Here is a 144,179-nt window from a genome sequence, read left to right on the forward strand (position 1 = left end):
CGATAGGAACAGTATCCATCCTTTCCAATCCCCGTCTCGAGGGTACAAAATTAAATAAAACTCATACCAGGTCCATCACCTCACGCGTGTATCCACACCAGCCTCAAATTCACCCATAGATATACTCAACTTCTTTTTTTTGGTAAGAGAGTTTTAAATTTTAAGCTCTATTATACAGTTTTCGACATTCCGGTTGTATAATTATAGTAATTAAGTAGATAAAACATATTATAGTATGTAAGTTAGTAGTACAAAAAATGTTGATATATTCATAATCAATAAGATGAATGATAAGAGACGCGGACTGGTCCAACTAAAATAAATTCTCTCCCCGTAACCCATTTTAACCCCATCAGCCACCAAACTTTCTTCCATCCCGCCCACTTGGTGAAGATGTGCATGAGGTCTCTCTTATAAACCCGCCCCATTGGCATTCTGACATTCCTATATTCGGTAAATAATCTACGTTGTCTTTCAAGTAACTTTTGAATATATTGACATAAGTCTATTATTAAAATTGATTTTACATATTAGTTGTAATATTAAAAATACTCCTCCGCCCTATATTAGTTTTGACACTTATCATGAGACAAAGTTACAGGAAATTAGTTATTTTTTGGTTATCAATTATTATTCTATTAAAAAGTAGATGTGAAAGGAGATTGCCCATTGTTTTATAGAAAAAATGGGTTTGATAGAATATATTGGGGTGTTTTTTAATTAAATGTGAGAGAGTGTGAGACTCTAACATTTTGGCAATGGAAAGAGAAAGATATTAAAATAATTGTGGGGGGTTCACAAAATAGAAGAGTAAAAACAAACCCGGACGATGAAAATAAAAACTGTAAAAAGTAATATGAGACAAATGGAGTATTCAAAAGTGACATACATAATTAGGATTGTGTGAATGTTCTCAAATAAAATAAATTCAAACCTGGCTCATTATCAGCGTACATGTTATCTTTATATCCGCCCACGAACAATAAATCAATTTCTTTATTTATTAGTAAACATTAGTCAACCAACTAGGTACGTTTATCTTCATCGTCAGGACAATCCAAAATTCAAACTCGCCCCATCATCGAATGTGATGCAAGGTTTATATATCATTATATTAATTTTGCACGAAATTGTATATATAAGTGATATATTCCTTTACATTTACATATAAAAAATATTTCTGTTGTTGCAAACATATTAATAATAAAGAAACTTAATCATATAGATCTTATGATTTTAGAAATAGTTGCCTAAGATATATTAGTCAAATGTTCAATTAACATGTCCTCCAAACTTAAGTAATATGAGCAAATAAATTACTATCCGTGTTTCGTGAAAAAATATTACGATGATGAGAATATGACAATTTTTTATTTTTTTTTAATATTAATTAAAATTAAGTATAGGCCGACTATGGCCTGTCATAAAAAAAGTACGCGCTAAATGGCCTGATTTTGTTAGTTAACATGAGGCGTATAAATGTTTGAGACAACCTTGTTAAATGCGATTATTAATCAAGAGTTAACGTTTGTTATGTACATCCATATTCATTATATGCCACAATTTCTTTAAAATTGGTTAGATTAAATTGATAGTGTAAGTTCAACAATTATATGGTTTTCTATATCGCTTATCAAAAATTACATGCAAATAATTTTCATTGGATTACAATATAAAATAAAGGCAAATGTATTACCCATCAAATGATCAAAGGCAAAGAGATAAATAATACTCCATCCGTTCCTAAATAAGTGTCACATTTGGGCTCGGGCACGGTAATTAATAAAATTGTAAAGTGTGTAAGAGTTAATGATTGAGAATGTTTTTTTTGGGGAAAGGATAAAGTAGATAATTGTTTAATTGAATAAAGTACAAATAAAAGTGTATGTGGGGATTGAAAAGTGGAAAAGAGTAGAATGTGTAAGTAAAAGTAATTATGATTTATAGAAAAGTGGGAAAAGTGTATGAAAAAGTGTGAAAAGTGTATGGAAAAGTGGGAAAAGTACATGTTCAAAAATAGAAATGTGACACTTATAAGGGAACGCCAAAAATGGAAATATGACACTTATTTAGGAACGGAGGGAGTATATAATAAAACTATAATTAATTTCCAAGCTCTAATAAAAAGAATCTTGCTTGTTACTATGATAAATCTGACTACAAATGTATGTTCTGAAAAAATACCACAAAAATTAAACTACGCAAAACAAGAAAACTAACATAATGTATATTTGTTGATTCCTTCGACATAACACCAAAATAATACAATTTTTCTTTAGCATTTTGAGGAAAAAAGAAATCAAGTACATACATAATGTTTAAATGTTTGGTTACCAGTAATTAATAGCTACTACGTAAGATGGTGAAACTTTAACCTCATTTTTCCCCTCAATAAAAAATACGGATATTTCATGAAATACCCCCGAGTTTTACCATAATTCACCAAACGCCCATCAAGTTTCAACAATTCATAAAATACCCCTCACAAATGACTTAATACCCCAAGTACCCCTTTATGACGTCATCATCTTCATAATCAACCAATTACGATCTAATTATCCACCTAATCCTTAATTAACCCCCCTAATTCCCCATTAACCCACCCATTAACCCATTAACCCACCCATTAACCCACCCATTTATTATTTTCTCTCTTTCCCCTTCCTTTTTCCATTAACCCACCCCCCCTCAAGGATTCCGGCGAGGGAGAGCTTTTTCCATGGCTGCCCCCCTTGCTCACAGCCATTTTTGTCTCCTTCTCACCTCCCCTACAACCCACCACCTCTTTCTCAACTCACCATCACCGACTCTCCAAATCTCCTCCATTATCTTCCCAATCGACGCCGTTGTGCCTCCTTCCTTCAGATCTTGCAGTGCCTGCTCCGTCGCGCCTCCTCCGTCAGATCCCGCTCCTCATGCTGCACCTCCGCTCTTTGTATTCTTCTCAAATGCCGCGCCTCCTCCTGTCAGATCTCGCTCCTCATGGTTCACCTTCGCTCGCCTTACTTTGCTCAAACGCCGCCGCCACACTCGTCGTCGTTCTATGGTAGCAGAAATTTCTGGCGAAGAAGGCGAGGGGGTTGCGGTTCAAATCTGGGCGAAGAGAAGGCGAGTTTCGTCGGTGGAGGAGGCAACGACTTTAGGAGGTGGTGGTGGTGGCTTCAATGGCAGAAAGGGAAGAAGGAAGGGGAGAGGAAGGGTCGGGGAAGAAGCAAAAAAGTAAAAGGAAAAGGAAAAAAATGGGTCAATTATGAAAAATGGGTAAATGGGTGGGTTAATTAGATGTTAATTGAGTTAATTAGGGATGATGACGTCATAAAGGGGTACTTGGGGTATTAAGTCATTTGTGAGGGGTATTTTATGAATTGTTGAAACTTGATGGGCGTTTGGTGAATTATGGTAAAACTCGGCGGTATTTCATAAAAAGTATATAAATGTTTGGTTATCTAAAAATCTTACAATTGGAGCTTTCTAAATAATGTTTATACAATCTACGTTGTATATTATACTTCGTATATTGAATACATGCATAGCGTTTAACTGTATATACAATTCACCTTCCTATCGGTTTATGGTATAACATATTTCAGATAATTGATTATGTACTCTTCTATAAAGGATCATCATTTTCCACTGCATCGGTCGTGCCAGACATTCTAGAGACTCAATATACCATAAATCTACATTATCTACTCCTTTTTTGCCGACCAATAATTCCGAAAATCAATATTTACGTAGTATATATAATGAAAATCCTACCTGTACCATAATAAATAATCTACATGGTTTTTTTATAAAAAATAAAATAAAATAAAATAAAGGGCATCATTTTATGTGCAACCACAGTGTCACTACCATGCAACTCCTTTCTTGTTTGACCAATAATTTTGAAAATTGATCCCTACCCAAAGGCAAAGAGAGAGAAGAAGGCCAACACAAATGGGCCAAAAATGGATGACAAAAATTTAAGCAAAGAAGTGGGCTGGAATAGTAGAGAATAAAGTTGTAAATTGTGATGGAGCAACAACATAGAAATAAGGTGTAAAAAATATGTCAATAACGTACAACTTCTTTATTGATCAACCAATAATTTCGAAAACTAATCTTTACATAGTATATCCAAGTATAATTACTTTCTATTTGTTTTATGATATAAAATATTCTAGAAAAATAATACATGTTACATTGATCGTGCTAAACCTAACAATACGACACAACTCCTTTATTGGCCAACCAATAAATCCAAAACCAACCAATTAAGGTTGACATGAGTGGGTAAGAACCTCTTGCTACTTAACCAAGGTATCGAGTTCGAGCCTTGGGAATGGAAAAAATTTCAAATGGGAGAGATGCTGCCCATCGAGGTACCTATGCAAAGGAGATTAGTCCACTCGTCAAAGGCGGTGAGAACTCCTCGTAGTAGAACCAAACAAAATAAATCGAAAACCAAGGTTTACACAATATATATAATGTACGCTCGATCCTTTTATACTAATCTATCGTGCCATTACTACGCAACTCTTCTATCAAATCTCAATCGACTTCTAACCAAAGAGAGAGAGAATCAATTGCAGAACTCGTCCCGAATCCGGATTAGCCTAAAGGTGAATCGGGTGGTATAAAAAAAAAGAGAGGAGAAGATGGGCAATAAAAATGGGCCAAAAAAGGAAGAGCAAAAACGAAGGGAAGAAGTGGGCTTAAATAGTAGAGGATGGAAGATGATGTGATGGAGCAACACGAGAGAAGGTGTGAAAATGTGTACTATTAAGAAATTGCCCATAAGTATATAAGTAGAAGAATGGGAGGACAAGCAATCCTCCCCCATTATCAGATCGAACGTCCCATTTTTCATATCACCTCTCTTTCTCTCTCCTCTCTCTTCTCCTTCCTCCTCTTTCTCCCCTCCCCTGTACAAATTCATTTTTTCAAAATCATTTTCTCATCAACACTTTCCCAAAAATAAATACTTTCAATTCCCATTTTATATTTTCCTACACACAAAATATCCCATTTTTTTTGATTTTTATTTTTAAAGTTTTGATTTTGGTTGGTTGTAAAACGCTTCCATCGTCAGTCCAATCTCAATTTATAATTTTAATCAATTAATAGTAAAAAATAATAATTGTAGACATTTTTAGCTAAATTTTTTACATTTACAATCAAAAATTAAAATTGACTTAAAATTGAAAAAAAATAAGTTTATAAAAGGGGAACGCCATTTTTATATTTTGATTGGAGGTTTGTATTGAGGAGGATATGCTGAACATGTCCTCAATCTTTCCTCTCATCAGATCTTAGCCTTAATTTTCTGTCAAATTCTGCATCCGGGGTCTTCTTCAATTGCTGGGTAATTTGTGTTTAACTTAATCTTATGTTCCTAATTATGAGATGGGTGTTTGATCTTTGTTGAGCTAGCTGTTTTTCTTGATCTAGGTAATGTTTATTTTTTGATATAATTGAAATGTATATGATCGGTGAATTTTAGGGTGCTTTTTTCTTCTTCTCATAATTCTGGATTTTATTGATCGCATGAAGGATCCGATGCTTTTTGATTGAATCCATTTTGTTATCCGGCATTGTAATTTTGTTGGGGGTTCTTGTGATTCCTTAGGCGAGGTACGGTTTGATTGAATTTCAATTCATTTGCGGTGTAAATTTGATATTGGTCAATGATAAATGGTGTTTAAACGAGTTTCACAACTAGAGTTAGTTGCATATTGTAGTTGAATGTTATATAAATGTATTGGATCCATGGAGAAAATGTGCTTAATCTTGTTTAGAAAGTCGTATGTTTGTGTTAGATTGACTTGTTTAGCTGTTGAGAATTCTGCAAGGTTTAATGAATAAAATGTTATTGTTGGGTTTATATAGAAATATGCAATCCGACCTTGGTAAGCTATTTATTGGTGGAATATCGTGGGAGACGAATGAGGAACGCCTTAGGGAATATTTTAGCACCTTTGGTGAGGTGATTGAAGCTGTAATCATGAAGGATCGGACTACAGGCCGTGCTCGGGGCTTTGGTTTCATTGTATTCTCTGACCCAGCTGTTGCGGACAGAGTTGTTCAGGAGAAACACAACATTGATGGAAGAATGGTAATTAGATGACATAAATACTTGTGATCTTTTTTTTTTACCCTTTTCATTGTCTCTTCAATTAATTTTGCATTTAAAAATGCATACTTTGAAGTTACTAAGGTTGAATATTTTCTTTGAATGAATTCAGTAAGGTTGGCATATGTATTTCGTCCTATGCTTTCATATTGATTTTGTCTTTCAATTTCAGGTCGAGGCAAAGAAGGCTGTTCCAAGAGATGATCAAAACATTCTGAGTAGAACCAGTGGCAGTGCACATGGTTCTCCAGGTCCAAGCCGCACTAGGAAGATTTTTGTAGGAGGCTTAGCTTCCACTGTTACGGAGAGTGATTTTAAAATGTATTTTGAGCAATTTGGGCAAATTACAGATGTTGTTGTTATGTACGATCATAATACACAGAGGCCAAGAGGTTTTGGGTTCATCACTTATGATTCAGAGGAAGCAGTTGATAGGGTCTTAACCAAAACGTTCCATGAACTAAATGGTAAGATGGTTGAGGTCAAGCGTGCTGTCCCCAAAGAATTATCACCTGGTCCAAGTCGTAGTCCAATTGGTGGTTATAATAATTATGGTCTAAACAGGGTCAACAACTTCCTAAATGGCTACAATCCAAGTGCACTTGGAGGTTATGGAGTAAGAATGGATGGCAGATTCAATGCAATGGCAAGCGGACGAAGTGGGTTCCCTCCATTTGGTTCTGGATTTGGAATGGGTGTGAATTTTGAGCAAGGTCTAAATGCTAATTATGGTGGAAGCGCTAACTTCGGTAGCAGTCTCAGCTACGGACGTGGTGTGAGTCCCTACTATATTGGAAACTCTAATAGGTTTGGTAGTCCGGTTGGTTACGATGGTGGAAATGGGGGAAGCTCATCCCTTTTTAGCTCAACTAGGAACCTTTGGGGAAACGGGGGACTCAGTTATGGCTCAAACTCTTCTACTTCAGCTACTTTTAATGGGTCTGGAACTGGTAATGTTGGAGGAAGCTTTGGAAGTGGTAATGTCAACTGGGGTTCTTCACAAGTGTCTGGCCAGGGTGGGGGAAATGCTGTTGGCGGTGGTGGGAACCTGAGTTATAATGGGGTTGATAACAATTATAATTTGAGTGGGGGAGGCTATGGAAGAAACACTGGAAATAATGCAGCTCCAGCATCATCATCTTATGCGTCATCAAATGGTGGTGCCTACGATGGGGCATTTACAGACTTATATAGCAGTAGTTCGATTTATGGAGATTCTCCTTGGAGAGCTGCAACTCCTGAGAGAGATGGTTCTAGCTCTTTTAGTTATGGCCTTGGTAATGGCGCTTCAGATGTCTCTGCTAAAGGCTCTGCTGGGTTTGTCGGGGGATATAGTGTTAATAAGAGACCACCAAACAGAGGTAAGATCTCACATTATTAATATTTATCCTTTTTCAGCTACATTATTGTTGATGATTCATTGCTTTCCTTAAAAAAGTCATGACAATCACTTAATGAACTGTGACAGCAATATTGTTGATGATTTTATAGCCAAAAGAGAAACCATGTACTAATAAATAGTCTAAATGTGATGGCAGCTGTACTGCAAATATCTGGTCCAAACTAGAAAAATTGAATACAATACTCTGTAAACTTTGGGGTTCTGACTAGTCAGATGATGGAACATGGTATAACCAATCTTCCTCATTCATACCGCTTTAATCCACTAGGGTCCTCTTCTGGGTGATGTGAATGGTGACAGTTAGAAGTTAGATCAAATGATAGCTCTTCACCAAGCAAGCGCTTATTTTACTTTTCCGTTTGGTTTGGCACTTTGGTTACACTTCAGTGTATAAATAACGTAGCCTATTCACTTGGCGTCAATGCTGGGTTTAGTTGTGTGCTAGTTGCCACATGTCTCTTTCTGTCCTAAGATCTTTATCTGGAACTCAATGTACTCTGTAAAATCTTTAATGAGTAGGAGAATTAGGTGAGTGTATAAGACCTGACTGCATTTTGAGCATTGGTGAGTAGAAGCGAGGCAACAAATTAGGAGTTGATGAAGGTATGGGAGATTGATTTAGTTAGGTTGATTGTCCTAGCTACACCAATGACCTTTGGTTTCGAAGTTTAAGTTACGTGATATATGATATATCTTGACTTCAAGGCTTTGCTGATTCTCTGCTGGTGTTGGTGGATAGAATTGCACAGATTGGGGTTGGAAAGGGGAAAGAGAAGTTTCAATTTAGAATTTTAGATGCATTTACGCTAAGGTTCAAGCATTAACTGATGTGCCTCTCTGCAACATGTGCAAGATTGCCTGCATTGGACCAACAGACTTTTCATGCATTAGGTTAATCTTTGCATGGTCTTTGTTGTTTGTGGTGCACTCTGTAATGTTCAACGCTGAATTTTCTTCAAAGAAGAATACAGTCATTCAGTCAATTTTAGTTGAGCTGAATTATTAACCGCCCCTTGGACTTTGATTAATTTTCAAATAGGAGAACACAACAGAATTTAGTACAAATAAATGGCATGCAAACCACACTTAACATTATTAGGAGAGATCTAGGAAAACCTCCAATAGAGTGACACTTAAGGGAAGAAAAGGTAAAGTGTAAACCACTCTATCCCACTAGAAATTCAATTCCTGCACATTTAGTCATCATCATAGCAAGTAATTAGTAAACCTGAAGAATAACTAGGCATGCCAGTCTCCAAAAGAACTTCCTCTCCTTATTCTTCCCAAAGTTACATACGTTGTGGATGTACAAAAAAGCAACCTTTTCACCCTGATAATCTCAACTGATGTGAAATCGAGTGATCTTTTATGGTGAAGCTTTTATGAATCTGCAAGGACTGCCACCTACTTTACATTTCCTCTGTCCCAAAAATGTTGCAACATGGAGGGAGGTCACAAAAATTACGAAAGTGGGAAATTAAGGTAAGAGAGAAGTAAAAAAGACTCTACTTGCCCATGTGATTAACGGTGTGTTCGGATAGCAAGATAGAAGGGAAAGGGTAGAGTTTAGGGATGTTTTCAAGATATATCACGTAACTCAGACTTCACGTAACTGAGAAAGGGTAGAGTTCAGGGATGTTGTTTATTAAAGAGGGAGGGAAAATGGATCCCTCCCTCTCCCTCCCCTTCCTTGCGCCAACCTTTTATGTAAACAAGGGAACTTGTTTCCCTCCCTTTCCTTTCATTTCCTTTCCTCCTTTTCTCTTCATTTCCTCTTATCCAAATGTGTAAGTGAATTAAGGGTAGAGGAAGTACATCCACGTGGGGTAAATTTGGAAATCCATAACCAAATATTTCCCCGAAAGAGAAATATTGCAGCCTTTGTAAAACTTCCTAAAAAGGAAAGCGCTGCAATAATTCTGGAAATAAAGGTTTATGCTTTGTAAGTATTAAGTCTTCATAATGGAATTCAGGGTTCTGAAAAACTAGCAATTGTTTATGGAAGGTTTTAAGTGATAGCTTCTGGTGGACTAAGTGAAGGATATATCTTATAAACTCGCAAGCTAAAGAGTCTCTTGGTGAGTTTGTCCAGTAAGAGAATCTTCGCAAAAATCTAAGTTTGCGAACGAACGGAAGCATGAATGTTCAATCAAATTCATTTTAAATACACATTAAATGTCATATATGTATCTAAGTATAAATTCCTTTACAAACCAACATACTACTTTCCTCTGTTCTTTTTTAAATGAGACAATTTTTTAGGCACGTTTGCCAATGCACGATTTCAAGCATTAATATCTTCAATTATGGGGTAAGAAAAAATTACAAAAAATTTATATTTAAAAAATATTCATTAATATGAATCTAATAAGACCCACATGACTATGTTTATTCTTAAATATAAATCAAGAAATGAAATCAAAAGAGCCTGTGAACAGTGTCAAAAATGACATTGTGTAATCTAATAAGAAACAGAGGAAGTATGTCTCTAGGGGCAATAGGAATCTTAAACGAACTAGAAGGATAATTAAATGTGTTACATAAGCCTTAAGGGTGTTGCAATCTCACGCTTAAGCACAGCAAATATGGATCAAATAAATGCAATTCAAAACTGAAACAAAACTTATTAATATAACTCCGAAGCAGCCCAGAAAGTTTGCTAGACAAAGTGGAAGCCCAATTTGTAGGCAAAAAGAAACTAAAATATGCATAAAACCTGGCTCAAGATCCACTCTCTAAAGCCATGATAAAACCGTGCAGCCCTAATAGTCATACAAGTTAGCCCAACACAAGCTAGTAACCACTAGGAGTCAACAATCTCAATTGCCAAATCGAGCTGTCACTTGTTGTACTCATGGACATATTTGGGTGAACCTTGAACGGACTCTGATTCATATTATTCTCCCCTTTTTGAAAAGCATTTTCTCTTAAATACTCATCAACGAGATAAGGAGTCACCAACATAAAATGTAGCACTTACCCCCCATTAACAAATGCAGCATTTATTCCATAGATATGGATGTTAAAATATCGATGACCATTTCTAGAATAATCTACACACATGACATTCACACAATTAGACTTACACCTATGTCCTTTTCATACTTGCCTAAAGTTGGCAACTTGTGTTTGGAGACAATCGGTGCATAAGCATAAGTGAAATATTTCTTTGCCGAGCATTTAATGTGATTAGCATTAAATGCTTATCGTCAAAATATCAGAGTTGACGGGCTGAACTCTGAGAATGCTTATCGTCAAAATATTTTTTTTGTTTTGCATATAGGGATAAGTTAGTTTTATGCTTTGGCGCCAACATGTAAATATAATTCTTAGGTTCTTCTAGAAATTTCTTTAGGAGAATAATTATTTAATCTCAACGAACAATAATCAAGCTCATTTGTATGTTGTAACTTGTATGAGCTCCACAAATAAGCGTGTGTCTACAATAATCAGTGTGTGTAAGTGAGTATCCTAAATTTGATAGAGTGTGAGTGTCTTCTCAAAATAATATTGCTCACCTTGTAATATACGTCTGTATGTATGATTAAAATGTCCTGTATATAAATATTATTTGACCTTCTATGAATTGAACTATGGAATAACCTTAGCAGTGGTGTAGGAAGTGGTTTCCTGTACTCCACGACTGTGGACATAAGAATGATAAGATACACATACCAGCAGCAAGTTTTAACCTGAGGATTTAGTTTGCAGGTTATTGTTGGTAATGAGCTTACTGAAACATGGTGACCATGTAAAGGCCTTTGCCTTCTTCAGGCCTTGAATTTCTAATGAAGCCTAGATCAGATGGACATGCACGTGGAAACTTTTGCCAATGAAATAGAATGGTTTATCAGTAAAAAGACTCGAAGAATCCCCAAACCACACCCTCCTATTTTGAGAACCTAAGAAAATTTAATTCTGCTTCAACCCTGATAAATTAACGAGTTAACTAGTTAAGTGCTTTCATTGAAGTAAACCCAAGAAAGAACTACACTTATTCAATAAAAATAATGTGATATTAGGTCATCAATGATAGAGGCAAGGAAAATACAGAAAAGAAAGCTCCATTACCTGATACTTCAAAAAATTAGCTGTATTACGATACTGTCCATTTGTCCAACTAACCCTTTTCTACCACGGTTAAAAAATAAGAAAATCTCTAGGAGAAGGAAGTTTTAATCCCCGGAAGTTCTTCTTATCCATTGCACTGAAGACTATATCTTTCTCTTGGTCTTTTGATGCCATTAGGACTATGAATTTCTGAATCAAGGACAGCCATGTGCACTTCCCTGCCAATGAGAGTTCAGACACCAAATTCTTAGTCTAGCTGCCTCCCTCCTTAGCTCTATACACCAACTTCTGCACTATCAGATGCCACATCTTCTCCTCCCTTAACCCTGTCAAAGACATTTTGCATAAATCTCTGCAAGTGTTGTACAACATTTACCTCCGGAGTCTGTATTTTAAATTTGGACACTTCTTATCTTGTCCCTGTATCTTTAGTGTAATATATTACATGGCCGACTCTTAAATTCACACTCGAATCTGACATATGTAAGTCTGAGCATCATAGCTATGTTACTATGTACTATCTAGCTTGGATTATTTTTCGAATTATTATTCGAAGTACATTTTAAATTCTGTTGTTTTTAAGAAAAAAGTTCATATGAAGTAAGTGAAGTGGGGTACTAAGCTTTATTTCTGTGAAGTTGGTCAATAACTATTTTGTTGGTGTGCTTTCTGTTGATCAAATTTATTTCTTTCTGTAGTTGTTGAAATAAAATAAATAAATTTCATTTGTGTAGAGAAAGAATTAATTTTATAGCAAGTCTCAGGAAATAACATATCAGTAACATGTGTAAACCATATATTGTGTTGCCAAACTATGTATGTAACGCAGATGTACAGTGAATTTTGTAAGGCTTCCTAGAATTACCAATCTATGTAAGCAGACTTCTCTGAAAGACACTCAACAAAAGAAGCAAACTCATCGAGGAAACAAAATTGTAATTAACAAGTTAAATACTAGATTTACATAAAATAATCTTAAAAACTCCGGTACAAAATTCTGTTAGATTAGAGAAAGTTGACTAAATTAAAATGCCTCGTTAAAGTACCTGTCCTTACCTATGGTAAAGTAACTCATGGTCATTGGATTTAGGATCAAAAATTCTAACAGGAGAAACCTCAGAAGTAGTTTGTAAGGCTATATTTATCTGACCCCCTTTACCCTTTGCATTATTTTTGGTTGAGCTCAGAACAAGTTGTGGCCTGCTTGAACCTGGTAGTCAAAGGAAATGGAAGAAAAAGGAACTGACACACCAAGCTTCGTTTTGAAATTTTCTCACTTTTTATTTTTTCATAACATTCTCTTCTTTACTTTACATCTCTTGCAAAGAAGATTTAATCATCTCAATTCTCATTAAGACTACGCATGATCAAACTTTATGATTTATTCGTTTACTTGTTATTTATCTTTATTTAATTTTTGAACTTGGTTGATCGAATTCCTGGCTCTGCCATTGGGTAGGCTATATGCTTGTCAGTTGTCACCCTTGTTGCTATTGTACATTGTATATGTTTGTTTGTAGCTATCTTTGCCATTTCTTTGATTAAATTAGACTATGTACACCCATTGTTACAATAGTAGGCTAGCTAAAAGATATTTGTGAGTCTGTGCATTGGTGTAACATGATGGACTTTCTTTGTGTGAAGAAAATGTTTACAGATGACTCTAACCCTGATCTCTTCTGATCATGTTTCAGAATTACTTATACTTTTTTTGTTGTCGTTGTTGTATACGGAGTATGTTAATTGTGTTTCTTATAGCTCGAACATAACGAATTTTCTCGTCATTTATCGCATGACTCTGATCTCATGTAATTCAGTTTCAGAAAAGTGAATGCTCCATATTAATTTTAGTTTTTTTTTTCTGTATTGACAGGACTACCTAGCTAGAGGGAAAAATATCAGGAACTTGTTGTAGATGGAGCAGTCCGGCAAAGCAGATGAAAGGTGACTGAATATAGTCCAGTTTAAATTCTGAAAAGTTAATTGGTTACATAGAACTGACTGGAGTGCCTGTTTTGAAGATTACATAGTGTTAGGGAAGTTGTTGTAAGGGATTTTGTTTTTGTGGCTTGAGTATTTCGAGTCATCATTCTAGGGTTTTTGAGTGAGGTGTAAAATCAGATTGCGGGATATAGCCAAATTGTATCATTCATCTCCGGGAGGTGCTGGGATACGTGGTAAAGGATAGACTAGCCCCTTTATTTTTCTCTTTTATTTTTCCAATTTTCCCATCATTTTTCTTTACTTTTCTTTTTTGTTTTCTATATAGTATTTTGTTTTGTGCTGTAATAGGTATGGCAAAGTACCGGTTCTTGTTAAGTACGTTTTTCATTTTTCTTTTGGATTGTATGGGGCTTCTTGTTGGCTGATTTACTAGTGTGGAACGATTGAAGGAATCCAACTAGGGTTCTCATGAATAAGGTTCTTTTTTACATTTTTCCGATATGAAAACTTTCAGTGGTTGCTGAAGCTTAATTTTCTGCTAAGATATCATCTGAAGATTATTTTTATTCTCATTGTTTGTTTTCTGTTAGTTGCATATTCAGTGTTTTGAATTCCCTATCTTGTACGTACTGTGTGCAACTCTTTAGTTTACATACATGGGGTTGATCATTGAGCAGTCTCTCGCAGTTTCTGTAGACTGTAATGGAAGATGTAACTTGTGTCGTTTCTGTAACAGTTAGGATCTTGAAGAATATAAATCTGAATGATCGATTATATTACTATTGATGCTTATTTTCAGCCATTGAAATGTTATGATCTGTAAATGAGATTATTCTTATTCTTAGTTTCGTTTCATTTTCTTTTTCTTTTTCTTTTCCTTTTTATTTTTTATTTGTTTCTTTTTTTATTTTTATAAAAGTGGTTATGGTTTTCCATTGTAGAGATTGTAGTTTGAAAATGAAAAGGGTTGATTTATGTAATATGTTCATGTTCATTGCTCATGCTCTAACAAAAACATCATCAGAATATATTTTGTAGTTTGAAAATACGGCATGGCAAGGGAAAGCAAATCAAAAGGGCTGATTTATGTAATATGTTCATGTTCATTGCTCATGCTCTAACAAAAACATCATCAGAATATATTTTATGATTGATTTATGTAATATGTTCTCTCCATTCCAAAAAGTTCAGAGCGATTTTCGGCAAAAATGCTAGAAGATGCTAAAATTCTCGAAATACGTCCCATTTTATGTTAATTCTCATTCTACCGTCCACGGGACCAAGAGTTAGCAAAATAAAAATTTCCAGTTCAACGAGCCGCCAATTCAAATGGCGGTTTTGTAATGCAGCAAACCGCCTGTTGAATTAGCGGTTCAGAATACTTCCACAATTGCAAAGACACCAACACACTCAACCAATCATCTTGGTAAAAAGAGCCGTGAATAAAGCGATATAAGGGTGAAGCAATCTGCAGAATGAAGATACACATCAATCATTTTTTCTCCTCTATCTGCTAGATAGAGTCGGTACATGCGCATCTATTCAAGAGAATTATAGTAGTAACACACTAACACTGATGCTACTCCAGTTGTTGATTGTCGATATCCTCGTTGATGGTGATTCTGCGCAGCTTTCCGACAGAGACCGGCATCGTGCCGACAATGGGCAGCGACAGACGACCTGTCAGATTGGTGGTGGCGACGACCGGTGATCGGCAGATGGCTGAGCGAGAGAAGGGGGTGAGCGAGTTACCTTCGTGGGTGAGCGACAATTCATTGCTTTAACTTTTTTGGAAGTTTGTGAGTTTCAAGCAGTTGAAGGGCAGAAAACTGGAAAATGGTGTATAATAAACCGCTAATTGAGGTAGCGGTTCATTAAGAACGAAACTGTCGATTCAGTTAGCGGTTTATGTTATTTAACAACTAATTCAGTTGGCGGATTTGTGATGACTAATAAAAACTATATATACTGGTTTTCTTGCTTACGCGCATGGACGGTAAAACAAGAATTAACATAAATTGGGGCGTATTTCGAAAATTTTAGCATTTTCTAGCATTTTTGCCGAAAATTGCTCCAAAGTTCATCCAATTAAATGTAAATATAATAACTATATCCAATGAAAAAACTAATTTAATTCTTAAAAATATGTGTTCAACCTCCCCTTCATTTTGTTTTTCTATCGAGTATACCATAATATATTTCCGTTAGATTTGTTCATTTTTTAAATATTTTTTTATGGGAAATGATAGTAAACTTTGGAAAATATCTTCAAATTTAAGATCATACGGAGTATTGAATTACTAATTTTTTTTAGAAACTTTAAAAAGAACATCCAAAATTTGGAGTTATCATAAAAGCTTGTGGAATCGTAAGTGGACTAGTTGTTGGGAAAGGTAAAAACAGGAAACATTTTGGCGGTAAAAGAATTTCAAAGGCGTACAAACGCTTATATTTAATACCAATGAAGAATTATTAACAGAAGTCAAGATGGCCGAGTTGGTCTAAGGCGCCAGTTTCAGGTACTGGTCCGAAAGGGCATGGGTTCAAATCCCATTCTTGACAATTCTTTTTCTATTTAATTATTTGTTGCTTCGTTTTTCGATTTTTTTTATAATTTCTTTCGTTTTCCAAATTTTTTTATTGCTACAATATCCATTCAAAAGGTCTTGCACGCACAAGGTGTAAAATAAATTTTTGTACACGAAGATATTTTTACCCACTTTTTTTATAATTTTTATATTATAAAAAAAAATGATGGACAAGCATTTTAAAAGGTTAATAATTATCAATTTTATACATTACTAGTGATTTTGAAGAAACAAATTTTAAAAAACAAATTTTTTAATTTATCACTAAAAAATACTACCTTTTACGTATACTTATAGGTAACTTTTAATTATTTTGAGTTAACTTTTACTCAGGTGTACAATATTTATTGTACATCACTTGTAAATAAGAATTTGTGATATCCAATTCCGTGGTGAAGTCTGTTACAAGATTCAAACCCTCTTTTTTGAGAAGCGGCCCCGACTTCGCTATTTTGATGGCCCTAACCAGGCAATTGCGCCTACCAGTTCAGGCAGAAAAATCTAAGATCAGTCATTTAAAGATATTATTACTCCTTCCATTTCGGAATAAGTTACACACCAATTTGGGCACGCATTTTAAGTAAATAATAGGTGGGACCATGAAAAGGGAAACAGAAAAAATTTCTTCAAGTGTACAATAATTATTGTACGGCGGATTTATAGTTACCCCGACACAAAAGTTAATTATTTTTGGAAATTTTGTAAATAATAATCCAATATTTACCCGTTCTTAAAAAACCAGTATCATCTTTGATTAATTTAGGAATAATCCAAACTTTGAAGGGTATCTTCACAAAATAATATTTGAGCTGTTGATAACCCACTTTTTCTTTGAGCGGTTGATAACCTACCAGTTCAGGCAGAAAAATCTAAGATCAGTCATTTAAAGATATTATTACTCCTTCCATTTCGGAATAAGTTACACACCAATTTGGGCACGTATTTTAAGTAAATAATAGATGGGACCATGAAAAGGGAAACAGAAAAACTTTCTCCAGGTGTACAATAATTATTGTACGGCGGATTTATAGTTACCCCGACACAAAAGTTAATTATTTTTGGAAATTTTGTAAATAATAATCCAATATTTACCCGTTCTTAAAAAACCAGTATCATCTTTGATTAATTTAGGAATAATCCAAACTTTGAAGGGTATCTTCACAAAATAATATTTGAGCCGTTGATAACCCACTTTTTCTTTCTCTTTCCCTCAAAAAAAAACTTCTGCCTCCCCCCTCCATGGCATCCTCTCTCCTCCTCCACAACCCCACACCTTTTAAAAAAAAGTTGACCTGTTATAAGTTAGTTATAGGTAAAATGAACTGTTTTGGGAAGATATCCCAAAAGTTTGGATTATTCTTGAATATATCGAAGATGATATTGTTTATAAAAGTCCGGGCAAAAGTTGGATTATTCTTACAAATTTTCCTTTATTTTTTAATACTCCATACAAATTATCTTTTCAAAATCACTCAAAAGGTATAAAGGTAATTAACCATGTAACTCCTTAAAAAGTTTATCCATAAAAAATATTGTATATCGAGTGCACACAAGACCTGTTCTTTTGTACGAATATAAAGTAATACTCCGTACAAATTAAAGAGCTACTCCGTAGTAGTTAGTGGAACCATTTTAAATTGTGAGAAAAAGAGCATGTGAGTGTGAGAGAAATTAGTGGGTCATGGTAGGTGTCTAGGTGAGACAAAAATATTTAAATATTAGTAGATCCTTTTTAAATAAGGGAGTGTGTCAATTATTTTGAAAAAGGTAGAAAAAAGAAGGTTGGTCACTTATCATGAAACGGAGGGAGTAATGTCCATCATCTAATGTATTATTTCTATAAAAAGGAAATTCTTTCATTTTTCAATAGGAGTATTGAAATGATTTTTTTTACTTTACCGCCTAAAGACCGTGATTTACTTTTTATCACTTGCGGAGTACTAAAATAAAAGTTGTACTTTACCACCAAAAAGAATTGAAAATTTGATTTCACCACTATTTTTCGGATTCCATCCTCCAAAAAGTCCCACATCTTCATTTATCTTTTTCTTTTTCCACGATTTTTCATCCTTTCTCCCCTATTTTCACTTCTTTTGATCTTAAATTTTCAATTTTTTAGGTGGTAAAAACCAAAAAGTAAAAAAAAAAAAACTTATTCAAAAGTTATTTGGAGCTAATTATTCTGCTGAATTAGCGGCAAGTAAACTAATTAACCCTCAATTGCCAACAAATGAAATAAAAAAGGCTCAAAATTAAACCAACTCGATCCCTAGCTAGCTAATAAAAGAAATAAAATGCAAAATGTAAATTTGTGGATGAATTTCGATCATTCAATTGAAGTTTCCACTATGTTTCTCCGATCCAGCATTTAGAATGACCCCTTCTCTTTTCAATTTCTCCTCCTCAGCTTTTCTACAAAAAACAACCCAACTATTAACCTCCAATGCTATACATACACCAATCAAGGTTGATAGACACATACAATATGCCAATTTCGCGTACGATCTACCAGCCTCCATTGCTTCGAACCCTTGAAATACATTTACAACCCCTAAAACCACACAAGCATACCCTACAAAATGGTGGTATGACTTCCAATACTTCCTATACTTGTTTGTTGTTTTAGGCCTAAATAATAACGCAAGTGTTTGAAGACTTCCTAAGCAAACCGCAATAAACCCTAGCTTCCTATGCAAGCTATACACTTTTCCCGGTGATAGTTGTCCTAGTCTAAGCCCTATCGCAAAGCCAATGGTTCCTAGGAAGAATCCGGTGAGTTGCATGGCTGCATGCACGTAGAACCACGTAGGTCCTAATGCTTCTATATGTCTAAGGTAACGTGACATGATTATACCAATGGGTAACATGACTCCCCAAGACACCCCATTCATAACTCCGTGTACAATCTTCAACGTTTTTAAGTCATTCTCGTGTCTTGCAACGCCGGAAAGAAGGTCTATGGTAGTTGCTGAAGAGAGGTCGTTGATGGTAGTTGGATGGATTGTAGGTGAATATCCTTGAACGTAAACCCCACGATTCCATACAACATGGATCTTTGTTTTGTTAAGGGAGATCCTAATTGTAGCGTATATTTCAACTTGTGCTCCATCGTGAATGGTGGCTAACTTCCCACCGTACATTTTTGCAGAAGATGACAACAAGTGGATATGATCAAGAGGACGTGACAACAATGGAGCTTTTTGAAGTTTAACGGACGGGTCTAAAATATAAGGGAGGAGGACTAGTTGGCCGGAGTTGGGATCTGGAAAGGCAATGAGGGCACGAGTGCCTGTCATTTCCGCTGTAGTGGGATTGATCCCCCAACCTACCCATCCAGAAGGAGATATGAAGCTACCAAAGAAGACGAGATCAAGGGTGGAATTATGAGGGTGGTAAGTCCATGCAAGGGACGATTGTTGAGTGGGAAGCACCATACATTTCTCAAAGGTTTTAGTACTAGTGGTGGTGCTACAACGAGAGGAGGTCACGGGTAGAAATTGAGGGGAGAAGACAAGGGAGAAGAGGAGATAAAGGATCATGGTGGTGGCCGCACCGGAGAATATCCAATTAATTGAAAGAGCTAGCTATAGCTAGCAACTAAGAGGGGTTTGAATTGAAGTGAAAGATATTTTGGTTTAAGGATATAATTAGGGTTCATGCATGATGTCTAATGAGTAATGATGCATATGGGTGTGTGTGAAAGCATGTGTGATAAGTGGATATGATAATGCGTGCTTAACTTTGAAGGCAAGCTAAGGCAATTAATAGTAAAAATAGATAGTGGATTAGTGGGTGTTTCATGGTATGATGTTTGGTAGTGTGCTCTAATGATGGGTCATTTTCAATACCAAGTATATCCTAACAACTACTTCGTAATTGATTATTGCTTGTGTCGCAAAATTCATCATTAATATATTCCATGTTTTTGTTTATAATTTTTTTTTTTATCACTGTTGGTTGAAACTAGCTTAGATAAATCCACTAACGTACAATTTCTTTATTTTACGTCGTGTTGTGCTTGGAATTCAAGCAAACTAGTCATCTTGATTTTAGATACTTCGTAACTACCTATATAAAGTAGGAAAATTATGTTTGCCAAACGTTACAGAATGGTAATCCAACTGACTTTACTTTCGTCTAGTCAGGTGTTGTTGTTGGGTTTGGGCTGGCTTGGGTGATTAAGAGCGTAAGTCAATTACATAAAGTCGGGTCAATTTTTAGTCATGCTCGTTTTTATCTCTACAATACAAATTGGCAAGTTAGGAGTAAAGAAAAGTTTAGGTTTAATAAGTTTATTTAATAAGATGAGTTCTGGTCTAATAAATTTTAAATAAGATAAAGGATAAATTGTTTTTTTACCATCTATAAAAATCGAAAAATTGTTGTTCTTTCCCTTCGTATTTTAGAAAGAGATACACTTTGACTGACACGTAATTTTATGAGATTGAATTGAATTTATTAAAATAAGATGAAAGTGGGTTAAGTGAGTGGATTATTTTATTATAGTAGAAAGATGATGTAAGTGTTGGGACCATAAGAAAGAGAAAAAAAAACTAATATAATTGGAAGTGAGGACCAAGAGATGTCAAAAAATTGAAAGTGTGTCTCCTTTAATTTTAAAATACGACCGTTTAAGAAAAGTGTAAATCTTTTTAAAATGCGGAGGGAGTACCACCTAAAAACTAAAACTTGTTTTACCATCTAAAAGAAACTAAAATTTGTTATTTTACCACCTGAAACTCAAAACTAGATGAAACAATTATGTGAGGCCCACTAATTCAATTTTCCTTCAATTTTTCACACTCCCTCTGCGATTTCCTTTAACTCCTACATCCTTCTCTCTTCACTGTCATTGAATTTTGTCAATTTTTTGTGAATTAATGGGAGGGAAAATTATGTAAATTCATGGAAGAGAAAGAAGCAGAAGAATTAAAGAAGATAAGAGAGTTAAATACAGAGTATATGAAATCGTAGAAGAAGAGAAAATATCAAAATTATTAGCGTTATTGTGCCTCCAACGGTTTCATATATTTTTCTATTTTCAGGTGTTAAAAAAACAAGTTTAATTTTTTGTAGGTGATATAATACAAGTTTTAGTTTATAAGGTGGTAAAAAATAAAATTTTGATTTTTTTTAAGTGGTATAAAATAATTTTCCTAAATAAATTTAGGAATCATAAGTTTATCAAATAAAAATGAGTTAAGGTTTAATTAGTTCAGATGAGGTAAGTTTATGTTTATAAGTTCGGATAAAATAAAATCATGTTTAGTACGGAGTGCATTTATACAAGTACAAATAATGTGATTTTAGGACCCTTAAGTTCGGATTAGATAACCCAAGTCGTGCCCAAATCTTACCCAAACCAAAATGGACATCTGGTTCACCCTTATAACTTGATTGCTCGAAATGGACACAACTGAGCTTAATTATTCTTAAAATGGGTTAGTTTTTCACAATAACTAGTTTTTGGGCCCGTTCGACGAACGGGCAGGTTATATGTTGGTCGGGTAATGGAATTTAGAAGTTATGTTAGTCTTAAGTAGGTGTTAGAAGGTGTTTAAATCAAATGACAATAATTAAAATTTAACATATGAAGTCTTGTCTTTTTAATCATTACATTTTTCTGCTTATGTTCATCTTCCCTGAAAAAATAGATCCACTTTAAATCACTTATTACCACCAATAACATATCATTTGTACAAAGACCAAACAAATTTGCAACTGTTACAGTTTACGACTATTCTCATGTTATCCAATTAAGGGAAAGACTTAACAAAATCTAACTATTGAACTATACTGACAAAAATTTTCTTATAGGAGAATTAACACTAATTGTAAGTTCCCCTAATAACAAAAATATACAAATAAAACCCACCTAAAAGTCTCAAAATGTCGATGCCGATTTAACCACCTTTAATCATTTGTATGGAAACCATACATTATAAGATTATCCTTCTCTGCAAAATGAATTGCAACTAATTAAGCAAGAAAAATAAACAACATACTTCCAACGTGCTTAAGAAAAATCAAGAACAACGTGCATAGAGAGAGATGGGGGGGGGGGGGGGGGAGGTGGTACTACAGCTTGAATTGCATGCATGAAAATAAACAATAGAAATGTTGAATTAAAGCACCCTATAATCTCTTACCGTTTCAAAACGGATCAGTCAAAAAGTCTATTAGTGAGGTTAAATTTTGAATTAATGCTACAGGAGAAGGGGAGAAGATTTGGGGATTGAATTAAATTGACATTGAAAATAATTGGAGAGTTAATGGGAAGGTGAAGAATAGGGAAGATGAAGTAGGGGACGGTAGTTTAGGCATAATCAAGTTGAGTATCGATCCTAATTTTTGGTAATCCCTCCGTCCCGTTTTTGTAGTCCTGATTCTATTTTAAGCATCCCAAAATTATAATCATGTTTCTATTTCTGGTCATTAAGTTTTCCACTTTCCCATGTACTATATTAATTTAAAATGCACTGAAAACCCAACACAATTTCTCCATGTACTATATTAATTCCTTTATCCATGAATTATATTTCACTTTCTCATACAAATCAATTATCAATATACTATATTCTAAATTTCCGTGTACTATATTACAATTTTCTTAAAATCCATGTTTTTAGTCAAATAATACTATAAATATGAGATGGATGCAGTACAATTCTGGTAAATTAAAGAGACAGAGGTTAGTAGTATACTACGTTATAACTAATGACAATAAAGTAGAATGACCATTATTTTTTTTATAACAAAAAGTAAATAGAAAGATTAATAAAATTAAGACACGTGTCATCAAAATAGTATTGCTTATGTGTCATTGAAATGATGATGGTTATGCTTTATTGACTAGGTATTGACTAGGTATTAACTAGATATTGATTTACATCATAATTTTAAATAGACCCCCACCCAAAAGTCTAGTTATTTGTATCTGATCTAACTCGAATGTACCAGACTCATATCCAACCTGAACGACCCACTTGCTCCATATATGATATAGGTAATAGTATAATACTGAAATTTTGGTGACAAAGTTGGGCCCAATTAGATAACACAAATTCTTGTTTACAATGGGTGTACAATAAATATCGTACACTGGAGTAAAAGTTGACCCAAAATGCTTAAAAGTTACATTTATATGTGTAAAAGTTATCTATTTTTTAATGATCAATTATTTCATTTGAATAAATATTATTTCTTCAAAATCACTAATAATGTATAAATTAATCATTTAACCCTTTAAAATGTTTATCTATCAACTTTTTTATTTTATAATATAAAAGTTACAGAAAAATAGGTTAAAGTTACGAAAAACTGCATAAAAGTTATTTTGGTATACAATAAATTTATTGTACACCTTGTACGCGCAAGACCTTTTGATTAGATAAATCTAGGATATAATCTTATACGGAGTAGATGTGAATAAACACCGAAATCAGTTGTAGATTTGTATTAGTTGGCAAATTTGTAAAATTTCCAATCAAGGAAAAAAAAAATGTATATCATGATGCCATATGTCTCATTCCTTTTGTATTTGTATTTGTATTTGTATTTCCTCCCCCTTTTTAACAAAAACAATCGTATATTTTCTAAAAAGACGAAACCCTTATCCTCACCCTCAAGGCCACAGTTGGTCAGTGTACTAAGGTTGCATTTTTCTTTAATCCCATACTACTTCCCCCACCGTCCCCGTATTTTCATTTAATTCGTATTAAACCATGACGGTAGATTGCATCATATCCCTCACCCCTTGAATTTTCATTTGTTTTTTCCCTTCTTATTTGTACTACAATATTTTCACATTCCATTCTCAATCAAAACGATTTGCATAACATAAGTTTGGAAAACGCACCTGCTGCGACTTGAGATTTAATTGCAGTTTTTGAATATCACCTATTAATATTTACCAAGTAAGCTAGTTGGTGGGGGAACTCACCTTGTGACTTGAAGGTCACATGGTCGAGCCTCATTAGCTGCAAAAATGCTTGGAAGTGACTCAAGCGAATACCTGTGTAGCTGGACTGGTTAACCTGTGCGAGGTGCTGGTTCAGTAAGATCCATTTTTCTTACCTATTAAAAAAAAGTAAGCTAGTTGATATTTAGTTATTTACGTATCTTTTAATTGATTAAAGACATAAATTAATTGGATCTCGTCTATGTGACAGTATTGATAAAGGATGATTCCAAATCAGTAACCGTTACTGGTGAATTATACAAATCATATGACAAAATGGTAAGTAAATATACTTTCAAGATATACATTTTAATTTTAAATTTTACTCAAGGAATATTATTTATGCTCATATTTATTCTGTTAATTTCAAATTATATTCTGTTAACATCATATTTTATTCATTTCATTCACTTTTTTATCTACCTTTTTCTTTAGTTTTTCTACCCATTATTTACGAAAATATCATGTAATTTACACTAACACATAACAATTACTTATTGATATATTTTTCCATTGATTAAAGAAATAAATTAAAGCCTCAATCCGTAACCTCCAATGTTCCATTTTTTAATCTGTTGTTTTTTTGAGATTGCCTGTCAGCCTTCATTTGGGGAGGTTGTCTACATATAAGGACCCCATACCCACCCTAAAAAAAAAAAAAAATGGAAATATGGCCCACCCTTAAATAAATGTGTAAAAGTGTTGCTAACTTGATATATATACTGTCAACGGTAATATAAGTATTGTCATTGTTGTATATATACTGTCATTTTGTATTAAAATACTGTCACAATCACCCAGAAAAAGGAAATTATGTATACAACTGTAATGAAATATAAAAGTAAAGAGACCACTTAAATGAATGGATAAAAGTGTTGCATATTAAATGAATGGGTAAAAGTATGTATATAAATGTTATATAAGTATTGTCATCGTTTGCATAAATACTGTAATTGTTGTATTAAAATACTGTCGTTGTTGCCGATACTTAGTAATTTGTTTGACTTTTCAACTTATGAGAGGAAATTACCATTTTACCCCGGATATGGGGGTAATTGTGCTGCTGTCCACCAGCGATGTGGCCTCCCTCTCATTTGGGTGAATATTACTCCGTAGTAAAGGAAGAAAAGGGAAGAGAAAGGAAGGAAAGAGAAAGGAAGTGAAATAAAATATATTTTTTCATGTTTGGTATGATGAAATAAAGTAATAGGAATCCTAAGAAATAAAGTAAAACTTTTATAAAGGGTTTTCCTTTCAATTCCCTTCAAGGGAAAAGAAAGAAAAAGAAGGGAAGAGAAATAGATTTTATTTTCCTGTGTTTGGTTTAAGGGAAAGAAAGGAATGGAAGAGAAAGAAAATATAAATGACAACTTTTAATTTTAATTTTAGACGGAAAGGAAAGTAATTTTTTTTTATAAAGAAGCTTTCTTTCCAATTCCATTCGTTTCTTTCCACTTCACGTATAATTATTTGTACCAAATATAGAAAACCGTTTTACCTTTCCTTTTTTTTCTTTTCCTTCCAATTCCTCCAGAGGGAAATTGAGAGCGAAGAAGAGAAGACGATGGGAGTGAGTTTGGAAGGAGAGAAGGTGATATTGGTGCCATACATGAAAGAACATGTTCCCAAATACCATCAATGGATGCAAGATCCTGCCCTTCTCTTTGCTACTGGTTCGGAGCCACTCACCCTTGATCAGGAGTATGACATGCAGCTCTCTTGGTCCCAGGACCCCCTCAGTTCTGCTTCTATTCTCTCTCTTCTTCCTAATTTTCTGCTCAAATTTCATTTCCCTTTAATTCTCGCTCAATTTGCCTTGGTTTAAGTTGCCAAATACTTGATGGGTTTTGCTGATTGTTGTAATTTTTGAGGTTTTCATACTTTGATGCATTTACCTATCTGGGCATAAATTCTGTACGTGATGATGATTGAGGGTGTTTATATTGCATATTAGTTGATGGGTTTTGCTGATTTTGTGGAATGGTTGAGATTATTATACTTGGATGCATTTGTGTTGGAATTATATTTGATGGGTAATGGGTTGTTCTGATTTTGTAAGATTCTTCATGTGTGATAATTGTGGAGGTATTTGTGTTGCATACTTGAATATTGTATGATGGGTTATTTTTTGTGATTTTTGATGTTGTGTTGGTTGAAGTTTTGTGTTTGATTAACATAAGTATGTTAGCAACTTATGAATAAATGGTTCAACTAATTAGGAGCTATATGATTCATTATTGTAGTATGAAAATAAGAAACAGAAGGAAATGAGTAAATATATTTTTGATCCTTGTGAATATGTTTATAAAACCACTCAATTCGAACCTGGGGTAGTGGAGGAACTACTGTAGGTTGATTTTAGCAATTTCAGTTTCTTCGATGTCAGCCCTTCATTCAGGATTTCAGGGTGTCAGCTATCTCAGAATTAGTTGGAATTTCGCAAACAATCAGGGCAACATCGTCAATAGGCCATCCCCTGCGACTCACTTCCACAGATGATGATATCTGAAACGTGTTCGCAATTGGCATGGAAACCTGCATTGGCTGCATATCGAGTTATTTTATATGCTGATATTATCATAGTTAAGTGGAAGTAGGTGTTGTGGGAAAGGACCGAGTTCTGCTTATTCTACATCATCCATGGATGATTTAGAGGCAAAAATCAATGTAGACTAGAGCGTCTAAGTATCTAAACACCAATGAGTCTTGTCCCAATGTGCTCTCAATATGCCATCATCAACTGTCAATTCAATCCTTATAGAATGATAATGTGATAGGCCTATTGTTTAAGATTCCCAGCAACTACTAGCAATAACTTAACACAAAATGTAAAGCATGGGGTGTGCATAAATTGGAAAATTACGCACACATCATATCCAAATGATGGATTCGTCATGGATCTCGCAGATACACTTAACAACAAAATGTGGAGCATGGGGGTGTGCATAAATTGGAAAGTTACGCACACATCATATCCAAATGATGGATTTTTCATGGGTAAAAATTATTGCAATAGATTGCCATGCTCCTATAGGTTATAGTCCTATGGATGATATCAAGAATGTTCGTGTTTTGAAAAAGAAAAGCATGTAAGTGTACACTTGTCAACCTGAATCCCGAGATAATGGTGAACCTCACATTCAAACTTTGTTTTATTCCATCTATATTTAGGAGTCTTTTTGACGTATTTCCAGGCTGATGGAAATCAACGTTGACTCAAAGAAAATGAAGGGGGCTCATTTCTCCAATTTCACATTTTTGTTTCTTGTTCCCTTCCGTGCAATGTGGGGTAATGGTAGATATCCAAGACACTACTAAGACATTGGAAGAAGTACTGGGTGAAATAAAAGAGTTGCAATGGCAATATTTTGACAACGAATAGACATAGTTATGAATCTAGCACAGTTGGGCCTGAAGAACCGTATTACTTCTTTTAAGCATATCAGAACAAAGAAATACCGCTATCATTAGTGTATATACAATTGAAGACACTACAGGGAAAATGTGAATTCTTGTTTGACCCGGCAAAAGGAACACTAGGAAAAAAGTAGGGCAACAGAGATAGGGGAAACTTGGATAGGGAAAGCACTATTGTAGAAGGAAATAGAAAGAGATGTTGAGAATACATGGGCATTGCCGCATTAGTTCTGACAGACAATACAGGTTCAGTAATTGAGCTGACAATACAAAAGGAAACTGTAAGTGCTGGTCATATATGAACTCTGATGAATTAGAGGAGCAAAGAAGACGTGTGAGGGAAAGTAGGGGGTACAATAGAAAGAAATTAGGACTTTTGGTACTTAACTTGCGTTGAAATTCTGACACTATGCGCAGATGTATTTATTTTAAAACAAGAAATGAGGAGCTCTGAAACAGTTCTTTCCTTACTGATAGTTTTGTTTTTGTGTGGTTCTTCATGCTGTGATACTTGCAGGCATTTCTGTTGCATGATATATGATCGGGTTCTTCTGATTTGTGTTATACTAGTACTTGATATTTTGATAAATGATGTGCCTTTTTGTTACACAATAAGTTATGAGTTATGACTACGTGATGATTCTTAAAGTTGTGATAATTGGATATCTTTCAGAGCACACCTTCATTGTTTTGGATAAGCAGATGATTATGGGGGAATTCGTACATGGCCAACCCCATACTGAAGGTAGATTTGTTTTATATTTACTGTTATGGGCCTTATGGCTATGTGGAATTTATGATATTCCTGAGTACTTTTTTCTGTATATTTAGATGTCATAATTCATAAATGATATTTTATCCTTTATCTTCAGCCATGGTAGGTGATGTTAATATGTATATGAACGATCCTGAGGACCCTCTTTTTGGGGAAATTGAGATTATGATAGCTGAACCTAAAAGGTATCTCCTTATCTATTACTCATATTATTCAATAGATGTGCAATATCTATCGTATTCCCTAGTTATATCCTGTAGTTAGTTGAATGTTAGTTAACTAACAGTACATTATTACTTTCTTTTAAGGTAATTTTTGTTACACAATGCTAAAAATGTTGAGGTTTTTGCTTGTAGAAGTATATAAATTCTTAGTCTTTTTTATGTATGTCAATATGTGGAAAAGAAAGTTTAATGCAATAATGCTGTACTAAAGATAGATGCTGATTTCTACAGAAAAAAGGGGAAAATCTTGATAGTGCTTTGTGCTTTTGACTTTTCCATTTGGTCCACAATTTAATTTTCTCATTTCACATGGTACCACTCAATTATTGGCTTAACCTCTACCGTAACTAGCTGTTAAGAAAATGTTAATTTCTATCTGGCATTCTTACTGCCATGTCATCCCTCTTTACCTCCGCTCCTTGCACCCGTTTCCCTTCTCTTACACAAACCACAGGTTAAATTGAGCTTGAATTTTGTTTTCTTTATCTTCTACAGCCCCTTCAATTTTTCGTTATTTTTCTGCTTTAATATGTTAACTGGAGCTTTCATTTTCCAAATTCAACCTATGCATTAACTACAAGACTTCTCCCTAATCCATTCTTCTGTTTTTGGTCACATGATCAACCCCAATAACCACCATCATATCCTAAATGCAGGAAACTACTACTCCCTCCGTACCTTAATGTTCTTCTTGTTTCCTGAATTGGTGTTTCTTTTTGTTCTTCCCATTTGGAAATATTTCCATTTATGTAAAGTAATTTTCCCTAAAATTCTAATTAGCTGTCAAGAAAAAAAGGAAATTCTAATTCCTACCTTATCCCACTTTAATTCCCCTAACATACCCCACTTGCATTATTTTTTTGATACTTTCTCCAATTAATGCAAAAGTAGAATCTTTATTTTTTTAATAGTTTTTTTTTTATCTCATCCAATCATTCCAAGATTCTTACTTTTTTTAATTCTCTCCCTGATTCTGAATGGGAAGAACCATTAAAGAACGGAAGAAGTAGTAAACAACCCCAATTCTCAGCCACCTTATCCGCAGGAAACCACTGGTAAACGACCCTAATAACCAATTAGCAACCATCATATCCAAAATTTGGTAGATTGTTTAACCAATCAATTACCTCTCGATCGCTCTGCTTGAAACCAACTACACTGCTGCCAAGTTATTGTAGCTGTTGTCAATGTTATTGTAGTGGTCGTGCGTGCCCGTTGTCCCTCTACTTGGATTTTCAAGGTTGCGGTAATTGTACTGAAGAAGAAGGGAAGGTATAGGGATGATGGTGAAGAAGTTGCAATAACCATTAAATCTTGTGTACAACCATCATCAACGAAGTGGAGATAAAATTTGAGAAAAAATAAAATGTGAGAAATAAATAAATAAAGAAACTATATTTAACGTCTTGTTAACATTTTTCTCACAAAGACATTGAAGCGAAAAGTTGTGCGGTACCATGTGTGATAGGAAAATAAAATTGTGTGGATGCTAATGCATTTAGCATTGGGATACTAGGCCAAGTCTAATACAATGGGAGAAAGTGAAATGACAACGTTAGTCGGATGAACGCTACAAGAAGTGGGGGGGTGATTTGTAGTGTAGGAAGTTGTAGTTGCAGGAACTTAATGCGAAAGAGAGAATTTAAGCGAGGAAACTCTTCAGGGCAATGAAGATAAAACTTCGACCCACTAGGGATTTTACTTTAAAACTCCACTAAAAATAGGCAACAACTCTGTTACAACCTATCCTCAACAAAGGCCACAACTTGAGTTGCTCCACAAACTCAAGTTTTCCAACAGTTGCTTCCTCAAACAAAACAACTGAACTCACCGACTTTTGCTCCGAAGCCTTCTTTCAACGCACAGACTTAACTGTCTACAAAGGATTCACTCAACCCTTAACCCCAAAATCCAAAATACAACTTCGAATTAATACGAACTCTAGTGTTTAGAAAGCTGAAGTATGGAATCGAACTTTAGAGACTCTTTGTGGATTGACTTAGAAAAACTTAGAACTCAATATTTTTTCTCACAAGAATATTTTTGCTCGATTAAGTCGGGTAATTTGCAAGGTAAAAGTGTTCTCCTTTTATGGGTAGTAATCATCCTTCTCGGTGGTTCCATACCAAGTTATTTTCTAGATACACAAATCCTAAAACTAACTCAATTTTTAGTCTTCAAGTTTCTTCACTTTGAAGCTACAACTCTGCAGCTTCATGAGTCATGTTCCAGCTCAGGAACTCTTCATTATTTCTTCAAAGGACTTTGCCTTCACTTGTTTGATTATTGCTCTTCAAGTCTTTATGCTTGACCCTCTCTTGATTCTGCTCCGGACCTTCAGTTTTCTTTTCACGTAAACTTAACCAAACATTAGAATAGTGTGCAAGTCATCATCAAAGCCTAGGGTCAATAGGTTGCTTCATAATAATGACAGTTCTGATTGCTATAAACTGTAATGCAGAAAACATATTATGTGTCATGTAAATCTGGAAATTCCTCACTGAACTATTATCTAATGGTTGCTTGGAGATATAATTTGGGGTTTTAGTTGCATTTTCATACTTCCATCAATGCCATCTTCCATAGATGGGCAACTGTGAGTCTGGTGGTTGTGAGAATGCATGTTGAAACTGTAGAAAGTTTAGATGGATATTTAGGAAACTTGGTACAAGTTGGAATCAGATGATCAGAGTTTGAAGCCAGATGCATGAGCAGATTCTGGAGTTGAAATTTATGTTTTTGCTTGTGGAAATTTAAGCAGTCTAAATTTGCATCTAATTCTGTAATGTGTCGTAGCACTGATTGGAAGAGTTGTCCGGAAAACATGCAATGGGATCGAAAGAAAACCTCACGAGAAGATGATTCTTGTGTTTTTATAAGAAATAACTAGTGGTTGCTAGGAATTTGGACGATGCTAATGGTGTTAGTGTGTTACTAACTGAGATAATAAAGTATCATCTCCAGTCGCTAGCCAAAACAAAACAGATACTCCGTAAGAGAGAATGAAAGGTATGGAACCCTAAGAGAAAATAGTATTCCACTGAACATTTATTTTTTGTGGCGCCTATTTGCCAAATATTTGGCGCCTAAACATAGTAAGTGGGTAAGAGAATAAGAGGTGGCAGCCAGCCACACAAATCCCCTTTTCTGCCTTTTTTATTTTATCCTTTTATTTTTTATTTTTGTTTTCTTCCGATCTAAGTTAATTGCTAAAGGCCTGATTGATAACTGACACACAATAGAAAACCTATTAATAATATTTTACACACTTACATTAACTCTAATATTTATACAATAGTACTATTACTACCTATTAGATATTACAAGTTTACAACATACGACGAAAATGTTTTATTAATTAAATGACTTAAATTCTCGAATACTAAAACTTAATACCAAAAGGAATGATGTGGCGGATTTGTTTGGGTATCTTCATTGTTGCTATTCCTTCCATAGTCCCCAAAAAAGTAGGACCCCGTACCATCCGCCCATGGTGATTCATTTTGACTGGAGTTGCCACTACCACTACCATAATATGATGGTTGATTATAATGAATACCCCAATAATTAATCGTGCCATGGTCAGTAGCATAAACGCCATCGGGAAGTTGCGGTTCATAATAACCAAATTCACCTTCACTTGGTCCTGCTATTGTACTCGTAATCATAATCATCGGGGAAATGATCTTGGTAATTGTAATCTTGGTATGTAGGACCTTCAAAGGAAGAGTTTGCCGACTCGGGTGGAATAACATTTGCGGACAATGCATTCCACGATGCATCACTACCTAGTGGTTCAGTCGAAGGTTGTCTTCTCCTTGTACGTCTTTGAAATGTCTAGGGATATAGTCTTTCAGGTGTAGAGTGTGGTGGGTTCTGAATCGTAGGAATAAGATGTGCCAAATGCATTTTCACCATTAGTGTTACCAGCATTATCGTCATCTCCATCGTCACTACTTGGTGGAGTTAAAGCAGACTGATTGTTACCACTAGCTTGTTGACTTGGATCAGTGCTTGAATGATTTGAACCTTGCTAACACCACCACCATCCCCATCATCATTATCATCTAGCCAACTCACATCATCTCCTTGAAAAACAGGGGCTTCCGATTCCTCTAACCAGTCATTTAATAGATGTTCGACATCAAATATGTAATCCAAATTAATTGGATCACAACTGGAATTGAGCTCATCATTACCATGCCTCCTCAAATGCCTCAACTTTAATTTCATGTTGTATAAGATAAACAATTTGATGGAGCCTTTGGTATTTCAACTTATTTCTTATTTTAGTATGAACTAGACTCCTCATACTCCAGCTTCTTTCACAGTTTGATGATGATGTGGTTTGACTTAAAACTCTCACTGCAATTTTCCCTAGTTCAGGGGTGCTTTCACCATAAGTCATCCACCATATAGCTGCATAAAACAGTACATAAAAGAAGAAAAAATGTATTTTAAAAATTTCAATTCTAGTAACTTAAATGAATTAGTGTCTCATAAATAATATTATACCTAGATCCATTTGTTTTACTGCCCTCTATGCCGAACTACTACAGAAACTCTCATCTTATCACGGTACCAATAAATATGTGTATTGCCTGTTTGTTAATATATTTTAAAAAATGACTTATAATTGTATTTTAGTCAACTATAGTAACTTACTTGTTGGAGTACCTTGATTTGTACATCTTCATTCCGCTCTAGTCTCAAGATCACGTTTCTCACCCCTTGTAAGAGCTCTCTATCTGTTCCAATAGGTGTTGCTCCGTACATGAATTGAGGGTTTAAGAAACATCCTAACAATGACAATCATGAATTTGATTATTCATATGAGGGTTTAAGAAACATCCTAACAATGACTATCATGAATTTGATTATTCATATGATATTCATGTAAGGGAGAAGAAATAAAAATATTACCTGCGGCATGTAAGTATGTATTGGAGTTCCACCTTTTGTCTATCATACCCCAATATCGCTTATAATGTTCACAATCGTTTTTTTGTTGGAAAATTACATCGCTCCACCGCCTAATATGTGTAACCCATTGTTGGTTTGACATCTCCATCAAGAAGTCTCAATACTTTAAAAATGGGCTCTTGTATTTTCAATATCTCATCGGCTTTTACCCAAAATCTTGCAACATCAGTTGAAGGAGTTTTAGAGAAAGTCTTACGAACTTCAACAACCAAGGCATTATTCATTCTGGCATATATTGACGTTGTCCCTCGACTAGAGTCAAACATGTTTTGCAAGGCTACAACACTTTCTAGCATTATAAATTGTGTGGCAAATCGTGTGATGCCGGGACGTGTGAGATCTCTACCATCAGTGAACTTCTTCATGTAATCAATTGCCCATTTATACTTGTATATAAATTGTATAATCTTTCTTGCTCGATCTATAACAAGCTTAATTGTGCTTTTCTTTCCAATATTTTCCAATAGAAGATCTAAACAATGTGCTGCACAAGAAGTCCAATATAAATGAGGGAATCTCTCCATTAGTTTTTTTTTTCCAGCAACCTTCACACAAGCTTTCATTTGTCTGTCACTATTTGGACAACCTTATCTTCACCTATCTCCTGTAATACTTTTCCCATTAGCTTAAAGTACTAGTCTGCATCTCTACATTACACATCGGTAGAATAAATTGACTTATGAAAGACAGTGCCATGAACCGAGTACACAAGGAAGTTAATAATGTGCATGTTGATTGTACCTAACCAACCATCACAACATTATTGTCACACCCCTTTTGTTCCAAACGGACTCAAATGATTTAATTACTCATTCATTTCTTTAACTTCCTCGAGTTTATATACCAAAATAAAAAAATGTAAAAATAATATTATTGTAGTACATATAAAGCTAACACGAATTAAAAAAAATCATATGATATATTTAACATTACCTGTGCTATATCATACGCGGTAGGAGCTCGAACATTAGGACATTCACGTATAGTTTGCATGAGAAGATTATTGAAAGAAGATTCAATTGCCTTGTATGGAGATTAGCATCAATCATAAAATTTCCAAATGCTTTTATGATAGACTTTTTTGCCTTCTTCAAAAACGAAGTATTCAGTTTTGATTGCTTTTGTTTTGGGCAATCCTTTTCTAGTTCTATTTCGCATGCCCTTAATCTTGCTAAAGGAGATGATGTTGGTTCGAATGGTGTGTTTCTCCCTCTCCCAACTCCAACAAAAAATAATTTTGCTCCATTGGAAAATCTGCGGGCTTTGCACCTAGTAGACATGTTTCTGAAATAACATCTAAAGTGTATTTCCGCTGACACACATAAAACTCATTTGTTACATGCCATTTCCGGTTCTACAAAATATTTCAGATGATCCCGATCCTTCGTTTTAAAGCATTGACTCAAAATGATCTAATACTATTTAATCAGATACATTGTTTCATTGTTTCCTGCAATAGTTGTAACTCCCCTTTCGAAAGGGTGAATAACGAGTAACCAAAATATGACTGCTTAAACCCACACTTCTTCAGAGCAATAGACAACTTTTGAAACCAAACTTGCCTGTTTCAATTCGTATATTGATTTTTTCATCCTGCAAACCATGTTAGTATTATCTTTATGAAACCCAGGTGGAATTTTAATAAAGATTTCCTCCTTTAAATCACCATGTATGAAAGCATTTTGTACATCCCTTTGATGCACCTCCTAAGTTTCCAAGAAAGTTCGCACTGTCGACATTTTAGCAACTGGAGCAAAAGTTTTATTATAACCCGTACCTTCTATCTAATGATTGCTTAAGCATACTAATCGTGCCTTGTTCCGGATCAAATTTTCATCCTCATCTCTTTTCTCCGTATCCACCCACTTGCTCTCTAGTGCTTTCTTTCTTGGAGGCAATTTTTCTAGGACCCATGTCACCTGCCCTTCAAGTGCGTCAATTCTGCACGCATAGCCTCTCTCCACGCTTCATGTTTCATCGCCTATTTAAAAGTTTTTAGGGCTTTTTCCTCTTTAACCGCAGAAAATCGTTCATAATTAACAAAATACGTTATAGGATAGGGAGTATCTGAGGAGGATGATGTCGAGGATGAAACTTTAATTTTCCGTATAGTATGCATCACACAATCTCGAAGCTTGAAGGAAGGGTATTTTTGTCTTTCCCTCACTCCAATTCCTCCTCACTTCCCGAACCTATTGCCGTACTTCCAGACATAATGTTGCAAAATACACACCTTCTATTGCATATATTGGGCTCCTAGTATAACTCTCAACCTAACAATTCCTAGGTATATTTGTCAGAGGTTCCTGTTGAAATTTAGCAGAACAAGAATAAGTGAAGGTCTTAGATGGTTTTTAATTTTTGTAGTTACCTAAAATAGAGAACGCAAAAATTGATGCCCAGGTTGTTTGCCACTCCATAAGAAGACTAGTACATGAGAAAAATCATGACGGTAACTTGAAAATATTCAAAACCAACTTGTCAATACTTGAAGGTATTAAGCGGAACCTGTTCTGATGTTGGGCAACTTGCAAGTATATGGTATTTCCGTTACTCTATGCATAACTTGTGACTTCATGAGGAACACCATCTCAATGTATTACGGGAGGTTATTATTCCAAGGAAGAATTTCACTTCTTCCAAGGAAATGAACATTTCTCAAAGTTGATTTCCGTGGAAGAAGTGAAATTCATTTGGAAGAAGTGGAAGTATCATTTTCCATGTATTACTATCAAACGAATTCCATTTGGCTGATATTATTGTGATTCCCTCTTTAATTGAACTAAGCACTACACTGCAAACTAGTATGCTATGTGTTGAGTAAACTGAGGAGTTCCCCATCCATCTCAAAATATGTTAAGAATTTATTGGTATGTAGACTGAAAGTGTTCTGTTGTCTTGTCTGCATGCTGCTTTAGAAATGACTATGCAGCCACAAACATACTTATTGCAGAAAGGATCTTTATATATTTAGAGCAATGATATCCTGTCAGGTTTTACTTCAGTAATGCAAAGTTGCAAATCTCGTACGATAACAAAAAAATTGATTCCATTATATTAAGAAAAATAGTCTCACCATCTGAAATGGAAATAATAGGCCATAGCCGTATCTGGGCATTTTATTGCAGAAGGGCTGCTTTTTATACTTAGAGCTATGCTTTTGTAAGTTTAACTACTGCAATTTGTAAAAAGGTAACTAGAAATGAACACCATTAAGTCATTAGCTATAGTGTTATCTTGTGTTTTAAGCTATGTAATCTCTCTCTCTTGGTAGCATAGTCGTGGCAAAGGACTAGGAAAGGAAGCAGTCGTGATGATGATGGCTTTTGCTGTTGAGAACGTTGGGATCCATACATTCCGTGCCAAAATTGGAGAATCAAATCAAGCATCGATTCTTCTGTTTCACAAATTGGTTTGCTCCTATTGTCACTTGTGTATCTCTTTATTTTATTTTATTTTTCCTCTCCACGCCTCCTTGTGATGACGGTTTATTTTATTTTTATTATTTTTGTAGTAGCAATGTCTTACTTAGTTGCTTGCTGTGTTTGGACACCAGGGTTTTCAGGATTCTTCATTCAGTGAAGCTTTTAAAGAGGTGAGCTTTTGGGGGAATTATCCTCATTATTCATTACTAGCCATGTATCTATTGCTTTGCTGTATGCGGCTATATGCCCAGTTTGCCTGTACCTGAGTTTCCTGACTTGTCTTGGTGGTAACCGGTAAGGGTTGTTTGGTTGAGACTTTCTACTTTTCCCCCTCTCTAAACTGGGTTGATAAAACTGTGCAAAACAGCATTCAGATGTGTTCCGAGACTGTAGCTGTCTGCAATTGAAGCTGTCGGCAGTCGCAACTGTAGACATCAACTGACTCGTAGTGGTGGTAATTGGCAAGTGTTGTTTGGGTCGAGATTTTCTACTTCCTTTTCTTTAAACCGGGTCGATAACGAGGCATAAATGTCAATCAATCGATGGTTATAAGTTGGGTGCTACCTGAAACTGTTGTTGTCAATTTCTCCGCAAACTCATTTCTGAGGGGACGGAGTGATATGGCAGGAATCGTTTCGGTTGTGTGCAACGAATAACCTAGTAAATACAACTCAAATGTGTTCCCTAACAATTGAAAGGAATGCACAGAGAAATGAGATATAGGCATAGGGTATTATACGATTATGAATAGAATGATGAGGTTGCATTGGGCTCCTTGTTATACTAAAGTTCAATGAGTGCCATTTTTCCCCTGAGTTTGGAATGGTTTATACTTTCATCATCACAAATTTAATGGCGTTACTTTTGTGCTTGCTCTCGTGCTCGTCATCCCTCCCTCTCAATTGTTTTCAATTTAATCATCCCTCCCAAACTATATGCAGATAGTACTTCACATCTTGATGTTGCTTTTAAGTTTTAACTAAAAATTCACCGACTCCTCCAATCAGTATCCATTATTTGTTGATTGTTTGATTTAGAGTTTTCAGGTTGCTCAATATTTTAATGTGAAAATGATACCCATTTCTTTTATGACTTTGCAGTGGACAATGGAGTTGCCAGTAACGAAGTCCAACAGGGATTATTTGCTGCAGCATTGCGCCGATAAAATGGTCACTCATTCTTCTTAGCCTTCATTGCTTGATTGGCTACATCGTTCTAAATGGCAAGGAAACTGCTAATTCCATATCACACACTTTTGACATACAAAACGACTGAATAGTTGAATGACAAGAAACAGATGATTAGTGTTTGTTTCTTGTCAAACATCAATAATGTAATGCCTCATATAATTTATCTACTGGTGTAGTTGAAAAACCCTAATAGATCAACCCTGATAACTGAGGAACAATTGTTTTACATGTTTGAACTTTGTTTTTATACTATTGTTGTTGGTGATGATTATGATGTACTATGTGTGCATTACAGGAAGTAGTAAATTCTTTTGTTGCTAACAAGAAGCACTAATAGTAATACTTATTTATTTGTAAACAATCTTATATTGGGGTAACTGCCTCAAGGTTTGATCTACAATGACAGGAAATCCAATGTACCAGCTGATCGAACATATGGTCCGAAATGTGGGTGGGACTGAGGAATATCATTTGACACTGCATTCCCAGCTTGCCAGACGATGTTAAAAGTTGTTCCGTTGCTTAGTGGGCCGAGAACCGCAGAGATGATCATCTCTTCGTTCAAGTACTCAGCTGAAAGCTCCAAAACTGGGAAACTTAGAGGTTGGGGTTTCATTTCAGGGTTGTAACTGCTGATTTGAGTAGTATAGGCTTTCATATTGCCGTTAAGATCCTGAAAGGCAACCAGTGCTTGTGTTCCAACCATGCCGCTTCCTGTTGGGTTAATCCCCCATGCAATCCAACCTCTAGGTGTCTGGTTTGCTCTGTATGCCACGTGTATGGTTTCTGATGTTGAATTATAATTCCAATGGAGATAGGCTTGTAGAACTGGAAGGTCAGCACACGAGTTAAAACCTCTCTTCTCAGAAAATATGTAGTTTTTACAAGTTTGGGCTGAGGACACCAGGGACAACGGACCAATGATGATGCAGAGTATCACTATGGTTTTTTTGATGGCCATGAGATAACTTTTCTGGTTCCTGCTGGAAAAGTCTGAAAAATCAACAGTTTTTATTTTTTATTTTACAGAAAATGCAGTTTAAAAAAGGATTTTAGGCTTAAGAACATGAGGAATACAAGGTTTTGTTTCTTTTTTCATGTTAAGGTAGTGAGGTTTTTATATTTTAAAGTTGTAATGAATATTATGAAGAGTTTAGAATTGTGGTAGTTGGCTGCTCCAATTTGTATGTTTCATAGTTTAAGCAATGTATATGAAATACTACAATGACACTTGAGTTTGAATAGCTCATAGTCTTGGCCTGGGTGTGTACTTCATTATTTGTTGTTTATCACGTCTTTATCGCGGTCTCACCTTGGAAAAATCATGAGAAAGACCATGTCAAATATTCATTTTGTTTCCCTTTTCATTTTTCTACTTAAGTTGGTGCTCTGGAATGAGATAGTCTTGATCCTTTTCCGTGATTGGATTATTGATCCAGTCTCGTATAATTTTATATTGAAATTTCTAAAATGACCTCTAAAATATCTCAAATGTCATTGAAATTGGGATTTATGTTATTGCTCCTAAGAGGGGCAATATGGTAAAATGGAGTATTTGCACAGCTTACTGTATGCAGACGGCCGACACCATAAGAGTTGGTCTGCAAAAGAGCAACGCAGTATGACTTTGCAACTAACTATACTCTGATTGACGAAATCAATTCCTAGTCTTTATATCGAGTAAAAGGAGATGATCAAATACGAACAATGGTAGTGTGCCAACAAGTAAAGCGTGAATATAGGATCTGAAATTCAAATGTCTCAAAAAAAACATCATGGTTTTGGAGTCATAGAAAGCCTGAACTATCCTGCCAAACAACTGAAATCATATCTGTGATATGCCAATGTCACAAGTAGAAAACAAACGTCAAGCAGCTTCACCTCTAAATATTTAGAGCCCCTGCTATAACACAAAAGCAATACTTCAAATGCTGTTGACAAAAGTAGACATCTACTGGTAAAAATCTACTCCAAGCTAGATCTGACACAAATCCAATATTGCAAAGACAGAAATCAGTATCAGTTTCTACAACTTTTCATTTTCCAAGGTTAATGGACAGACCTATTCATCCGAATAGCTTTCTTACAACCTTGGCAGATCCAAATGCTTGTACCCTTAAGTGTGAACAAAACAGGCACATATCAAGACCCTAATGCTTGTAATCTTAAGCCATAATCTTAGCAGATCTGACAAAAAGGCTGTCCACAACCTTGGCAACATTGGAAATGGTATCTAGTGTAGCTTCATAGATAGCTTCAGTCTTGGGATCATCAAAGATAATGAGACATCCTGCACCCTGATCAAGAGTCCCTGCAAATTTTTTATCCAAAATCATCTGAGATAATTTTCTCTCCACATGATCAACGGGGAGTTCGATCAACTCTGCAATGTGGGAAATCTCAACTCTTGAAAATGGCTCAATCAGTCTGCAAAGATTCTGCTCCAATAGAGTGTCGTATAGAGATGATAGATGCCTGTGAATAATAGGATCTTCTTGCAGTTGAGCCTTAAAGTTCACCAATGAAGCCTCAAAGAGTTTCAGAGAACGCTTTGAATAAGCATCAGCAATAGCTTTCATTGCATCAAGTTCTGGGCCCAAGTACTTCAAGCCTGCTTTGGAAGATATTATTCCAGCAACATCATCAGCTTGATTCACCATGACTTTGCACAACAGCATGTATTTCAGACTGTATACCGCCCTGGGATCATCAAGAGCATTAAAGGCCTCAAAAGCTTCATAGAAATAGCTGTAGCCAGTTTTATAGTCTTTCTCCTCAGCATGGAGTATTCCACTCTGAAGGTCAATTGTCCCCTGCTGAGCTGGAGGCACGTATATGGCATTGGCAGCTGTTCTAGCTGCAGTAAGGGCAGCCTTGGCTTTGGGGAGGTTTCTCAAAGAGAAATGAAGCTTGCTCTCCAGTAACTCAATGTCCACTAAGAGAAGTTTGTCATCTAGTCTTCTGACCTCCTTTATCAGACCCGAAAGGAGTGACAATGCTTCAGGGTACTCCTTGGTCTCCATCAACAAAGCAGCAAGTCTGGCCTCAACCCGTTGGCGAAGGAAAGTTCTCTTCTCATCACGGGTCCACTGCACCATATCTTTGCAAAGGGAGATCTGGAGTTCAGTTGAATTAGGTATTTTAGCCACTGTATCAATAATTCCACGCACTATCTTTGCGGTTTTAGCTTTGGGAATCAGGGAAAAGTAAGACCTCAACTGGGTCAGAAGAATCCGAAGATCTTCAGCCTTATTTTCCTGCCTGAGACAATCAGTGAGCTTTGTGATTGCCTGTTCCTTTATGCGCAAAGCATCAGGCGAGGAAGAAGGATCTGCAAGCAATCTCTGCAGAATTAAAATAGAGTCTGCAGTGCTATTCGCTTCCAGAGCCTGTGCAAGGGAGTCTGTGGTTGCAGGCAAAAAAGTGGCCATTGTAGTCTAGTATTGGCAATAAAAATTCCTGTGAAAACAGAACATAACCAATATTAGTATAAAAAGAGCCGAATTGTGTGCAATACCTAGCAGTACTTCAAATGGGCAAGCAAGAAGTACTATTTCTGCACTGCATTACACAACGCATCATATAAACATGAAACTAGGCATGAAATGTAAATAAAACAGCAATCATCAAAACCTCAAAAACTAGGAAACAGGCACAAAGTCAACTAAAAAACACCAAACAGGAAATAAAATCAACTAAAAAGGCACCAAAGTAACAATATACAATAGAGAAAGAATGGTTTGCAGGGATGTCAAACTGTAGTCACCAACTTCTGGCTGGAGGGCCTTCGGTTGGAGAAGAGAAAAAGCTGTGCTCTGAATAAGGAAAAAAAGAGCCACCATGCTTCCTTGACTCCTTGTGCCACCAGATCTCTACTGGTGGGCGGAAATGCTTTCTAGTGAAACTCTGAAACATCCACCCAAAATAAAAAATTGTACTTCAAAACGTTCAATAAACTCCAACTCAGCTGTTTTGACAGCAGAAATGTTTGAGATCCACCATCACATATTTTGGGACAATACATATGCATTTCGGACATTTTCAAGTCCAAGGGTTTTAGAATGCGAAATGTCAATAGCCAGAAGTTTTAATGGAAGAGAAGGATAACCACCAAAAGCATACTATATTCAGCTACACTTTCAAAAAAGTTCGAGAAACAACAATACCCCTAAACTTCACCTATATTGTGGACACGTCTGTTGTAACACGAAGCCCTCTTACTGTTTATAAGTAATATTGTAGTACCGTTGCAGCTGACTAGAGCTTTGTCAGAATAATTCTACGAAAACTGCAAAAAGAAGCACATTGCAAACTCTATGTAGGACCAACTTGAGTGGAAAAAAATAATGAATTCCATACAGCACCAAGAGATGTAACTCACGTACGAACTAGAAGGACAATCAATGAATGAGAGATAAAGAGTAACCTAGAAGGAAGCAAATGATGAACATAAACACAAGGGAACTACGACAACACTCAATTCTTATGACTACCCTTTCTAGATAAAGGAGCTTTAGCACATACTGGAGCTTTCTTTGCGTAGTCTATTTCCTCCAATAAATAATAGTGAAAAAACTAATTTGGGATATTGGAAAAGAGTTTACCCTACTAAAGCCTATAATATACTTCACCATAGAAGTAGCTCACTATTGGATTTTTAGATTTTTAGTCCATTTCTGATGGAGCCAAAGATTCATTTGTTGTTTTGGCTGTGGGATGTAATGGACTAAATCAAAATGGCTTTTAATACCTATTCGCTTCCTTTCCATGAAGTAGAAGATGGTCGTCCCGTTGTTGTCCCGTTATCTCTTTTGGGTCAATTGGAAACAACCTCTCTACAATTGCAGGGGTAAGGTTGCGTACGTCCGACCCCCTTACCCCGCTTCTTGCGGGAGCCTCTTTGAGGCAATGGGGTAATGATAATGAGGCGATGCCCCGCCTAAATAAAGTGAAAGGGGGAGCAAGAGTCGTTCTATATTTGTTTGTCTATCACTCTTTTTTTGAGGTTCTCAAAATAATGTCACATTATCCACAAGGGTTAAGAAATCCATACCCAAAACTTTATCTTACAAATGGGTACGTCATGCTACTATGAATTATGAACCACAAGCACAGACGAGCGAAGGGTCAAGAGGGAAAAGAAGAGATCTTAGGAGAGTACAATCTACGTAAAGGGAATGGGTTGAAAAGTGGTATTTGAAAGCATCAAAGGAGAAGCTTTAGGTAGATTGGCATTTGATTGGATGGTCTTAAGGAGGCTTTAAATAAACGGGTTAACACCAAACCAAGTTATATTATCAGATTTTGGGCACTAAATTTCCTGAAAACATTAGTTCATTTACACTGTAGTACCCTGTAGAAGAATCCAAATTTACCTATAAATTCTTCAAGTCTGACACATCCGGGTTCCTAATTGTTTTTCGTTCTGACACCCATACCAGACACTTAAGTAACATAGTCCCTAACTATCAGCTGAAGGAACTGTATAAGGTTGCAAGAATAGCTACAAATGGAGAGAACATTTAACAACAATCCATCAGTAACAACCTTATATCCTCTTGACACAATAAAGTACTTCGTATAACATCGTTTGAACTTGTGTAAGTTCTCCTGCAATCGATCTTAATCCAAAGTTGCTGCAACGCCCCATTACCATGATGCTACAACTCGATATCACACTATCATGATTAGCCATAATAACCCATAAAGATTTCCATCCATCCTTAGGCTCATCATTTATTCTCCACCCTTCCACTACGATAGAGGAGGATAGAAATAGTAACGCTCATACACCTAATGATCTAATAATATACATTATACAGTAATCTAGTTTGGATATCCAATAAGCAGGCCCGTCCCTGAGGCAGGGCAGGAGGGGTGCCCGCCCTGGGCCCAAGGAGCAGGCCCGGCTAAGGCCCTGTGCATCCTGGGCCTTAGCACAGTGCCTCGCAATTCCAAGGGCCTCACAAATTCGAAGCCTGTTAAAAGAAATTTGATCGTTAGGCTTTAATGCTTTATGGGAAGCATTAAAAGTTTAAAACATCACATTGAATTGTGATTTCCTCTTTCTCCGCCAAAATTGCTGCAACTTTTGACTTTCCTAAATTTTTTCCTAATTTTTCTTTCAATCTTGATTTCCCCAAAATATTTTGAAAAGCTTCTATATTCAATTAGTTTTCTAAGTTCTATTAATTTTCTTGTTTACTCTCAAATTACTGCCCATTTAACACTCTAGCCCTTACATTTTTTTTTTTTTGACGAGGACTCTAGGCCTTACATAGTTTTACCCAATCTCAATCTTTTAAAAAAAAATTCAAAAGTCAACAATTACATCTTTTAAATTTGTTTTTGAGGAAAAAATAATCAGATTAAAATCGACTATTGTACTCCATCTCCTAAAATAATTAATCAGATTGTCCTTCTCCAATTGTGTTTTGCATAGATATAACTGTGCAAGTATGCTTTTATTTTTTACAAACTTTTAAGTAAGGCGGTCTTACCGGAAAGACCGCCTTGATGGCACTGATAGTGACACGTAATTACTGACATACTGCTTATGTCAGCAATATATATAGACATTTTTCTTCCCTTTTGCAAACCCTAATTCATTTTTTTCCCTCCCCTAAACTTTGCCTCCTTTCTCTCTCTTAAACACTCTGATCCTCTCTCTCCTCTCCAGACCTAATGACGGTTGTCAGAGGCAAGAAAGTGAATCTCCGCCGCGATCGACGCCAGCGAAGTGAACAAATTTAGCGTCTCCGTTGACCGTTGTGATGAGTTCGTGGTTGCGCGAGGAGCCATCAGCCCATCAATGGTCGCGTTAATGGTTACATGGCCAGGGTGGTGGTTAAGGTAATTTCCACCTCTCTTCTTCATCTCTCCTCCATTCTTCTTCCTCATGTAGTTTTAATTTCGAAATCTTGACTTGGGATTTCGATCGATTTTCGATTGATTTTTTCGATTGATTCAGGTTTTTGATCTTTTATGGTTTTTTAATTTTTTTTTTAAACTTTGTTGATTCTAGTTTTTGTATTTGATTAATTTTGTCGATCGAAGGTGAGCGGGAGCATCCACCGCAAGATCTGTTCCTTCGGTGATGCGGCGGCGCATAAGCTTGACAGATCTTTGATGGCGGAGCTTCGAAATGAGGTAGCGTAACTCGTTCATCTCTCCTCCATTCTTCATCAATAGTTTTAGGTTTTTGATTTTTCAGCTTTTTAATTAATTCTGTTGATTTTACAATTTAGGTTTTTGTTTGATTTTTTTTTATTTTTCTAGCAGGTGGTGCTGTGATGAAGGTGGCGCCGGTGATCGCCTTGTCGCAACAGCCGTCGGAGATGGGAAAAGAGAGAAATGGAATGGAGGACCGAGTGGCGGTGGCTGAGGTGGAGAAATAATAAGCGGCGAAGGAGATAGAGAGAGTCGCGGGGATGCTGGTGGCTGTGGTTGCGCGTCGCCGTCGAAGATGGGAGGAGAGCGGAATGGAACGGCGTCGGGCCTGTGGTGGCTGAGGTGGAGAAAGAATGAGCCGCCGCCTGATGCTGAAGGTGCTCAGTCTTGCCATGGCTGCGAGGCAAACGAAGGGAGTTGTTGATGTTGGTGATTTAATTTTTTTTAGTTTCAGTTAAGAACTGTGATCTTTTAGTAATGCTTTCGTTGGATTTAGTTAAGAAATAAATGGTTTTAGTTGATTTTTTCTGAATTTAAGTCAATTATTGTTTAGTTAACATTTATTCTCTTTTAGTTAAGAACAATTTTGTTTTAGTTATGTTGATTTCATTTTAGTTAAGAATATTGCTGTTTTAGTTAAGGTTTTTTTTGTTTTAGTTAAGAATATTATCTTTTTGTTTTAGTTAAGAATTTTTGAGTTTTAGTTACGCTTATCTCGGATATAGTTAAGATTTTTTGAGTTTGATTTACGTATTTTTGTGTTTCAGACCAGTTTTAGTTAAGACCACAATTTTTAAACAATGAAACTAAATAGTTCAGCAATAGAACCAATTAGTTAAGAAATAGAATCAATTAGTTAAGTAATAAAACTAATTAGTTAAGGAATGAAACTAATCTAATAACTGATAAAGATTTTTTTTTCTTTTGAAATCAATTAATTAGCATTGAAACCAATTAGTTAACCAATAGAACCAATAAGTTTATATAAAGAAAGTATTGTTAAGCTTGAATTCAATTAGTTATGCAATGAAATCAATTAGTTATGCAGTGAAATCAATTAGTTAAGCAATGAAAGCAATTAGTTAAGTACTGAAACTAAGTAGTTAAGCAATGAAATCAATTAGTTAAGATTTTATGAGTTTTAGTTAATAAGAAGTTTGCTTAAAAATAATAACTATTCGACTCATAAGTTTAACTATTTTGTTATTCAATTAGTTATGACATTTATTACTTTTAGTTATGTTTTACACTAGTTTAGTTAATATCCAAAAAATTGAAAATTTTAATTTCCAAAAAAAATTCGAATCGAAAAAATAATAATTTAAGCCTGAAATCCAATTAGTTAAGTTTGAAGTCCAATTAGTTAAGCCTGAAGTCCAATTAGTTAGGCCTGAAAAACAAAATTCAAAATTTTTTTTTTCAAAAAAAAAAAAATAAATTTGTTTTTTTTAAAAAAATTATATGCCGACGTCAGCATGACGTCAGCACATGCGCCCACATGGCTGCCAGCAAGACTGCCAACAAGGCGGTCTTTCCTGTGAGGCGGTCTCACACAAAAGTTTCTATTTATTTTTTAATTTAGTAAAATCGTCAATTCGCCATATAGGGACATCAGAATAAAGCAATTTTGAGTTTTTAAGAATAAATATTATTACATGTAGTTTGTTTCGTTCCATATTATACAAGAAGTATAGCCTTTTTAGTTGAAGCTATCTCGAAGTTGTATTCATTATAATACGAACTCACGGTGTACAAGTAATTTAAATAAAAAAAATTGAGTTATTGATTCTAAGTTTTGTCAAAAAATTAATTGTAATATTGCAGTTTATCAAAAAGAAATTTGTAATAGTTTTATATTAAGGGCCCAATTCTAAAACACAAATTCTTATTTACAATGGGTGTACAATAAATATTGTACACCGAAGTAAAAGTCAACTCAAAATGCTTAAAAGTTAAGCTTATATATGTAAAAGTTATCTATTTTTAAGTGATTAATTTTTTCATTTTAGTAAAACTTATTTCTTCAAAATCACTAATAATGTATAAAATTAATCATTTAATCATTTATATCAACTTTTTTTTTTACTAATATAAAAGTTAATCAAAACTAGGTTAAAGTTACGAAAAAATGGGTAAAAGTTATCTTGGTGTACAATAAATTTATTGTACACCTTGTGCGCACAAGACCTTTTGATTCTAAAATTAGCACAGGACCTCTAAATGTATAAGACGGCCCTGCCAAGGAGGGATGAATGGTGACTGTCAGAAAAACTGGATCATATTAGGATTATACGAATTTCAAGTAGAATTTCTCATGAAAAGCACCAAAGTAAACTCACAGAATATATTTAACAATTTGAAACCCATCATAGCAGAAATATCGAAACACATAAAGTATAATACGAATTTCACAACACCAAAACAAAGATAACAAAAAAAACCCAACACAATATAGTTAACAATTTAGAACATTACATCTTTGAATCAATAAAAATACAAATAAAATCAACAGAAAATCGATACAAATACTTGTAGACAATTACCGAGAACAGCAGCACCAGAGAAAGAGAGGGTGATTGGCAGAGGCGCCACCGACTATAAATACAATTACAACTTCAAGACGCTGCTTTTGTTTTTAGGGTTTTAAGAGGAGGAGAATGCGGGAGCTCAGGTTTGGAGTTTGGGGAAAGAAAATTATTATGACAGAGACACTAAAACGGAGAATTTGCTAACTTTGGCCAAATTTCAACAAAAAACACTTGAAATATTAAATTAATTTACAAGTTAAACCCGAAAGATCATGCCATTAATTCACGATTTCCAGGAAAATTGAACGAACAGTAGATCTAAATGCGCTAAACTTGAACAAAATTAAGCTCTAAAGAACAAATTAGAGAGGAATGCAAAACCTAAATATGGCGAATTGTTGGTGAATCTCAAGTTGTCGTCGTCGTCTTTCTCTCTCCTGTGTGATGTAGTTCCAGAGCTTTCTTGGTGAAGGAGAAACTCTTTTGCTTTCACTTTCAGCGTATAAACTGTAGATGAAATGTGAGTGATATTGTTGGACCTTATGAGCTAGCCTATAGAGAGGCCTTTGTTTGGGCTAAAAATGGGGAAATCCGTTTGAATAGATTTCTTGAGGCCCCTTGAGCCTGTGGGTGGGTCATGGCCTCATGGGTGTTGTCAATGGGTCGGATATGGACCGGATCCGGCAAGATCTAGACCCAGATCCGCTTTTTGGAGATAGATCCAGATCCGAACCAGATTAGCTCGGTCTACAATAAATCAGACCAGGACCTAGATCCACTAGTTCTAGCACGTCTAGGGTACTAAATGGGTCTAAGCGTATTTCTTTTCCAAAAAAGTTAGTGTATCGCTATAAGAAGCCCGCGTACGCTAAGATCGTCAGCGTAGTTCACATAAAAGGACGATTTTACCCTTATAAACGTCTATCCCACCTTCATTCACTTTTCACCTCAAACTTTCACTCTCCCTTTTTCTACAGCGGACAATCTACTCCAAAATTTCGGCGACATTCCGGCAACCTTCTTCTTCATGTTCATGTTGCACCACCACCTTCTTCAATGTTGCATCACCTTCTTCTTCACGTGAACCAACACCGTCATACATTCACCACCACCATCATACATTCACCATCACTTTGCCCAAGTCACCTTCACGTTGCACCAACATCTTCTACCGTGTAGTAGACCACCACTTTCATCTTCAACGTTGTGGCCACCATCAACACGCACTACCACCCTCAACATATTGCAACGCCTTCCGTCGAATAATCCATCATCATGGACGAAGAAGTTCCTTCAACGTTGTGGTCGTCGGTCATGATGCACGTCGCGTCGTCAGAGGTGATGTAATTTTTATTATTTTTGTTTAACTGATTTCGCGGTGCCGCGCAGAAAATGGCGGCAGCCACCATGGCCAGCCGCACAAGATCTACGGCTTAGCCATGGTTTCCGCCACAGATCTTGTGCGGCTGACCATGGTGGTGAACGCCATTTATGTGCGACACCTCCTTTTAAAAAAAGAATCTTTAATTGCATATGTTTTTTTTTAAAAGGCAATTTTATTAATTTCGTTATTTAATTTCTATGAATTTATAATTTTGTGATTTTTAAAATTTTCAATTTATTGATGAAATTCGATTGATTATTTAAAAAGAAATCAATTTATTTATTAATTTCAATTCATAAAAAAAAATTAATTTTCTTTATGAATTTCGTTATTTAAAAAGATCTTTTTAAATTTTTTTTTTGTTTATGGCAAATAAAGATATTTTATTACTAAATAATAAAGAATAACAAGTAGCAAGCTAGTAATTCTGTACAAGCAGACCACCAGAACAAAAATGCCAACAAAATAACAACTGGAAACAGAAATAACAAGCCTGAACAGCTGAACTAGCTCAACAAGAGCAGTTTCTGCTTATTAGAGGCTTTACGAGCAACTTTAAACTTGATCTCCTGCAATACATCTGCATAACTTCTACATCTCTAGTTGAAAACTTTATCATTACACTGGAGCCAAGTACCATAAATGCACTTAACAAAGAACATCAACACGAATTTTCACCTATCACTTGTTCTCTTAGAGGCTTTGAGAATCCACTGCATTTCATTATCAAAACTAGATGGCTATCCCTGAAACTGCAAGCTCTGCATAATCTTTGACTAAATAGGAGCTGAATAACAACACTCAAAGAAGAGATGTTGAGTTGATCCAAGGCTACTAGAGCATAGTGGAAACAAATTAGCAGCAACCACCTTCCAAACAAGCAGTCTACCTAGGGTAGGCAACCTTTCCCAAATAGCAAGTCAAGTAATGAACAAACTCTTTGGAGTGACTTTGTTGTTGCACCACTCTTCTCTAGTTAACTTTTTCATGAGTACCTAACAGTTCCTGATACGTGGATTTGATAGAAAAGTTCCCCTTTTTGCATGCAGAATCCCAACCAACAATGCCATCCAGTAACTCACGTGATTCAAGAATTTTCCTCAAAGGCCAACACATAGAGGTGGGCCAGTGAGTGAAAGAGACACTTCTACCCTTGATATAGTAACTGTGCACCCACCCACATAGTTTGTCTTTCTTATGAGTGAGAACCCACAACATTCTTAGCCACTGCTGCTTTATTCCACAATGTCATTTCTTTGAGATTCAAACCACCAATACACCTTGGAAGGCAAAGGGTGTTCCAAGCCACAAGAGATTTCTTGGAGGGATCAGTGTTACCATTTCAAAGAAAGATTTTGCAGAAACTTTGAATTTATTTAATTACTTTCTTGGGGAGGATAAAACCTGACATCAGAAAGATTGCAAAATGATTAAGATTATCTGCACCATCTGAAGCCTACCAGCATAAAAAGATGTTTTGCAGTTCATGTTTTAGCTCTAGCCTCCACCTTATCAATCAAATGCCTACACTGATTGTTAGCAAGCTTTTTGGTTGTAACTGCCTTAAAACAGAACTGTTATTAACCTCCGTTAATGGGCTTTAAACACGCTGGATTTATTTACAAGTGTGGACATGTCACACCATCAAGTAGATGGTGTGGCTGGTCACATATATGACTTTTTTTTTACAAGGTAAGAAGAATAGTACATTAGGAGCCCCTCCGCACGAGGAGTTCTCCTAAGTAATCACTATCTAAAATGGAAATTAAATGGGGACTGTTACAAGCTTCAATACACATGGTGCTGCAGTGCTGCTAACTAGGTGACCCACATTTGCTATCCAATCTGCTGCTCGATTAGCTTCTCTGTATACGTGCTTGATATTCCAAGTGTCGAAACTTTTGATTATTTCCAGGAGTCACATATATGACTTAGAGTTATCGAATTTAGTTGTTAAAAGATTATAAAGTATTGTAGTGATTTTTTTATACACTTTTATTAATGCTTGATTGATTTTCTAATTTATTTGTATTCTAATTATATATGTAAGTACAAATTAGTAGATTACACTTAAAGTTCTATAAAAATCCGACTACGTACTCCGTATAGTGGATTAATTTTTTACAAAATACAATCTTATATTGGTTATATGGAGTATTTGTTACAAAAATATAGACAACTTACAAAATACTCCCACGTATAGAATAAATCTTTTCTTTTTTGAGGAAAAGGCGAATGTGGCAAAATAGACCCATTACTTATGTCTTATGTGCGAATTAGTCCCTTAACTTTCAAATGTAGCAAATCAACTCCACAAGTATTTTGTAATGTGTAATTAACTCCAATTGTTAATTTGCCGACCAAATATCATCAGAATTATATAATTTTCGCCGGATTTAGACCATAAAATACAGCATGTCCCAAATACCTCGAATCTGAATTGTTAAAATACACAAATTCACAAATCAAAATAGTGTAGAGTTATAAAAATACTATAGGTCAAACGTACTATTGCTCGATTTTGAGCAATAAAAGAGTTATGTTCGTGACTACTCCGTATCATCTATCATCAAATAAGATGCGAATGAATATACAAACTCCATTACCGTACAATCACATGTATTTTGCTCGTACAATCATCTTATTCCGGCGAAAATCATATATTTTCTGATGGTATTTGATCAGTAATATAATTGGAGTTAATTACACATTACAAAATAGCTGTGGGGTTAAATTGCTACATTTGAAAGTTACAGGACTAATTTGCACATTAGACTTAAGTAATGGGATTGATTTACCACATTCGCCGATACTTTTATGAGATGAAAGTTAACAAAATAATTATAGAATGAAATATTTTAATTTTTATAAATTCTTTTTATGTCAACCATGATTTGGTATCTCCAGTGATCAAATTTGTTGACTTTGGATATTTCAAACAAATGCGGCGATCAAATTTTATTGTCGTAATAACATTTTGTCTTTTCAAGATTGTCATGTTTATAATTTTATTTATTTATTTATAATTACCCATCTATGTCACCTTTTTTTATTTTTTTTATTTACCCTATCGTAAAATATTAGTCAACTTAATTTATATTTATTACAAAAACACACATATTCCTTATTACCTCCATAACATCAAGAAAAGATTAGTCAATGACTCTAGGTACTCCCTCCGTTTCTTTTTGTTTGTTACGTATTCCTTTTAAGGTGTTTCACAATGTTTTTTTACGTGGGAAAATCTTTTCTTTTATAAACTTTCTATACTATCATTTTTTGTGCCAACTTTTAATTATAATTGGTCCAATTTTTTCAACTCATTAAATTTTTTTACGATTTTCCAAGTATGTTAAGTTAACAATCTTTGTGCTTTTCCATTATTGGTTCATTTTGATAAATAAAACAATCTTATTGGTTGTTGTAATGATTAGTGGATTGAGGTTTTACTTGGATTTATTTTTTTAATAAAAGAGAAAATAAATCTTTATTATACGTTAATAAACGTGCAAAAGTCCAAACGTAACAAACAAAAAGAAACGGAGGGAGTACATGTTAATCAACAATGGAGAAAAATGTCAGCTAATGAATATACTAATGACATAAGCCAAGGAATACACATTTGAATCAAATGTGCTAAATGCCTAATCCGGTTTTTTTTATCGTTCATTTTAGTTGACATGTTTACACTTTTGAAATTATATTCACATACTTTATGTTGTATTTTCCGAATCTTTTGCGATTTATACATCATACTTCCTACTCCGTATAAAATAACAAATACAGTAACGCGCGAGAGATCTCGTAATAAACTCTTTCATTGTATACCTTTTACAGTATTAATTTTGTTTATAGTTTTACTTATTGATAACTAAAAAAAATTTAGTGTTTAAAATTAACGTAGACGAAGGTGATAGAAGAAACGTGTCAATTAAATGAAAAGGAAGAAAATAGAGAGATTTCTTTATGAAAAGGAAGGGAATAAGAAGTTTAAAAATGCAAAATTGGGTTTTGGCCATCCCTTTTCCCCAGCAAAGAACAATACTTTCCTTTGATTCCAAAAAACAAGTACTAGTAGCAAGAATTGGTCAACTACTCCAACTCTTGTTGACGCCTATAACTCAATCAAACTATCCCCACCCCCACCAAACACAACACGTACCCAAAGTCATACCCAGCCAAAAGAACCTTCCTTTCCACACACCGTACCCGTACCCGGTAAAATTCAAGTTTCATTCAATTCTCTATATAAACTCAACTTTCTCCCCTCCTTTCCCTTGATCAAATCTTCCTCCCTTTTGGTCCCATTACCCTCTTTTCCCCCTCTATAACCATAATCACCATTATCTAGGCTTACAACGCCGACCTGGTAAAACTGACCCGTACTCGATTACCTTATAATCCTCATTTCCAAATACCATTCACAAACCAATGAAAATGGGATCAACAAAAGTATTTAGTTTGCTAATATTAACTATGATGATCACAACCACAATAGCACAATCAACATGTGGTACACACACCTTGAGTAACAACCAACAATATGCGAGTTGTAGTGATCTTCCTCAATTAAATTCCTTCCTTTACTGGACTTATGACTCGACAGCCGGTACGGCCAACATCGCATTCCGGGTGACCGGAGTGAATCCAACATCGAACTGGATCGCATGGGCCCTTAACCCAACCGGGTCGGGCATGACCGGGGCTCAGGCTTTGGTTGCCTATCGAAACTCTTCCAGCAGTATCCACGCGTATACATCATCCGTTGTTGATACCCGCACTACTCTTGCCCAAAGTAGCCTTAGCTTCCGGGTTTGTACTATTCCACCTAATTCTTCCTATTTTATTCATTGTCTTTATATTTCTTTGATTTTTTTTGGAATATTCATCGTCACAAAATCAAGTTGTCTATGTTGAAAAATTACACAACTTGTTTTAATTATATTTGTTAAAAGTAAATCAAATTTTGTGAGTTAAAACTTATTTAAAGTCAAATACAGACAATTTTTTTTTAATACAAGTACTCCGTATATGTTTTTGGATGAGGTAAGTATTACACTTAGAATGATAATGGCACTTTTCTTTGCGGTACGGTTGGGTAACAATCAAATATTCAGTCTAAAGTTTAGCATAAAATAATTTAATAACTACAATACTTTTCAGTGGAAAAGTCTAAATCATTCACTTAATTATTTGAATAATTAAATTTAAAAAGCCTCTAGAGTAATAGAAAATGTTCTTTTAATTTTTAATTTTTAATTTTTAAACGAGTCGTACAGATATTATATATTTACCTGACACAATTGGTTTTATGACACTATTCACACAAGCCCCTTTTACTTCATTTTGTGATTTATATTTAAGAAAAAACATAGTCACGTGGGGTCTTATTAGATTCGTCTCAATAAATACTTTTTAAATATCAATTTTTTATAATTTTTCTTATCCATAGTTAGAGATATCAACGTTTAAAATCATATATTGGCAAATATACCTAAATAATTGTGTCATTTAAAAAATACAGAGGAAGTATTACAAATTTCAACTATAGAGATAGGGTGATTTGGTGGTATATGGGGTTATTATATCCTTTCATTACCACAAAGGGAGAGAGAGAGGGAGGGATGAAAATGATGATGAGCCGCTTTGTTTGAATGGAGTTGGCAGAGGAAACAAAGTACTATTGGCATTAATTGTCATGGTTAAAACAGAGTATAATGTTTCCGTCCTAACATAATTGGCACATTTAATAATAAAATAAATTTTCATATCTTGTTCTCTACCATACTAGACTAGTAGACTAGGACGAATATAGCATTATTCATATTAACATAGCTAAATGCTAATCCATGTGATGGTACAACAACAATACAGGTTGACAACATATCGGCAAATAGTGGCACCAATGAGATGACAATATTTGCTACAATTCGACCACCGAGAACCACGGTGAACCACGTATGGCAAGTGGGCCCATTGAGCAGCGGCGCACCGGCTCAGCATCCCCAAAATTCTGCTAACACCAGATCCGTTGGCTCTATTAACTTTCTAGCTGGTCAAGCCACTTCCTCTGGTGGAGCTGTTGTTCAAAGACTTGGAAGGAAGAATGTAAGTTTCAATTTTGCTACTACTCACTACTCGTGTCTAATACAAACTATTTGGGATCGTTTGGTTGATAGTAGGGACTGGGAAGTAGAACTTCTTAGAAAATGAGTGATATTGTTTGGTTAAACGTGAAAAGTAAATTTCAAGTTTCACTTACCTAGGTAAGCAACTTTCTAAATTTTATAGGAAGTGAACTTCCTAGAAAATATAATTCTTATATTTTTACCATCCAAACAATCCCTGAAAATCATACTTACATGATTTTTTCATATATAAACATCATCTTATTACAACTTACCCATTCACTAAAAGAAAAATAAACCAATAACGTTTTGATATGGTGATAAAGACTTAAAGCCCGCCAATGTGATTTCCAATTCATTCGCAAGGACAAATCAAACTAAAATAAAAAGAAAAAAATAATAATTTAATTTCTGCTTCTGTTGAATTTTCCACCAACTAATCTACTCTGCCCCCATTAAATTTAATGTTAGTGTATATCTTTGAAAGTGCATTTGTGCATTAAGTTATTGCATGTTACTAGTTGTATTATAAATTAATCAATCACTTTCTAGTTCCTAGTCCATTTTAAATTTCTCATACTTATTCAAACTACTCCTATAAATAAAGAATTGAATTACTCTTTACTCATTCCGGTTTCGAAATACGAACCGGCCAATTTGAATGTTTCTTTGATAAAATTAAAATTTATAGATGAGTTATACTTGATCCGTACTATCAATCCAATAATCGTTTATCCCCTGAATTTGCATAAAATGATATACATGCGTTGTACTAAAGATTAAATAATTATGCCTAGTACTCCATATTTTTTATGGAGGAGATAATTAAAGTAATAGTGATTAGTTTGTGAGTTGTTGTAACCTAAGCACATGTGTTTGGTTGTCTTGATCATGATGAAATGATTAAAAATTAAGGGAACGAATTTGAACGTAACATGTGTGTTAACCACTTCCTTGTACGAACATGGAATTATTGTTTAGTTGGTGAGTTGTTTTTGTATTTTAAAATTTCGCTCTTTTTTTCTATCTTTTTCTTTTGTAATTTTCGTGTTCTTCTCTTATGAAACATCACACGCTTTGTCGCTTTAATATGATGGACCGTATATTTTTTCTTTTAAAAAAAAAAAGAAAAAGTCATACGCTTTGATGTTGGAAAATTCATATTATCAGCGTTTTGTACAAGACAGAGAAATTGGGAAAAATGACCAAATAAATCCAAACCAAATAATTCTATTGTTCACCCACCACCAACATTCATGATGTTAATGTGAACATCCTTTTAAAAAAAAAAACAATACTACGTACTTTAGAATTCTTCATGTAGATTTGACGCTTGAACATCGTAAGTTTTTTTTGTTGGTTATCTAATTAATTCTAAAAACAATTTTGGTCAATATTGTCATTTTATATTTTTAAAAACATCCCCCAATAATGTCTTTTCATGTTTTTAAGTTATTATCTTTCTAAATAGTCAAAGATTAGATATAGTCTATCAAGGTCATAGATATATCTATGATTTTTTTAAAATGTATTTGGTAGTTGATTTGATACCTAATCCATCGATGTTTTTGAATTATTGTCATATTATTTGAGAGCGTACGTTGTATACTTATATTTAGTCACAAGGTATACCATATACGGCGTACATACTACAGTCGTAGTAAAGTAACCATGACATTATGAAAAAGCTTAACTAATACTCCGTAGTAGAGTTATATTCCTCCATTCCAATTGCTTGTTGGTTCAGTGGTGATTGGGGCTGAACTTGGTAGGGAGAACCCGTGTTCAATCCCCCGCAACAATAATTGAAAGGGGACTGGAACCTAACACCCAGAACTCGCCCCGAATCCGGATTAGCCATAAGGGTGAACCGGGTGTTAACACAAAAAAATATTCCTCAATTCCATAATAATGATATGATGTTTCAATTTCTACTTTTCATGTTTGGCAATGTAGTACTCCGTACTCCGTATATATTAATGTGGAATTTGATGGGGATGTTTGTTATGTTTCAGGCTCATGGAGTGTTGAATGCAATAAGTTGGGGAATATTAATGCCATTAGGAGCCATAATAGCAAGATACGTAAAGGCATTCCCATCAGCAGATCCAGCATGGTTTTACCTTCATGTATCTTGTCAAATCGTTGCTTATATTCTTGGAGTTGCCGGTTGGGGTACTGGACTTCAACTTGGCAGTGATTCTCCTGGTATTGTTTACACTCTCCACCGTAACATTGGAATCGCCCTTTTCTGCCTTGCCACTCTTCAGGTAACTTATACATATACTCCCTCCTATTCCTTGGAATAATTAAAGATATATCTGTTTCAATAAGTTCTTTACACTTACTGTTTGCACGGACTCCAATATAATGTTTGATCGTATATATTCTAATTCTGTATGCCAAAAAAATATGAAAAATTGATACTTACAAAATACCTTTCAAGACAAATCTAACAAGATATCTCAAGATAATTTTTGATAGATATAATAATGAGAATTTATGGTCAAAGTTTTGATTGTTGCACACATTTTTCAAAACGTACAGAACTTAATGAAACAAAGGTAATACTACAACATGATCTGATTTAATGTTCCCATCCGATTAGTAGTTGCTTTATTGACTTAATTGCCACAATTATGGGCCTGATTAGGTAGGTAGCCTATCTCAACTAACACGGTAAGTAAGAGTTCATTAAATTAGGATGAACTGACGTCTAGCTTTTTAATTTTCAATTTTTGGTTTTAAATTGTAAGTTGATGTTTTGTTATGCCGGTCCATTTTTACTACTACCCTTCTTCTAGAACTACTTATTACTAGAGGATACCAGGTTAGCTCTTATAATTCGTTAGACCAAGTAGTATATGTATCTCAACAAACTAACATGGTTGGTCAAAGTATGAAGCTAATTAGTTTTAATCAAAGCATTTTGTCAGACCGTCCGACAGAACATTTGCTCATTAAACACAATATATATACTTCGTATATATGTTTAAGATTAATTTTGCAAATATTAACGTCAAACTACCACAAAATAAAAATATATACTTGTATGTGAAGGACGTTTGAAAAAAGTATCTTGCTGAATTTGTCTAGAGTATAGTATAGAGTACCAACTACGGCGGTGGAAGAATTGTAGTCTACCTACCAGTCTTTTTCTAAGTTAAATATGTATCTTTACTCAAAATCTAAGATTGAGTTGTTGATGGTTATAGTCAAATGCAATACCCTTTAGAAGCTTCTTGTTATGACAGACTTCTTCAACATTGACAATATGACTTACGACTTACGAGTAGTTTGTTACTTTGTTTAATATTGTTGAGACATTTGTTTGTGTTAGGCTGTTAGCTAGTTAAGGCGATTTGTATATTCATACTAGAAAACTAGCTAGGTTATTATTCGAATGTTTTTGCATCTTAATAACATGCATAAAAGGGTTGATTATTTGGTTGATGATATCTATGAATATATATATATATATATATATATATATATATATATATATATATTGTAGGTGTTTGCCCTGCTTCTAAGGCCAAACAAAGACCACAAGTACAGATTATACTGGAAGGTCTACCATCATGGGATTGGATACGCAGTCATCATCTTAAGTATCATCAACATATACCAGGGACTTGACAATGTGTTACAACCGGAGAGGAAATGGAAGAGAATTTACTCGGGCATCATTATCGCGTTGGGAGCCATCGCTGTTGTATTGGAGGCAGTTACATGGACTATTGTGTTGAAGAAGAAGAAGAATGAGCAAGCCAAACATGGTCACCATGCTAACGGAACTAATGGATTTTCCAATAGTTATGCACAGCCTGCTCTGTAAATTTTTCTATACCATTAATTAATTGTCTCCTCTTTAGGCTTATTGTTTTAGGTTGTATTATAAATTACACATTTTGGATTCTTTTTTCCTTTTCTATTATTTCTGCCAGTGAGTTATAGGGCATATATTGATTGTTTTTATTACTATGATATAGTTTTCAATTTCATGCATTGTTTGGTTAACTTTTTATATAATTGCCAACAATATGTAGATAATTTACCTAGTTATGTTGTTGTGGAGGGTTATAAAAGAGAATAAATCATTATAGAATGAATAACTAAACAAATTCACAAACATTGAATATAAACTGTTCCAGTGTTGAAACGATGGGATTCGGATTGAAGGCCCTTTTGTTGATGTGGAAGATCTAGCTTGAATGATCGTGCAGTTCGAATATACCTGCACAATGAACAAAGTAATTGACATCGGGGGTGTTCCGAGGAAAGCCCCTCCGATGCCTAAGTAAGCACTTTGTTCGGATTCTAGAGAGAGTTCTCTAGAAAGTAGTGCTAAGGCAATAAATTGGATGTACCTTGAGTTGTGAGCCGTGTCGGCTTATTTATCGTGTTTGTGTAGTAAATGCCCTTAGGTCATTTATTACTTGATGGGCCGTAGGCCATGTAGGTTGGCTGACTTAGCCTTTGATGGGTGAATGGTTTCTGTGTTGTTTTATAGCCTATTGGGCTTTTGGGCAGTAGGCCCAATTGGAGTCAATTGGACACCCAAACAACATGCCCCCCCATACCCGGTTCATTTATGATTCAATGGACGGTATTCATATGCATCTGGTACCTTGGGAAGCCCAAAGGTCCCGCATCTTTTTTGAAGAAAGGTGGTTTGAATTTGCATTGGTGACAAGTGTCGAAGTCTTTTCAAATTCTTCAGACCGTGGGTGCGAGTTTTGAGGAAAGTTTAAGCGGTTTTATTTTCTCTATAAATACTCAGCTTAACCCTTCTTTTCAAAATTTTACTTCACACCTCTTTCTCTCAGAATTCTCTCAAATTTCGGCGATCTTATTCATTTGAATTCTTCAGATCTTCGCTTCATGGTTGGATTTTCTCCTCGGGAACCCGTGTCACTCGGTTTATCGGCGAATTCCGCTTCGGAGACAGGTAATTTGCTTGTGAATTTCAGTCTTTTTTCTGTACTTTCCTCTCTACCCCACCGTTTGATCCCTAGAACTTGGGTTTCCAGACCATTGCTAGAGATAAGTGTAAGAGCAAGTTCGTAGTCGAATCCTCCAGTGAGAGTCAAGAAACTGAGGTTCCTTTGATGAGGCCAAAGAAGTCCTCTCGGGGCTGGGATGCTTCGAAGGACATCACTGCTGGTGGGTTTGCTCGTGTTGAGTCTGTCAGGTAGGCTGGCTCTTCGAGGGGTATCGCGCTCATCCTCGTTATTTCGAGGAAGCGGATCCGGAATCGAATCTAGCGCCCATTTTGCATGAGACCTCTGAACTCGCGCTCATCCTCTTTATTGCAAAAAGAATTATTTTTGTTACTGCTATTGAAAATGGTTTCGAGTAATTACTACATCTTTAATTTTTTACATCTATTAGTCAACAATTGTGTGAAAAATATGGATCATAACATACAAGACATTGGATATAGTTTACGATACTAACAACCCCAAAAGATAAGAAAACTATTACTATAAAAAATGATACGACGTACAATACACTACATCCAAATAAAAAACAATTTCATGACAATTATTATTTAAAAAAAAAAAGAAATCAAACTCGTAAACCCAACACGTGTAAACGGTGCATAGAAAAATACTTCATGTAGTATTCAACCTTGTAACCCGAGGCATCGCCTGGGGTAAAGACTAGTTGTAATCTTCCAAACCTTTAATGCATGTACAATATGAATTTAGGAAATGAAATGGATTGGAAACCTTTAAGAAGGAGAAATGGTAATGTTAAGTGTTATCATTATTTGTTGTTTGGTATACTTAAGGAAAGCAATCCCTTGTATCAAATTAGGGATTGAGAAAGGTAACGTACACGTTGTTACCACAAGGTTAAGAAATGTATCAAATTAGTGGTAATGGTTAAACATTGAAAATGGAGTGTGTTACCCATCTTCCATATCTCATATCATACAATAGGTAATGGAATTAGTTAATTGATTCCATTTCCATCACTTGAAAAGTGTTATACTAAACATGCTCTTATGAAGGAAATAATGCCCTTGGTCCAAGTATGCATTTAATGCCAAGTCTAATAAATGAGGTTCAGTATTAATTAACAAGTTAATAATTCGGTGAGATCAAGTGAACTGAATGCCTAGCTAGAGGCCGCTTCAGTTCAAGTGGAATTAATAATATTAATCAACATCTTACTCTTGATTGAACCCGTAGGGTCACACAAATAGTATGTGAACGGATCAAGTATTTAAGTGAATATATTATTCATTAAGTACTCCATTTATGAACATTCGGAAACGACGGATCTCGGTTCCAGTGGGAGCTGCAATCGTCAAAAGGCAAAATAAAGAATACTCCGGAAATGATGATATTGCCGGAAACGGAAATATGGTTCATGACGGAAATATAAATATTATCCAAGTCGTAGATGTTGCCGGAAATGAAAACATGGTTCGTATCGGAAAATATTATCGGAAATAGAAATATTGCCGGAATCGGAAATATTGCCGGAAACGGAAATATTACCGGAATCGGAAATATTGCCGGAAAAGGAATTATTTCCGGAATCGAAAATACTAACGAAAATGTAAATATTTGTTCGAAACAGAAATGGATTATGAAATCGGAAAATGGATCAGAAGCTCGACGAGCGACAAGCCGGCAAGCGAGCCGGCCATCGCTCGACAAGCAAGCAAGCAAGGCAGCAGCGCCAATGGGCCGCGCCAAGCCAGCGAGCAAGGCAACATCGCCAATGGGTCGCTCCAAGCCAGCGAGTAAGGCAGCAGCTCCATAGGTCGCGCCTAGCTAGCGAGCAAGGCAGCAGCTCCATGGGCCGCGCCAAGCAAGCGAGCAAGGCAGCAGCTCCATGGGCCGCGCCAAGCCAGCGAGCAAAGTAGTGCAGGCCCGCCAAGGCAAGGCTGCAGCGCGCTGGGCCTTCGGCCAGCTGCGGTTGTGGCTGGGCCTAGGCAGGCACGCGCACCAACGTGGCCCGTTGTGGCTGCATTGGGTTGTTTCGTCTTGGGCTCCAAGAAATGTCTGATTGCTTAATTCCCAAGTAACCTTGGATTAAGTATTCATTGTCCTACTGGAATCGATTTAATTAAGAGTTTAATTAATGTTGCAATTCTAATTGAATAAGAATTTCAATTCTAGTAGGGTTGGTAATTATTTTCCTAGTAAGACTCAAATTCCTTATTTCCTACCCTATAATTATGAGGTTAGGCCCTCATAATTACACATATCAATTATAGTGAAAATCATATTCTTTATTCTCATTGTGTTCAAGGGAGAACATAATATAGCCTAACCCGAATACATAAAACCTTAAGTAAAATCCTAGTTGGTTAAACCTAAGGTGGATCCGAACGTGTTGTGGACTTTCTACGGAGGGGCAACGCCTGGGGCTCTAAAGAATTGTTCTTGTTCGGTTCGGGAGCAGCTAGGGAAGGCACGCATCACATTGTATGTAACCTAAATTATGCTAATTGACTAAGTGGCAATTAATTTGGATTCTGGCTTTATAGTTTTTTCGCATGAATTATATTATTATTATTCACGCTGGTGTCGGTGGCGGTGGCGGTGTGGGGTGGTGGTGAGGACGAGAAGGGGTTAGTGGGGCGGTGTGCGGCGGTGGTGAGAAAGAGAAGGGGTTAGCGGGGCGGTGTGTGGTGGTGGTGAGGAAGAGAAGGGGTTAGCGGGGCGGTGTGCGGTGGTGGTGAGGAAGAGAAGGGCTGCCATGGAACATGGTGGTGATATGGGCTGCCATGGTTCTTCCAATCCAGAAAAGTTGAGTTCCATGGAGGACAGGGAAGAAGGAATGGGGGGAGAGAAAAAAAAAATGGAAAAAATAAAAAATCAAAAGAGAAAGAGGAAAAAGAGAGTTAAAGTTAACAGATAAGTTAACGGAGTTAACGACAAATAGTTATTCTGGGCATTTTGTGTATTTATACTAAACTTTGGGGGTATTTGATGCATTCTGAAAAGTTTAGGGGTATTTAATGCATTAAGGCAAATTCAGGAGCATTTTATGGAAAATCCGAAAAAAATAAAAATGAACATGTTTTTTTTTTTAAAAATGTTCTTATCCACTAATTAATTAACTTCCAAATATGATATTTTAATGTTGAAGAGTTGGGGAACCAGTTGGGATAATGATTTGGCCACCCACCAACTCAGTGATTAGTGATTAGGAACCAGAGTGGTTCATGTATTTTAATTTAGCATTTTAGCCTTTGGTCAAATTGGTCCCCTCCAATCAGTCCACTTCCATCTTTAAAATAATCCCTTTTATTTCTGTTTGGTCCCATTACTCGGACCATATTCCTAAATTCCTACCCCGGTCCTCGAAGATGTCCCAAATCTCTGTTCGAACTGACTCCATTCATGTAACATATCGGTGTCTGGTCTACAGAGAACCGAATTAAGTTATCGACGGATTTTCAAATTAAATACCGATCACCATCTCAAGAAAATAGGGTAAGATGATGATAGGCGGATAAATATAAACAAATATAGACAACTAGATAAAATCTCATTCTTGATGTTCAAGTTTCACCTTTAATTATTTTTAGTTTCTTACATTTTATAATTCACATAGCAACCACAAACTATGATTATGAGCCATTAGTATTAAAATCACATTCAAATCAACGATCAAGGAGGTTTTGATCTACTAGTTAAAATTGAAGGTCTGTATATGATAGTTTTAGATTCGAATTCTCTTTATCCCATTTGTAATTATATTATGCTAATGTAAAAGTACGACTTCGTGCTTAATTTTCAGTTTAACTTATATTGTGAGTATCTTTAAAAGTGTGCATTTATAGTTATAAATTCTAAAACCCTAATAAAATAAAAATTGTGTGTGTGCACATGGGAGTGGTTACTAACTTACTATTAAAGGATTTTTGGGAGTTGACAGCTTAGCTTGACATACGGTATGGGCTAGTTGTAACAATGCAAATGTTAGCACCTTAAGATAATTAAGGAGCTAGATATGAAACCGTGAAAATATTATAAAACTTAATTATCTATCATGATCGTTACATTTCAACTAGAAAACTGCTTGATACTTGGGTCAGGAAACAGCAAGATGAATGCATAAAAAGAAATTATACATGACAATTCTCCTTCCTATGTGGATAACGCCAAACGGTGAATCAAATGTGATCTATGAACAATGGTGTATAATGAATATTATGTAATTGAAGAACACAAGTTTACAACTAAAAGACCATATGATATATTCTATTTTATTCTTATTTAAAATTATAAATAAGAAACATAATTCATGTTCTTTTAACATAAAGGCATGTTCTTTTACACTAACATTTTTATCTTTTGGGTGCATCATGCTCATTGCGCCCTTTGTCTACCGCATAATAAGTACACTAATCACTATGTTTAGATATAAGAAAATGAAGAGAAAGGGAGGGAAACATTTTCATTGTTTTGATTAGGGGTTGGGGAAGGAAGAGGAGGGAGGGAAGAGACAATCTCACTTGCATGGATCGGGTCGTCCACGCTATAATTAGCGTGGACTAGGATATTTTAGGTATTTTAAAGTATTTATATATAGATGACATGGACCATCACTATTCACGTGATTCGAGAAAACACGCGGCCTATATAGTAACTCTTACGATGATATACTTGTACTTATATGTAATATATATAGTTACTCTACTAGTCATACAATAACTTTTAACATTATAATTATTAATATATGTGATATAGTTACTGCAAAGATCATATAGTAACGCTTAAATTGATGTAATTGTACTTATATGTAATATAATTACTCTTATAGTCATACAATAATTTTTTGTGATACATATAGTTATTATTGTTATTACACACAAAAAGTAACTATATTATTATAAAGAGTAATTATATATGTGAAAGTGTAACTATATATTCATTCTTGTTTTATAGGTTCTTCAACAAAAAGAGTAAGAATTTAATACCTATAACATGTATTAAAAATAGAAACTATAAGTTGTAACGTATTCTACAAGTATTTAAGTGGGTGTATAACAAGCCACCAAAACCATGTTGTTGGATTCAAAGCAAATAAAATTACTATATAGACAAATTTCTATGATATTTTTCAAACTATAATAAATCGTTGGATTTATATTTGTATTCTTTCTCGCCAATTGAAGAGATAGCAAGCCACTAAAACCAATTTGTTCAACAGCTTCCTTCTGTTGTGGTGTAAGATCTTTTATTAATTTACAAAATGTACCACCAGAACATTGTGTATCAAAAGCATACATGAAAATAATAAACAATATATAAATATGTTAATAATTTATAATACATATAAAAAATGACATAATAACTATTTATTACATATAATTACTATTATGCATGATATAGTAACTCTTACTATTAATGATGGTCATATACTTGCAGAGTTGCAAGCATACTTATGGTTATAATCATATAGTTACTGTCATCATAATATAGTAACTTTTATTACTAATAATATAGAGTAAAAAGAAGAACATATAAATTAAAGAGCATTATGATCCACATAGTAACAAATTCAAACATATAGTTACTATTATACATGATATAGTCACTATTACTATTATTGATGGTCATATAGTCACAGAGCTGCAGACATAGTTATCGTTATAATCATTTAGTTATTGTATTCATAATATAGTTACTCTTAATACTAATAATATAGAGTAGAAAAAAACAAAAACAAAACATAATAATACACATAGTAACTATTTCAAACATATAGTTATATAATTATACATGATATTGTCACTATTACTATTATTGATGGTCATATAGTCACAGAGTTGTAGATATAGTTATTATTATAATCATATTAACCCACCAAAACCAATTTCTTTAACAACTTCCTTCAGATGTGGAGTAAAATCTTTTATTAATTTACACAATGTACCACCAGAACATTGTGTATCAAAACCATACCTAAAAGTAATAAATAATATACCAACTGTGTTAATAATTTATAATTCAAATATGAAAAAAGAACATAGTAACTATTTAAAACATATAGTTATTATTATACATGATATAGTAACTCTTTCTATGGATGATGGTCATATATTTGCAGAGTTGCGGACATAGTTATTGTTATAGTCATATAGTTACTGTCATCATAATATAGTAGCTCTTATTTCTAATACAATAGAGTAGAAAAAGAACATATAAAGAACATAATAATACACATATTAACTATTTCAAATTTAAATTAAAATAAACTCAAAATACTTTAAAAATAACGAAACGAGACATAATTTCTCCAAATTCTTTTGTCGATTTGTAGAAAAGCGCAAACTTGTCGATTATAGTCACTTTATCATGAAATTTATAGTCAAACATAGTCGATAAATCATTATAACACGCGGTAAGAAATTGTTATTGTAATAGTCGGTATATATCATATAGTTATAGTTAAAATCTTATAGAAACTCTAAAAATCACATGTGAAGGGTTCTCTCACGTAAGCCATCGCACATGTAGGGTTCAGTTGGGAATATTTTTTATGAAATGAATTAGGATTTGTCGTGGTAGGGCACAACCCTCATGTTAACAGGCATGATGTGGAATCTCACCTTTTGTGAGAAAGGAACTTGGTAGTAAATTCACTATGTCTTGATTTATTGATCACAAGTCCTAAAGGATTAAAATGAGATTGTTTTGGTTGTCGTTTATTAAATGTACGTTGTTTGAGTCTCGAGTTCGCTATTAATAAAATATTAATAAACGTAAAGTGCAACCAGAACAAGCTTCAAAACTCTTGGAACGTATATACCTCGAGTATGAACAATGGGGGGAGACTTGCCGGAAAACTCGATCTGCTACTAATGATACAAGACGTTGTTTCATTTAATTTATGCGCTGGAATTCCGTCGGTATGGCCCGACACTCATTATATTATTTATTATGGTGTTTGTGTTAGGTTATGATACATATGACATTTACATAGATCATGCGGAAACAACCATTAACCCAGGAAACATATTATTTACACATAATCATATAGCATAATTAGATGCATACTCTTTGTTGCGTGCCTTCCCTAGCTGCGCCCGAACCGAACAAGAACAAGTCTTTTAGGACTCCAAGTGTCGTCCCTCCGTAGATAGTCCACAGCACGTCCGGATCCGCCTTAAGATTGACCAACTAGAATCGCCCTTAAGGTACTAGAAAATTCGGCACTTTTATGAGCAAGATGTGTTTTAATTTTCTCTCAAAAAACTCACTTTTGAATACTTTGAAACTTGTGTATAAATTATGACCCCTAGGCCTTTATTTATAGAGTTATGGAAAAGGAATCGTAATCCTAGTAGGATGCGAATTAATTGGAATTAGAATCCTACATGAATTCTATTTAATTAATTTATCCAATTAGGAATAGACATTTAATCATACACTGACTCTTGCAGATTCAGGAATCACGCATGAGCACAAACTCACACACACACGGCAGCCACAAGGGCCGCCCATGCGCGTGCGAGCAGCAGCCCGCGTAGCACGGCCCACGCAGCCGCGGCCTCTTGGCGCGCGCTGGGCTTGTGGCGTGCGTGCTTGCTGGGCGACGGCCTGGCTTCGTGCTGGGCCTTCGTCCGGCAGGCCTCGTCCGATGCTAATTCGTACGATACGCTTCCGATTAAATTTCCATTTCCGGAATCTATTTCCGATACGAACAATATTTAACATTTCCGATTCCGGAATTAATTTCCGTTTCGAACAAATATTTAATATTTCCGTTTCCGGAATTATTTTCCGATTCCGGCAATATTTCCGATTCTGACAATATTTCCGTTTCCGGTAATATTTCCGATTCTGGTAATATTTCCATTTCCAATAATATTTTCCGATACGTACCATGTTTCCGTTTCCGGCAACATCTACGACTTGGATAATATTCATATTTCCGATACGATCCATATTTCCGTTTCCGGCAATATCATCGTTTCCGGAGTATTCATTTCTTGCCTGTGACGATCTTAGCTCCCACTGAAACCAAGATCCGTCGGTTCCGAATATTCATAGATGGAGTATTTAATGCCATTAAATACTTGATCCGTTTACGTACTATTTGTGTGACCCTACGGGTTCAGTCAAGAGTAAGCTGTGGATTAATATCATTAATTCCACTTGAACTGAAGCGGCCTCTAGCTAGGCATTCAGCTCACTTGATCTCACTGAATTATTAACTTGTTTAATTAATACTGAACCGCATTTATTAGACTTAACATAGAATGCATACTTGGACCAAGGGCATTATTTCCTTCAGTCTCCCACTTGTCCTTAGGGACAAGTGTGCATTTCCTAATTCCTTTGTCGCTCGATGCTTGCTCTTGAACATAAGGTAAGAGTTGTCATCCTTATTATGTCCAGAGGTGTTCCTCGGTTTCAGAGTTCAACTGATCAAATAAACAGATAATCATAGCCTATGATTCATCCGAGCACGGCCATGCATTTCACAGTTTCTAGCTCTCCGAGTGGCCTTGTACAACTTTTAAGCATCTCATCCCGATTTATGGGAGGACAATCCCAATCTTGCGATCTTGAGATTAGACTTCGTTTGATAGGTGATTACCTGAGCGTTGCCTTTATAGCCTCCTTTTACGGTGCGACGGTTGGTCAACGTCAAAGCAACCAGTTCTCAAACAAGTAATCTCAAATCACTCAGGTATTGAGGATTTAGTGTCTAATAATTTAATGAAATTTACTTATGACAGACTTTCATCTCTTACAGTAAAGTTTCATAGGTCTTGTCCGATACTAGTCTTCCCAAAGTAAGTATCTATGCAAATGATTATGACATTGCCATGTCCACATAGTTCAAGAAACAGAACTACTAGTCATCTTGCATTCTAATCGTCTAACGTTTTCTATGCGTCCAATTTTATAGAAAACTCCGATTAGGGACCATTTTCAACCTTTGACATTCAAGTTCACTTGATAGACATTTCTTAGTCACAGGACTGGTCCTGACAGTCTATCTTGAATATATCGTCAAGTTGAAGGGACTCATCATTTAATAAACCACAAATTAAATGGAAAAATGAATTCTTTTCATTTATTGTGAATGATTAACCAATAATGTTTTACAAAGATTTAAACTCTAAAACTTTAAAACATTAAACAGAGACATCAAAGCCATTCTCCAATATGCTTGATTCCCATAGCTGCAGTGTGCGAGTTGTGCTTCGCTTGCGGCAGAGGTTTAGTTAATGGATCTGATATGTTGTCATCAGTTCCAATTTTGCTTATCTCGACTTCTTTTCTTTCAACGAACTCTCGTAGAAGGTGAAATCTACGAAGTACATGCTTGACTCTCTGGTGGTGTCTAGGCTCTTTTGCCTGTGCAATAGCTCCGTTATTGTCACAATACAGGGCTATTGGTCCTTTAATGGAGGGGACTACACCAAGTTCACCTATGAACTTCCTTAGCCATATAGCTTCCTTTGCTGCTTCATGTGCAGCAATGTACTCCGCTTCAGTTGTAGAGTCCGCAATGGTGCTTTGCTTAGCACTTTTCCAGCTTACTGCTCCTCCGTTGAGGCAGAAGACAAACCCAGACTGTGATCTGAAATCATCTTTGTCGGTTTGGAAACTTGCGTCCGTATAGCCTTTAACAATTAATTCACCATCTCCACCATAGACCAGGAAGTCATCTTTGTGCCTTTTCAGGTACTTCAGAATGTTTTTGGCAGCAGTCCAATGCGCCTCTCCTGGGTCTGACTGGTATCTGCTCGTAGCACTGAGTGCGTACGCAACATCCGGGCGTGTACATATCATAGCATACATTATTGAACCAATCAATGATGCATATGGAATCCCATTCATTCGTCTACGCTCATCAAGTGTTTTTGGGCACTGAGTCTTGCTTAGAGTCATTCCATGAGACATGGGTAGGTAGCCTCGCTTGGAGTCCGCCATCTTGAACCTATCAAGCACTTTATTGATATAAGTGCTTTGACTAAGTCCAATCATCTTTTTAGATCTATCTCTGTAAATCTTGATGCCCAATATGTACTGTGCTTCTCCTAGATCCTTCATCGAAAAACATTTCCCAAGCCAAATCTTGACAGAGTTCAACATAGGAATGTCATTTCCGATAAGCAATATGTCGTCGACATATAATACTAGGAAAGCAATTTTGCTCCCACTGACCTTCTTGTATACACAAGATTCGTCTGCGTTCTTGATGAAACCAAAGTCACTGACCGCTTCATCAAAACGTATATTCCAGCTCCTGGATGCCTGCTTCAATCCGTAGATTGATTTCTTTAGCTTGCATACCTTTTTAGCATTCTTTGGATCCTCAAAACCTTCAGGCTGTGTCATAAACACAGTTTCTGTTAAAACGCCGTTTAAGAAAGCAGTTTTGACATCCATCTGCCATATTTCGTAATCGTAATATGCAGCGATTGCTAACATTATTCGAATAGACTTTAGCATTGCAACTGGTGAAAAGATTTCATCGTAATCCACACCGTGGACTTGCCTGTAACCTTTTGCAACCAATCTAGCTTTGAAAACTTCAAGTTTCCCATCCTTGTCCTTTTTCAGTTTGAAAACCCATTTGCTTCCAATGGTTTGGTAGCCATCTGGCAAATCGACCAAATCCCATACTTGGTTTTCAGACATGGAGTCTAATTCAGATTGCATGGCTTCTTGCCATTGCTTGGAGCTAGGGCTCGTCATAGCTTGCTTGTAAGTCGCAGGTTCATCACTTTCAAGTAATAGAACGTCATAGCTCTCGTTCGTCAAAATACCTAAGTACCTTTCCGGTTGAGATCTATATCTTTGCGATCTACGCGGGGTAACATTTCTAGATTGACCATGATTCTCACCAGATTCTTCTAAAGATCTCTGAGTTTCATCCTGAATGTCATCTTGAGCATTCTCTAGAGTTTGTTGTTCGACTCGAATTTCTTCGAGGTCTACTTTTCTCCCACTTGTCATTTTGGAAATGTGATCTTTCTCCAAAAAGACACCATCTCGAGCAACAAACACTTTGTTCTCAGATGTATTGTAGAAGTAATACCCTTTTGTTTCCTTTGGATAGCCCACAAGGATACATTTGTCAGATTTTGGATGAAGTTTGTCTGAAATTAATCGTTTGACGTATACTTCACATCCCCAAATCTTAAGAAAAGACACATTTGGAGGTTTTCCAAACCATAATTCGTATGGAGTCTTTTCGACAGCTTTAGACGGAGCTCTATTTATAGTGAGTGCAGCTGTATTTAGTGCATGTCCCCAAAATTCTAATGGAAGTTCGGCCTGACCCATCATTGACCTGACCATGTCTAGCAAGGTTCTGTTCCTCCGTTCTGACACACCGTTCCATTGTGGTGTTCCAGGAGGAGTCAATTCTGATAGAATTCCACATTCTTTCAGATGGTCATCAAATTCATAGCTCAGATATTCACCGCCTCTATCAGACCGCAGTGCCTTAATCTTCTTGCCTAATTGTTCTCTACTTCACTCTGAAATTCCTTGAATTTGTCAAAGGATTCAGACTTATGCTTCATTAGGTAGACATAACCATACCTACTGAAGTCATCAGTGAAAGTGATAAAGTAGCTGAAACCACCTCTAGCATTTGTACTCATTGGTCCACATACATCTGTATGGATTAAACCCAATAGTTCATTTGCTCTTTCTCCAACTTTAGAGAAAGGTTGCTTTGTCATTTTGCCAAGTAAACATGATTCGCATTTACCATAATCCTCTAAGTCAAATGGTTCTAGAATTCCTTCCCTTTGAAGTCTTTCTAAGCGTTTCAAGTTTATATGGCCTAATCGACAATGCCACAGATAGGTGAGATCTGAATCATCCTTTTTGGCCTTTTTGGTATTTATGTTATATACTTGTTTGTCGTGATCTAATAAATAAAGTCCATTGACTAATCTAGCAGATCCATAAAACATCTCTTTAAAATAAAACGAACAACTATTGTCTTTTATTATAAAGGAAAATCCCTTAGCATCTAAGCAAGAAACTGAAATGATGTTTTTAGTAAGACTTGGAACATGGAAACATTCTTCCAGTTCCAAAACTAGCCCGGAGGGCAACGACAAATAGTAAGTTCCTACAGCTAATGCAGCAATCCGTGCTCCATTTCCCACTCGTAGGTCGACTTCACCCTTGCTTAACTTTCTACTTCTTCTTAGTCCCTGTGGATTGGAACATAAGTGTGAGCCACAACCTGTATCTAATACCCAAGAAGTTGAATTAGCAAGTATACAGTCTATAACGAAAATACCTGAAGATGGAACGACTGTTCCGTTCTTCTGATCTTCCTTTAGCTTTGGACATTCTCTTTTGTAATGGCCTATTCCATCACAATAAAGACAGCTTGATGTGGACTTGTCCTGCTTTGATTTAGCATTGCCCTTGGACTTTCCACCTTTCTTGAATGGTCTCTTTCTAGCCTTGAGTAAATCTTTGGCTTCACAGTCCAGTACTATTTCAGCCTTTCTGACAAGGTGAATAAATTCTGCAACTGTTTCTTCTCTTGGTTCACTTAGGTATTGTTGCTTGAAGCGACCAAACCCACTGTGTAGTGAATTGAGCAAGACAGAGACTGCCATCCTTTCGCTTATTGGTGTTCCTAGTAGACTTAGGTGATCAAAATATGAACACATAAGATCCACATGGAACCTCAGTGGGACGCCTACCCTCTGTTTAGTGCGAAGGAGCTGAACATGTGTTTCTTGGACCTCCATCCTATAACACCTGTTGGGAGAACTAACCTTTAGCCCAGACATTGATTCAATCAACTCATGGACGTTCAGGTCCCTGTCCTCCGTACTTCCACGACAGATATCCCTCAGATTCTTGATGAGCGTAAAAGGTTCATAGGCTACAAACCTTCTAGCCCAATCATCAGGGATATTGTTCAGCATGAGACTCATAACCTTTTTGAGATCCGCATCCCAGGCGTAAAATCTCTCAGGGGTCATGTCTCTGGCATAGTAGCTTGGCATGGGATGTGATAGTACATACTCAAGTCCATTGAGTTTGACTATTTCAATTAGCTTAGCTTCCCATTCAAGAAAATTTGTCAGGTTCAGCTTGACCATAAGCTCAGAACCCATGATGATGTTTTGATTGTTGTTTGCCATATTAAAAACTACAATTGAAAAGAATAAACAAATAAATAACCATTCACAGTTTCTCTTAATAAACTTAAATTCTAGCATACATGCATAATTCAATGTTTATTAAGCATTTTATTCAAGTTATGTGTTCCGGCAGGTGTGAATAAAATGATTCCAAGATCCTAAAATCATTGAAGAACTAAGCACAGTTTGTCGACTTAATCCTAGAACATCTTAGGTAAGCAAAAGCCTTTTGCTAATAGTCTAGAAACTATTCTTGGTTGATAGGTACGTCTAAGAACTTATTAGGTAAACCTATCGAATTTGCCACGACATAAAAGGACTCCTTACTTATATCGTTGAGTTTCACCAAAACTAACATGTACTCACAATTATTTGTGTACCTTGCCCCTTTAGGACCAATAAGTAACACCTCGCTGAGCGAAAACTATTACTAGATTGATGTAAAGGATATCCAAGCAAGTGTATATTTTGGCATGGCACCTTTTAACTCAATTTTTAAGTTTGGAACTTAAGGCTCTTACTATGTTGGTTAGATTTTAAGTGAACTAAAATCCTTAATCATGCAACATAATCAAGCTTTTGATCTCATGCATTTTAAGACATATTTAAAGCAATAAATAACTTAAAACATGCATAAGATATTTGTGATCTAGTATGGCCCGACTTCATCTTGAAGCTTTGACTTCAAAGTCCGTCTTGAAAATCTCCGTGGGAGGCACCATTTTCTTCAAATAGGATAAGCTATAACTAATTACAACTATTTGATGGTTCGCAGACCATATTTGAATTGAAAAATAACTTTGGTACTTTAGACCAATTACATTCAAATTAATGGTACGCAGACCATATTTTCTATCCTATTTGGGCCATACTAGTCACTTCATAACCTGCAAAACAGTACATATACAATATATACCATTCACCCATTCATTATCATGAATGGCCCACATAGCTGGTTAGTAAAACACATTATGCATCACGTAAACATTTGCAGCAATTAATCAAGGTCACCAATAATCTACCAATTATTCAGTCCTTATTAATTCTAATCGAGTTGTTTTAACCTTAAGGATTTGTAGACCCAATCAAGAGTTTATGACTAAAAAGCGCTCCCACTCAAACCAATAAATTCATATGCTTTACTAATTTTAAACATAAAATTGTATTTCTAGTCTAACCGGAAACATACAAATTTAATTAAAATTTAAAGCTCATATAAATTTATGATTGAATCCAAAAATTTAATTTAATTTCAGTCGCATTTAAATTAATTCATGATTTTAATTTTAGTAAAATAATTAGAATAAATTCCATTTATTATAATTATAATATTCAAAATTAAAATCCAAGAAATTAATTCAAATTATTAATTTTAAAATTAATTAAAATTACGTGAACTGAAATTTTCAAATTAAACATTCAAAACGATCTAATCGAAACGCAAACACCCTACGCGTTGCACGCCCATGGGCCGTACGCACACAGCCATTGCTGGCCATGTGCGCGCAGCCCATGCGCTCGTCGCATAGCTGCTGCTGTCCTATCGCAAGCCTCCGCACAGCGCCCATCGCACGCGAGCTATCGCTCGCAGCGCGCGCGCGCGACATCGCTCGCTGGCGCGCGAGATCGCTCGCTGGGCGCGCAAGCTCGCTCGCTGCGCGCGCGAGCCATCGCTCGCTGGGGCGCGAGATCGCTCGCTGGGGCGCGAGATCGCTCGCTGGCGCGCGAGATCGCTCGCTGCGCGCGCGCGAGCCATCGCTCGCTGGTGCACGACATCGCTCGCTGGGCGGGCGACATCGCGCGCTGTGCGCGCGAGTGATGCTGTGCGCAGCGCTCGTGGCACGCGAGCTTGCGCTCGCTGCGCGCGAGGCTGCGCGCACTTGTGCGAGGCAGCGCGCGTTGTGGCGCAGCTCGCTTGCTGCCCACACGCGACTGCCTTGGCTCGCCCTTCGCCCATGCCCATTCGTTCATTGCTCGTGGCGCACGACACAAGGCAGGGCTGCTGCTTTGTGCTCGTGCACTACGCCCTTGCTCATTGCATTCGTGCCGCACGGGCGACGAGCTCCCTTGCTCGTCGTCGCATGCCCGCATTATACAACACCCCTTAAGGGTAACACGAAGCGTCCATTGCTTCGTGCGTGCAAGTTATTTGAACGAATCGCATAAAAATTTAAAATTTATATTTAAAAATTAATGACAAATTAATAAATATTATTAATTTCATAATTTTAGGGCGAAAAAATCGAAAATTTATTATCCAATTGATTTCCGATTGATATGGATTCAAGTCTAGGTCATAAAAATTTAAAATTTATCGTAAATTTACAATTTTTATGGTGGTTTTTAATCATAGGTTTCTAATTAAATTACAATTAATTATGAAAATCAAATTAATTCTAAATTATTCTAATTTTCAACAAATTAATCATAATTACAAATTAGATTGCATAATTAACAAGACTAGGCATTCAAACTTGTTAAACATATGCAGTAGGTCAATCAAAAATTCAAGATTTATCAACAGGAATCGCAAATATTTAATTTAACATCTTAAATTTACGAAATTTTGCATCCGAAAAACTAAAACCTTCGAAAAGTCATAGTTAGGCTTCGAATTTGAGAATTCTGGGTTCGGCAGAAAAATACTATTTTTGTCAAAATTTTAGAATGCCTTTTACATACGGAATTGACACAAAAATCACTCAATTCGGATGAGTAATGAAGAAACTGCCGAAAAACTGCGTACATATAATTAAATAAACGCAATTTGCAATTAATTAACAATTACGAAAATTAATCACCCCTTTTAATTCTTGCAAATTTGTAATATTTAACCATGTTCATGCAATTTAGATTATGAAAATAATAAGGGGCTCGTGATACCACTGTTAGGTTATGATACATATGACATTTACATAGATCATGCGGAAACAACCATTAACCCAGGAAACATATTATTTACACATAATCATATAGCATAATTAGATGCATACTCTTTGTTGCGTGCCTTCCCTAGCTGCGCCCGAACCGAACAAGAACAAGTCTTTTAGGACTCCAAGTGTCGTCCCTCCGTAGATAGTCCACAGCACGTCCGGATCCGCCTTAAGATTGACCAACTAGAATCGCCCTTAAGGTACTAGAAAATTCGGCACTTTTATGAGCAAGATGTGTTTTAATTTTCTCTCAAAAAACTCACTTTTGAATACTTTGAAACTTGTGTATAAATTATGACCCCTAGGCCTTTATTTATAGAGTTATGGAAAAGGAATCGTAATCCTAGTAGGATGCGAATTAATTGGAATTAGAATCCTACATGAATTCTATTTAATTAATTTATCCAATTAGGAATAGACATTTAATCATACACTGACTCTTGCAGATTCAGGAATCACGCATGAGCACAAACTCACACACACACGGCAGCCACAAGGGCCGCCCATGCGCGTGCGAGCAGCAGCCCGCGTAGCACGGCCCACGCAGCCGCGGCCTCTTGGCGCGCGCTGGGCTTGTGGCGTGCGTGCTTGCTGGGCGACGGCCTGGCTTCGTGCTGGGCCTTCGTCCGGCAGGCCTCGTCCGATGCTAATTCGTACGATACGCTTCCGATTAAATTTCCATTTCCGGAATCTATTTCCGATACGAACAATATTTAACATTTCCGATTCCGGAATTAATTTCCGTTTCGAACAAATATTTAATATTTCCGTTTCCGGAATTATTTTCCGATTCCGGCAATATTTCCGATTCTGACAATATTTCCGTTTCCGGTAATATTTCCGATTCTGGTAATATTTCCATTTCCAATAATATTTTCCGATACGTACCATGTTTCCGTTTCCGGCAACATCTACGACTTGGATAATATTCATATTTCCGATACGATCCATATTTCCGTTTCCGGAAATATCATCGTTTCCGGAGTATTCATTTCTTGCCTGTGACGATCTTAGCTCCCACTGAAACCAAGATCCGTCGGTTCCGAATATTCATAGATGGAGTATTTAATGCCATTAAATACTTGATCCGTTTACGTACTATTTGTGTGACCCTACGGGTTCAGTCAAGAGTAAGCTGTGGATTAATATCATTAATTCCACTTGAACTGAAGCGGCCTCTAGCTAGGCATTCAGCTCACTTGATCTCACTGAATTATTAACTTGTTTAATTAATACTGAACCGCATTTATTAGACTTAACATAGAATGCATACTTGGACCAAGGGCATTATTTCCTTCAGTTTGGTGGGCTCCCAACACCCTTCCTTTCATGGAAACTTATTTTGGCCCGTTCGAAGCTTATTCTAATTAAATTGTGAGTCAAGAGTCGAGTATCGTATTCATGATTTGTGTGTTATTTATTAAATGGATTTTGCGTGTGGATTAGTACTTTAGCGAGTGATGCATGTTTATAGTTTTCTTTCACTCTAGCCTTGTAAGTACTCAGCTTTTGCTGACTACGTGCTTTATGTCTTTTGGTCATGGCCTTCGCCTTAATGACCCTATGATGATCCATCATTGCACTTGCATTGTTGGGGAGTAGATTAATTTAGCAGGTTGGTAGAACAAAGTACGATCGAAATCATGTAGCTTGTGATGGTTGAGAGTTGCATTCTTTTGTGCTTTGGAAACTATTTTAATATTTTAATCGCGTATTACCTTCGTGTTTTAAATTATACTTTAATCATGTTTTAAATTTGTTGTTTTTAATACTTTGGTTTTGGCCGTTATGGTTCCAACTTGTAGGAGGCCTCAATAATTATTATTTATGTTGGTTTGAAAGTTCGTTAACATTAAATTCCGCTGCGTAATTCTGGTACTACCCTTGACCGTTATCACGGTGGCGGTAATACTTTAGTAATTCCTTTATTTTAAGTTGGAAAATGATTTTATAAAAGCAAGGAATTATTAGGGTGTTACACCCACAACCGATAGAAAAGTCATATCTTCGAACTGATCAGGGTTGGGTAGCCAGCTCTCAGACACCCACACTCTTTTTGAACCCAACGCATACTACTTGGCTTCAAAGAGAGAGAAAATATGTTTTCATTCCAGTGCAGGTATAGGAGGGAGAGCTTCATACCTCAAAATAAAGCGGGGACGCGCTGTCCAGCGATTCATATGCTAGCATATTTGGCTATCAGATGTGTGCAAGACAACCCACCTTTTGTGCCAATAATGCCACTTTGACGGCTGCCAACTACCGTCCGGTATTGGCCCTTATAACTCAGGGCAAACCACCCTTCTGCCGCACCAAGACTCTTAGCCAGGGTCACCAGCCTAATGAAGGCCGGGAAAGATGGGGATATGCCCTTAAGGTCGCATTTGGAAATAAGACCAAACACACTGGCCCAGGAGTTAAGTGTCATTTGATTGACACCTATGTTGTAGTCGTCCAACATCTCTACAAAAAATGAGTGAGGAGGAAACCTAATCCCCAGCTTCAAGGAGTATGCGTACACGGAAAACTCGTCGTCTACCCGTCCTCTAGTTGTACATTGCATGCTTCCTGGCATGCGGAAGTTGAAGCCCTCTCCAAGATTCAGAGAGTCTCTATACTCAGCTCCCCCCTCCTTTAAATACTCTCACCACGTCTGTAGCAAAAAAATCTCAGAAGGGGGGAGATGGTTTTCCTCACTCTTCGAAGAATAAGGAACCACTCTTCCAGACCGCCTTGATTCCATGGCCTCCTCATGTCCCACCAGGGTAGACGACTCACACTCATACTCATCTGCCGGATTAGAGGGCCAGACATATTCAGTATCTCCAAGGCTCAGGACTCTTTCATGATGAGGAAGATTGTGCTCGTCTAGAGAACCTGCCGCGTCTTTGGTAGATAGATCATCTAGCTTTACCATGACATCATGCATAGGGGAAGAATAAGGACTGACTTAGGTCGAGGGGGATCAAACCCACTAATGAGGAGCAATTGACACATGATCGGCGTCCGAAAAAACCAGAACGGCCTGCCGTGCCGACTAAGAAATACAGAACAACAAAAACAAGATCAAAAAAGAAACAAAAACCTTTTGGATCAAAGTAAAAGTATACCACTGCTTCCAAGATTATCCAATTAAAAGGATGGAGATCTTCAAGAACAGGTTAAGAACCAACTTGATTCTAATAGTGCTCAAGGGTGGTTTGAAATCGTCTTGTTGGTGGATGAATGACGCCGAAAATCGCCCCCTAGAACGATCTCAAAATTCATTAGAAAATGAGAGGGAGTGAAAATCAAGTGGTCAAGTATTTTGTAGGAGGGTAAGAGTAAAAAACCAAGACCCACGTGCCAACTCGTCAAGGGACAAAAAACTACATTAAATCAACAAGGGTAAAACTAAAAAACGAATTCCCTAAGATACCCTTCTTGAGAGGAAAATGATGTGGAAATAAATGATTATCCACCTAAGGCCAACCTGGACAAGACACGTGGCACATCATGGAAGAAATAATGCAAAACCTTTGAATTATCTTCCATGAGAAGCTTAAAAGGGTAAGCCCACTGCCAAAATATGGCCCAACATGAAGAGACCACTAAGCCCTCTAAACTAATATTCATCAAAGACACGTGTTCCCTCCAAAGGAATTAGCCAATTAGATAGCTAGGTTTTGGGAAGAAACCCCAAAATCCTAACCCTATAAATACTTACATAACTTCCTTATTTTACTCTGCCTTCTCTCTAGACATTTTCTCTTTCAGGCAAATACTTACATAAGCATCAAAGGGAATATTGCTACAGGAATATTCTTATTTTGCAGGTTGTCAGAAGATTTATCCAGCGCATACCTAATACCTCATTGGAAGTGTGACTCAGCAACGGTAAAAATCCCACATCAGTTAGGGTCATATTTATCGTTGAATAAGGTAACTTTAGCCATCGAATAAGGTTATTTATAACTTCGGCCGGCTTCACTTTTATCTTTGCTTTTGGTCACTTTTTACCTTAAGGTCCTGTTCTTTTGGACTTTTTTGCAGTTCCATTAAGTTCAGTTCAGTTCAGTTCAGCTCCATTAAGTCCAGTTCAGTTCAGTTCAATTCAGTTCAGTTCAGTTCAGCTCCATTAACTTCAGTTCAGTTCAGTTCAGTTCAACTCCATAAAGTTCAGTTCAATTCAGTTCAGCTTCATTCAGTTCAATTCAGTTCAGTTCAAAAGAACGGATTCATCTTTCTTTGTAATTATTTTTATTCTTGATATTGCAATTAAAATTGACATTTATTACTTATACATATAATAATTATTATCGTTATTATTACTTAAATATTACTATTATTATATTAATATTATATGTAATTATTGTTATTAATAAATAATTATGATTATTGTAGTTATTATTTATTATTATGAGTATTGTTATAAATATTAACATTATATTTATTATTAATTATTAATTACTACTCCCTCCGTTCCTAAATAAGTGTCACATTTCCATTTTTGGCGTTCCCTTATAAGTGTCACATTTCTATTTTTGAACATGTACTTTTCCCACTTTTCCATACACTTTTCACACTTTTTCATGCACTTTTCCCACTTTTCTATAAATCATAATTACTTTTACTTACACATTATACACTTTTCCACTTTTCAATCCCCACATACACTTTTATTTGTACTTTATTCAATTAAACAATTATCTACTTTATCCTTTCCAAAAAAAAAACATTCCCAATCATTAACTCTTACCCACTTTACAATTTTATTAATTACCGTGCCCGAGCCCAAATGTGACACTTATTTAGGAACGGGGGGAGTAATTATTAATTATTAATTATTACTCCCTCCGTTTCTTTTTGATCTTCCTGTTTCTTTTTACGTCGTTCCTAAATGATCTTCCTGTTTCTATTTTTGGACATAAATTTTGACCAAAATAACCTTATATTTCCACATAATTACACCAAATACCTTAGAATCTTTTCAAATTCAACCCTCAAATTCATCACCATTCCTTATTTAATTATTTTATCTTTCCGAAAAACCCCACCCACCCCTCCCTTTTTAAACGTCGTTGTCTCTCTCTCTCCCCTCATTCAACTTCCTCATATCTCATTTTCCGTCTCTCTCTCCTAAGAAATCTCCTCTGTTCTCTCTCTCTCTCTCCTCTGTTCTTCAGAAAACCCTAAACATCTCCGCCTCTGTTCTCTCATTTCTCCTCCTCTCTCTCGGATCTGAAGAGTTTTCGAGTTAAAATCTTCATAAACTTTGATCCAAATATTGATCCGATCAGATCCCCTATAAATTTGTCCCCTATAATCGTCCCTTTTTGTCGCTGCGAGTTGATTTGTTCCAATTTTTTTTGCGGGTTTTCATCGGAGATTTCTAGGGTTTGTTTTGGTCCGATCTTTATGGGGTCTTCGACTTCAAAAAATTTGGCCTCTTCTTTGTTGGGTACTTCTGGCCAACAAATCCCAGATCCAAATTGTGACTGGGGTCCCAACTGTAAGTGTCCCAACGACGAGCACTCATATTCGGCGGAATTTTTGCATAATAGAATGATGGCCCAGAAAGAGAATACGAGCACTCGTAACTATCTAAAGGTGTGGTTCGAGAAGTGGGAGGTAGAGCCTGGTGAAGAGGTCGAATCGAAATACGACGATCAGTTGCCCACGGCCTCAGATCTGCGCTTTTTTGGAGAAGATGACAAAGATGAGGTATAAATACTTGTGTTTGTTTGTTTTTATGGTTAAGATCTGAAAAATTAGGGTTTTGGTTGAGTTGCATGTCATAGAATCCTGGATCTGAATTTGCCTGAATTATTTATGGATTTTTTGAATTTATCTCGTTTTTTGATGTTATAATGGGTTTCAGTTGAATGTGTTGATGAAAATGATTGTTATTCATTTGCATGTGGTTTATTCGACGATCTTCATTTGCACGAATTTATTTGGAATATTTTGAATTTGGTCGGTATTTTTGAGAAGTAAAATGTCAACTTTTATTGTTTTCTTGTCTAATTTCTTGTCTGATTCATATTCCCCATTTAGTTTTTTAAAATATGTGGTTAAAGATGAAAAATGAGGGTTTTTGTTGACTTGCATGTTGTCGAATTTACGATCTAAATTTGCATGCTATATTTGGGTATTATTTGAATTTTTGAGTTTTTTTTATTTTCACTTGATTTTGATGATGAAAATGACAAAGATGAGGATTTTTATTCATTTGCATGTGATTTAATCAACCATTTGAACTTGCACAAATTTATGTGGAATTATTTGAATTTTTTTTGTATTTTTTTTGTATTTTTGATTTGTTTGTGATGTTGTTGGAGTGACTTTTGGTAAATAAATCTGGGGGTTATTTGAATTTGATTTGTTTGTGATGTATTTGGAGTGACTTTTGGAGTGACTTTTGGTTATTAAATCATGCCTTTGTTGGTTAAAAAAAACATTGTAATTTGAAAGACTCTATTTTTTTGATGATGCTAATGACCCGTATTTTATGTCCCCTATTGCGTGCAAGGAACCCACTCTGTCTGACTCGTTCGAACTATATTATTTTGGTGAGTGTGAGAATGAGGATGGCAATTCTGTTGTGTCCTCTGGGCAAGAATCATCAGCGTTCCCTTATTCAAAGAATAAAGACACGACTGCTGCAGATGATCATGATGATCATGATTAGATAAGTCTGTCCCCTCTTTTAATTTTAATTAGCAATTTAGTAAACATGGTCAGCTGTTGAAATTGTAGGCCAGCAAGTGTGATCTCTTGCTGGCAGGGTTGGATTTGTTGTTGTTAATGAAGGAGGATTTGTTGTATCATGTGGAGTTTGGAGGGTTTAAATCTTGGAAAATGCTCTGTTTTGATTCATGCTGATATGCCCTGTTTTAGTTTATGATTGTATGCAAATGATGATATTATATGTCCATGTTTGCAAATGATGATATGCCAATATGTCCCTGTATTGATCATATGTCCCTGTATTCAGTTCTGATATGATGGTATGCCAATATGTCCATGTATTGATCATTGCCAATATGTCCCTGTATTGATCATATGTCCCTGTATTCAGTTGATTTGCACCTGTTTGCAATCTGTCCATGGTGGTTTGTGATGAGTCAATTCTTGTGGAGGCAATTCTTGTCCTGTTTGTTGTGTTGTTTATTGTCCCCTTTATGTGCCTTGTGTATATGTATTCAATGATGAATCTTTTAAATGCTGAGAAGCAAGCAAAACAACGACGTTTAAAAAGGGAGGGATGGGTGGGGTTTTTGGGAAAGATAAAGTAATTAAATAAGGAAAGGTGATGATTTTGAGGGTTGAATTTGAAAAGATTCTAAGGTATTTGGTGTAATTATGTGGAAATATAAGGTATTTTGGTCAAAATTTATGTCCAAAAATAGAAAGAGGAAGATCAAAAAGCAATTTACGTCTTGTTTGTTGTGTTGTTTATTGTCCCCTTTATGTGCCTTGTGTATATGTGTTCAATGATGAGTCTTATAAATGCTGAGAAGCAAGTCCAAATAACTACAACCACTCATGCGGCCATTAGTATGTGTTTTGATATACTTTTCAGGCGCTAAGTGTTTGTAGTTTGGATTTCTAACTATGATGTTTGGGGACATTCTAAGATCAATACTTAATCGTCCTTTTTTTTCTATCTTTTGCCAGTTTCAATGTGGTAAGAAACGAATCGTTTCCTTCACATATAAACTGACATTAGATAGAAAGAGCAATTTACGTCTTGTTTGTTGTGTTGTTTATTGTCCCCTTTATGTGCTTTCACATGTACTCCCTCCATTACTTTTTGATCTTCCTGTTTGAAACCGAGATTGAATAACTACATTAATGATGAGTCATCATTGCTGCCGTGTTCTTTGTTTTGTTTGATCAATGTGAAGGAAATAATGCCCTTGGTCCAAGTATGCATTCAATGATAAGTCTAATAAATGCGGTTCAGTATTAATTAACAAGTTAATAATTCAGTGAGATCAAGTGAGCTGAATGCCTAGCTAGAGGCCGCTTCAGTTCAAGTGGAATTAATGATATTAATCCACAGCTTACTCTTGACTGAACCCGTAGGGTCACACAAATAGTACGTAAACGGATCAAGTATTTAATGGCATTAAATACTCTATCTATGGATATTCGGAATCGACGGATCTTGGTTTCAGTGGGAGCTGAGATCGTCACAAGCAAGTGAATACTCCGGAAACGATGATATTGCCGGAAACGGAAATATGGATCGTATCGGAAATATAAATATTATCCAAGTCGTAGATGTTTCCGGAAACGGAAACATGGTACGTATCGGAAAATATTATCGGAAATGGAAATATTACCGGAATCGGAAATATTGCCGGAAACGGAAATATTGTCAGAATCGGAAATATTATCGGAATCGGAAAATAATTCCGGAAACGGAAATATTAAATATTTGTTCGAAACGGAAATTAATTCCGGAATCGAAAATATTAAATATTGTTCGTATCGGAAATGAATTCCGGAACCGGGAATTTAATCGGAAGCGTATCGTACGAATTAGCATCGGACAAGGCCTGCCGGACGAAGGCCCAGCACGAAGCCGGGCCATCACCCAGCAAGCAAGACGCACACCAACACGCACAGCCCATGGCAGCGCCAGGCCCACCGCAAGGAAAGCCCAGCGCGCCAAGGCGTGGCTGCGTAGTGTGGGCTGCGTAGCGTGGGCCAAGCGCACGCACGCGTGGGCGCCCTCGTGGCTCCGTGCGTATGTGTGTTTGTGTCCATGCACAATTCCTAAATCTATTAGGATTTGGTGTATGATTAAATTCCTATTCCTAAAAGGATTATTTAATTAATTAGAGTCATTGTAGGATTCTAAGTTTAATAAAATCGTATCCTACTAGGATTCCAATTCCCTTTCCAAACCTCTATAAATAAGGGCCTAGGGTCATAATTTATGCACATGGGATTGAAGTACTCTAAGGGTAAGTTTTGAAAGAAAAATAAGCCAAACACTTGCAATCACATTAATTGAATTTCCTAGTAACCTTAAGGGCGATTCTAGTTGGTCTAACTTGAGGCGGATTTAATTTATAAATTTAATTTATAATTTAATCACATTATAAATTTATATGAGCTTTAAATTTTAATTAAATTTGTATGTTTCCGGTTAGACTAGAAATACATTTTTATGTTTAAAATTAGTAAAGCATATGAATTTATTGGTTTAAGTGGGAGCCCTTTTAGTCATAAACTCTTAATTAGGTCTACAAATCCTTAAGGTTTAAACAACTTAATTAGAATTAATAAGGACTGAATAATTGGTAGATTATTGGTGCCCTTGATTAATTGCTGCAAATATTTATGTGATGCATAACGTGTTTTACTAACCAGCTATGTGGCCCATTCATGATAATGAATGGGTGAATGGTATATATTGTATATGTACTGTTTTGCAGGTTATGAAGTGACTAGTATGGCCCAAATAGGATAGAAAATATGGTCTGCGTACCATTAATTTGAATGTAATTGGTCTAAAGTACCAAAATTGTTTTTCAATTCAAATATGGTCTACGTACCATCAAATAGTTGTAATTAGTTTAAGGAAAAATTGATATTATCGGTCCCAACTATGGCCGATTTACTTTAAAAGGTCCCAACTTTTGATTATGTCAGGGTGGTCCCAACTATAGAGAGTGTTTTCCAAAAATGGTCCCTTAGTTAAAATTAAGTGCTAAATAACTTAATTAACACTCATATCTCTCGTGCAATAATCATATTTTTTTAATTAAATGAAGTAAATGGAACAGTATGATATGCTTAAATCGACTTAATTAATAGTTTAATAAACCAAAGGACCATTCTTGGAAAACACACCTTAAAGTTGAGACCACTCTAGAATAATCAAAAGTTGGGACCTTTAAAAGTTAAACGGCCATAGTTGGAACTGTCAATATCAATTTTTCCTTAGTTTAATTATAGCTTATCCTATTTGAAGAAAATGGCGACTCCCACGGAGATTTTCAAGACGGACTTTGAAGTTGAAGCTTCAAGATGAAGTCGGGCCATACTAGATCACATTTATCTTATGCATGTTTTAAGTTATTTATTGCTTTTAAATATGTCTTAAATATGCATGAGATCAAAGCTTGATTATGTTGCATGATTAAGGATTTTAGTTCACTTAAAAACTAACCAACATAGTAAGAGCCTTAAGTTCCAAACTTAAAAATTGAGTTAAAAGGTGCCATGCCAAAATAACACTTACTTGGATATCCTTTCTTCATCGATCTTAGTAATAGTTTTCCGCCATAGCGAGGTGTTACTTATCGATACTAAAGGGGTAAGGTACACAAATAATTGTGAGTACATGTTAGTTTTGGTGAAACTCAACGATATAAGTAAGGAGTCCTTTTATGTCGTGGCAAAATTGATAGGTTTACCTAATAAGTTCTTAGACGTGCCTATCAACCAAGAAAAGTTTCTAGACTATTAGCAAAAGGCTTTTGCTTACCTAAAAGATTTTAGAATTAAGTCTAAATACATAATGTGCTTAATTTTTCAATGGATTTTAGGATCTTGGAATCATTTTATTCACACCTGCCGGAACACATAACTTGAATAAAATGCTTAATGAACATTGAATTATGCATGTATGCTAGAATTTAAGTTTATTAAGAGAAACTGTGAATGGTTATTTTTTTTTTTTATTCTTTTCAATTGTAGTTTTAATTATGGCAAACAACAATTCATTCAACATTCGATCAATTCTCGAAAAGGAGAAGTTGAGCGGGAAAAACTTCCTTGACTGGCAAAGGAACTTACAAATAGTTCTTATGCAGGAAGAAAAGGAGTATGTCCTGGAAGAGGCGATGCCCGAAGCCGCAGGCGAAGGGGTCACTCAGGCAGCCCTCAATCTTTGGATTGATGCCAACAAGGATGTGAAATGTCTAATGCTCGCCACCATGAGTGCAGATCTGCAGAAAACGTTCATCAACTCAGATGCTTTCACAATCATCAGTGAGTTGAAGAACATGTTCCAAGATCTAGCTCGAGTCGAAAGATTCGAGACTCATAGGCAAATTCTTGAGACCAAGCTTAAGAAAGGCGAGCCCGTAAGTCCACATGTTCTCAAAATGATTGGACTCATTGAGAATATGAGTCGGCTGGACCAGAAATTCTCTCAGGAAATGGCTGTAGACACCATCCTCCATTCTCTTCATAACGGGTATGATCACTTCAAACTGAACTACAGTATGAATAGTCTGGACAAAACGCTCACTCAGCTTCACGGTATGCTGAAGACCGCTGAAAAGACGCTCAAAAGTGATAAGCAAGATGTGCTTATGGTGCGTGGGGGCAAGTTCAAGAAATCTGGAAAGAAGAGGAATGCTAAGAAAGGTGGCAACAAGGCCAGCCCAACTAAGCAAACTGGCGCCAAGTCTGAAAAGAGGAAGGTCAGTCAACCCACTTCTGAATCCGAATGCTTCTACTGCAAGAAGAAGGGGCATTGGAAGAGAGATTCCTTGAAGCTAAAGGAAGATCAGAAGAACGGAACAGTCGTTCCATCTTCAGGTATTTTCGTTATAGACTGCATGTACACTTGTTAATTCAACTTCTTGGGTATTAGATACAGGTTGTGGCTCACACTTATGTTCCAATTCTCAGGGACTAAGAAGAAGTAGAAAGTTAAGCAAGGGTGAAGTCGACCTACGAGTGGGAAATGGAGCACGGATTGATGCATTAGCTGTAGGAACTTATTATTTGTCGTTGCCCTCTGGGCTAGTTTTGGAACTGGAAGAATGTTTCCATGTTCCAAGTCTTACTAAAAACATCATTCAGTTTCCTGCTTAGATGCTAAGGGATTTTCCTTTTTAATAAAAGACAATAGTTGTTCGTTTTATTTTAAAGAGATGTTTTATGGATCTGCTAGATTAGTCAATGGACTTTATTTATTAGATCACGACAAACAAGTTTATAACATAAATACCAAAAAGGCCAAAAAGGATGATTCAGATCTCACCTATCTGTGGCATTGTCGATTAGACCATATTAACTTGAAACGCATGGAAAGACTTCAAAAGGAAGGAATTCTAGAACCATTTGACTTAGAGGATTATGGTAAGTGCGAATCATGTTTACTTGGCAAAATGACAAAGCAACCTTTCTCTAAAGTTGGAGAAAGAGCAACTGAACTATTGGGTTTAATCTATACAGATGTATGTGGACCAATGCGTACAAATGCTAGAGGTGGTTTCAGCTACTTTATCACTTTCACTGATGACTTCAGTAGATATGGTTATGTCTACCTAATGAAGCATAAGTCTGAATCCTTTGATAAATTCAAGGAATTTCAGAGTGAAGTAGAGAATCAATTAGGCAAGAAGATTAAAGCACTGCGGTCTGATAGAGGCGGTGAATATCTGAGCTATGAATTTGATGACCATCTGAAAGAATGTGGAATTCTATCAGAATTGACCCCTCCTGGAACACCACAATGGAACGGTGTGTCGGAACGGAGGAACAGAACCTTGCTAGACATGGTTAGGTCAATGATGGGTCAGGCCGAACTTCCAATAGAATTTTGGGGACATGCACTAAATACAACTGCACTCACTATAAATAGAGCTCAGTCTAAAGCTGTCGAAAAGACTCCATATGAGTTATGGTTTGGAAAGCCTCCAAAAGTGTCTTTTCTTAAGATTTGGGGATGTGAAGTATACGTCAAACGATTAATTTCAGACAAACTTCATCCAAAATCTGACAAATGTATCCTTGTGGGCTATCCAAAGGAAACAAAGGGGTATTACTTCTACAATACATCTGAGAACAAGGTGTTTGTTGCTCGAGATGGTGTCTTTTTGGAGAAAGATCACATTTCCAAAATGACAAGTGGGAGAAAAGTAGACCTCGAAGAAATTCGAGTCGAACAACAAACTCTAAAGAATGATCAAGATGACATTCAGGATGAAACTCAGAGATCTTTAGAAGAATCTGGTGAGAATCATGGTCAATCTAGAAATGTTACCCCGCGTGTTAGGTTATGATACATATGACATTACATAGATCATGCGGAAACAACCATTAACCCAGTACAACATATTATTTACACATAATCATATAGCATAATTTAGATGCATACTCTTTGTTGCGTGCCCTCCCTAGCTGCGCCCGAACCGAACAAGAACAAGTCTTTAGGACTCCAAGTGTCGTCCCTCCGTAGATAGTCCACAGTACGTCCGGATCCGCCTTAAGATTGACCAACTAGAATCGCCCTTAAGGTACTAGAAAATTTCGGCACTTTATGAGCAAGATGTGTGTTTTAATTTTCTCTCAAAAAACTCACTTTTGAATACTTTGAAACTTGTGTTATAAATTGTGAGCCCTAGCCTCATATTTATAGCGGTATGGAAAGGGAATCGAAATCCTATTCAGATACAAATTAATCAAACCTAGAATCCTACAAGAACTCTAATTTAATTAATTTATCAAATAGAATTAGGAATTTAATCATTAACCGAACTCTGCATGTTTTAGGAAACGTGCACGAACACAAACACTTGCACACACACGCACGACAGCCACGATGGGCCTCATGCGTGCGCGCGAGCAGCAGCCCACTCAGCGCCCGCGCGCGCTGCGCGCTGCGCGCGCTGCGCGCAGCCTGCTGGGCCTGGCCTTGCTGTTTGTGCGGCGCGCTTGGCTTGCTGGGCGATGGCCTGGCTTCGTGCTGGGCCTCGTCCGGCAGGCCTCGTCCGATGCTTATTCGTACGATGCGCTTCCGATTAAATTTTCCGATTCCGGAATTCATTTCCGATACGAACAATATTTAATATTTCCGATTCCGGAATTAATTTCCGTTTCGAACAAATATTTAATATTTCCGTTTCCGAAATTATTTTCCGATTCCGGTAATATTTCCGATTCTGACAATATTTCCGTTTCCGGCAATATTTCCGATTCTGGCAATATTTCCATTTCCGATAATATTTTCCGATACGTACCATGTTTCCGTTTCCTGCAACATCTACGACTTGGATAATATTTATATTTCCGATACGATCCATATTTCCGTTTCCGGCAATATCATCGTTTCCGGAGTATTCATTTCTTGCCTGTGACGATCTTAGCTCCCACTGAAACCAAGATCCGTCGGTTCCGAATGTTCATAGATAGAGTATCTAATGCCATTAGATACTTGATCCGTTTACGTACTATTTGTGTGACCCTACGGGTTCAGTCAAGAGTAAGCTGTGGATTAATATCATTAATTCCACTTGAACTGAAGCGGCCTCTAGCTAGGCATTCAGCTCACTTGATCTCACTGAATTATTAACTTGTCAATTAATACTGAACCGCATTTATTAGACTTAACATAGAATGCATACTTGGACCAAGGGCATTATTTCCTTCAGTCTCCCACTTGTCCTTAGGGACAAGTGTGCATTTCCTAATTCCTTTGTCGCTCGATGCTTGCTCTTGAACATAAGGTAAGAGTTGTCATCCTTATTATGTCCAGAGGTGTTCCTCGGTTTCAGAGTTCAACTGATCAAATAAACAGATAATCATAGCCTATGATTCATCCGAGCACGGCCATGCATTTCACAGTTTCTAGCTCTCCGAGTGGCCTTGTACAACTTTTAAGCATCTCATCCCGATTTATGGGAGGACAGTCCCAATCTTGCGATCTTGAGATTAGACTTCGTTTGATAGGTGATTACCTGAGCGTTGCCTTTATAGCCTCCTTTTACGGTGCGACGGTTGGTCAACGTCAAAGCAACCAGTTCTCAAACAAGTAATCTTCAAATCACTCAGGTATTGAGGATTTAGTGTCTAATAATTTAATGAAATTTACTTATGACAGACTTTCATCTCTTACAGTAAAGTTTCATAGGTCTTGTCCGATACTAGTCTTCCCAAAGTAAGTATCTATGCAAATGATTATGACATTGCCATGTCCACATAGTTCAAGAAACAGAACTACTAGTCATCTTGCATTCTAATCGTCTAACGTTTTCTATGCGTCCAATTTTATAGAAAACTCCGATTAGGGACCATTTTCAACCTTTGACATTCAAGTTCACTTGATAGACATTTCTTAGTCACAGGACTGGTCCTGACAGTCTATCTTGAATATATCGTCAAATTGAAGGGACTCATCATTTAATAAACCACAAATTAAATGGAAAAATGAATTCCTTTCATTTATTGTGAATGATTAACCAATAATGTTTTACAAAGATTTAAACTCTAAAACTTTAAAACATTAAACAGAGACATCAAAGCCATTCTCCAATATGCTTGATTCCCATAGCTGCAGTGTGCGAGTTGTGCTTCGCTTGCGGCAGAGGTTTAGTTAATGGATCTGATATGTTGTCATCAGTTCCAATTTTGCTTATCTCGACTTCTTTTCTTTCAACGAACTCTCGTAGAAGGTGAAATCTACGAAGTACATGCTTGACTCTCTGGTGGTGTCTAGGCTCTTTTGCCTGTGCAATAGCTCCGTTATTATCACAATACAGGGCTATTGGTCCTTTAATGGAGGGGACTACACCAAGTTCTCCTATGAACTTCCTTAGCCATATAGCTTCCTTTGCTGCTTCATGTGCAGCAATGTACTCCGCTTCAGTTGTAGAATCCGCAATGGTGCTTTGCTTAGCACTTTTCCAGCTTACTGCTCCTCCGTTGAGGCAGAAGACAAACCCAGACTGTGATCTGAAATCATCTTTGTCGGTTTGGAAACTTGCGTCCGTATAGCCTTTAACAATTAATTCATCATCTCCACCATAGACCAGGAAGTCATCTTTGTGCCTTTTCAGGTACTTCAGAATATTCTTGGCAGCAGTCCAATGCGCCTCTCCTGGGTCTGACTGGTATCTGCTCGTAGCACTGAGTGCGTACGCAACATCCGGGCGTGTACATATCATAGCATACATTATTGAACCAATCAATGATGCATATGGAATCCCATTCATTCGTCTACGCTCATCAAGTGTTTTTGGGCACTGAGTCTTGCTTAGAGTCATTCCATGAGACATGGGTAGGTAGCCTCGCTTGGAGTCCGCCATCTTGAACCTATCAAGCACCTTATTGATATAAGTGCTTTGACTAAGTCCAATCATCTTTTTAGATCTATCTCTGTAAATCTTGATGCCCAATATGTACTGTGCTTCTCCTAGATCCTTCATCGAAAAACATTTCCCAAGCCAAATCTTGACAGAGTTCAACATAGGAATGTCATTTCCGATAAGCAATATGTCGTCGACATATAATACTAGGAAAGCAATTTTGCTCCCACTGACCTTCTTGTATACACAAGATTCGTCCGCGTTCTTGATGAAACCAAAGTCACTGACTGCTTCATCAAAACGTATATTCCAGCTCCTGGATGCCTGCTTCAATCCGTAGATTGATTTCTTTAGCTTGCATACCTTTTTAGTATTCTTTGGATCCTCAAAACCTTCAGGTTGTGTCATAAACACAGTTTCTGTTAAAACGCCGTTTAAGAAAGCAGTTTTGACATCCATCTGCCATATTTCGTAATCGTAATATGCAGCGATTGCTAACATTATCCGAATAGACTTTAGCATTGCAACTGGTGAAAAGGTTTCATCGTAATCCACACCGTGGACTTGCCTGTAACCTTTTGCAACCAATCTAGCTTTGAAAACTTCAAGTTTCCCATCCTTGTCCTTTTTCAGTTTGAAAACCCATTTGCTTCCAATGGCTTGGTAGCCATCTGGCAAATCGACCAAATCCCATACTTGGTTTTCAGACATGGAGTCTAATTCAGATTGCATGGCTTCTTGCCATTGCTTGGAGCTAGGGCTCGTCATAGCTTGCTTGTAAGTCGCAGGTTCATCACTTTCAAGTAATAGAACGTCATAGCTCTCGTTCGTCAAAATACCCAAGTACCTTTCCGGTAGAGATCTATATCTTTGCGATCTACGCGGGGTAACATTTCTAGATTGACCATGATTCTCACCAGATTCTTCTAAAGATCTCTGAGTTTCATCCTGAATGTCATCTTGAGCATTCTCTAGAGTTTGTTGTTCGACTCGAATTTCTTCGAGGTCTACTTTTCTCCCACTTGTCATTTTGGAAATGTGATCCTTCTCCAAAAAGACACCATCTCGAGCAACAAACACTTTGTTCTCAGATGTATTGTAGAAGTAATACCCCTTTGTTTCCTTTGGATAGCCCACAAGGATACATTTGTCAGATTTTGGATGAAGTTTGTCTGAAATTAATCGTTTGACGTATACTTCACATCCCCAAATCTTAAGAAAAGACACATTTGGAGGCTTTCCAAACCATAATTCGTATGGAGTCTTTTCGACAGCTTTAGACGGAGCTCTATTTATAGTGAGTGCAGCTGTATTTAGTGCATGTCCCCAAAATTCTAATGGAAGTTCGGCCTGACCCATCATTGACCTGACCATGTCTAGCAAGGTTCTGTTCCTCCGTTCTGACACACCGTTCCATTGTGGTGTTCCAGGAGGAGTCAATTCTGATAGAATTCCACATTCTTTCAGATGGTCATCAAATTCATAGCTCAGATATTCACCGCCTCTATCAGACCGCAGTGCCTTAATCTTCTTGCCTAATTGATTCTCTACTTCACTCTGAAATTCCTTGAATTTGTCAAAGGATTCAGACTTATGCTTCATTAGGTAGACATAACCATACCTACTGAAGTCATCAGTGAAAGTGATGAAGTAGCTGAAACCACCTCTAGCATTTGTACTCATTGGTCCACATACATCTGTATGGATTAAACCCAATAGTTCATTTGCTCTTTCTCCAACTTTAGAGAAAGGTTGCTTTGTCATTTTGCCAAGTAAACATGATTCGCATTTACCATAATCCTCTAAGTCAAATGGTTCTAGAATTCCTTCCCTTTGAAGTCTTTCTAAGCGTTTCAAGTTTATATGGCCTAATCGACAATGCCACAGATAGGTGAGATCTGAATCATCCTTTTTGGCCTTTTTGGTATTTATGTTATATACTTGTTTGTCGTGATCTAATAAATAAAGTCCATTGACTAATCTAGCAGATCCATAAAACATCTCTTTAAAATAAAACGAACAACTATTGTCTTTTATTATAAAGGAAAATCCCTTAGCATCTAAGCAAGAAACTGAAATGATGTTTTTAGTAAGACTTGGAACATGGAAACATTCTTCCAGCTCCAAAACTAGCCCGGAGGGCAACGACAAATAGTAAGTTCCTACAGCTAATGCAGCAATCCGTGCTCCATTTCCCACTCGTAGGTCGACTTCACCCTTGCTTAACTTTCTACTTCTTCTTAGTCCCTGTGGATTGGAACATAAGTGTGAGCCACAACCTGTATCTAATACCCAAGAAGTTGAATTAGCAAGTATACAGTCTATAACGAAAATACCTGAAGATGGAACGACTGTTCCGTTCTTCTGATCTTCCTTTAGCTTTGGACATTCTCTTTTGTAATGGCCTATTCCATCACAATAAAGACAGCTTGATGTGGACTTGTCCTGCTTTGATTTAGCATTTCCCTTGGACTTTCCACCTTTCTTGAATGGTCTCTTTCTAGCCTTGAGTAAATCTTTGGCTTCACAGTCCAGTACTATTTCAGCCTTTCTGACAAGGTGAATAAATTCTGCAACTGTTTCTTCTCTTGGTTCACTTAGGTATAGTTGCTTGAAGCGACCAAACCCACTGTGTAGTGAATTGAGCAAGACAGAGACTTCCATCCTTTCGCTTATTGGTGTTCCTAGTAGACTTAGGCGATCAAAATATGAACACATAAGATCCACATGGAACCTCAGTGGGACGCCTACCCTTTGTTTAGTGCGAAGGAGCTGAACATGTGTTTCTTGGACCTCCATCCTATAACACCTGTTGGGAGAACTAACCTTTAGACCAGACATTGATTCAATCAACTCATGGACGTTCAGGTCCCTGTCCTCCGTACTTCCACGACAGATATCCCTCAGATTCTTGATGAGCGTAAAAGGTTCATAGGCTACAAACCTTCTAGCCCAATCATCAGGGATATTGTTCAGCATGAGACTCATAACCTTTTTGAGATCCGCATCCCAGGCGTAAAACCTCTCAGGGGTCATGTCTCTGGCATAGTAGCTTGGCATGGGATGTGACAGTACATACTCAAGTCCATTGAGTTTGACTATTTCAACTAGCTTAGCTTCCCATTCAAGAAAATTTGTCAGGTTCAGCTTGACCATAAGCTCAGAACCCATGATGATGTTTTGATTGTTGTTTGCCATATTAAAAAACTACAATTGAAAAGAATAAACAAATAAATAACCATTCACAGTTTCTCTTAATAAACTTAAATTCTAGCATACATGCATAATTCAATGTTTATTAAGCATTTTATTCAAGTTATGTGTTCCGGCAGGTGTGAATAAAATGATTCCAAGATCCTAAAATCATTGAAGAACTAAGCACAGTTTGTCGACTTAATCCTAGAACATCTTAGGTAAGCAAAAGCCTTTTGCTAATAGTCTAGAAACTATTCTTGGTTGATAGGTACGTCTAAGAACTTATTAGGTAAACCTATCGAATTTGCCACGACATAAAAGGACTCCTTACTTATATCGTTGAGTTTCACCAAAACTAACATGTACTCACAATTATTTGTGTACCTTGCCCCTTTAGGACCAATAAGTAACACCTCGCTGAGCGAAAACTATTACTAGATTGATGTAAAGGATATCCAAGCAAGTGTATATTTTGGCATGGCACCTTTTAACTCAATTTTTAAGTTTGGAACTTAAGGCTTTTACTATGTTGGTTAGATTTTAAGTGAACTAAAATCCTTAATCATGCAACATAATCAAGCTTTTGATCTCATGCATTTTAAGACATATTTAAAACAATAAATAACTTAAAACATGCATAAGATATTTGTGATCTAGTATGGCCCGACTTCATCTTGAAGTTTTGACTTCAAAGTCCGTCTTGAAAATCTCCGTGGGAGGCACCATTTTCTTCAAATAGGATAAGCTATAACTAATTACAACTATTTGATGGTTCGCAGACCATATTTGAATTGAAAAATAACTTTGGTACTTTAGACCAATTACATTCAAATTAATGGTACGCAGACCATATTTTCTATCCTATTTGGGCCATACTAGTCACTTCATAACCTGCAAAACAGTACATATACTATATATACCATTCACCCATTCATTATCATGAATGGCCCACATAGCTGGTTAGTAAAACACATTATGCATCACGTAAACATTTGCAGCAATTAATCAAGGGCACCAATAATCTACCAATTATTCAGTCCTTATTAATTCTAATCAAGTTGTTTTAACCTTAAGGATTTGTAGACCTAATCAAGAGTTTATGACTAAAAAGCGCTCCCACTTAAACCAATAAATTCATATGCTTTACCAATTTTAAACATAAAAATGTATTTCTAGTCCAACCGGAAACATACAAATTTAATTAAAATTTAAAGCTCATATCAATTTATAATTGAATCCAAAAATTTAATTTAATTTCAGTCGTATTTAAATTAATTCATGATTTTAATTTTAGTAAAATAATTAGAATAAATAACATTTATTATAATTATAATATTCAAAATTAAAATCCAAGAAAATAATTCAAATTATTAATTTTAAAATTAATTAAAATTACGTGAACTGAAATTTTCAAATTAAACATTCAAAACGATCTAATCGTAACGCAAACACCCTACGCGTTGCACGCCCATGGGCCGTACGCACACAGCCATTGCTGGCCATGTGCGCGCAGCCCATGCGCTCGTCGCATAGCTGCTGCTTCCCTATCGCAAGCCTCCGCACGCATTGGTGCTCGCTGCGCGCGCCAGCGCTCATCGTACGCGAGCTATCGCTCGCATTGCGCGCGCGCGACATCGCTCGCTGGGCGCGCGAGCCATCGCTCGCTGGGCGCGCGACATCGCTCGCTGGGCGCGCGACATCGCTCGCTGTGCGCGCGAGCCATCGCTCGCTGGGGCGCGACATCGCTCGCTGGGCGGGCGACATCGCTCGCTGTGCGCGCGAGTAATGCTGGGCGCAGCGCTCGTGGCACGCGAGCTTGCGCTCGCTGCGCGCGAGGCTGCGCGCTCTTGTGCGAGGCAGCGCGCGTTGTGGCGCAGCTCGCTTGCTGCCCACACGCGACTGCCTTGGCTCGCTCTTCGCCCATGCCCATTCGTTCATTGCTCGTGGCACACGACACAAGGCAGGGCTGCTGCCTTGTGCTCGTGCACTACGCCCTTGCTCATTGCATTCGTGCCGCACGGGCGACGAGCTCCCTTGCTCGTCGTCGCATGCCCGCATTATACAACACCCCTTAAGGGTAACACGAAGCGTCCATTGCTTCGTGCGTGCAAGTTTTATGAACGAATCGCATAAAATTTAAAATTTATATTTAAAATTAATGACAAATTAATAAATAATATTAATTTCATAATTTTAGGGCGAAAAAATCGAAAATTTATTATCCAATTGATTTCCGATTGATATGGATTCAAGTCTAGGTCATAAAAATTTAAAATTTATCGTAAATTTACAATTTTTATGGTGGTTTTTAATCATAGGTTTCTAATTAAATTACAATTAATTATGAAAATCAAATTAATTCTAAATTATTCTAATTTTCAACAAATTAATCATAATTAATAATTAGATTGCATAATTAACAAGACTAGGCATTCAAACTTGTTAAACATATGCAGTAGGTCAATCAAAAATTCAAGATTTATCAACAAGAATCGCAAATATTTAATTTAACATCTTAAATTTACGAAATTTTGCATTCGAAAAACTAAAACCTTCGAAAAGTCATAGTTAGGCTTCGAATTTGAGAATTCTGGGTTCGGCAGAAAAATACTATTTTTGTCAAAATTTTTAGAATGCCTTTTACATGCGGAATTGACACAAAAATCACTCAATTCGGATGAGTAACGAAGAAACTGCCGAAAAACTGCGTACGTATAATTAAATAAACGCAATTTGCAATTAATTAACAATTACGAAAATTAATCACCCCTTTTAATTCTTGCAAATTTGTAATATTTAACCATGTTCATGCAATTTAGATTATGAAAATAATAAGGGGCTCGTGATACCACTGTTAGGTTATGATACATATGACATTACATAGATCATGCGGAAACAACCATTAACCCAGGACAACATATTATTTACACATAATCATATAGCATAATTTAGATGCATACTCTTTGTTGCGTGCCCTCCCTAGCTGCGCCCGAACCGAACAAGAACAAGTCTTTAGGACTCCAAGTGTCGTCCCTCCGTAGATAGTCCACAGTACGTCTGGATCCGCCTTAAGATTGACCAACTAGAATCGCCCTTAAGGTACTAGAAAATTTCGGCACTTTATGAGCAAGATGTGTGTTTTAATTTTCTCTCAAAAAACTCACTTTTGAATACTTTGAAACTTGTGTTATAAATTGTGAGCCCTAGCCTCATATTTATAGCGGTATGGAAAGGGAATCGAAATCCTATTCAGATACAAATTAATCAAACCTAGAATCCTACAAGAACTCTAATTTAATTAATTTATCAAATAGAATTAGGAATTTAATCATTAACCGAACTCTGCATGTTTTAGGAAACGTGCACGAACACAAACACTTGCACACACACGCACGACAGCCACGATGGGCCTCATGCGTGCGCGCGAGCAGCAGCCCACTCAGCGCCCGCGCGCGCTGCGCGCTGCGCGCGCTGTGCGCGCTGCGCGCTGCGCGCAGCCTGCTGGGCCTGGCCTTGCTGTTTGTGCGGCGCGCTTGGCTTGCTGGGCGATGGCCTGGCTTCGTGATGGGCCTCGTCCGGCAGGCCTCGTCCGATGCTTATTCGTACGATGCGCTTCCGATTAAATTTTCCGATTCCGGAATTCATTTCCGATACGAACAATATTTAATATTTCCGATTCCGGAATTAATTTCCGTTTCGAACAAATATTTAATATTTCCGTTTCCGAAATTATTTTCCGATTCCGGTAATATTTCCGATTCTGACAATATTTCCGTTTCCGGCAATATTTCCGATTCTGGCAATATTTCCATTTCCGATAATATTTTCCGATACGTACCATGTTTCCGTTTCCTGCAACATCTACGACTTGGATAATATTTATATTTCCGATACGATCCATATTTCCGTTTCCGGCAATATCATCGTTTCCGGAGTATTCATTTCTTGCCTGTGACGATCTTAGCTCCCACTGAAACCAAGATCCGTCGGTTCCGAATGTTCATAGATAGAGTATCTAATGCCATTAGATACTTGATCCGTTTACGTACTATTTGTGTGACCCTACGGGTTCAGTCAAGAGTAAGCTGTGGATTAATATCATTAATTCCACTTGAACTGAAGCGGCCTCTAGCTAGGCATTCAGCTCACTTGATCTCACTGAATTATTAACTTGTCAATTAATACTGAACCGCATTTATTAGACTTAACATAGAATGCATACTTGGACCAAGGGCATTATTTCCTTCACCGCGTAGATCGCAGAGATATAGATCTCAACCGGAAAGGTACTTAAGTATTTTGACGAACGAGAGCTATGACGTTCTATTACTTCAAAGTGATGAACCTGCGACTTACAAACAAGCTATGACGAGCCCTAGCTCCAAGCAATGGCAAGAAGCCATGCAATCTGAATTAGACTCCATGTCAGAAAACCAAGTATGGGATTTGGTCGATTTGCCGGATGGCTACCAAGCCATTGGAAGCAAATGGGTTTTCAAACTGAAAAAGGACAAGGATGGGAAACTTGAAGTTTTCAAAGCTAGATTGGTTGCAAAAGGTTACAGGCAAGTCCACGATGTGGATTACGATGAAACCTTTTCACCAGTTGCAATGCTAAAGTCTATTCGGATAATGTTAGCAATCGCTGCATATTACGATTACGAAATATGGCAGATGGATGTCAAAACCGCTTTCTTAAACGGCGTTTTAACAGAAACTGTGTTTATGACACAGCCTGGGGTTTTGAGGATCCAAAGAATGCTAAAAAGGTATGCAAGCTAAAGAAATCAATCTATGGATTGAAGCAGACATCCAGGAGCTGGAATATACATTTTGATGAAGCAGTCAGTGACTTTGGTTTCATCAAGAACGCAGACGAATCTTGTGTATACAAGAAGGTCAGTAGGAGCAAAATTGCTTTCCTAGTATTATATGTCGACGACATATTACTTATCGGAAATGACATTCCTATGTTGAACTCTGTCAAGATTTGGCTTGGGAAATGTTTTTCGATGAAGGATCTAAGAGAAGCACTTATATCAATAAGGATGATTGGACTTAGTCAAAGCACTTATATCAAGATTTACAGAGATAGATCTAAAAGGATGATTGGACTTAGTCAAAGCACTTATATCAATAAGGTGCTTGATAGGTTCAAGATGGCAGACTCCAAGTGAGGCTACCTACCCATGTCTCATGGAATAACTCTAAGCAAGACTCAGTGCCCAAAAACACTTGATGAGCGTATACGAATGAATGGGATTCCGTATGCATCATTGATTGGTTCAATAATGTATGCTATGATATGTACACGCCCGGATGTTGCGTACGCACTCAGTGCTACGAGCAGATACCAGTCAGACCCAGGAGAGGCGCATTGGACTGCTGCCAAGAACATTCTGAAGTACCTGAAAAGGCACACAGATGACTTCCTGGTCTATGGTGGAGATGATGAATTAATTGTTAAAGGCTATACGGACGCAAGTTTCCAAACCGACAAAGATGATTTCAGATCACAGTCTGGGTTTGTCTTCTGCCTCAACGGAGGTGCAGTAAGCTGGAAAAGTGCTAAGAAAAGCACCATTGCGGATTCTACAACTGAAGCGGAGTACATTGCTGCACATGAAGCAGCAAACGAAGTTATATGGCTAAGGAAGTTCATAGGTGAACTTGGTGTAGTCCCCTCCATTAAAGGACCAATAGCCCTGTATTGCGATAATAACGGAGCTATTACACAGGCAAAGGAGCCTAGACACCACCAAAGAGTCAAGCATGTACTTCGTAGATTTCACCTTCTACGAGAGTTCGTTGAAAGAAAAGAAGTCGAGATAAGAAAGATTGGAACTGATGACAACATATCAGATCCATTGACTAAACCTCTGCCGCAGGCGAAGCACAACTCGCACACTGCATCTATGGGAATCAAGCATGTTGGAGAATGGCTTTGATGTCCTTATTTAATGTTTTAAAGTTTTAGAGTTTAATTCTTTGTAAAACATTATTGGTTAATCATTCACAATAAATGAATAAAATTCATTTTTCCATTTAATTTGTGGTTTATTAAATGATGAGTCCCTTCAATTTGACGATATAATTCAAGATAGACTGTCAGGACCAGTCCGGTGACTAAGAAATGTCTATCAAGTGAACTTGAATGTCAAAGGTTGAAAATGGTCCCTGGTCGGAGTTTTCTATAAAATTGGACGCATAGAAAACGTTAGACAACTAGAATGCAAGATGACTAGTAGTTCTGTTTCTTGAACTATGTGGACATGGCAATGTCGCAATCATTTGCATAGATACTTACTTTGGGAAGACTAGTATCGGACAGACCTATGAAACTTTACTGTAAGAGATGAAAATCTGTCATAAGTAAATTTCATTAAAATTATTAGACACTAAATCCTCAATACCTGAGTGATTTGAGATTACTTGTTTGAGAACTGGTTGCTTTGACGTTGACCAACCGTCGCACCGTAAAAGGAGGCTATAAAGGCAACGGTCAGGTAATCACCTATCAAACGAAGTCTAATCTCAAGATCGCAAGATTGGAATTGTCCTCCCATAAATCGGGATGAGATGCTTAAAAGTTGTACAAGGCCACTCGGAGAGCTAGAAACTGTGAAATGCATGGCCGTGCTCGGATGAATCATAGGCTATGATTATCTGTTTATTTGATCAGTTGAACTCTGAAACCGAGAAACACCTCTGGACATAATAAGGATGACAACTCTTACCTTATGTTCAAGAGCAAGCATCGAGCAACAAAGGAATTAGGTAATGCACACTTGTCCCTAAGGACAAGTGGGAGACTGAAGGAAATAATTCCCTTGGTCCAAGTATGCATTCAATGATAAGTCTAATAAATGCGGTTCAGTATTAATTAACAAGTTAATAATTCAGTGAGATCAAGTGAGCTGAATGCCTACCTAGAGGCCGCTTCAGTTCAATTGGAATTAATGATATTAATCCACAACTTACTCTTGACTGAACCCGTAGGGTCACACAAATAGTACGTAAACGGATCAAGTATTTAATGGCATTAAATACTCTATCTATGGATATTCGGAATCGACGGATCTTGGTTTCAGTGGGAGCTGAGATCGTCACAAGCAAGTGAATACTCCGGAAACGATGATATTGCCGGAAACGGAAATATGGATCGTATCGGAAATATAAATATTATCCAAGTCGTAGATGTTGCCGGAAACGGAAACATGGTACGTATCGGAAAATATTATCGGAAATGGAAATATTACCGGAATCGGAAATATTGCCGGAAACGGAAATATTGTCAGAATCGGAAATATTATCGGAATCGGAAAATAATTCCGGAAACGAAAATATTAAATATTTGTTCGAAACGAAAATTAATTCCGGAATCGGAAATATTAAAATATTGTTCGTATCGGAAATGAATTCCGGAACCGGTAATTTAATCGGAAGCGTATCGTACGAATTAGCATCGGACGAGGCCTGCCGGACGAAGGCCCAGCACGAAGCCGGGCCATCGCCCAGCACGAAGCCGGGCCATCGCCCAGCACGAAGCCGGGCCATCGCCCAGCAAGCAAGACGCACGCCAACACGCACAGCCCATGGCAGCGCCAGGCCCACCGCAAGGCAAGCCCAGCGCGCCAAGGCGTGGCTGCGTAGCGTGGGCTGCGTAGCGTGGGCCAAGCGCACGCACGCGTGGGCGCCCTCGTGGCTCCGTGCGTATATGTATTTGTGTCCATGCACAATTCCTAAATCTATTAGGATTTTGTGTATGATTAAATTCCTATTCCTAAAAGGATTATTTAATTAATTAGAGTCCTTGTAGGATTCTAAGTTTAATAAAATCGTATCCTACTAGGATTCCAATTCCCTTTCCAAACCTCTATAAATAAGGGCCTAGTGTCATAATTTATGCACATGGGATTGAAGTATTATAAGGGTAAGTTTTGAAAGAAAAATAAGCCAAACACTTGCAAACACATTAACCGAATTTCCTAGTAACCTTAAGGGCGATTCTAGTTGGTCTAACTTGAGGCGGATCCGGACGTACTGTGGACTATCTATGGAGGGACGACATTTGGAGTCCTAAAGACTTGTTCTTGTTCGGTTCGGGCGCAGCTAGGGAGGGCACACTACAAAGTGTATGCTCCTAAATTATGCTAAATGATTATGTGCAAATAATATGTTTCCTGGCATTAAGGTTTTTCCGCATGATTTATGTTTTGTCATATGTATCATAACCTAACACAATGATGAGTCATCATTCGCTGAGACTCAAACCCATCTATCCATTAACACTCATGCGCCATTAGCATCATTGATGCTTTTCAGGAGCTAAGTGTTAGTGGATAGGGTTTGTGTTGGTGATGCTTGGGGACATTCTGAGATCGTAGTGTGGTGTTTGCCTTTTTCATTGAACTGATTAATAACATTGATTTCATTCATTGAACTTTCCAAAATGTTTGATACTTACAAAATTTTTTGCCTACATGTAATGCTTACATTCAAGCCCACAAAAGTGACATTTTAAATATTCGTGTTACTTTCAAAACATGTCCCCAAAACACAAAAAGTTACCTATCTTTTGCCCCTTGTTTCATTGATTTGCTTTCCATTCTTCATAGAGTTGTGTGCACTCATTCACTGCCCATATTGGTGCCTTCACTTGTTCTGGCAGATTGCCTTCATCCTCTAAATTTTTTTTCTTGTTGTGTGGAAGTTGGTAGTTATTGTCTCCCTTGTATTTTAGAATTTCATTTCCCACATATTGGAGTGTCACACATTAGACAATGTCTTTGGATGAGGTTCTTTGTAAGCGTCAATCACCGCTCCACTTAAATCTTCCACTGTCTTTGGCATTTTCTTATGCATGAGTGATTATATTGACCTAAAAAACCCCAAATCCAATATGTTACAATCTGGACTGTTTGCTGGTTGTTGAGTTAATACAAAAGTAAACCCATCTTGTTTGTAGTGTTGTTGCCACTCTGGATCAGATTGCAATATGTGTGCTTTTGCGTTGTCTTGAATTATGTAGATCACCTTTTCCCCGACATGAGGTGGCCATTTCTCTTTGATTACTGGAATTAACTTGTTGATCATCATGGCCCTTGTTGCTATTTGATTCACTGACTTCACTGGCTTGGTTTCTATTGTCCCCTTCACTCTGTTCTTTGATGTTCTTTTAGCTGCAACTGAATTTGTGAATGGAAAAATACCCAATTTGCCATGAAACTCACAATTGCCATCATCACCCCATCTTGGCCTTGCCACTGCTGCCATGAACATAAACTTAGGGATTTTTGTTCTTGACTTTCCAATTCTGTGTGGCTTTGGTTCATTGTTTGCAAGATATACTCTTTCACTTTTCTGTGTTAGGTAAGACCATTTTTCATCTATGTGAATGAAGTCATACATGCCATAATATGTTGGGTCATGTGGTATTGAGTAATCCATAATTAATCTAAGTACCCATCTCATTCTTGTCATCTTGCAAGTTTCTGAAATACCGGGACATAAGGGACTTGAGTGAGCCTTTAACACCTTTCTCTCGATTAATCTCCAAACTGTTGTCGGGCTCAAATTAAGCATCCTTGCAAGATATATAATGCATGTTCTGTCCCCCATTGCAATCGCTACAATTTGTTCATATGGTACTTCTTTTCTTTTTCTGCCACATTTGTGGAAGTTGGTGGACATATCATATGTTTGCATTGCTTCCTTCTGTCTCCTAGCCTTGTTCCATATGCTTCCGATTGTTCTTGGAGTGTAATCATACTTGATTGCTGCCTCTGTGATTGTCCCCTTAATGAGTTTCTCTAAACCTGGTTTTTTCCTACGTAGCAGGAAAATCAAAATTTCCAACTTCAATCCAACAGTTAACCTTGGCTTCCCCGGCTTATGATGACCAATGTTAATAGGAGTTGCTGTTTGATGGTATGGAGATGTTTCTGACTCATCTATTTGAGGGGTGTTTAAATCAAATAAATGTGGAACAACCTGTGAGTTTGCTAAGTTTGCTGATGCTGTCCCATCTTCATTTGGAAAGTCTTGTGCCAGTTCATTTAAATCTGGTACTTGCTGAAATTGCTCCATGTCCCCGTATTGATGAGCATTTAAGGGCACTGCATCATCTTCAACAGCAACTCCTTCGTCCCCCGAGTCAGTATCCGTGCTGGAACCATCACCTTCATCGTTTGAAAATCCGAGGAATTCATCATCCTCTTGATCTGAAGCCATGATTTTTATTTTTTGGAAGCCAAGTGATGTCAGAGATTGAGGTTGGAAGTTTTGTCAAGTTGTATTTATGTTTGCAAAACAAGAACTCTTTTATATGTGTACTCTGTTTTTTTAGTTGGAGGGAAATCCTAAATTTCGTTTTGGAGGGAAATTTCCCTCAAAAGTTTTGAGGGAAAAAATGATGAAACTGTTGGTCCATTGTATGCTGATTCGTATGTTTGAGAATACTGAATTCTCATTGGTCCCTTTTTGGTGTTGAGGTCCCCAACTCAACAAAAGTGGTCCCTCTTTGTAACAGATTTTCTGATTTTCCCATTAATTTAATAAAATATCTCAATTTTCCTTATTTGTTTAATGTTTTCTCTCTCCTTACTTTATTCACAAATACCAATCTCTTACACCCAATCATTACTCTTACACCCAATCATTACTCTTACACCCAATCATTAAAAGATTCAAGTTTCTTAATTTCCACCCAAAACTCCAAACAGGAAGATAAAAAAGAAACGGAGGGAGTAATTATTAATTATTTTATTATTTTATTACTTCATTATTTTATTATTTATTATTTTATTATTTATTATTTTATTATTTTATTATTTTATTATTTTATTATTTATTATTTTATTATTTTATTATTTAGTATTTATTATTATTATTTATTATTTATTATTTATTATTTATTATTTATTATTTATTATTTATTATTTATTATTTATTATTTATTATTTATTATTTATTATTTATTATTTATTATTTATTATTTATTATTTATTATTTATTATTTATTATTTATTATTATTATTTATTATTTATTATTTATTATTTATTATTTATTATTTATTATTTATTATTTATTATTTATTATTTATTATTTATTATTTATTATTTATTATTTATTATTTATTATTTATTATTTATTATTTATTATTTATTATTTATTATTTATTATTTATTATTTATTATTTATTATTTATTATTTATTATTTATTATTTATTATTTATTATTTATTATTTATTATTTATTATTTATTATTTATTATTTATTATTTATTATTTATTATTTATTATTTATTATTTATATTTATTATTATTATTTATTATTTATTATTTATTATTTATTATTTATTATTTATTATTTATTATTTATTATTTATTATTTATTATTTATTATTTATTATTTATTATTTATTATTTATTACTCCCTCCATTCCTTTTTGTTCTTCCCGTTTCTATTTCGGGCATTCCTATATGTTCTTCCCATTTCCTTTTTTGGACATACCTTTTTACCATAAAATTCCCCACCATCCCTTATTTAATTCATTCACATTTCTCTATTCACCCATCCAACCCCACTTTTATGATTTTTTATTACTTTATTAAAAATATTTTCTCTCTCCTTCATTTCTTTATTACTTTCTTTTACTACTTTATTACTTTCACTTACATTCAATCATTACTCTTACACCCAATCATTACAAGATTCCATTTTCTTAATTTCCACACCATTTCCCAAACGGGAAGAACATAAAGGAACAGAGGGAGTATTTATTATTTATTATTTATTATTTATTATTTATTATTTATTATTTATTATTTATTATTTATTATTTGTTATTTATTATTTGTTATTTATTATTTACTATTCATTCAGTTCCATTCAGTTCAATTCAGTTCAGCTCCATTCAGTTCAGTTCAGTTCAGTTCAGCTCAGCTCCATTAAGTTCAGTTCAGTTCAATTCAGCTCCATTAAGTTCAGCTTCATTAAGTTCAGTTCAGTTCAGTTTAGTTCAGTTCAGCCAAATAAAACTCAAAAGAACAGAGCCTAAATGAATTCTATTTTTCACCTTTTATGCAATAGATTAGATGAAAGTAAAAATAATGTAGATCGGAAGCACATAAAAATTTTGTGAACAAAATTACTTGCTACTCCTCTAACATACTCTAATTTAACAATTTTTTTTTTAAAAAAAAGTGAAAACCTCTCTCTCTCTGCCCTTTTTCCTTAATTTCAGTTATTTCTCTGCCACATTTCTCTGTTTCTCTCTCCTCCCTCTAGGAACTCTTTTCTCCACCTTTGAGTCTGTCTATGGAGTGGAAACATGTGGGCAGCAGCAGAAGAAAAAGACCCAGAAAATCTAACCAGAATTCTCCAACCAAAAACCATAATAATTTGCTGATGTTAGATTCATCATCGTCGTTATCATCATCATCCTCATCGTCCTCATCTGGGGTTGCAGCAGCATCAGATCTACCGTGTAGCATACTGATCGACATCTTGGGAAGATTACCATTGAAAACGCTGATTAATTGCAGGTATGTCTGCAAATCGTGGAAATCTCTACTCGCCGAATCTTATTTCTTCAGATTGTATTCTCGCAATTTGCCGACCACTTTGATCCTTCAAGTTAAGGGTACCTCCCTTGCCGCCCTAAAACAAATATCTCTCGTTGAGCAACATACGGTTGTTGTCGGCGGTGGCGAAGGTAGAGGTAGTTCGCTTATGCGTAAGATGCGGCTCACATCGAATCCGCATAAACTCAGAGTAGATCGCAATGATTACGGCGGGGGAATACCGTCGAATTTCCGGTTCCAGCTCGGGAACGGGTGTAATGGGTTGATCTGTTTGAGAGAGCTTCGGACTCGGGAGCCGAGTTTAGTTTGGAATCCGATCATGGGTCAATTTGTTATCCTCCCGAAACCCGCCACCACTGCGGATAAAGTGGTGGCGGGTTTCGGTTTCTGCGGCCGCACAAATCGGTATAAGGTGGTCCGCATCTTTCACATGAAAAGAGACCCGCTCTCGAGACGGCGGGTAGAGATTTATGATTTAGGGGTTGGAAATGAATGGAGAAGAATTGGGGATGCCCCGTTTCCCATCCCTTCGAGAATTCCTGGGTTTTTCACAAATAATTCACTCCATTGGATATTGGACTACAATTGCAAAGAAAATAACCTTGTTAACAACAATATCGATGATCACAATAACAATAATGACAATAATAATAATACGAGCTCCAATTTTGAGTTAATTTGTGGATTTGACTTCGTGGAAGAGAAATTCAAGGCGATTTCAGCACCACCTATTTTCTCATCAGAACAGAGAAACAATTACCATTGGTCAAATTTGGGGATCATAAGCAACTGTCTCTCAATATGTGCCATTGATGCGAAGGTATTCAGGCCCGATGTTCAAGTTTGGGTGATGGAAGAGTATGGTGTTCCGGAGTCATGGGCTCTAAGGCTCTCCATTAGGGACCCTACCGTCGATTGGTGGGACCCATATAGGTGGATTCAGGTGACTAATTTTCTGAGTAATGGGGAGATATTAATGTTGTGTGCACATTGTTATGTACTAGCCTATAATCTCCGGGAACGGCGGTTTCGAAGCGTGGAGGGGCTCGACTTCCCGGCTGTTGCTCATGTGCCTAGCTTTATCTCCTTGGAGGATGTATTGAGTGAACACCATGGGACTGGATCACTCAATGTTAGATATCTTTAGAAAGAGCTCTTTGTTGTGTTTTTTTTTGTCTGGATTTGGTTTTAATTTATTTGTTTGGATTGTAATATTATTTGGTGGATAGAATAAGTTTGGCTTATGTCATTGTACACAAACATAGTACTACCAGTACATTGTAATTGTAATTGTAATTGTAATTGTAGAACTCGTTACTTTCTTGTTCATTTGGGACCAGATTGAATAAATTTCATGGAATAGGATTGCTTTGTTCCACAAAGCATAATAGTTTACTTATGAAGTCAGTCAGTTGTGTTTGCTTGGTCTTTCTTTTGTTTTAGGAGGGACTGGATCCATTCTTCTTTTGAACTTCGTTTCAGTTTAGCTCCACTCATTTTAGTTCGGTTTCATTTTGTTCACTAAAGTTTAGTCCAGTTCAATATAACGGCCTTTTGTTCATCTTAGTTCTTAATAATTTTATTTTACTACTCCGTATTTGGTTACTCCCTCCGTCCCAAATTACTCATTACACTTACATTTGCACAAAGTTTTAGGTGATAAGTTGTTGTTGGATTATCAATTGTTATTTTATTCAAAAAGTAGAAGTGATTTGAATTAGTGCGGTATTTTTTTTAATTGAATGAGAGAGGGTGTGAGGACAAAAAATAATTTAGTGGGAAGAAAGAGACAATATAATTAATAATTGTGGGGTCATTTCAAATTTAGAAGTGCAACAAGTAATCTGGAACGGACGGAAAAGGAAAGTGTAACAAGTAATCTGAGACAGATGGATTATTTATTACTCCCTCCGTCACTTAATACTCGACCTGTTTTGACCCGACACGCTTGCCAATGCACAACTTTGACCACCAATTTTTTTAACTACATATTATAAAATTTATAAAAATATTAATATTTTGAAAATATATATTAAGATGAAGCCAACAATATATTACATACTAACATTTGTTTTTATAAACTAGAAATAAAATAGGGTCAAAGTAAATTATGTGAATAGTGCAAAAAGTCAAGCTGGGTCGAGTATTAAGGGGCGGAAGGAGTATACTTACTTCATTCTGTAAATATTGCATTGTGGTTGATTTTACGCGTGTGTATGGGTTTTTTTTGTATTTGAATTGCATTTGCTCTTGTAGTGGTATTTTTGGTATTTCGCATAGTTTGTACATTGAATTTTGTATGTTAGTTATGAGAGTTTGATGAATCTTGTTTAAGACTCATCAAAGTCTCTAACTTGTCCGATTTGTCAAGTGTGTGATCAACTAGGTTTGACTTGATTTTTTCAATTCCACCCCCAAAAGGGAGCCAAATCCTAGGTTCACACAAATGATGTAATTGGATTTGAACATAGAAAAGCTTAAAATATAAGAAAGTGCGCAAAATACCCCTACGGCTTTCAAATATTGAACTTTGACGGAGTCGCCAGCAAACATTTTAAGGGTCCCGTTTGGAAGGACCAAAGTTGAACTTTTTGGACAAGGCATTGAATCTTGAAACCAAATGTGTGAGATTCGGGTACGGGAACGAATCGTTTATTTTGGAAGGCTTTAGAAACACATTCAAACCCAAGACAAGGATTGTTTTGCGAAATCCTAATCATGACACTAGGTTGGCTGAGTCATGCATTTTAGAAACATTGAAATTCCTACTTGTACGTGGTCACTTTGCTTTAAAGTTAATTCAAGGTACCTAAGGCCGGTTTGTCCAAAAATTATCTTTGTTATGCGTGATGTAACCTTTTGTATACTTTTGTATTTAGCATGTTGGGTGATGAAAGCAATAGACACGTAAAGCATCATCACAAATAGAAGAGGAATTATTGAAATGCGTACAAAACCACATCGCCTTGAAAAGACTAGTAAAGAGTGTGATATTGAAAGTGCGATATTGAAAGTGCGGTATTGAAAGTGCGATATTGAAATTGCGATATTGAAAGTGCTGTATTGAAATTGCGTTATTGAAATTGTACTGTTGTATTTGAGATCCGAACGCCAAGCAACTTCTTAATAATAAGTGTGCCCGACACGGATTTAATTCTCTAGAAAATCTTAACTTTAAATGAGTTGCTCATCTTGAAGCATCATTGATTTTGAATATAGAATTTGAAATGAAACTTGAACTTGAATATAGAACTTGAATATTGAAATTAGGAGGTTTGATTCTTAAAGATTAGACATTTCCATGTTAAAAGGCCTCACCTTTAATATGCTCCATGACTTGAAATTTATTCTAGTTTAAAGAGAGGTTGATCTCATTTAAACATCATTGAATATTGAATGTAGAACTTGAATATTAAACATAGAAATTGAAATGTTTATATGTTCTAGTTTGGAAAAGGGTTTGCACTTTCCCAAACATCCTTGAACTTGTATAAAGTTGAAGTTTTTTGAAGATTTGATGATGATTGTTGTAAGGAACACTTTCAAAAATGAAAGCATCAACTTACTAATCATGTTTTTTGAAAACAAAGCATAAAGATTGAAACTTGAAACTTGTAAAGGGAGTTTGGAATATCATTTGAGGGGGGGTTTCAAGTATGAAATTCCCTCAACAATTACTCCTTTTTTGACATTTCCTAGTTCAAGTGTGTATGAACATCACAAGAACATCATAGGATTAATAAACTTGAAATAAGAAAGGTAGAAAGTTGGATTAAATCATGGTAGTTTGTGTTAGGGATTCGGTTTACCTTGTTAGGTTTAGGCTAGTTTTCCGATTTGTACTCCCAGGTGCTTTATATTTTAGAAAATTGTAGGAAAATTGAAAGTTTGAAGATTAAATTTTGTGTTTGAGTTTTGAGAGAAAAAATACGTATTACGGCGTTGTGTTGAATAATTCCCCCCATCATTTGGGTGAAAATGAAGGGCTTAAATAGGAGATTATCCGGCTAAACGCCAAGCCATGTCAGCGCCAGGTGCTGCTGACGTGTCCTAGGTGCCGCAAAAAAAGGACGATGACGTTGTCCTTTTTTTTTGTACCGTGGCTTTGTACTTTGTACGAACTTTAGGGCGTAGAATTTGCTTGGTGGTTAAGGCAATTTTGCGACTAAAAACACACCTTTTGTATACGTGTTTTGTATTTTGGACTCGGTTTTACGGGACGAGGTCCGGCATGCTCGGTTTTGTGGGTCGGCGCCCGATTTTGGATTGCTTAATGGCATTTTGACTAGAAATAGCCTTGTAAAACCAATGGAGAGGTCCATTGGATAAGATTGTGTTTGAATTTTGAATTTGATTTTTGGAAATTGAATTTTGTACCGAGTTTCGAAAAGGGAACGGGCTCGGAATTTGGACTTTGAATTTTGGATTTTGGATTATATCTAATTAGCAATTGGGACTTCCGCACGAAGCTGAACCAACCACCTAAAAGGGTAATGTTTTCGTCACTATCCAATTAGGGGAGACACGAATTAGGTGTCTACAACGTGCCAAACATACTTTGGCTCTTAAGATCTCGAATTATGTATAACTAAAACCTACAAAAAGATCATATTTAAAAAATATATTTCAATACAAATCTAACAAGATCTCACATGACTACAATTTTTCTTAGGTATGAATCACAAAAGATGACCAAAGATTAAGTGTGAATAGTGTAAAAAATAAGATGGTGCGACATTTAGCTTTAGGAGAAACTCCGTAAGTTATTGTTTGGTTATCAAATATTAATTTAAAAAAGATGTAAAATAAGATATTGATATATTATTTTATTGAAAAAATATATGTGATAGAATATAGTGAGCTAATTTTTTTAATTGAATATGAGAGAGTGTGAGACCCAACCTTTTGATAGTGGGAAGAGATACGAAGTATATATTAAAATAATTGTGGTGTACTTTCCAAACTATAACTTTAATGCAAATATGGGAAGATGTAATGAAAAGTGTAAAAACTAATCTGAAAAAGAGTTGGAAAGTATTATTATATTATAATGTTCATCATTATTTATTTTATTATTATTGTGATGATGATTCTTTCTAGTTATGAAATTCATGTGATACACGAGTTTCATTTTATCTTTTTGTTACATATATTATTACTTGTTGAGGGCACGTGGAAAATGCAAAACTTGAGTATTTTTTATATTACCGGTTGGTAATACTTTTTCCATAACCCGATTGCGTTTATTAGGTTGTACAAACGTAAAAAATTTCCTCATTGTTTCCTCTCAAAAGACTTAATTCCTTACTCTCCCCCTCCCAAATTTTCACCAACTTAGTCAAACAAAATTAGTACTCCCTCCGTTCCTAAATAAGTGTCTTATTTGGAGAAATTCACGGTAATTAAAAAATTGAAAAGTGTGTAAGAAAAATAATGATTGGAAGTGTTTTTTTTAGAGAAAGGATAAAATACGTAATCGTTTATTGATAAAGTACAAATAAAAGTGGATGTAGGGATGGAAAAGAGGGAAAGTGTAGACTTATACTTGTCAAAATTACCATCCTTATCATACTTAGTTCTATACACCCATTTAGACCATATGGCTGTCTTTCCAGGTGGAAGATCATTGATTTCTCAGGTTTGATTCTCCTCAAGAGCATCAAGCTCTTCATTCATGGTTGTCACCCAATTGGGATTTTTTATGGCTTGTTTGAAGTGAACTGGATCAGGGTTGGCTGTGATTTTAGCTAAGAAACAGAAGAATTTAGAGGTGAGGTTGGTATAGGTGGCTTGTTGAATTTTGTGAGGCTGAAAAACAAACACATTGTTTGATGTATGGTAGTCTTTGTGCCAAGAGGGAGTTTGTGAGGTCTGGAGGATTTTCTGATATCAGTTTGTGGTACAATTTGAGGTTGAGGTACTACTACAGGTTCAGTTTGGTTAGTTTCTTCTTCTCTTTCATTCATTTCACCTGTACTATCAGTGTCTTCAGAGTTGTCAAAGACAGTGTGAGAGGTTTGTTCACTAGGATTTTGATTACAAGGTGTAGTATCAGACTTGAAACATTTGTAAGGGATTATGTTTTCATAGAATCTAACATCTCTGCTCACAAACTGCACATTGGTTTGTAAATTTAGAAGTTTGTAACCTTTTTGTGTATGAGGATATCCAAGAAAGACACATGGTACACCTCTTTCACTAAATTTATCAGTTACTCTATTTGGATTACTTGCCATTGCTAAACAACCAAACACTTTCATATGAGAATACTCAGGTTTAGTTTTGTATAATACCTCAAAAGGTGACTTGTGATTCAGAAGGGGTATAGGCAATCTGTTGGTGATGTAGACAGCTGTAAGAACACAATCATCCCAAAATTGCAGTGGCAAACCAGCTTGAAACCTCAATGATCTAGCCATTTCCAGTATGTTTCTGTGTTTTCTTTCCACCCTTCCATTCTGCTGAGCCCTATTCACACTAGATGTCTGATGTATGATTCCAAGTTTGGAGAAGAAAGGTCTTCATTTCTCATCATCAAATTCCAAGGCATTTTCTGATCTCAACACCTTTATATGCTTGCTGAACTGGTTCTTGCACATATTTGAGAACATTTCAATTGCTTCAAATGCATCAGATTTAAGCTTGAATAGATGAACCCAAGTAGTTCCATCCACAACAGTAAGAAAGTATCTGTGGTTACCCTTTGTACTGACCTTGTAGGGACCCCAAATGTCAATGTGGACAAGGTCAAACACTTCCTTTTCCCTGTTCTTGCTCACAGTGTAAGGAAGCTTAGTGAACTTAGCAAGAGGACAGGTCAAACCAATGTCAATTTGAAGCATCTTGAACCCTTTCAGATTGTTGATCTTCTGAATTTTTTCAATTGGAGCATGCCCCAGTCTTTGGTGCCACACAGTTGTCTCTTTCAACACAGGAGCTTCACTCACTAGTGAGGGGATCTTCATGATTTCTGCTGTGTTTGCACTCCTTTTTTCTTCCTTTTCTTCCTTTACTTTCTTTTTCAGTTCACTCACAACAGTTTTCATAGGTTCGTTCACCAAATAATAGAGACCATTCACAGCTTTCCCAATTCCTCTTATTGTCTGACTGTTCACATCTTGAATCAGACAATAAGCAGAGTAAAAATCTACTTTGCATCCATCATCTTGAGCCAATTTCTGAACTGAGAGCAGATTGTGCTTAAACTCTGGCACATACAATACATTCTTGAGTTTCATATTGTTTTTCAAACATACTACCCCACTATGTGATATTGTGGATGTCTGACCAGTAGGTAAGTTGATTTGTGCCTCATTTCCTATTCTCACAACTCCAGTTAAATTCTCATGACTTCCAGTCATATGATCTGATGCTCCTGAATCTATTATCCATTCATTTCTTGTTGTACCTGCATAATGACAACTCACCATGCAGGCATAACTTGTTTCCAACTCTTCATCTGTAATTGATCCCCCATTGTCATTCTTTTGTGAAGGAGATGGAAGCATCTTCATGAGAGCTTCAAGTTGCTGAACTGAGAAAGGTGAATTCACAGATTAAGAGCTAGATTCACTCCCTCCTTGTGCTTGTGCATCCATTCTTCCTCCTCTTCCATTTCTTCCTCCACCTCTTGTCCATCTTCCACCACTTGTGTTGTATGGACTAAATGTTTTTGCCTTTCCTTTTTTATCTCCTTGACCCTTTGGATGCCAGCTAGGTTAACCTATTACTGTCCAACACTTCTCCTTGACATGACCTGCTTTACCACATGCTGTGCAGTTTGTCTCTAAGCTTTTGCTAAACATTGCAGTCACATCAGTTTCTTCTCTCATTGTTACAGGTTTTAGGACTTCTCTCTGTGACTCTTCTTGTTGCAAAAGGCTGCATGCTATTTCAACTGTAGGCAAGGTACTCATCATCAGTATGTTACTTCTTTGAGGTCCAAACACTTCATCTACATCATTCAGAAATTGGAACAATTTCTGCTCCTCTTGTTGTTGATTAAGAGCTTGTACAAAGGCATTGATCTCTGTTGTAAGGCTTGTAATTGGTGGAAGAGAGTTCAAATTCTCCAACTCTTCCCACATTACTTTGAGATCAGTATAATAATCAGAAATAAGCTTCCCTTTTTGTTTTGTTTCAAATATCTCCTTGTTCAACTTATATTTTCTTGACCCATTTGTCACAGTGTATCTCTGTTGCAGTTGTTTCCATATTTGCTCACAGCTATTGACAAACATGATAAACTTCTTTATCGACTCAGAAACATTTCCCATTATCCAAGATATCACCATACTATTGCAAGTGTCCCAAGCTTCCTGCTTCACTTCATCTATAGGATCTCTTTTTACTAATCCAGTCACAAAGCCTAACTTTCTTTTAGATGCTAGACTAATTTCCATAGTTCTTTGCCAAGATCTAAAGTTAGCTGATCCTACTAATTTTTCTACAACAATAGCATTACTACCATCTGATGGATGCAGATATAAGGGACTAGTTGGTTCTATTTTTGTAACCATTGTGCAAACAGAAGTTCTTAACAGTTCTAAAAATCAATGCTTTATATAAAAAAATCAAAGCTTTATACTAGTTACTCCATATACCATGCTGAAAACAGTAAGAAAAATAAGAAATAGAGTTGATTTATTCGCACCTGCTCTGATACCATGAAGACTTTTGCATTAAATCAGCAAGAGGATTAGAGCAACCAGCAGTGTTTTTCTTTCATTCATTCGATTTTCTGAAAAATTGTGTGCTGCTTAATACAAGTGCTCCTTTATATATGGAGTCACCCAAAATTAGGTAAACTAGGCAACCAATAGGAAGCTTACACTAATTCCTAGAAAAGACAACAACACTAGATGACAAAAGATCACATGATCCTAGACTGATTTTGTTGTTGCTGGCTGCTACTTTGTTTGATTAGGCCTTCTATTTGGGTTTCATTACTGACCTCATTCAACAGGTACAAGGAAAGAGATTACCAAATTGTGTATGATTCATATCTTTATAGTTTAGTCGTTCGTGTTTGAAACCACATACTTCCTCCGTCTTTTAATACTCGCAACGTTTGGACTTTTGCAACTATTCATATAATCTACTTTGACTATTCGTAGTGTTTTTTATTTAAGATAAAACATAGTCATGTGAGATCTTGTTAGATTTGTCTCAATGTGTATTTTCAAAATATCAACTTTTTATAATTTTTGCATAAATAGAATTTAAGATATAAATGATCAAAGTTGTGCATCGGCATGCGTGAAACTAACAAACGTTGCGAGTATTAAAAGACGGGGGAAGTATCTAATAGTAGGGAATTGAATTTTGACACCCGTGTTTGTGAGTAAAGCCATAAATTTGTGCTCTTAAAGTAGTATGCCTAAATCAACCGTTGATATGCCAAATTTATTTTCCTTAACAATAACATATGTCGGATCGGACATTTTAGGAAACCTTAATCATGCAATACTCAATTGTTGAGATAAGTTAACGGAAAGTTCACACAAATAATTAATCTTAGCAATTAATATAATAACGTATGGTTTAATAGTCTTAGCAATTAGTATAATAACGTATGGTTTCCTAAACATACGTTATTCACCTAGAGTTTCCTTATTACTCCCTCCGTATTTATTTAAGTGATACATTTGCCTTTTCCGGCCGTATTTATTTAAGAGATACACTTGTCATTTTTAGTAACTTATCAACTCCACCATCTATTTAAATAATACATCTACTTTACCCTATGACCCACCATTCCATTAAACAAATAATTTCATAATCCCACCCCCACCTCCCACCCCACCAAAATGACATGGTCCACACTTGCTTACTTATTAAAATATCTACACAACCCCACTTGCTTTATTATTGTATTTCATTCAATTCTTCTTCTTAATACCCGTACCCGGCCAAGTGTATCTCTTAAATAAATACGGAGGGAGTACTAGGATTGCTATTGTACTATATATATTTGGCATATCAATAATATCAGCATCATCTTGGAATCCTAAACAGTCTTTACATCAATTAATTAAGAGAAGATTGGATAATAATGGGAGACAAAAAAGTGAAAAACATACTCCATACTGCCAATTAAGATAGGAAGACTGCATTACTAGATTGCTACATTGTGGTGAACAAGCTAACAAGGGTGGCTTACGTACCCAAAAAATTGCACCCCTAATAAGCTAATGATTTACTCCTACATGCTAAATTGCTAATTAGTAATTAGCATACCCCATTAGTCACTGTTTGGGCTCCCAATTGATTCTCAATTGGGCCACTAAGTCCAAAGCCCAATGGCTCTAAACAAACAGCATCAAACCCACCAATGGCTAGTCAGCCATTCATCAAGGCCCAAGGCCCAAAAGCAATAAATGACCTATGGGCATTTATTATGCAAACACTATAAATAGGCCGCCAAGGCTCACACCTCAAGGTACGTCCAATTTATCGCCTTAAGACTACTCTTCTAGAGAACTTCTCTCTAGAATCCGAGCATCGTTCTTACTTAGGCATCGGAGGGGCTTTCCTCGGAAACACCCCCGAGGCTAGTGACTTTGCTCTTGTGCAGGTGAATCCGGACTCTACTCATTCAAACAAGCAAGATCTTCAACACATACGAAAGGGCCTTCATTCGAAGCCCATTGTTTCCATCTTTACAACACCAGAACAATTTGGCGCCGTCTGTGGGGAAGAACACTTCAAAGCCTTTGAAAGACATCAATCACCTCTTTCCGCGAAAATGGTGAATGATGTTGTTAACAACAATGACGACGATATGATGGTGCGGTCAGATTCAGAATCTGACCAAGAGGAGCACCCTCAATCGATGGCGAGGTCACAGCCAAGCAGAGCTACGACCGCCACAAATGCAGGACCTCCGATTTCAACTAGGGAAGAGCTCACTGCGGCCATGACCATCATGCAAAACTTCCTCTTCAATGAGAAGCAACAAGGACTGGCAAATGACCGCAGAGAAGAGAGGAGGACCAGGCGAAGGCTGAACGAGCCACCCAGTGCGGAAGTGTCCAGACCCGAACGAGAACTCCTTCCCTTGACAGGTACACACTTGACGTCGAGGTGGATGGAAAGCACGTGGGACACCCAAAAAAGGGCACAACAGCAACCAGATTGGTTTGCGAGACCATCGCCTACTCCAACAGCTCTCCAAAGCGAATCGACTACTCGTAACACTCGGGTCCGAAGCTCGGTGCTCAGCAGGTTGAGGCCCTCGGTCCACTCAAGGTTAAGACCCTCGATCCATACGAGACTCGGGGTGGGCGAGCCAAGCGGATCTGGCGAACGACCCGAGGTCAGTAGCCGAGAGAGAAGAAGAGACAGGAGGCATGATCGAACCCCTAGCCCCCATCGTACGCCCGAACGTTCTAATCACAGAACCTCGGCAAACGAAGGCATCAGGGCTAGACTCGGGAAAAGAATCATGACTCCCACGTCATCCCCTTTCTCGGACGAGCTGATCATGGAAGAAATACCGAAGGTAAGACTGCCAGCGCACCTGACCTACAGCGGAATCACAGATCCGAGGGACCATGTCATCTCCTACGAGCAGCAAATGTTCTTGAGTCCCTACTCCGAAGCATGTTGGTGTAAATATTTCCCAACCACGCTAACCGGAGTGGCGGGAGAGTGGTTTAGATCGCTGCCGAAGGGATCGATCAAGAGCTGGAAAAAGCTAAAAAAGAGATTCTGCACACAGTTCGTGAGCAACAATCGCCCCGAGCGAACCACAGCAGAACTGACCTCAATCCAACAAGAAAGAGACGAAAGTCTGAGAGAATTCATGGCCAGATTCATGAAGGAATCAACAAACATACCAAACTTGCAGCCAGACGTGGCCATCTTCGCCTTGAAGCACGCGCTCCAGGAAGGGAAGTTCCGTGACGAACTCTCAATGAAGAACCCCTCCAGAATAGCCGACGTGCTCCAAATGGCTGATGCGTTCATCAGAACCGAAGAGTTCAACAAGGCCGCTGCAAGATTGAAGGGATCGTCGGATCCGAGAGACACAAAGAATACCCATAGCAAGCCCGATGGCAGCTCAAGGAAGGGGAAAGAGAAAGTAGGAGCTAGAGAGATGAGCCCGAAGAAAGACGGGAGAAGGGGTGAACTTCAACCCAAATACACCAACTACACTCCACTAGCTCTGCCCCGAAAAGAGATATTTAGCCTCAACAGAAATGATGAAAAGTGGAAACTACCGGGGAAGCTCAAGTCCAACCCAGCTCGGAGAAACAAGAACAAATGGTGCGAGTTTCATGATGACTTCGGTCACCACACCGAAGAATGCAACTCGCTGAAAGACAACATTGAGGACCTCGTTCGCCGAGGCTACCTGAAACAGTACTTGTTAGACCGAAGGGAGGAAAAAGAAAAGGCCGCAAGTGGCAAACAACACGAACAACCCCAGAAGAGGGTCTACGAAGCAACAGGGCACAAGAAGAATGACATCCTAGTGGTGTTCGGGGGACAGAAGTCTGGCCAAGCCAGCAAGAAACATTTAAGAGCCCTCTCCCATCGGGTCAACTTCAGCGCGGTGGGAGACAACCAGCCACACCCCCCGAACATGACCTTCACTGCTGATGATTGCTTCGGAGTCCAGTACAAACACGACGATCCTCTAGTCATTTCCATGGACCTCAATAACCACAACGTACATCGAGTGTTAGTCGACGGAGGAAGTGCCGTCAATATCATCTTCAGAAACTGCTTCGAGCAGCTGATCCTCGAAGAACCAGAGGAAGCACTGACGAAAGTCAGTTATCCTCTGATCGGATTCAACGGATCCGCAGCTATCCCCCGAGGAAAGATCACCCTGCCAGTCACAGTGGGAGAAGGCCAGGCAGCAAAAACCCTTCGGGACGAATTTCTGGTGATGGACTGCGACTCCGTATACAACGTAATCATGGGAAGAACCATGATTCACAAGATGCAAGCAGTCCCCTCCACATATCATCAGCTGATGATATACGTCTCGGATGCAGGATTCGCCGAACGAATCAGAGGTGATCAAGAAGTGGCGAGAAGAACCTGCCACACTGCTGTCCGAAAGCCCAAACTAGGGGACGGCCCCGAGGAAGAAAAAGGAGCTACGGGAGAGGAAAGCGAGGCAAAAAGGAGAAGAGCAAGCACGAGCAGCTTGTCTCCCGCAGAAGTTGATGCCCGCCCCGAAACCCTATCTCCCGAACCGGATCAAGAAATGGAGGATATCTTCCTCGAAGAGAATTCAGACAGGAGCGTCCGAATAGGCAAGGGCCTAAGCTCGGGGCTCCGAATCGATTTGATCCGATTACTCAGGGATCACAAGGACATCTTTGCATGGTCAGCAGCAGATATGCCAGGGATAAATCCGAAGCTGATTTGTCACAAGCTGGACGTCAACGCTGAAGCTCGGCCAATAAAGCAAAAAAAGAGAAATTACTCCTCGGAGAAAAACAAAGCCATCGCCGAGGAGGTAAAAAAGTTGCAAGAGGCCGGATTCATCGAACCATGCATGTATCCGAAGTGGCTGGCCAACGTGGTGATGGTCAAAAAAGCGAACGGCTCATGGCGAATGTGCGTAGATTTCACAGATCTGAACCGAGCCTGCCCCAAAGACTGCTATCCCCTGCCAAGGATAGATCAATTGGTTGACTCCACCAGCGGCCATGCACTGCTCAGCTTCATGGATGCCTTTTCAGGCTACCACCAAGTATTCATGCACCCCGATGACAGGGCAAAGACAGCGTTCATCACAAGCGCAGGAGTGTTCAACTACAAAATGATGCCTTTCGGCTTGAAAAATGCCGGAGCCACCTACCAGAGGTTAGTTGATCACGTCTTCGCCGACCAGAAAGGGAGGAACGTGGAGGTCTACGTGGATGACTCCATCGTAAAAAGCATCAAGGAGGAAGACCATGTCAAAGACTTGGCAGAGACCTTCGGAAATCTGCGGAAATACAGCATGAAGCTGAACCCAAAAAAGTGCGTCTTCTGGGTGAAGTCAGGGAAGTTCCTCGGATTTATGGTGAGCGAAAGAGGAATTGATGCGAACCCAGACAAAGTCCAAGCGGCATTGGATTTACCCGAGCCGAAGACCAAGAGAGATGTGCAGAGGCTAACCGGCAGGTTAGCCGCACTGACAAGGTTCATATCAAAAGCCTCGGACAAGGGAGCCCCCTTCTTCAAAGCACTGAAACCAAAGAACCTCCCCGGGGGAGAAGCAGAACCAGTCAAGAAAAAGGGGGTCCCGAGGAAAGTGGATCCCGAACTGATATGGGAACAGGAGCAAAAAGAAGCTTTTCAGCAACTCAGAGCCCACCTAGCTCAACTGCCGACACTGGCCAGACCAAAGGAGGGGGAAACCCTGTACCTATATGTCGCAGTTAGCCCTGGAACCGTCAGCGCAGTGCTTCTTCGGGAAGAAGAAAAGAAGCAACAGCCAATCTACTTCACCAGCCGAACACTCACAGGGGCCGAAACCCGGTACCCACTCATCGAGAAAGTCGCATATGCAGTAGTGATAGCTGCACGAAAACTAAGGCCATACTTCGACTCCCACCAGATCACAGTACTAACTGACCAACCGCTCGAGAAAGTACTCGACAAAATAGAGAGGTCAGGAAGATTGGCTGCCTGGGCCTTCGAACTATCAGAGTTCGGCATCAAATATCAGCCGAGGACAGCAATCAAAGCACAAGCATTGGCAGACTTCTTGGCCGAGTGCTCATACCAGGAAATGCTGGATGATACGAAAAGCACTTGGGAGGTCTTCACTAACGGATCTTCCACAATAAACGGCTCAGGAGCAGGAGTTGTACTAATCCCCCCGACGGGGAAAAGCATAGAGTATGCATTGAAGTTCGGCTTCAAAGCAACTAACAACGAGGCTGAATATGAGGCCGCAATCGCAGGGATAGAGCTTTGTTTATCCCTGGAGGCCGAGCATGTTTGCCTCAAAACTGACTCCCAGCTTGTAGCCAACCAGATCCGAGGGGAGTATGAGGCCAAATGGCCCAGCATGACAGCCTACTTAGCAAAAATCAAATCCTTAACGTCAAAGTTAAGATCCTTTGAAGTCATCCTCATTCCCCGAGGACAAAACACGCAAGCAGACGCGCTGTCAAAGCTCGCAAGCTCAACACTCATCGACCTAAACAGGTCGGTCCACGTGGAAGTTCACCAAGAGAGAAGCATTGACTTGCTACCCACCACAGTATGCAGTTTACGTACCGAATCCAGCTGGATGGACGCAGTAGTTGCATACAAAGAAAGGGGAGAACTCCCCGAAGATAAGCTGCAGGCAAGAAAGCTGAAAAGATTCAACAAATGGTTCATCATCAGCGCCGAAGGAGAGCTCATGAGGAAATCATTCTCTGCTCCGCTGCTAAAATGTGTGGGTCCAACAGACGCTGACTACATCCTAAGGGAAATCCACCTCGGGATATGCGGAAACCACATCGGAGGCAGGACATTGGCACATAAAGCCCTTCGGGCTGGGTACTGGTGGCCCACTATGGTTTCCGAGGCAAAGCAGATGGCAAGGAAATGCGAGAAATGCCAAAAGTTCGCACCAGCCATCCATCAACCAGCTCAAACCCTACAATCAACACTGTATCCCTTACCATTCGCACAGTGGGGGTTAGACATCATTGGTCCTTTCCCCTCAGCGACGAACCAGAAGAAGTGGTTGATTGTAGGAGTCGACTATTTTAGCAAATGGATCGAAGCCGAAGCTGTCTCCTCCATCACCGAACCTCAGGTCCGCAAGTTCATATGGCAGAACATCATCACAAGGTTCGGCATACCAAAACTGATGGTCTTCGACCACGGGAAACAGTTCGACAACACCCCGTTGCAAAAGTGGTGCAAACAGTTCGGCATACACCTAGCTTACTCGGCAGTCTGCCACCCACAAAGCAACGGGCAAGCTGAAGCTGCTAACAAACTCATCCTCAATGCACTCAAGAAAAGAGTCGAGGATGACAAAAACAAGTGGTTAGAAGAGCTACCCGGAACGCTATGGTCCCTTCGGACCACCGAGAAAGAAGCTACCGGGCAAACACCTTTCCACCTCGTATATGGATCCGAAGCTGTAATCCCTGTGGAAATCGGAACAGAAAGCCTGAGGATCCAGGCATACAACAGGTATGATGGGCTCCAAGGAGAAAGCAACAACCAACTTCTGTCCGAAGCTCTCGATCTACTGGACGAAGCTCGGAACGATGCAAGGACGCTCAACGCAGCCTATTTGCAGAGGGTCAACAAGCATTATAATCGAAGAGTCAACGCCAGACCCCTAAAAGTCGGTGATCTAGTGCTCAGAAACGCCGCCTCGGTTCAGAAAGGACGGATCCATGGCAAACTCTCAGCCACTTGGGAAGGACCATACATCATCCACTCCGAAAAAAGGCCAGGCACGTTTATGCTGAAACAGTTAGATGGAACAATTCTGAAGAACCATTGGAATACCGATGTTCTCAAGAAATATTTTGTATGATCTCTGTCTGTAAACCAAGTAAGTTGTTTAATGAGAAGAGGAAAGCCATTGACACCGTGTGTTTCATTAAACTTATCTCTATATTTATTGTCCCCTTATATATATATGCAGCCTCGGATCTGATCAATCCGAGACTAAAAACAGGTTGACTTTGCCCATTCCTTGATAAAATGCAAGGAATGACCAAATCATACACTTCAGGGAATCGTCCAGAATCCTCGGATTCGCGATAACCAAATAAAACTTGTTCGCCACAAACAGTCGCTCGAATCAAGTTATAAAACTCCGGCTCAGATCCACGGATCGCCGAAGGCATAACTAAGAGGCAGACTAGCGATCTCTTGCCCAGGTTTCCGAACCACAAGAGATCGGAAGAACAATCCAGACCTCTGAGCAGATCGACGGATTTGAAGAGTCTGGAAACTAAAGAGTCTCTTAGCAGATCTACGGATTTGAAGAACTCGCAAAACTAAAGAGTCTCTTAGCAGATCTACGGATTTGAAGAACTCGCAAAACTAAAGAGTCTCTTAGCAGATCTACGGATTTGAAGAACTCGCAAAGTTAAAGAGTCTCTTAGCAGATCTACGGATTTGAAGAACTCATAAACTAAAGAGTCTCTTAGCAGATCTACGGATTTGAAGAACTCGCAAAACTAAAGAGTCCCTTAGCAGATTTAAGGATTTGAAGAGCTCGCAAAGATAAAAAGTCTCTTAACAAACCTACGGATTTAAAGAGCTCGCAAGATCAAAAGGTTTTCAGCAAGTCTACGGATTCAAAGAAAAGCTCGAAAGTACAAAATTGAAAAGCAGCCAAGTAACTAACACTCATTTTTCATTCAATATTTGGGGGAAGTACAAATACATTGAAAACCTCAAAAATTGAAAACAAAATGAAACAGTTAAAATCGGCAGCCATCAACAGACAATACCGGCCTACCGAAGTACTAAGAAAGCAAAAAGAAACGAGTACAACGCAGCGCCGAGACAAAAGGGGGAAAAGCAAGCACATATTCGGAAGTCCTCAACTGGAACCGACCGACTCTGAAGAAGACGACTGCCCGAATCCCTAACTCTTGGGAGTCTCAGGAGCGGCCCCTAGGGGAGCATCCTTCGAAGAACCCCCAGCAGTAGTATCACCCTCGGAAGTTGCCTTCTGGGCCCGAGCCTCTGCGAGAGCAGCTTGGCGTTCAGCTTCAGCTTCATCTCGATCAGCTTGGCATTCCACCAAGTGGTCCTCGGCCTGCATCCATAGGGGAACTTTCTCGTTCCAAGGGAAGTGAGGCATGTGCTTCGCAAACATGCGCCGAGCACCCAGGATGCCGTTCCAGTACTGCTCTCTACACTGATCAGCAGTGTAGAGGTCGACTCGCTCCTGCTCCAACTTCCGAATATAGTCATCCTTTTCCCGAAGCTTCAGCCGAAGGACAGGCACCTTATCAGCTTGCTGCTGGATCAGCTCCCGATGCTGGACAAAATGGCAAAGCCTTAACTCTGCCTCTTTATGCTCCTTGTCGGCCGCTTCAAATTTAGACTTCATCTCCTGGAAGAGTCTATCTTTTTCCTCAAGTTCGCCAGCGAACTTAGCGGCCATATCCTTCTTTTCCTCAGCAAAGGAAGCGATCTTCTCAGCATCCTCTTCAACTCGGAAGATGAGCTGGCCAACCTCAGCCCCAATCTTCTCAGCAAACTCTCTAGCCTCGCGACTATACTGAAGGTACAGCTGCTTGACTTCCGTAATCTCGGAGAGGAGTTGCCCAGCCTTCTGGTCCAAAATGGGAATATCACGAGCATAAGCCTCACGATATTTCCTCAATTGTTTCTCCTCAACCGAGCTACACTCGGAAGCGAACGAGGACCAGAAAACAGCCTGGGAACGAGAGAAAGATGAGCAAAAATAGGAAAAACATAAAACAAAAACACAACTCAAAGAGAAAAATCTAGCAATTACCTCGTTCAGATAGTACTGGGCCATCATAGCCGGATTCCTCTCTTCGGCCCCAGGAACCCTCCACTGCGGGTTAGCACGAAGCAGATTCTCCCGAGCAGCCTCGGGGCCCACCAAGGATCCCACGTGAGCCAAGGGGTCCTCTCCCAAAATCGGAGCCCTGGCATACCGAGCCATCGCCTCCCTTACTTCTTCGGGGATCCGTTTTAGCGGAACATCCGAACAGGGATCAGCATGGATCAGCCTATCCAGGGCCGAGGTAGAAGTAGAACCCAAAGTTGAGTGGCGCCTCTTCCTCGTCAGACCTTGCTCGGGCTGCTCCTCCTCTCCAGCAGAGGGAACCTCCTTCTGAACCTCGGGAACCGCAGCTTCGGGGCCCGAGAGATCTATCATCTCCTTGTCTGGACTCTTCTCTCTCTCGAAGGGAAGATCAGCAGACTCCTTCTTCTCCCCAGCTACCTCAGGGACATCCGAACCAGGAACAAAATTGGCTTCAATCGCCTCCATCACTTCGGTGATATCCTGGATTTCGATCCCCAAAGCAGCAGATGGTTTCAGTGGAGAGGGGATGATATCTTCCTCGATCAGCGGCTGGTCCACGGGCGGCGGTTCAGCAACCACCACACTCTTTAACTTCTGCCCTGGCAAGGGCATGAAGTGAAGAAGATTCTTAGGAGGAGGCATGACTTCCGAAACTGCTTCCTACATAGCAAGTGTTCAAAGATTAGTTTCGGAAAAAGGGAGAAACGAACTACAAAAAACTCCAAGTCAGAACAAATACCTTCTCCGAGGGCTGAGAAGCCTTTGCTTTCTTCGGATGCGTGGAAGGCCTCAAAAGAGTGCTACCCTTCCTTTTGCGTTGATCCTAAAAAGGGGAGACCAAGGGTCAACGAATGTAAAAGAAGAAAAAGGAAGAAATAGAGAAAAAAGCGTGAAGTACCCGGTTCCTAGATAAAGAGATATCTATACGAGCCGGAGATGAAACCGAAGGAACGGCACGCGGCACAGCGTCAGTCCCAGGACCCTAAAAGATGGTCCAGGACCAAGACGTTAGCCGACGGCCAACCGGAAAGAAGAAGACAAACAGAAAATCGAGCCTATAAATGAACACTCACCGGGTCCGAAGTTGTCTTCAACACAGGAAGCACAACCTTCACAGGAACAGCTTCAACAGAGGAGGCGGAATCCCACGGATCAGCTCGAATTTCGGATATCCGAGCAACCCCCGAAGGAGACATCACGTAATCCTTCAGGCGAGGATTACGAGGGTTATCTTTTCCGAACTTGTACTCGGGAGCCGGGTCGTGAATAGTCTTCAAATCCAAAGAAATGCCCAACTTCTTAGGATCAATGCAGCTAAAGCCGTACTCTGCAAAAACAAAGCACAAAACATGTCAGCAAAACGAAGCAGGAAAGAGAAGGACAAACTCACTGAAAAAACGGTCTCAGCCGAAAGACACCTACCCCTGTCAAAAATCCTGCTGAGACCGGCAACAGCAAGAATGTCCTCCCTCAAAATGTAATTGAGATTCTGGAGCCAGCTAGACGGCAGTCGATGGTTATCCTCTTGAGCCAAGAACCACTGTAGGAGGTCCACATAGTGGCGATGATTCCGATCTGGAGCTGCCACACCCCTCATATCAGGATCAGGAGCCACGAACCACTTCGGAGGACGATAAAAGTTGGGATGCTTCGGATCCGTCGGCACACGAACGAGCAACCACTCCGTCTTCCAATTGTGGTCAGAGCTAAGGTAGGGGTACGCCGTGATGTAGTTCGGATCCCCCCTCTTTCGGGACTTCTTGTTGACAATGGTCCACCAACCATACCCATCACCCTTGGAAGCATGGTTGAGAACCAGATCGTGAAGATCCCGAAAAATAGCGACAGAGCAAGGGAAATTGACGAAGTCACACACCCATCTAAATCCGATTATGTGCCTCATAGATTTGGGTGTGAGCTGGGCCAAACTAATGTTGTACGACACCAAAAGCTCGGATACGAACGGATCCAAAGGAAAGCGGAGACCATTCTCCAAATGGTGAGTGTACACGGAAATGAACCCCCTCGGTGGATGAGTCACCCGAGGACGCTCTTGTTCAGGAAGCTCGCACCAGTACCCCAAGGCATGCTGAATTCCGTATAGCTCCTCGGCCTTCCGATGATAATTCCCCAACTTCGCTTCCACCAACCAGTCACCGCTGACCGATTTCTCCAACGGACCGTCGATCTTGGTGGTCTCGTGCAAAATTGAGGCATACCTGCCCTTCGGATCAGCTTCCGTCCAATGAACTGGAAACTCGGGGTAACGACGACGAGCACCCGAAAAGCCAGCTCTCTCACCAGAGGTTGCGCGTTCAGACACGCCAAACCCACCAACTACATCATCTTCGGAAGCATCCCAACCAATCGAACTCTTCTCCAACGGCCTCGCCGAAGGCCGACCCCTCGAAGTTTTCGGTAACCTCCCCGAAGGCACGTTCTCCCTCTCACTAGAGGAGCCAACGACGAACTTGCTTTTGCCCCTATTCTTTGCCATGGTCGCGAAATCTCGATCTAGGGTTTAGATTGAGGGGTAGAAGGAAGAACGAAGAAAAAAGGAGAACTCAGAAACAAATTACCTTTTTCCGAAGCGGAATTCGCCGATAAAGGGAACAACACAAGTTCCCGAAGTCTAAAGTTGGCCGAATTTCGTAGATCTGAAGAAGCAAATTGCACTGCGATCGCCGGAATTTAGAGAGAGAATGGGTTTGAAAGAAGGAGTAAAAAGTTCGAAAAGAGCAAAGCACCCAGTATTTATAGAAAAGAAAAAGGGCGCATCAACTTCCTCAACCCACGATCTCCACGACACAATACAACTCCCAACACTTGTCATCAATGCAAATCATCCCTTTTCAAAAAAGAGAGGGAACTTTCGGACTTCTGACAGCTGGAAACCCACCCATTTAATTCTAAATGGACCGGGTCTGGGGGGCATGTTGTTTGGGCTCCCAATTGATTCTCAATTGGGCCACTAAGTCCAAAGCCCAATGGCTCTAAACAAACAGCATCAAACCCACCAATGGCTAGTCAGCCATCCATCAAGGCCCAAGGCCCAAAAGCAATAAATGACCTATGGGCATTTATTATGCAAACACTATAAATAGGCCGCCAAGGCTCACACCTCAAGGTACGTCCAATTTATCGCCTTAAGACTACTCTTCTAGAGAACTTCTCTCTAGAATCCGAGCATCGTTCTTACTTAGGCATCGGAGGGGCTTTCCTCGGAAACACCCCCGAGGCTAGTGACTTTGCTCTTGTGCAGGTGAATCCGGACTCTACTCATTCAAACAAGCAAGATCTTCAACACATACGAAAGGGCCTTCATTCGAAGCCCATTGTTTCCATCTTTACAACACCGGAACAGTCACTATCACTAATTATTTACTAATAACTGCTTGTCGTACACTCGTACATCCGAATTAGAGTAATTACTGTCCTTGTCATTCACAAAAACTGATTCATCATGCACAAAAACTTGTGTGAACTCCTTCCAAACCCTTACCAAACTACTTGTACTTCCCCCACTTGATAGTTTTTTGTCCAGGGCACCTCTTAAGCGTAAACTTGAACTTCATCTTCCCGTTCGAACCGAGTTCCTTAGCATAACCATCCACTATATACAACCCATCATACACAAAAACAGTGGCAGCATACCTACTAGATGTAATACCTCGAACAACCCTCACTACATTCCCTGTATTAGCGCTATTCTTTAACGCTAAATTGCCCCTTTCAAGCTCTTGATCCTTAACCCCTCCCTTACTTTTACTAGCCTGAAAAGTACCTCCTCCTTCCCCAGTGTAAATCAATTCATTCGGGTTCCTCAGATTATCACCATACACCTCGTTTGCCACAATTGAAATCGCTAAAACACGACCCTCCGGTCCGTCTTGCTTTTCCATGTAGTCAATACCCTTCTGAGGTTGAGTATGAATGCCCATAATCACCAGCTCCAACCTATACTCAAACTTTTCTCCAGGCAGGACTCCGGGAGGTGGGCCAATGAATTTCTGCTTATCAAACATATCCCCAGTCTTTAACAGTGCATCATACGCTGCAATGTCAACCCTCTTTCTGCATTTCTGTTTTCTATGATTCTTACATTCTTTCCTGAACAAATTCAGCAAACTCCTCCTCTCGGTTCCAATATCAATTCCACCATTTGTTTTAGAAACCAATTTAGTAACAGTACCCTTCATTGCACCACTGTAATCCTTGCCGAAATCAGTAGAAACAAAGTTATTTTCCTCTGTTTTCTCTTTCTTAGGCATTTCGTCGAACACCATATGGGCTTTCTTAATTTCACGTTTAGAACCCAGAATATTCTTGCCCATTTGACACCCATCTTCACATTGCAACCTCTTCTTGATTTTTCCATCAAAATCATCACCTTCATCCTCGGAATTGTTTGGTTTCACAGCTGCCGTAGGATGAGATCTCACTGCAGATTTTCTGAGTTTACCCCAGAAATTTCGATAAACATGGAGATTAGAATGGGGAGATTTGTCCATTGATGTGAGCTCAACTGTTGAAAAAGAAGCAGCGAAAATGTTAGAGAGAGAGAAAAAAAAAAGGTGGTGGGAAATTGTGAAATAGAGAATTTGGAGGATTGTAGTCAAACTGAGTCTTTAATTGTGAAATTTTCCATTGTTATGACATCAAAATTTTGTGTTGCAGAGAAATAAAAAGGGCGCAGAAACATGCATGTACTCCTTATTATACTACTCGCTCCGTCCCGGAATACTTGACCTGTTTTTCTTATCGGGCCGTCCCTTAATACTTGACCTGTTTCTAAAAATGGAAATATTCTAACAATATTATATTATTTCTCACTTCACCCCTATTAACCCACCTACCCCCTACTCCATACAAAAAATAATTAAAAATTCAACCCCTACTCTCCCCAACCCCACCCCTTTACACATTTCCCAATAACTACATTAAAATAATACTCCACTATCAACTACTACCTATTAAATTAAATAAGTCAATTCAAGTCTCTTAAACTCTGTGCCGGTCAAACCGGGTCGAGTATTCCGGGACGGAGGAAGTACATTTTCCCTTTTAAAAGGTCACAGTTAATGAACATTTATCGTAAATTTTCACTTATACTCCGTGTGTATATACTCACTCCGTCCCTTAATACTTGCACCGCTTTTTTTTCGGGTCATCCCTTAATACTTGCACCACTTCTATAAATGAATTTTTTACTAATATTATATTATTTCTCACACTTATCTACTACCCCACCTACACTCTTATTCCTACAAAAAAATCATTTAAAAATCAATATCCCTCACTTACCACTCCCCATCTCTTACCCATTTCCCACTAACTATATTAAAAAAATACCCCACTATCAACCAACACCAATTAAATTAATAAGTCAATTCAAATGTCTTAAACTCCGCACCGGTCAAACCGGTGTGAGTATTAAGGGACGGAGGGAGAATATATATACTCCGTATATAATTTTTTTTTACTAGGTAGGAAGAAGAGATCCTATTAAATCAGTACCTATCTCAGATTAAACAGTCTAGTTACACAGGTTTTCGCTTAAGCCACTTCTAAACATTTTGTAGTTGATGGAACTCGACCCTGTGATCTCCAAGTCGGAATGTGAGTTCCCCACCAACTCCACCCATCTGGTCAAACAGTCCAGCTACGCAGCCACACAGGTATACGTTTGAGCCATAAGCATCTCGCAAGTCGCAACTAATGAGGCTCAGCTCTGACCTAGTCACAAGGTGAGTTCTCACCAACTCTACCAACTTGTGTTGGTTTCTTGTTAGACTTATATTCAATTATTTTTTAAGCATACTTTACATTTCCGTACGACTTATATATTTTGAAATATTATTGAGTAATGAATAGTAGTTCATCTTAAAAACCGTAAAAAAACTTTGTAATAAAAAAATTACTCCTATGAAGTACTTGATAGAGTATAAAACTAATATTGGGGCTTCAACCATCAGCTTAAGCTTTTGGTTGAGTTGGTCCTTTGACATGGTATCAGAGCCAACGTGACGCAAAGGTCACGGGTTTGAATCTCATCCACTCCTCCTTTCAAAGTGGAATATTTCGCGTTAGGTATGAGGAGGCCTATGCTGCATCCACACTTCAAGCCCAAAGGGCTTTCATGTGAGGGGGCGTGATAGAGTATAAAACTAATATTGGGGCTTCAACCATCAGCTTAAGCTTTTGGTTGAGTCAGTACTCACACCTTTCAATATTTACGATTGGGATAATACAAACAATTAACCAATAATTAATATTTTTAAATAATCTTTTATCTTTTACTTAAACAATACTCGTACAAATTACCTTTACTAAATGTTTTCAGTTTTATCCAATTTGACATTAGGAAACTGAGAGAAATTTAATGTCTCAAATCAATGAAAAATATGAGAGATTTAATGCCCCTATGAGTTTGATTGATTAATATAATTGGCACGATTTTTAAAAAAATATTAGAGCATTTTTATTAAACACCAATCTTGGGTGTTCAAGAAAGAGAAGTGAATAAACAATAATAAAATAGGTAGACAGACAAGAGAGAAAGGAAGAGAGAGTAAAAACAGTCAAGAATTGATGTTCACGAACAATATATGAAAAACCAATTTCTTGTATGGAGAGCTTGACATGTGGTACATGGAAGGACCAAAAATATTGTTTGTTTGTTTTTTTTTAATTGCAAGTGATTTCAATGACCTAGATTTGTTGTGTTAAATATATAACCATTGCAAATTTACAATGCCCATAAAAATAATATTACAACTAAAAAAATAAAATTAAAATGTGAATATCTTTATTTTTTTATGCTCTATAAATAGATACCAATATCAACTCACTTTAGAACATGAAAAAAAAAAACTTAATTTATCAAGGAAGGCCTTATTGAAATGTATATGGCCAATAGAGATCGAGTGCGTGATCATGAAGTACACAAATCACTCAAGGAAGACCTTATTGAAAAGATGGGGGAAATGTGGACAAACTAGTAATTAATCATATACCTGTATGAAATACCATTATTTAAGGGATGCAATAATCGGGTTCTTATGTAACCAGTTAAGTTTATTATTTGATATTAATCATATACCTTAACATGTTAAGTATTGATTGGTTTAATTTTAAGTCTTTGTTATTTAAATATTTATTAACCGATTATAAAATATAATTAATAACGATAATACATCACTAAATTAATTAATAACGCATATATACTTATTCATAACAATGTTATGAGAAATAAATGTAGGTGGGATATAAATAATGTAGGAGAGAGATGATATTTTTATTGTTTGATTGTTGGTGTTGGGTTTGATGTTAGGGAGATAAAAAAGTAAAATATTACTCCACAAATTTAATTAGGTTGAATACCAAAATCTTGTTGTTTCATCTAATGAGGCTCAACTCTTAGGAAACATGATCTTAGGAAATATTTATATTACTCCGTATAAAAGGTAATACTCCACTTCGTTAGTGTTCTCTTCAGCTGAATTTGACTTATCTTATCTTATTATACCCGAACTTATCTTATTTTATCTTACTTTATCTTATTGACCCTTATCTTATCTTATCTTATCTTATCTTATTGGAACTTATAGTATTATCTTATGTAATATTTACCTTATCTTATCTTATCTTATCTTATTGGCCCTGAACTAATCTTATCTTATTGACCCTGAATTTATCTTATCTTATCTTATCGTATTGACCCTGAACTTATCTTATCTTATCTTATTGGCCCTTATTTTATCTTATCTTATCAGATCTGAAATAAGTGAAAATAAGGTGAAGAGAACAGAGACTTCGTATTCCAAATTAAAGATAACAAATACTCCCTATGTTCCGAATACTTGCGCCGTCTCGGAATACTTACACTGTTTCTATAAATGGTAAACTTTTGTTAATATTATATAAACTACTCCCATTTACATGTCATTTTGTGGTCTCATGCACCCTCCCCACTACCCCTTACCCCTTTAAAAAGTTGACACATATCCCTATTTATATTAAAAAATACATCAGTATCAACTACCATCTAATTAAATAATAAGTCAATTATTTTGTATTATATTCTGTGTCGATCAAATCAGTTCAAGTATTCTGGAATGGAGGAAATAAAAACAAAAACGAAATACATAAGGATGATAAGAAACAAAAATTACTCTACAATTAAATACGGAGTAACTTTCTTGTACATTTTTTTTTTTTTTTTTTACTTTCTTGTATAAGAGTACTTGATTACTTGTCACTTGTCACTTGTCACTTGTCAGGTGAACATTTAGCGAATAATGCGTTAAGTCCTATTTAACCAGTCACATCTTTTCGCACCCAAAAAAAAAACCAGTCACATCTTTTAAGAAATATTTTCCAAATCTTTAGAGTAAATGAAGACCCAACCTACCCTTTTGGCCTTTTACTCGAAATGGAAATGTTCAGCAGTTTAGGCCTTGTACAGTTGAAATGAGAATTTAACTCTCATACTAAATTTTAATTCAATTGAAATCACTTTTCTTGTGAAGTTTATGGGAATTTCTTTGTTTGATTAACAACATAAGAAGTAGAAATTTCAATGAATTTTGATTGATCAAGGATGGTTAGGTAATTTATTTTTCATGTTTTGTAGTAATTCTAACTTTCTCCATTTTTATTTTTTTATGTTAATCAAATAACTATCCAATCTATAAGTTCCCATGAACTTCACGTCCCCATTTTTAGTTGGGAGTATTTAGTTGGTAAAGCTTTAAAGGGTAATAACTTTATACTGCGAATGGTCATATTCAAAATGAATTTTATATTTTAAATTAAAACTTTCGTTTTAGCGGAAAAGAAAAACTCAATTTTAATCTAAATAAAGCCTTAAAATAATATTTTCTAAAAATTTAATTAGTGACATCCACTCTCAAAATATAATTCGTACAACACATGATTTTTAATTTACGAGAATATACTGATTTTGAAAAAAATATATATTAAAATTAGAAAATTTGGAATAGGTGATTAGAAACATTAGTGTTTACATTTAATTCCTATAAAAGAAATCAACAATATAAATATTATAACAAAATTTAATAAAAACAATTTATAATAACCAAATTGATATGTGTAGTTTTAGATTTTTATAATGGACGAAAACGAAGATCAATGTATGCAAGATCAAAGGTCGATATGGAGGGATAAAAGAGACAACATAGAAAATCACTCACTCCAGAACAAAAAAAACGTCAAAATGCCGAAAGAAGACTCAGCTATGCCAGTGAAAACCAATCAGATGTTATAGCTACTCCTGAAGTCAACCTCAAGCACCATGTTCAGAAGGGCCTAGGCCTATGATTGTTAACAATACTTCCAACACATTGGGAGTTAGAAAGGCTATGGCAGACATCACTAATCGTGCTCAAGATGTCACGACTGGATGTGAAAGACATGAACGTAAGAAATCTGAACATAATCATGTCATTTTAAATATGTAAAAATGATCATTTACCTAACCAAACAAAAACACGATTTGATAATGTAGTGCAACCTATTGAGAAACTCCGTTTACTAGACACTCGGGAAAATCTAGAAAATCGGTTTTTTAGTGTCGGTGAAAGCAACACAACTAATACGACCATATCAAACCCAACTCCAGACTCAAGAGACATGCCAAATCGATTCTTTTGTGTTGGCGAAAGCAGTACAACCAATGCACGTATACCAGAATCTCAAGGCTCGGGGCACGAGCGGGTGTCTGCTTTAGAATGGGCACTCTTGCCTATTGGCGACAAGAGCGAGGGTCGAGGGTCGAACGGGGCGCTTGTGTGCGCACAACAAGCACAAGCGGAACCGTCGACGAGATGTATCTGTTTTGAGGGAGACTTTGTTGGGTCTTAGAAAGCTTAAAAGCATGCGACAACCCAATATCTATAAAGACTAGCAACAACACATGAATTAAGCAAAGGCAACTTCTGATGAGAGGTATTGGTTCATACCCCTCATAGAGGTTTATTTTGAATTAGCTAAAACTTGCCAGTGAACACTGGAATTACAATAACATAATAATTTTCCTAAAGCCTAGAAAACTGTTAGAAAGATCCTAGAAAACAATAGAAAGGGGAAATACAAGTAAAGGAAGGTTGGATTCTAACATCCTCCCCCACTTAAGCTGTCGACGCCCTCGTCGACTTACAAGAGTTACAAAAAATGAAAGAAAAAGCTCAAACTCTGTAGTCTTCTTTGCGCCGTTAATTGGTTGATGGCGTTTGTTGGAGTTTTCTTAATCTTGTTGTGCCTTGATAGGTTGGTGAATCTTGTGAATCCAAGTCTTCCTTGTTTTGGTTTCTGGCTCGGAGCGGCTGGGCTTGAGCTTGTATCTTGTTTCTTGTTTCTGATGCGAGGGGTATCTGAGATGTCGCCTTTCTGATTGGCTCCATCACTCGCATTGCCGAAAGGTATCGGCCCTTCTCTTTTGTCTTTGTGGGAGTACCTGTACTTCGAACTAGACAAGATTGTCCACCTGCTACAAGCAAAGAATTCAAGTGAGGCATTACCACTGCTTTGCTGGTGCGGAGGAACTCTAATCCAAGTACAAGGTTGAAGTCGTCCATGTTGACGGCAGTGAAGTTCATTTTTCCTTCCCAGTCTCCCAACTTTGCTTCCACCTGTTATGCCACACCCAGAATCGTCTTGGCTTTGGAGTTGAAGGATTTCATGCTACCGCCTCATTTCTTGAGCACTAACCCCAATCTTCGGGCTTCTGCTTCAGTCACAAAGTTGTGAGAGGCGCCGGTGTCTACCATGGCTCGAGCATTCCTCCCATTTACCACGAGGTCCACATACATCATGTTTGTGGATTCCTCTCTTGTCTTTGGGGCCTCTTTCCCCATTGCATACATCATGTAGACGGAACTCATTCGGCGGGGCTCGTCGTCTTCATTGCATGCTTCTTCTTCTGTCTCTTTGTAATCCCCTGTAATTTTATACATTTTATTTATATATTTTCACGTATAGTTAATTATATTTAAATAAGAATTTACGGATTTTAGAAATAAATATATATAATTAACGTATATTTATTTTATTACATTTTGAATAGTTTTAACGATTTACAAAATCAAAATAATTTTAGAATCGTACGTCGAAGAGAATTCGAATTACGAAAATCGATTGAATTTAGAAAACGATCCTAATCAATTTTGGGTTGAAATCATAAAACTAAATTCCTAATTCTTGCCCAAGTGGATAAAGCCCAATATTATAAACCCCAAACCCCCATAATCCCATCTCACATGAAACCAAAGAAGCAGCAAAACAATCTCTCTCCTTCACCCTTCACGTGAACTCTCAAACCCTCAAGACTCTACTCCTCTGCACGCCGCTGTCCTCGCCGCTGCCCAGCCGCCGGACCACCACCGCTCACCGCCGGTAAGCCGTGTTCTCTCCTTCTCCTTCGTCCTCTCTTTCTCTTTCATTGGCTTTCCTTTCTCACAATCTCTTCGTTCTTGCTTTTCTCCCCTCTGTTGTGTCGGTTTCGCACGCAGCCACAACATCAGCCACGAGCATCGTCGCCGCCGCGAAAGCTCCACCGTCGTCGCCGCTGCACGGTAGTTTTTCGTTCCTCCTCCCTTCTCTTTTTCGTTCTTTTTTCTGGTCGTTGCTTGCTCTCCTCCTCAATTACTTCTTGTTTCTTTTCGTCATCTTTGCGCGAGCCTCCTCACCCTTCACACACCAACCTCCCTCGCTGCCGCCGCCAGCCACCTTGCGTTCGCCGAAGCTTTCCTCTCCCCTCCTCTACGTGGTTATTTCTTTAACCCTAATTTAAGTAAATAAAATGTTTTAATTATATATTATTAATATGATTTATATTTGATTTAATTAAATTTATGATTTTTATAACTTATTCATGAAATTTAGATTTTAATATTGCGTAATCGATTTATTATTTTTTCAGATTTCATAAATTGATTGAAACGAGAATTTGAATTAGTTAAAGCGAGAATTTTAAGTCTTTAATGGTTGCAAATCATGGTGGGATGATTAGGGATTTTGAAATTTATTGTTTCAACGCTCTAAGAACGTTAATTGGTCTTGGTGAAGTTTTTAAACAAGTTTATATTGCTGAAAATTAAAGTATGATGTTTGCGAAGAGTTTTCAACAAATTTCAATCTTTAATTCAATAATTGCTACGCTAGGAAATAAAATATTCAAGTTTTGATATCGGGGAAGGTTCTAAATATGTTTAGGATGAATTTAGAATGCTTTATTATGGTTGCGAATGATTAGAAATTGATTGGGAATATTTGTTGGTTCTTTTAGGCGGAGAATTCTCTTTAGGCGACTTTTGAAAGTGTTAAAGTGGCCTATCAGTTTGTTTACACAAGGTACGTACATACATGTGTGCTTGGAGATGTGTGTTATTATTGAAAGCATGTTGAATTGTCGATGAGGGTTATGTTGAAATTTGCATGTTTAATATTGTTGGATGAACATGTTGAACATATATTTCGTTATGAGAATTATAACATGTTAGTATGGATGATTGATGCAAACATGTTGGTTGGAAACACTAGATTATTTTATATATATTGGTTTAGATTGATTGATCGTTGTTCCCTTTTAGCTTTTCACTACTTTATGAGGGTCAAGGACCTTGTTTAGTAAGTTGAAACCTTATACCCATATACAGGGGTTGATCATTGTTAAAGGAAAGGTTGAATTAAATGGGAATAAGTCTTGATTGATACCTTTGTGATCACTTAATTCCAAGATAAAAACAGTTGTGAATAATTGTTGATTGTATGACTTATGTGATTGTTGAGTCATAACAGAGTTTTAATCTGTAAATCATGTAAAGTGAAACTGAGTAGCAATAGCTTTAGACTGTGCACGTCTGAAGTGACGGACAAACATGAGTTGGGATTCATGGTGGTAGCCCATGGCCTTTTCTGGGACCGGATTGATCACCGTGTTCTATTTTTTATTCAAAAGTTCCTCGATATCGCAGGTCACTGAGTTTACGTAGTCGTGCCCGTACCTCGTCTTCCTTAGTGAAGCTTCTAGTTAGACAACTCGGTCCATTGACTATTTCAATTAAAATAATATTATTGTTAAAAAAGTTCTACTCTAGTCTTGAAGGAAATAATGCCCTTGGTCCAAGTATGCATTCTATGTTAAGTCTAATAAATGCGGTTCAGTATTAATTAACAAGTTAATAATTCAGTGAGATCAAGTGAGCTGAATGCCTAGCTAGAGGCCGCTTCAGTTCAAGTGGAATTAATGATATTAATCCACAGCTTACTCTTGACTGAACCCGTAGGGTCACACAAATAGTACGTAAACGGATCAAGTATTTAATGGCATTAAATACTCCATCTATGAATATTCGGAACCGACGGATCTTGGTTTCAGTGGGAGCTAAGATCGTCACAGGCAAGAAATGAATACTCCGGAAACGATGATATTGCCGGAAACGGAAATATGGATCGTATCGGAAATATGAATATTATCCAAGTCGTAGATGTTGCCGGAAACGGAAACATGGTACGTATCGGAAAATATTATTGGAAATGGAAATATTACCAGAATCGGAAATATTGCCGGAAACGGAAATATTGTCAGAATCGGAAATATTACCGGAATCGGAAAATAATTCCGGAAACGGAAATATTAAATATTTGTTCGAATCGGAAATTAATTCCGGAATCGGAAATATTAAATATTGTTCGTATCGGAAATAGATTCCGGAAATGGAAATTTAATCGGAAGCGTATCGTACGAATTAGCATCGGACGAGGCCTGCCGGACGAAGGCCCAGCACGAAGCCGGGCCATCGCCCAGCAAGCACGCACGCCACAAGCCCAGCGCGCACCAAGGCCACGGATGCGTGGGCCGCGCTGCATGGGCTGCTGCTCGCATGCGCATGGGCAGCCCTTGTGGCTGCCGTGTGTGTGTGTGAGTTTGTGCTCATGCGTGATTCCTAAAACTGCAAGAGTTAGTGTGTGATTAAATTCCTATTCCTAATTAGATAAATTAATTAAATAGAATTCATGTAGGATTCTAATTTCAATTAATTCGTATCCTACTAGGATTGCGATTCCTTTTCCATAACTCTATAAATAAAGGCCTAGGGGTCATTATTTATATACAAGTTTTTAAGTATTCAAAACTAAGATTTTTAAGCAGAAAAATCAGCCAATATTCTTGCCTACCCAACCGAAAATATTAGAACCTTAAGGGCGATTCTAGTTGGTCAATCTTAAGGCGGATCCGGACGTGCTGTGGACTATCTACGGAGGGACGACACTTAGAGTCCTAAAGACTTGTTCTTGTTCGGTTCGGGCGCAGCTAGGGAAGGCACGCAACAAAGAGTATGCATCTAAACTATGCTAAATGATTATGTGTAAATAATATGTTGTCCTGGGTTAATGGTTGTTTCCGCATGATCTATGTAATGTCATATGTATCATAACCTAACAGTGGTATCACGAGCCCCTTATTATTTTCATAATCTAAATTGCATGAACATGGTTAAATATTACAAATTTGCAAGAATTAAAAGGGGTGATTAATTTTCGTAATTGTTAATTAATTGCAAATTGCGTTTATTTAATTATACGTACGCAGTTTTTCGGCAGTTTCTTCGTTACTCATCCGAATTGAGTGATTTTTGTGTCAATTCCGCATGTAAAAGGCATTCTAAAATTTTGACAAAAATAAGTATTTTTCTGCCGAACCCAGAATTCTCAAATTCGAAGCCTAACTATGACTTTTCGAAGGTTTTAGTTTTTCGAATGCAAAATTTCGTAAATTTAAGATGTTAAATTAAATATTTGCGATTCTTGTTGATAAATCTTGAATTTTTGATTGACCTACTGCATATGTTTAACAAGTTTGAATGCCTAGTCTTGTTAATTATGCAATCTAATTTGTAATTATGATTAATTTGTTGAAAATTAGAATAATTTAGAATTAATTTGATTTTCATAATTAATTGTAATTTAATTAGAAACCTATGATTAAAAACCACCATAAAAATTGTAAATTTACGATAAATTTTAAATTTTTATGACCTAGACTTGAATCCATAACAATCGGAAATCAATTGGATAATAAATTTTCGATTTTTCACCCTAAAATTGTGAAATTAATAATATTTATTAATTTGTCATTAATTTTAAATATAAATTTTAAATTTTTATGCGATTCATTCACATAACTTGCACGCACGAAGCAATGGACGCTTCGTGTTACCCTTAAGGGGTGTTGTATAATGCGGGCATGCGACGACGAGCAAGGGAGCTCGTCGCCCGTGCGGCACGAATGCAATGAGCAAGGGCGTAGTGCACGAGCACAAGGCAGCAGCCCTGCCTTGTGTCGTGTGCCACGAGCAATGAACGAATGGGCATGGGCGAAGGGCGAGCCAAGGCAGTCGCGTGTGGGCAGCAAGCGAGCTGCGCCACAGCGCGCGCTGCCTCGCACAAGAGCGCGCAGCCTCGCGCGCAGCGAGCGCAAGCTCGCGTGCCACGAGCGCTGCGCCCAACATCACTCGCGCGCACAGCGCGCGATGTCGCGCGCCCAGCGAGCGATGTCGCGCGCCAGCGAGCGATGGCTCGCACCAGCGAGCGATGGCTCGCGCCAGCGAGCGATGGCTCGCGCGCACAGCGAGCGATGTCGCGCGCCCAGCGAGCGATGTCGCGCGCCCAGCGAGCGATGTCGCGCGCCCAGCGAGCGATGGCTCGCGCGCCCAGCGAGCGATGTCGCGCGCCCAGCGAGCGATGTCGCGCGCGCGCACTGCGAGCGATAGCTCGCGTGCGATGAGCGCTGGCGCGCGCAGCGAGCACGATGTGTGCGGAGGCTTGCGATAGGGAAGCAGCAGCTATGCGACGAGCGCATGGGCTGCGCGCACATGGCCAGCAATGGCTGTGTGCGTACGGTCCATGGGCGTGCAACGCGTAGGGTGTTTGCGTTACGATTAGATCGTTTTGAATGTTTAATTTGAAAATTTCAGTTCACGTAATTTTAATTAATTTTAAAATTAATAATTTGAATTATTTTCTTGGATTTTAATTTTGAATATTATAATTATAATAAATGTTATTTATTCTAATTATTTTACTAAAATTAAAATCATGAATTAATTTAAATACGACTGAAATTAAATTAAATTTTTGGATTCAATTATAAATTGATATGAGCTTTAAATTTTAATTAAATTTGTATGTTTCCGGTTGGACTAGAAATACATTTTTATGTTTAAAATTGGTAAAGCATATGAATTTATTGGTTTAAGTGGGAGCGCTTTTTAGTCATAAACTCTTGATTAGGTCTACAAATCCTTAAGGTTAAAACAACTTGATTAGAATTAATAAGGACTGAATAATTGGTAGATTATTGGTGCCCTTGATTAATTGCTGCAAATGTTTACGTGATGCATAATGTGTTTTACTAACCAGCTATGTGGGCTATTCATGATAATGAATGGGTGAATGGTATATATTGTATATGTACTGTTTTGCAGGTTATGAAGTGACTAGTATGGCCCAAATAGGATAGAAAATATGGTCTGCGTACCATTAATTTGAATGTAATTGGTCTAAAGCACCAAAGTTATTTTTCAATTCAAATATGGTCTGCGTACCATCAAATAGTTGTAATTAGTTATAGCTTATCCTATTTGAAGAAAATGGTGCCTCCCACGGAGATTTTCAAGACGGACTTTGAAGTCAAAGCTTCAAGATGAAGTCGGGCCATACTAGATCACAAATATCTTATGCATGTTTTAAGTTATTTATTGCTTTAAATATGTCTTAAAATGCATGAGATCAAAAGCTTGATTATGTTGCATGATTAAGGATTTTAGTTCACTTAAAATCTAACCAACATAGTAAGAGCCTTAAAGTTCCAAACTTAAAAATTGAGTTAAAAGGTGCCATGCCAAAATATACACTTGCTTGGATATCCTTTACATCAATCTAGTAATAGTTTTCGCTCAGCGAGGTGTTACTTATTGGTCCTAAAGGGGCAAGGTACACAAATAATTGTGAGTACATGTTAGTTTTGGTGAAACTCAACGATATAAGTAAGGAGTCCTTTTATGTCGTGGCAAATTCGATAGGTTTACCTAATAAGTTCTTAGACGTACCTATCAACCAAGAATAGTTTCTAGACTATTAGCAAAAGGCTTTTGCTTACCTAAGATGTTCTAGGATTAAGTCGACAAACTGTGCTTAGTTCTTCAATGATTTTAGGATCTTGGAATCATTTTATTCACACCTGCCGGAACACATAACTTGAATAAAATGCTTAATAAACGCTGAATTGTGCATGTATGCTAGAATTTAAGTTTATTAAGAGAAACTGTGAATGGTTATTTATTTGTTTATTCTTTTCAATTGTAGTTTTTAATATGGCAAACAACAATTCATTCAACATTCGATCAATTCTCGAAAAGGAGAAGTTGAACGGGAAAAACTTCCTTGACTGGCAAAGGAACTTGCAAATAGTTCTTATGCAGGAAG

General features: G+C 37.3%; 9 protein-coding genes, 1 long non-coding RNA gene and 1 other non-coding gene across 12 annotated transcripts; 6 read left to right on the forward strand and 5 right to left on the reverse strand.

Moving 5' to 3' along the window:
• The first annotated feature begins 4,809 nt into the window (after nucleotides 1-4,809).
• LOC110803832 (heterogeneous nuclear ribonucleoprotein 1) lies at nucleotides 4,810-14,074 on the forward strand. Its single transcript, XM_022009360.2, has 4 exons — nucleotides 4,810-5,347; nucleotides 5,872-6,097; nucleotides 6,288-7,476; nucleotides 13,462-14,074. The coding sequence occupies exons 2-4, from the start codon at nucleotides 5,876-5,878 to the stop codon at nucleotides 13,473-13,475; spliced, it is 1,425 nt and encodes a 474-aa protein (XP_021865052.1). The 5' UTR covers nucleotides 4,810-5,347; nucleotides 5,872-5,875; the 3' UTR covers nucleotides 13,476-14,074.
• A 1,939-nt stretch (nucleotides 14,075-16,013) lies between these two features.
• Nucleotides 16,014-16,094, forward strand: TRNAL-CAG (transfer RNA leucine (anticodon CAG)). Its single transcript has one exon. It is a non-coding gene; the product is annotated as a tRNA-Leu (tRNA).
• Nucleotides 16,095-18,272: 2,178 nt separating this feature from the next.
• Nucleotides 18,273-19,858, reverse strand: LOC110803837 (cytochrome b561 and DOMON domain-containing protein At2g04850). Its single transcript, XM_022009371.2, has one exon. The coding sequence runs from the start codon at nucleotides 19,657-19,659 to the stop codon at nucleotides 18,451-18,453; it is 1,209 nt and encodes a 402-aa protein (XP_021865063.2). The 5' UTR covers nucleotides 19,660-19,858; the 3' UTR covers nucleotides 18,273-18,450.
• A 5,725-nt stretch (nucleotides 19,859-25,583) lies between these two features.
• On the forward strand, nucleotides 25,584-38,372 carry LOC110803826 (uncharacterized). Its single transcript, XM_022009355.2, has 6 exons — nucleotides 25,584-25,819; nucleotides 28,171-28,242; nucleotides 28,370-28,457; nucleotides 36,759-36,891; nucleotides 37,036-37,074; nucleotides 38,005-38,372. The coding sequence occupies exons 1-6, from the start codon at nucleotides 25,645-25,647 to the stop codon at nucleotides 38,089-38,091; spliced, it is 594 nt and encodes a 197-aa protein (XP_021865047.2). The 5' UTR covers nucleotides 25,584-25,644; the 3' UTR covers nucleotides 38,092-38,372.
• On the reverse strand, nucleotides 38,268-39,331 carry LOC110803829 (cytochrome b561 and DOMON domain-containing protein At5g47530-like). The gene has a single exon (XM_022009356.2). It carries the CDS (start codon nucleotides 39,053-39,055, stop codon nucleotides 38,489-38,491), a length of 567 nt encoding a protein of 188 aa, XP_021865048.2. The 5' UTR covers nucleotides 39,056-39,331; the 3' UTR covers nucleotides 38,268-38,488.
• A 567-nt stretch (nucleotides 39,332-39,898) lies between these two features.
• Nucleotides 39,899-48,333, reverse strand: LOC110803830 (26S proteasome non-ATPase regulatory subunit 11 homolog). Of its 2 annotated transcripts, none has more exons than XM_022009357.2 (2): nucleotides 48,174-48,333; nucleotides 39,899-41,553 (listed from the first exon to the last, which is right to left on the reverse strand). In XM_022009357.2, the coding sequence occupies exon 2, from the start codon at nucleotides 41,523-41,525 to the stop codon at nucleotides 40,260-40,262; it is 1,266 nt and encodes a 421-aa protein (XP_021865049.1). In that variant the 5' UTR covers nucleotides 41,526-41,553; nucleotides 48,174-48,333; the 3' UTR covers nucleotides 39,899-40,259. The 2 variants fall into 2 exon arrangements, with proteins under 2 accessions (XP_021865049.1, XP_021865050.1); XM_022009358.2 differs by lacking the exon at nucleotides 48,174-48,333 and adding an exon at nucleotides 47,808-48,141.
• Nucleotides 44,809-45,503, forward strand: LOC110803831 (uncharacterized). Its single transcript, XR_002537589.2, has 3 exons — nucleotides 44,809-44,946; nucleotides 45,151-45,243; nucleotides 45,376-45,503. It is a non-coding gene; the product is annotated as an uncharacterized lncRNA (long non-coding RNA).
• Nucleotides 48,334-53,328: 4,995 nt separating the features above from the next.
• Nucleotides 53,329-59,241, forward strand: LOC110803841 (cytochrome b561 and DOMON domain-containing protein At5g47530). Its single transcript, XM_022009379.2, has 4 exons — nucleotides 53,329-53,988; nucleotides 55,051-55,284; nucleotides 57,320-57,574; nucleotides 58,819-59,241. The coding sequence occupies exons 1-4, from the start codon at nucleotides 53,608-53,610 to the stop codon at nucleotides 59,140-59,142; spliced, it is 1,194 nt and encodes a 397-aa protein (XP_021865071.1). The 5' UTR covers nucleotides 53,329-53,607; the 3' UTR covers nucleotides 59,143-59,241.
• A 45,226-nt stretch (nucleotides 59,242-104,467) lies between these two features.
• On the reverse strand, nucleotides 104,468-105,829 carry LOC130467650 (uncharacterized). Its single transcript, XM_056836221.1, has one exon. The coding sequence runs from the start codon at nucleotides 105,827-105,829 to the stop codon at nucleotides 104,468-104,470; it is 1,362 nt and encodes a 453-aa protein (XP_056692199.1).
• A 2,089-nt stretch (nucleotides 105,830-107,918) lies between these two features.
• LOC110803851 (F-box protein At3g07870) lies at nucleotides 107,919-109,331 on the forward strand. The gene has a single exon (XM_022009392.1). The coding sequence runs from the start codon at nucleotides 107,919-107,921 to the stop codon at nucleotides 109,329-109,331; it is 1,413 nt and encodes a 470-aa protein (XP_021865084.1).
• A 20,846-nt stretch (nucleotides 109,332-130,177) lies between these two features.
• On the reverse strand, nucleotides 130,178-131,182 carry LOC110803853 (histone-lysine N-methyltransferase, H3 lysine-9 specific SUVH5). Its single transcript, XM_022009393.2, has one exon. The coding sequence runs from the start codon at nucleotides 131,180-131,182 to the stop codon at nucleotides 130,178-130,180; it is 1,005 nt and encodes a 334-aa protein (XP_021865085.2).
• Nucleotides 131,183-144,179: the final 12,997 nt, after the last annotated feature.

This window comes from Spinacia oleracea, chromosome 2 (genome assembly GCF_020520425.1).
Source record: "Spinacia oleracea cultivar Varoflay chromosome 2, BTI_SOV_V1, whole genome shotgun sequence".
Lineage (NCBI taxonomy): Eukaryota > Viridiplantae > Streptophyta > Magnoliopsida > Caryophyllales > Amaranthaceae > Spinacia > Spinacia oleracea.

What these genes read in the sequence shown, in the direction of transcription:
- LOC110803832 (XM_022009360.2), top strand. Translation starts at nt 5,876, where the DNA reads ATGCAATCCGACCTTGGTAAGCTATTTATTGGTGGAATATCGTGGGAG. An exon ending in ACAACATTGATGGAAGAATG is followed by an intron (nt 6,098 to 6,287) that starts GTAATTAGATGA and finishes TTTCAATTTCAG; the next exon opens with GTCGAGGCAAAGAAGGCTGT.
- LOC110803837 (XM_022009371.2), bottom strand. Translation starts at nt 19,659, where the DNA reads ATGATCCTTTATCTCCTCTTCTCCCTTGTCTTCTCCCCTCAATTTCTA.
- LOC110803826 (XM_022009355.2), top strand. Translation starts at nt 25,645, where the DNA reads ATGGGAGTGAGTTTGGAAGGAGAGAAGGTGATATTGGTGCCATACATG. An exon ending in TTGGTCCCAGGACCCCCTCA is followed by an intron (nt 25,820 to 28,170) that starts GTTCTGCTTCTA and finishes GATATCTTTCAG; the next exon opens with AGCACACCTTCATTGTTTTG. An exon ending in TGGCCAACCCCATACTGAAG is followed by an intron (nt 28,243 to 28,369) that starts GTAGATTTGTTT and finishes CTTTATCTTCAG; the next exon opens with CCATGGTAGGTGATGTTAAT.
- LOC110803829 (XM_022009356.2), bottom strand. Translation starts at nt 39,055, where the DNA reads ATGGCCATCAAAAAAACCATAGTGATACTCTGCATCATCATTGGTCCG.
- LOC110803830 (XM_022009357.2), bottom strand. Translation starts at nt 41,525, where the DNA reads ATGGCCACTTTTTTGCCTGCAACCACAGACTCCCTTGCACAGGCTCTG.
- LOC110803841 (XM_022009379.2), top strand. Translation starts at nt 53,608, where the DNA reads ATGAAAATGGGATCAACAAAAGTATTTAGTTTGCTAATATTAACTATG. An exon ending in AAAGTAGCCTTAGCTTCCGG is followed by an intron (nt 53,989 to 55,050) that starts GTTTGTACTATT and finishes ACAACAATACAG; the next exon opens with GTTGACAACATATCGGCAAA. An exon ending in AAAGACTTGGAAGGAAGAAT is followed by an intron (nt 55,285 to 57,319) that starts GTAAGTTTCAAT and finishes GTTATGTTTCAG; the next exon opens with GCTCATGGAGTGTTGAATGC.
- LOC130467650 (XM_056836221.1), bottom strand. Translation starts at nt 105,829, where the DNA reads ATGGCTTCAGATCAAGAGGATGATGAATTCCTCGGATTTTCAAACGAT.
- LOC110803851 (XM_022009392.1), top strand. Translation starts at nt 107,919, where the DNA reads ATGGAGTGGAAACATGTGGGCAGCAGCAGAAGAAAAAGACCCAGAAAA.
- LOC110803853 (XM_022009393.2), bottom strand. Translation starts at nt 131,182, where the DNA reads ATGGACAAATCTCCCCATTCTAATCTCCATGTTTATCGAAATTTCTGG.